This window comes from Arvicanthis niloticus, chromosome 6 (assembly GCF_011762505.2).
Source record: "Arvicanthis niloticus isolate mArvNil1 chromosome 6, mArvNil1.pat.X, whole genome shotgun sequence".
Taxonomy (NCBI): Eukaryota; Metazoa; Chordata; class Mammalia; order Rodentia; family Muridae; genus Arvicanthis; species Arvicanthis niloticus.
This window is the reverse complement of record NC_047663.1, coordinates 51,747,799-51,871,207: the sequence shown is the minus strand read 5'-3', so window position 1 is coordinate 51,871,207 and position 123,409 is coordinate 51,747,799. Positions and strand designations below refer to the sequence as shown.

At 49.4% G+C, this 123,409-nt stretch overlaps 10 protein-coding genes, 1 long non-coding RNA gene and 1 pseudogene across 33 annotated transcripts; 8 read left to right on the top strand and 4 right to left on the bottom strand.

Moving 5' to 3' along the window:
* The first annotated feature begins 14,827 nt into the window (after positions 1-14,827).
* Ybx2 (Y-box binding protein 2) lies at positions 14,828-20,429 on the top strand. Of its 6 annotated transcripts, none has more exons than XM_076936475.1 (10): positions 14,848-15,160; positions 15,794-15,857; positions 17,161-17,194; positions 17,624-17,686; positions 18,064-18,153; positions 18,736-19,020; positions 19,179-19,282; positions 19,433-19,610; positions 19,876-19,960; positions 20,199-20,429. In XM_076936475.1, exons 1-9 carry the CDS (start codon positions 14,887-14,889, stop codon positions 19,924-19,926), a joined length of 1,143 nt encoding a protein of 380 aa, XP_076792590.1. In that variant the 5' UTR covers positions 14,848-14,886; the 3' UTR covers positions 19,927-19,960; positions 20,199-20,429. The 6 variants fall into 6 exon arrangements, with proteins under 6 accessions (XP_034362493.1, XP_076792590.1, XP_076792589.1 ...); XM_076936474.1 differs by having other exon boundaries at positions 14,849-15,160; positions 20,050-20,429; XM_034506602.2 differs by lacking the exon at positions 17,624-17,686 and having other exon boundaries at positions 14,828-15,160; positions 20,050-20,429.
* Positions 20,430-20,624: 195 nt separating this feature from the next.
* On the bottom strand, positions 20,625-26,761 carry Slc2a4 (solute carrier family 2 member 4). Its single transcript, XM_076936473.1, has 12 exons — positions 26,722-26,761; positions 26,462-26,524; positions 25,050-25,166; positions 24,780-24,952; positions 24,567-24,691; positions 24,340-24,455; positions 24,065-24,227; positions 23,771-23,958; positions 23,520-23,624; positions 23,312-23,413; positions 22,585-22,788; positions 20,625-22,162 (listed from the first exon to the last, which is right to left on the bottom strand). Exons 2-12 carry the CDS (start codon positions 26,492-26,494, stop codon positions 21,959-21,961), a joined length of 1,530 nt encoding a protein of 509 aa, XP_076792588.1. The 5' UTR covers positions 26,495-26,524; positions 26,722-26,761; the 3' UTR covers positions 20,625-21,958.
* Positions 26,762-29,002: 2,241 nt separating this feature from the next.
* LOC117711949 (cofilin-1 pseudogene) lies at positions 29,003-29,483 on the top strand (annotated as a pseudogene).
* Positions 29,484-41,992: 12,509 nt separating this feature from the next.
* Cldn7 (claudin 7) lies at positions 41,993-44,319 on the top strand. Its single transcript, XM_034507446.2, has 4 exons — positions 41,993-42,737; positions 43,526-43,690; positions 43,802-43,886; positions 43,979-44,319. Exons 1-4 carry the CDS (start codon positions 42,515-42,517, stop codon positions 44,139-44,141), a joined length of 636 nt encoding a protein of 211 aa, XP_034363337.1. The 5' UTR covers positions 41,993-42,514; the 3' UTR covers positions 44,142-44,319.
* A 378-nt stretch (positions 44,320-44,697) lies between these two features.
* Positions 44,698-56,278, bottom strand: Elp5 (elongator acetyltransferase complex subunit 5). 3 transcript variants are annotated; one of them, XM_034507442.2, is made up of 8 exons: positions 55,916-56,278; positions 55,704-55,764; positions 55,536-55,616; positions 51,193-51,413; positions 47,110-47,291; positions 45,965-46,060; positions 45,565-45,665; positions 44,698-45,009 (listed from the first exon to the last, which is right to left on the bottom strand). In XM_034507442.2, exons 1-8 carry the CDS (start codon positions 55,959-55,961, stop codon positions 44,895-44,897), a joined length of 903 nt encoding a protein of 300 aa, XP_034363333.1. In that variant the 5' UTR covers positions 55,962-56,278; the 3' UTR covers positions 44,698-44,894. The 3 variants fall into 3 exon arrangements, with proteins under 3 accessions (XP_034363333.1, XP_076792585.1, XP_076792586.1); XM_076936470.1 differs by lacking the exon at positions 45,965-46,060 and having other exon boundaries at positions 55,916-56,110; XM_076936471.1 differs by lacking the exon at positions 51,193-51,413 and having other exon boundaries at positions 55,916-56,003.
* A 490-nt stretch (positions 56,279-56,768) lies between these two features.
* Positions 56,769-66,104, top strand: Ctdnep1 (CTD nuclear envelope phosphatase 1). 2 transcript variants are annotated; one of them, XM_034507444.2, is made up of 8 exons: positions 56,769-57,297; positions 60,081-60,147; positions 60,238-60,356; positions 60,532-60,603; positions 64,079-64,195; positions 64,300-64,411; positions 64,989-65,073; positions 65,477-66,104. In XM_034507444.2, exons 1-8 carry the CDS (start codon positions 57,196-57,198, stop codon positions 65,535-65,537), a joined length of 735 nt encoding a protein of 244 aa, XP_034363335.1. In that variant the 5' UTR covers positions 56,769-57,195; the 3' UTR covers positions 65,538-66,104. The 2 variants fall into 2 exon arrangements, with proteins under 2 accessions (XP_034363335.1, XP_076792587.1); XM_076936472.1 differs by lacking the exon at positions 56,769-57,297 and adding an exon at positions 57,773-58,037.
* Positions 66,105-66,373: 269 nt separating this feature from the next.
* Positions 66,374-70,615, top strand: Gabarap (GABA type A receptor-associated protein). Its single transcript, XM_034507441.2, has 4 exons — positions 66,374-67,299; positions 68,036-68,114; positions 68,251-68,369; positions 70,130-70,615. The coding sequence occupies exons 1-4, from the start codon at positions 67,210-67,212 to the stop codon at positions 70,193-70,195; spliced, it is 354 nt and encodes a 117-aa protein (XP_034363332.1). The 5' UTR covers positions 66,374-67,209; the 3' UTR covers positions 70,196-70,615.
* A 368-nt stretch (positions 70,616-70,983) lies between these two features.
* Positions 70,984-72,020, bottom strand: LOC143442768 (uncharacterized). Its single transcript, XR_013111237.1, has 3 exons — positions 71,876-72,020; positions 71,280-71,400; positions 70,984-71,121 (listed from the first exon to the last, which is right to left on the bottom strand). It is a non-coding gene; the product is annotated as an uncharacterized LOC143442768 (long non-coding RNA).
* Phf23 (PHD finger protein 23) lies at positions 71,498-75,666 on the top strand. Of its 3 annotated transcripts, none has more exons than XM_034507614.2 (5): positions 71,498-71,727; positions 73,274-73,305; positions 73,420-73,512; positions 73,956-74,790; positions 74,893-75,666. In XM_034507614.2, exons 1-5 carry the CDS (start codon positions 71,694-71,696, stop codon positions 75,105-75,107), a joined length of 1,209 nt encoding a protein of 402 aa, XP_034363505.1. In that variant the 5' UTR covers positions 71,498-71,693; the 3' UTR covers positions 75,108-75,666. The 3 variants fall into 3 exon arrangements, with proteins under 3 accessions (XP_034363505.1, XP_076792584.1, XP_034363507.1); XM_076936469.1 differs by lacking the exon at positions 71,498-71,727 and adding an exon at positions 72,628-72,654; XM_034507616.1 differs by lacking the exon at positions 71,498-71,727 and adding an exon at positions 72,668-72,718.
* A 483-nt stretch (positions 75,667-76,149) lies between these two features.
* Dvl2 (dishevelled segment polarity protein 2) lies at positions 76,150-85,781 on the top strand. 2 transcript variants are annotated; one of them, XM_034507611.1, is made up of 15 exons: positions 76,150-76,678; positions 80,230-80,299; positions 80,583-80,728; positions 80,862-80,971; positions 81,089-81,224; positions 81,555-81,645; positions 81,763-81,832; positions 81,917-82,056; positions 82,139-82,215; positions 83,077-83,144; positions 83,490-83,618; positions 83,692-83,823; positions 83,945-84,124; positions 84,432-84,650; positions 84,794-85,781. In XM_034507611.1, the coding sequence occupies exons 1-15, from the start codon at positions 76,485-76,487 to the stop codon at positions 85,240-85,242; spliced, it is 2,211 nt and encodes a 736-aa protein (XP_034363502.1). In that variant the 5' UTR covers positions 76,150-76,484; the 3' UTR covers positions 85,243-85,781. The 2 variants fall into 2 exon arrangements, with proteins under 2 accessions (XP_034363502.1, XP_076792583.1); XM_076936468.1 differs by having other exon boundaries at positions 76,224-76,678; positions 80,862-80,959.
* A 75-nt stretch (positions 85,782-85,856) lies between these two features.
* Positions 85,857-91,043, bottom strand: Acadvl (acyl-CoA dehydrogenase very long chain). Its single transcript, XM_034507612.2, has 20 exons — positions 90,880-91,043; positions 90,737-90,812; positions 90,405-90,470; positions 90,244-90,316; positions 90,096-90,160; positions 89,870-90,004; positions 89,030-89,174; positions 88,773-88,902; positions 88,556-88,681; positions 88,106-88,304; positions 87,809-87,913; positions 87,323-87,409; positions 87,175-87,237; positions 86,987-87,088; positions 86,813-86,910; positions 86,658-86,730; positions 86,509-86,581; positions 86,358-86,430; positions 86,184-86,259; positions 85,857-86,110 (listed from the first exon to the last, which is right to left on the bottom strand). The coding sequence occupies exons 1-20, from the start codon at positions 91,020-91,022 to the stop codon at positions 85,970-85,972; spliced, it is 2,049 nt and encodes a 682-aa protein (XP_034363503.1). The 5' UTR covers positions 91,023-91,043; the 3' UTR covers positions 85,857-85,969.
* Positions 91,044-92,776: 1,733 nt separating this feature from the next.
* Dlg4 (discs large MAGUK scaffold protein 4) lies at positions 92,777-122,100 on the top strand. Of its 12 annotated transcripts, none has more exons than XM_034507604.2 (22): positions 92,777-92,810; positions 92,987-93,085; positions 93,356-93,396; positions 102,234-102,299; positions 105,625-105,678; positions 105,824-105,883; positions 106,108-106,232; positions 106,330-106,499; positions 106,601-106,737; positions 106,871-107,015; positions 113,797-114,092; positions 114,269-114,371; positions 114,533-114,647; positions 115,926-116,102; positions 116,342-116,378; positions 116,465-116,492; positions 116,630-116,677; positions 116,754-116,855; positions 117,164-117,336; positions 118,241-118,350; positions 118,828-118,919; positions 119,147-122,100. In XM_034507604.2, the coding sequence occupies exons 1-22, from the start codon at positions 92,792-92,794 to the stop codon at positions 119,251-119,253; spliced, it is 2,304 nt and encodes a 767-aa protein (XP_034363495.1). In that variant the 5' UTR covers positions 92,777-92,791; the 3' UTR covers positions 119,254-122,100. The 12 variants fall into 12 exon arrangements, 11 of the variants coding, with proteins under 11 accessions (XP_034363495.1, XP_034363494.1, XP_076792579.1 ...); XM_034507603.2 differs by having other exon boundaries at positions 102,234-102,398; XM_076936464.1 differs by having other exon boundaries at positions 92,777-92,822.
* Positions 122,101-123,409: the final 1,309 nt, after the last annotated feature.

Here is a 123,409-nt window from a genome sequence, read left to right as displayed (position 1 = left end):
TTCCACCTCAGACGTCGTCCCTACGCTGGGTGTTGAAAAGACCACGCCACTGTGCTACTTGCGGCGTCCAGAACGCATGCGTGTGAGCAGGCGCCACACCTCGGCCTTAGTTGGAATAGAACAACTCAAGGTTCGGAGAACCTGCCTAGTTAGGTGTGCTGCTCTCCGAATCCCTGTCCCAGCTCTGCACGTGCTCAAGAGACTACTTTCCATGGGAGACTCTCCTCCCACGCTAGTGTGGTCGGATTACTACCATCTCGGCTTCGCTACTTTACGCAATTTGTGCGCTATAGTTTCTTTCAATAGCCAGAGCTATCCGATATAAGCCACCATCTTGTCTGGTTAGTATTGGTCCCTATGGTTCTCATAGAAGCTTTTCCGTTCTAAATCCTAAATAAAGAGAATTACATAGCGTTCCTGATTGTTTTCCCAAGTGGGCTTGAGGTTTCTAAAAGGAAATGTCTAATGTTTCTTCAAAAATCAGACTCCATAAGAGTGGTTCTGTACCAGGAGGCACATCAATGCCAAATCAATCAATCAATACCAAATCAATGGTTAGGAGGCTGAGGCAGGAGACTTGTTATAAAGCCAGCATATAAAGTTGGTCTTGATGTTTATGATGCCTGTAATCGCTGAGTTTGGGAAACTGGAGCCAGAGAATTGAAAACAAAAATAGTGCAATGTTAAATTACTTTGACTAGCCGGGCGGTGGTGGCGCACGCCTTTAATCCCAGCACTTGGAAGGCAGAGGCAGGCGGATTTCTGAGTTCGAGGCCAGCCTGGTCTACAGAGTGAGTTCCAGGACAGCCAGGGCTACACAGAGAAACCCTGTCTCAAAAAAAAAAAAAAAAAAAAAAAAAAAAAAAACTTTGACTTTCTCTAAAGATAAGCTATCAGAATTTTTACTCCTTAGAAGAATGCAGACTTGGTGGAGCCCTCCCTTAATCCTAGGAGAGCCAGGTGGGTCTCAGTGAGTTCAAGGCCAGCCTGGTGAATTCATAACTCAAAAGCAAAACAAAAAATCCGGTTTAGGAATCTAAACCTTTTTGTTGGTGGTGGTGGGTTTTGTTGTTTTTCAAGACAGGGTTTCTCTGTGTAGCTCTGGCTGTCTTGGAACTCACTCTGTAGACCAGATTGACCTTGAGCTCACAAAGATCCACCTGCCTCTGCCTCCCAAGTGTTGGAATTTAAGGTATGCACAGCCACCTGTAGTTTTGAGAAATCACTTCAAATTATTGTATTTTAATTTCCTTACCATTGAATAAGTATATTAAATGATATCTTAATTTCCAACTAACTGGCATGCGTGCAAACACTAGTTCGAACTATTATGTTTGTGTAACGCAGTAGGACTATTCACCCTAGCTCCTTCAGTCAGTTTCCCTGAATTTCCTGTCTTTTTCAGTGGAATACCAGCACTGAGAATGCTGAGATAAGCAGATCATGGTTCAAGGCTACATACTTCAGTTCCTAGCCAGACACAGTGGATCAGTAGTTCAAGGCTACCTTGGCCTACATACTCCAGTTCCTAGCCAAGACAGTGCCTGCCAACCTCCCTGTAATCCCAGCACATAAGACGTGGAGGCAGAGGAAGGAGAGTCGGAAGCTTAAGGTCATCCTCTGGGTGTGGTAATATATGCCTGTAATTCTACTCCTGGCTAAACATGAAGATTGCCAGCCTGTGCTACATAGTGAAACCCTATTTTAAAATTTTGTCCCAGTACTGAAAAAGAAATGAACTACTGGACACATGTTACAGCTGTGAAAGCCAATGGTGCACAGCTTGGGGCCAGGGCTGTTTCTTCAAGCGGTAGTAACTAGAATTAATAGGGCTCTAAATATCACAAACACAATCCACAGAAACAAAATATATTAGTGGCTGCCTAATGCAAAGGATTTAGGGGATGGACTGTTAGTGACCATGAGGGAGGAGGAGAAGTGGGATGAATCTTTTGGCGGATTATAAAAAAAAAATTCTAAAATTAATAATAGCACACTTCTTCAGATACTAAAGCACAAAAGCTTTGAGCTGTGCTTGCGGATTGATTTGATGGTGCCAGGGGTTTGGATCTAGGGCCTGGGAATGTTCAGCGAGGATCCCCACCGTGCCTATGTCCCTTAACAGTTTGGTTTTTGTTTGGGGGGATTTTTTTTTTTTTTAGCATAATGAAAATAGATTTGGTAAGAAAAGGGAAGAACCCCTGAGGATGGAGGGACACAGATAATGCCCTCAGCCCCTTTAAGACATGGACTCAGTATGTAGCTCTGGCTGTCCTGGGATTTATTATATAGCTCAGGCTGGCTTCAAACTCACAGAAATTCTCCTGCCTCTGCCCCCTGCCTCTGGGAGTGGGATCTGTATCACTCACTGGTTTCCTGTGGGTGCTGGAGACTCAGCCCAGCCTGTATGGCAAATCCTTGAGTGCACTTTGTTTGTTTGTTTGTTTGGTTGTTTGGTTGGTTGGTTGGTTTTTTTGTTTTTTTGTTTTTTTGTTTTTTTGTTTTTTTGTTTTTCTCGAGACAGGGTTTCTCTGTGTAGCCCTGGCTGTCCTGGAACTCACTCTGTAGACCAGGCTGGCCTCAAACTTAGAAATCCGCCTGCCTCTGCCTCCCAAGTGCTGGGATTATAGGTGTGCACCACCACTGCACCACTGCACTTAGTTAACTGTGCACTTAGTTTTTTAAAACATGTTTTCATTTTATTTTATTTTTGATTTTTGAAACAGGGTTTCTCTGTATAGCCCTAGATGTCCTAGAAATCAGTCTGTAGACCAGGCTGGCCTTGAACTCACAGAGATCTGCCAGCCACTGCCTTTCAAGTGCTGGGACTAGTATACCTAGCTAAAAATAAATGATAAAAACAAAACCAACAACAACAAAAAGAAACATACCTCTAACCCCTATACTCTGGACAAAAGGAGGCAGAGTCTAGCAGATCTCTGTGAATTCAAGGTCACCCTGGTTTATACTGCTGGTTAGAGGCTAGTCCTGGATTGCTACATAGTGAAACTCAGGCTAAAAATAATTAGTAAAAGAGAATCTGTGAGACAGCTCAGTGGATAAAATGCTTGCCATATAGGCCCAACAACTCAAGTTTAATAGCCAGAACCCGCAGTAGAAGGAAAATCCTCTGATCTCCACATGTATGCCATGGAACACACATCCACATATACATGCTATCCACATTCTCACACACAAATAGTAAAATAAAAGAAGTTAACATAAAACTAGTGGGATATCTGAAAGTGTATTTTAAAACTTACTGCATCACCATCTGGGTCCATGAACATCAGCTGTAATTCTGTGAGTTCTCATGGCGCTCCTCAGCACACTTTTGGTTTAAATTCTTAGTATGCTTCATCCTTGAAAATAGTTACTTACAAATATAAGTTCTGCCAAAAGTAATGCTGTGGGTAAGGCATCACCGTGGAGCCAGGGACAGTTGCTTCTGGAAAGACAGGACCTAGAAAAAAGATGCTGGGGGGGAACAGGGGCTGTGGAGTGCATGGTTACATGGAAGAGTCTGGAGGGAGAGAAAAATCTTGTAATTACATCATAATCCCCCAAATAAAAGTTAGAAAGAAAAAAAGATGTTCAGATATTTTAATGGAGCTAGGCATGGTGGTGCCTATCTGTAATCTCTGCACTGGGAAGAAGAGGCAGGTGGCTCCCTGTGAATTCAAAGCCAGCTTGCTCTACACAAAGTTTTAGAACAACCAGAGTTACATAGTGAGAAACTGTCTCATGAAAGGAAGAGATAGCCGGGCGGTGGTGGCGCACGCCTTTAATCCCAGCACTTGGGAGGCAGAGGCAGGTGGATTTCTGAGTTTGAGGCCAGCCTGGTCTACAGAGTGAGTTCTAGGACAGCCCGTGCTACACAGAGAAACCCTGTCTTGAAAAACCAAAATAAAAAAAAAAAAAAAGGAACATGGTATTGGTGACTTGGCACAAAGTCTGGTTTTGATACCGTAAATGAAAATGAGTTGCAGATCATAAAATCTTTTCAACAGCTGGCACTGACTTATTCCAAAATGTCAGCAATTGTTGCCATGGTCAACATCAATACTTATGAAGACTTCTTTGAATTGGTGTTAAGTCTTTGTCCCTTAGGAGACTCACAGGCATGATGATGAGCTGTGAGACCATTCTCTTTTTTTTTAAGCTGGTTACATTTTTGATGATTCCTTTTAATTTTTTTATGTGCATTGGTGTTTTGCCTACATATATGTCTGTGTGAAGGTGTCAGATCCACTGGAACTGGAGTTACAGTTAGTCATGAACTGCCATGTGTGTGCTGGGAATTGAACCAGGGTCCTCTGGAAGAAGAGCAGCCAGTGCTCTTAACCACAGAGCCATCTCCAGCCCCCCATTATCCATTTCTTTAAAAGCATGACCCCAGGCAGTTCGGAGGCTAAGATGGATTTATTTTTTCCCAGTCTGCTTTTATACCATTTTAATTACATGCAAATAGTAAATAAACACAAATAGTCAAGGAACAAGCAAGGCAATAAACAAAGTCCTGCAATCATTGTTTCTAGGGGCTTATCAGGATGACCAAGATACCTGAGCCTACTTCCCTGTCCTATCCCAAAGTCAAATTCTTCCGTGGAGCCTACTTCTTTGTTCTAGCGCCAAAGTCAGATTCCTGGCCAAATGTCAAATTCCTGCCAAATTTCTAGAAGCGGCCCCAAAAGCTCTCCACACCCAAGGTCTATCCAGAAGAAGCCCTGGACACAGCCTTGCCTGCCAGGAATGTATATGTTGGTCCACAATCCTTTCTCAGTCCAGCTCAGACAGACGTCAGCTCTGCTACCACAGAGGGAGTGCGATGAGCTCCAGGGTCTTTCAGCTCCATCTTCTGTCATCAGCATCACTAGTGACGACCTCAGCACCACATTGGTAGCATTTCTTGCCTTTCCCGAATGCGTTATCAGAACCACAGCCCCAAACTGAAGAGTAGTCAAGGTTATTAAGATGTGGCAATCAAAGAAAAACTCCAGAATGGCTTCAGAGGGGAGGTAAGACGGCTTAGCAGGTTGAGTCCTTACAGCTAGAACTAGTGACCTAAGTTCCATCCCCGGGACACGAAAATGGCCCTCTGATCTCCAGGTGTGCACTCACACACACATAAACATATGCAAATAAACAAAATGTAGATAATAAAAATAATTGTTAAGTGGTTCCAGAATGAGGTAATCAAAAAGTAAATAAGATTGGAGAACTTCATTTGTCCTGAAAGCAGTACAGTCTGGCTGGCTGGCTGGCTGGCGAGAGTGAGTGGGGCCAGGGAGTGATGGCTTAAGGCTTCACTATGTTTGGAATTATTTTCAAATAAAAAGTGAAAATTTAAAATAAGGAAAAGTAGAGCTCTAAAAAGAGGACTAAGTTATCTGCAAAAGAGCTACTTAAACTCATGAATTTGCCAAGGTCACTGCATACAAGGTTGTTACATAAAAGTAATTGTATTTCTATGTTACAGTAAGAAGGAATTGAAATTTCATGTTTAAGGGTCTTACAATGGTGTCTGTGATATTATATCACCCGTGAAGGGGGAGGTTTTGATGCTAAGGTCCTGTTTCCCATTGGTTCTTGATCTGTCAGTAAAGAAAGCCAGGGGCCAATTGCTGGGCAAAAGGTACAGGTGGGACTTCTAGGTCCCAGGAGAAAAAGGCTGACTCAAGGAAGGAAGAGGAGTTTCTGACATGCTTTGGAGGAAGAAGCAGCCATTGAGGTCTTGGGAGGAGCTGGGGCCTGTGGCCACTGCTACAGGCGGGTGATCATGGGTATTTGGCAGGGGTAAGGTAGGACTAGCCACTGAAGTTTAGGACAGGTGGGAGGAGGGGAGATAAAAATATTACTAAGGGCATGCTTTTTCCCAGTGGGAGATAGTAATGTCCAGCAATTGTGTCCTAAAGCAAGTTGAAAAGGGACAAACTCTGTGTGTGTGTGTGTGTGTGTGTGTGTGTGTGTGTGTGTGTGTGTGTGTTTTATCCCAAGATTCAAGGGAAGTTAGGAGGGGATGGTAGCATGGTTACCTCCCGGAGCAAAAGCTGATAGCATAAAACTACATGCAACACACTCGTATGTGTGTGTGTGTGTGTTTCTTTTCTGTTCCCTACCATGTAAATGTTTTTTTTACTATAAATGGATTTAGTAAATCAATATAGCAGCTATATTTCTTTATCCTAGCTAGTTCCCAATAATGACACAGAGAGACCAAGATATATTTCCAAGCTTCCCCTCAATATCTAGGCAGTCAAATAATCTATCTAAACCCTCTAAGCTAATCTGGCTACCTACCAGCCAACATCCCAATAACACTTGCAATTAAGCCTTGCATTCTCCAGCTGATCTCCTTCCTCCTCCTTTTCTTCCTCCTCCCCATTCTCCATTTTTTTAAACATTTTTTACACATGAAGTTTTTCTTTTATTTTGTGTATGAGTACTCCATCTGCATGTAAAGGCCAGAAGAGGGCGTCAGATCCCAGTACTGTTGTATGGTTGCTGGGAATTGAACTCAGGACCTCTGAAAGAGCAGACAGTGCTCTTACCTGCTTAGCCATCTCTCCAGCCCTACACATGACTTTTTTTTTTTTTTTTTGATGTTCTACGTAATAATACTTTATTAAACTAAGTTTGAGATTGCTTCATCTTTTTTGTTGTTTGTTTTGATGTTTGTTTGTTTGTTTGTTTGTTTTTCAAGACAGGGTTTCTCTGAGTAGCCCTGGCTGTCCTGGAACTCACTCTGTAGACTCGGCTGACCTCAAACTCAGAGATCCACTGTTTCTGCTTCCAGGGTGCAGGGATCAAAGGCATTCGCCATGACCACCCAGCTTCTTCTATTAATTTTATAAGTCTCTCTTTTATCTACCATCCCTGAGCCTGATAAGTAACTATATTAGATATGGCTGACAATGGACAAAGAAAATCCAAAGATTTTCTTTTATTTTAATCTTTTTACTGCTCTGTATAAATTTCCTGATTTAGTTGTGAGATGTGTGTATGGTATGTGGTGTGTGTGTGTGTGTTTGTGGTGAGTGAGTGGTGTGTGTGTGATGTATATGTGGTGTATTGTATTTATCTGTGGTGTGTGTATATGATGTGTGTGTGTGTGGTGTGCATGTGTAGTATGTAGATGCATTTTAGTATATGTGTTTGGTGAATTTGTGTATATGTGGCATGTTTGTGTATGAGAGGGAGACCGAGGGGTGGGGGAAGGGAGACAGAGTGAGAGTGCATGTGGGTACAGGTGTCTTCTGAGGTCAGAGGCATTGGAACTGAGGTCAGAGGCATAGGTGGTGGGATTGCAGGCTCCTCTGCAAGAGTGGTGTGTGCTCTTAAGTCCTGAGCTTTCTCTCTTGTTCCTTAGCCGTGTCTTCCAACAGCATTAAAGAAGCCATCAGTGGGCTGGAGAGATGGCTCAGTGGTTAAGAACACTGGCTGCTCTTCCAGAGGTCCTGAGTTCAATTCCCAGCAACCACATGGTGGCTCACAACCATCTTTGTAATGGGATCAGATGCCCTCTTCTGGTGTGTCTGAAGACAGCAACAGTGTACTCATACACATAAACTAAATAAATCTTTAAAACATTTTTTTAAAAAAAGTTAAAGTCATTTGTTCAGTGACATTCCATCCATCATCAGTACCATTAATAAGATGGCAACTTCAGCTGGATTTGCAGCAGCACTGCCGTGGCCTGTCATCACAGCATGAAAATTCAAATTAGTGGCTCAGTTCTCCAAACTTTTTTCTATAGATTTTTCCACTTTCTTCAATTTTCCTACCTATAGTCTGGTGACAATCTAATTTTTAGAAATATTCAATATTTTTCAGGGAATATATATCTGCTATGAGCTCCATATATTGCTTAATAAGCTTGCCATCAGTAAACAGTTTAGGTGTTGCTATTAAATATGTTGCTACTATGTTGCTACATAACTAGGTTGTGTAACAGAATCAGTCTGGGTAGTAACTTTGTTTGTTTGTTTGTTTAATACAAGGTTTCTCTTTGTAGCCCTGGCTGTTCTGGAGCTTGCTCTATAGATCAGGCTGGCCTCAAACTCAGCGATCCACCTGCCTCTGCCTCCCTAGTGCTGGAATTAAAGTATGGGTCACCACTGCTGCCCTGTAAGTCTACAATTTTGTGCTTGGATGCATTCACATCTATCCTGGATCATATGAGACCAACAGGCCCAAGGATTGGATGCTCTTGATATGAGGTCTCAGTGGTAGAAAGCTTGCTTAGCGAGCCTAAGGCCCTAGGCTCACTCACCCCTAGTGCCATAAGGAAACAAAATGTGAACTTGAAAATATCAACTGATAGTGAGACAGTTATGACATCAGAATGGAGTAGTGATAACTACTGCACTGAAAATAAACTGGGGTGATTCTTCAGGGGGCAAGAAAGCCAAGAAGGCATAGATGGTGCTGTCTCACAAAGGAGTGACTTCTGTGGTATGAACCAGGCAGGAGCAGGGAGGATGGGGGAAGTAGTAGATGGGTGTGAGATGGAGGGAGAAGCAGGATCTAGAGATAGTGAGACTCATGTGAGATCGAAGGTAATTCCAAGACAGAGACAGAAGTCTCTCATCAAATCAGTGGTGGCCTCGAGCAAGGCAGGGGGCCCTAGAGCTTTCCAGCTGTCAGCTTAGGAGGATGTCTGAGCTGAAAGAGATAAAATTCAGATCCTAATCAAGTTCCATGTGATGGTGTGGATGGAAGTAGAGGTGGTCTATGCACAAATACACAGAATAAAATCTTAAAAAAAAAAAACTCAGCTAGAGCTGGTTTGCATTACTATAATCTAAACTCTTGGGAGGAGTAAGGAGGCTGGCAGTGGTGGCGCATGCCTTTAATCCCAGCACTTGGGAGGCAGAGACAGGCAGATTTCTAAGTTTGAGGCCAGCCTGGTCTACAGAGTGAGTTCCAGGACACCCAGGGCTACACAGAGAAACCCTGTCTCAAAAAACAACAACAACAACAACAACAAAAGGAGTAAGGAGAATCAGGAGTCCAAAGCCACCAAGTCTGGGCTATACGAGACCCTGTGTCAAAAACAAAACCAGAGCTGCAGAGATGGTTCAGTGGTCAAAATAATTAGCTACTCTTCCAAAGGGCCCAGATTCAATTTCCAGCACCCACAAGGTGACTCACAAGAATTAGGTTACAAGGTATCCAACATCTTCTGGCTTCCCCTGACATTAAACACATGGTACACAAATATGCAGGCAAAGCACCTATACACACAAAAGCAAATAAAATAAATCTAAAAACAACAGCAACAAAACAAAAAGAGGGCCGAAGCGACAGCTCAGTGGTTATTTGCCACGAAGCCTGTATTCTAGCCCCAGAACTTACACAGTTTAAGCTGCTGCAAGCTTGTCCTCTTATGTTTCGATCACTGTGACACCCACATGGAGAGAGAGAGAGAGAGAGAGAGAGAGAGAGAGAGAGAGAAATAGAGACACAGAGAGAGACAGAGAGAGAGAGATAAAATATGTGTTAAAAAAAAAAAAAAAAAAACAAGAACAAAAAGGGACTGAAGAGATGCCTCAGAGGTTATGAGCACTGGCTGCTCTTCCAGAGGACCTGGGTTCTATTCCCAGTGGTGGCTCATAATCATCTGCAACTCCAGTTCTGACCTGATATTCTCTTCAGGACTCAGAAAGCAACAGATACAATGTGGTGCACAGACATATATGCAGGCAAAACAGTCATGTGCACAAAATTAGAAAAAAATGCAATTAATGAAACAAACAAAAACAACAAAAATTAGGAACCCAAAGCAATCAGCCAGACAAAAACTGCAGCTGTGCGTGTCTCTCAGCGGTAATGTCTTGTTGAACATATATGAAGCCCTGAGTTGATCTCTAACACTGAAAAAAAAAAAAAAAAAAAAAAAAGAGGAAGAGGAGATAATTTTCACAGTAGCCTCTTTCCATGATGCCTGCAGGCACCAGATAACCTAGAACATCCAAACCACCTAATTCACCAAGGGGCACAGTGAGTGCTCAAAACACTGTAATTCTCTGATATTATGAATGAGTTGATTTGTAAAAGCTGTGGAGAACAGGCTTAGAACCATCTGGGCCCTTCAATTCTCCCTGCTCTTGGGAGCAGAACCCAGTACCTCTAACAGACACTAAGCCTGCCTTGGTTTTGGCCTTCTAGGATGGTGTGGAATAAATTTCTATTATGTTACTAGTTAGAAAGAGAAATATGAGACAGAAGTTCTAAGAAAGACGTGGTTAAGTAAGGGTATCAGACTTACCAGATGGGAGGAAGTGGAGGTGGGTGGAGAAAGGGGAAGGCCTTGGCAGAGTGCTAGTGCTCCCAGTTCTAGGGGAAGGCAGCTAAAAAGTGAGAGGGAGGGAGGGAGGGTAAGAGGAAATGACAGAGGTGAAGGTATGTCCCACTCTAGCAGCCAAGACAGGAGAAGGCAGCCATTGGAAGGAAGGAAAGAGAGCCTGGCAGGGTGGGTGAAGCATGCCTTTAATTCCATGATTTGGGAGTCAGGGGCAGAAGGATCTCCACCAGATAAAGACTAGCCTGACTAGATACTGAGTCCCAGGCCAAGAAGAGCTACACAGCAAGATGCCATCTTAACCGGTCCCCTCCCACCAGGGAAGAGGACATGAGAGGGAAAACCGTTTAGGCTATAAAAAGCAAGTCAGAAAGGAAAGTTGCTGGAAGTTTGTGCTTGAGGGAATGGAGGTGACACCAACTTTTTAATCATTGAAATATTTAAAATAAATGCCACCCATCCTCACCTTTGTTTTACTAAGCCTTTGCATCCAGGGGAGATTATTCTAAAAGTAAGACTCCAAGGAATAGCCAGGAGTGGTGTTTGTGGTCACATACTAGGAATTCAGTGAAAGAGAGAAGAAGCGAACCCCAACTTAGCTGTGCTCAGAAGACTAAGAGAGGACTGTGCTCGGGGTCTGCTGGAGATGGGAAAGACTCTGGATGAAAGACACAGGTTTGGGAGCTATCAGAAAGTGGGCACCTAGAGCCTGGGCGCTGCTCATCAGGTCAGAGCACTTAGTGCAAAGCATTACCACCTGAGGCTTTCCCACAAGACCACATGGTGGAAGGAAAGAGCTGACTCCCGAAAGTTGTCCTCTGATCTCTACATGTACTCTGGCATGTGTTCCTCCAATAAGTGAGTGTAATTTAGGGGGAAAAAATTACAGTGAGGGCACGGTAGAGTGCATGCCTTAAATCTTAGCACTTGGGAGGCAGAGGCAGGTGGATCTCTGTGTGTTCAAAGCCAGCCTGGTTTATAAAATTAGTCCAGGGTAGCCAGGGCTCTGTTACACAGAGAAATCCTGACTTGAGAGACCAAGAATAAAATAAAATTGCATTTTGCCTACATGTATGCAAGTGAATTACATGCTTGCAGGGCCTGAGCACACCAACAGAGGGTGACAGATCCCCAGGAACCTGAGCTAGATAGTTATGGGCCAATATGTGGATGCTGCAAACCAAATCCATGTTTTGTTTTGTTTTTTCCCAAGAGCAGCAAGCACTCTCAAACACTACGCCATCTCTCCAGCCCCTAATAAATGTGATGGGGGGGGGGGCAGGGTCTTTCTATATAACCCTGGTTTTCCTAGAACTCATTATGTATACCAGCCTGGCCTCAAACTCACAGAGGTTCATTTGCTTGTACCTTCTGAATGCTGGGATTGAAGGTGTGTACTACTAAGCCTAGCTAATAAATAAAAAGTTTAATAAATGAAAAAGAAAGTGATCAGCAAATCAGAGACTAAATAAGACAACAGACAAGAGACAGGAGAATACAGCTAACACTGATTCTGAAAGATCTGAGATCGGCAGAGAGCAAGCTGACCAGGCAGGCAGAGAAGGTTGTGGAAGGGGTGAATGGTGAGGAAGCCTAGGCAGTTACTCAGTAGACTGAGGTAGGAAGGTCAAAAGGTCAAGTTCTACCTAAGTTTCAGAAAGGGTTTAAGGCCAACTTGAGCAGCTTAATGAGATCCTGTCTCCAGAAGGAAAAAAAAAATGTAAAAACTGTGCAAGAAAGTTGGGAGGTATAGCTCGGTGGGGCAGTCGGCCAGGATCCCCAAAAAGAAAAGACAGAAACAAAAATAGTCATCCTCAAAATATCTTATGTGGAAAAAAGAAAAAAAAAAAGCCTCTTCTTCATAGTAGTACGTAATCTTTACTCTCAACACTTAAGAAGCAGAGGCAGGTGATTCAAGGCTAGCCCAGTCTCCAGGATGAGATCTTATCTCGAAACAACCAAACTGAGAACCAATTAAACAGTTTGAGAGGCTGGGTTATATATAGCTCAATGGTAGAGTGTTTGTCTAACATGTACAAGCCCCCCAGCACCACAACTCATTTTTATTTTATTAAAAATAGTTTTAGAAGCTGGTCAGTGGTGGTGCATGCCTTAAATCCCAGCACTTGGGAGGCAGAGGCAGGCAGATCTCTGAGTTCAAGGTCAGCTTGGTCTACTTATCGAGTTCTAGGACAGCAAACGCTATATTGAGAAACCCTCTCTGACACGCACGAAAAAAATACAAAAATGTTTTAAGATTTATTTTTTTAATGGGTGTTTCCCCTGCATGTATCTTTGTGTGGTTCCCAAGGAGGTGGTAAAAAGCCTGCATGAGCTCTCTTGGAACAGGAGTTATATAGATGGTTGAGAGCCACTGTATGTGCTGGGAAATGAACCCAGATCCTCTGCGAGAGCAGCTGGTGCCAACTCTTTAGCTGCCAAAACTCGGGACTCTCTGGATGATAGGTAGCTTAACGTTCTACCAACTGAGCTATATCCCTGGTCTTTGCCAGTTTCTTAATCTTAATACAAAAAGGGCTCACCTCTGCTTGTGGACTTCCTCTCATTCTCGAACTCATTTTTCGGCCCACACCTGAACTCCTCCGTACCTTTGACACCTTTCCATTCTTCTGTTGCAGCAGTGAGATATCTTGATTGCCTTCCTCAACTGGGATCTCTCTCTTTTCGAGGTTAGGGTTAGTTAGAGGCTTTAGCGGTGTAAGGAAGTGGTTGTTTCTATGTACCTACTGCCTCCCTGGCGATTTGGTTCTTTTATTGTCTCTTCTCTTTTTTCCGTTCACTATGCCTGATGCCCTAAATAAAAATCGCAATCCTCAGCTCTGAAAAGACCAGAGGGGTGCGTGGTCAAGTTTGCTGTTGGAATTATGACCAGGTAGACTCCAGGAGCGGCCAGCAGAGGGCGCGCTGGGACAGGGAGCGAAATCATACCCGGGCCGTCAGCGTCCGCCAGAGCGCACTTGGGGAGCGCGGAGCAGTGCTACTCCCAGGGGGTGCTATACCAGATAAAAATGAACTCTGTATAGTGTCGCCCATGTCCTCTCATGTGGAGGCGGCGGCCCTCGGAAAGAGTGGCTTAGAGCCGTCTGCATATTGGCAACCAACACTTACTCTGATCGGTAGTGCTTTGTTCCAGATGCCAAGATTACTACAAAAGTCTTACTGCTGTGGTGTTTACTGCCTAATGGGTGTTCAGAACATTAAAGGAAATAAAAGGTCAAAATAATTTTTTTTTAAGTCACAATAAGATAGGATAGTTGATACTTAAAGAGACACAACCTCCCCACCCCGGAGACGCAAAGATAGCAAGTTTTAAGCTAACTGCATGTACAAGGCCGGTGAGCCAGGGGTCCTGCGATCCTGAACCTAAGAAAATCTGAAAGTACTCGGTGGGAGACACCAGAACTGTGGCAAGAAGATCAGGAGGCCAGGTTACCCAGAGGAGGCTTAAAAGAGACTTTCCTGGAGCAAAAATAACGTCTTTTGGTTTGCTTGTTTTTAACACATGAGCTCTGCATGGCCTCAAACTAGTGAATCTTCCTGCCTTGGCTTTCAGAGTGCTGGAAATATAGGTGCTATCTACCATACACAACCTAAAGAAGGCATCTTAGGGTGTTGGCTACATGTATGGATATTTTATTAAAACTAAAAAAAGAGCTGCGCTTTGTTCTAGATCTGTAAACTTTGCTTTGTTTCTTCTCATCTCTTGAGACATTGTCTCTCACTGTAGCCCAAACTGTCCTGGAACTCACTGTATGACCCAAGCTGACTTCGAACCCAGCAAGTCTGCACTGGGGAGGCGAAAGCATGAGGACCAGGAGCTCGAGGCTAGGCTGTGCTACAGAGACCTTTTTTAAAAACCCTAAAAACATAAAAACGAGGGGCTTCTGCTTGTGATAGCCACTGTGCCTGCCCTGGAGTCTGCGTGGACGTTCTGTGCGGGGAAAGCACCCAGGACGGTAGGGGGTGGAGGGTAGAGTCCGGGCACCGACCGTCTGAAGAGTGGAGGCCAGCGGGCCCCCCTCGCTGCAGAACCGCGGCTGCTGGCCGCTACCCCCACCCGGGTCGCCAGGGGCAACCTCGGAGGCTCGCCCCGGCCCCGCCTTGCGCGCAGAAGCCAGGTGGCCGTTGAGGCGCCACCAGCCGGTTTGATTTCCCGCGGCCGGTGGAAAGGGGCGGAGGGGGGAGGGGAAATGAGTCGCTAGCCAATGGGCTGGGCCGGGCGCATCACGTGACGGCGGGAGGCGGGGCCCAGGTGTACTTACGGAGTTGCGGGAGGGGGCCGCAGCTTTAGAACGGAGTCCAGGAGGCGGGGCTGGCGTGCGGGCCTGGGGGGCTGCGCGGCTACGATTGGCCGACGGCCGGGAGGGGGGACCTGAGCGCGCCGCTTCAGGCGACTGCGATTGGCCTCGGCTCAGGGCCCGCGGCAGGCGTGCGGGCGAGGCTCGGGGCACGAGGACCGAGCGGGGTGGCCGGTCCGCGAGCCAGGGGGAGGGGCCGGGGTGGTGGTGGTGGCAGCGGCGGAGGAGGCGGTGGCGGCGGGGGCCGGTACTGGACCCGGCGGGATGAGCGAGGCGGAGGCGGCAGTGGTGGCGACAGCGGCCCCCGCGGCGACGGTGCCCGCGACGGCGGCAGGGGTGGTAGCGGTGGTGGTACCGGTGCCCGCGGGAGAGCCGCAGAAAGCAGGCGGCGGGGCGGGCGGCGGGGGCGGAGCCGCCTCTGGCCCCGCTGCTGGGACCCCCTCAGCGCCCGGCCCTCGCACCCCTGGCAACCAGGCGACGGCGGCCTCGGGGACTCCCGCGCCCCCGGCCCGGAGTCAGGCGGACAAGCCGGTGCTGGGTGAGGGGGGGCCACGCGCTAGGGCGGCTCTGAGGGTCGGCGGGCTGGGGGAGGGGCAGCAGGGTTTGGAAAGCCGAAGGTAGGCCTGGCCCAAAGGACTAACTGGTCCGGGAGCTGCCGAACAAACTATTAGTGGATTCCGCTGGAGGGAAACCTTGCCGCACCTTCAGGAGCCGGAGGGCGGGGCAGGCAGGTTCAGCTAAGGCTTTGGGTAGGAAAATAAAACCCCAGGGTCTGGCCACACTTCTGATTGCGGGCTACTTGGTGTAGTTGACTCCTGTTCTTGTTAGGTAAACCTTGGGAAGCAGGTGAATGGGAACCCTTACATTTAGGAGGGCTAGAACGGCTGTTGAGTTTTGACCTTGAGGGTGGACCAGGTGAGTACCGGGTTCTAGGTGAAAGACCTGAGCTTCCTAGGATGTGAGGCACGTGGGTTTGAGAGCCTGAAACCCCTGTGTGAGTTTTTCCACTTAGAACTAGGGTAAGAGTACTTTGACATTTCCAGTGATATCTGGTTGACTCACAGCTTACTAGGGAGGCAGGTTAGATTTTTAGCTTAGTTTTCTCTCAAAACTCAGCCCAACTCCGTCTCTTCCCCCATCTTACTATCCCCACTGCATCTCTGCCTGGCAGCAATCCAAGTCCTGGGCACTGTCAAATGGTTCAACGTCCGGAATGGTTACGGATTCATCAACAGGTATCCGAGGAACCCAGGGAGGGGGAGGAACGGGTGTCTTTTCCGAACTGACCTGTGGGATTGGACACCTTATTTCATCTCTACCCCTGCTGAGGCACATGGTTGTGATATCCAGCTGAGGCTGGTTGAAAGGGTTTAGCCACAGCACAAATGTATGCTTACTGGCAAGAAGAAGCTTGCACCCACATCTTCAAGGGCAGCAGAGGATTAATGATCCAGGAACTTGGCAAACCTGACCCTGACCTTCCCAGCTCCTCTGTCTCACCTTCTGGAGTTGCTGCATTATTTTTAGCATGCTGTGTGCCTTTAGGGTAGAATGTTCAGGGCTCCTGGTTGGAGTCCTCACTGACTTCCTGGTTAAGGGCAACACTCCTGGCACCTTCACAACTTCTGTCCCTTAAAGAGCTGTGGCTCATTTGAACCACCCACCACCCATCCCCAAACGGTAGGACTGAACTGGTGCTTTTCTTCAGTTGCAGCCCCACCTCTTCCAAGCTCTGGGAGAGACTGTGGCAGATTCTGACCTAGTAGAGCCGGGTCCCCCCTATTCTGGCCTTCCCCAACTCAGGCACCCTGCCCAGCCAAGCCCTCCTGGGAACCTCAGTTCCCTCTTCACAGGCTGACCTTTGTGCAGACCCAAATACTTTAAAACTAGGACATGTGATTTGGGGAAGGCAGCTTCCTGCAAGGAATCCTGTCTCCTGGCCTGGAGTCATAGGCAAAGGTGGTAAAGGACTGAGAGAATATCCTTTCACCCTTGTTCAGTCCACAAGCTGCAAAGCTTGTGGTTCTCCAGGCTGAGGGAGGCTAGGGCTTTGTGGCTGTTTGGAGACTGCTCCTAATGTCGTGTTCTCTTCTCGCAGTTGTATACCCCTGGCTCTGGCCCTGCTCTCTCCCTCCTTGAGCGTAGAAGGAAGGAGCCTGTGGAATTTTCCAACCCCAACAGGGGCGAAGGGAGAAGGGAATATTGGCCAGGGACAACAGGTTGCCTGGCTGCAACAGGTTCTGAGGTGCCTCTGAGGTAGAAGGTGAAGCTGTCCTGGCTCCTTCAAGGTGCCTTTGCCGCCACCTACCTTTCTCTTAGGAAGTTCCAAGTCTCTCACTGTGGATTTGCAGTGTGCTTCTCTTTGTACCAGCATCTGGGGCCCTGGCGGCTTGCTCTTGCTCCCAGGGTCCCATCATACCCCCAGGAACTGGAACAGTGGAGAGGCTGGGCCTGTCTTGGGAATGGGCACCTAGGGAGGCCTCAGTGGAACTGAGTGCCTTACCCATCACTCCCTTAACAACCCATCCTGTTCTGCAGGAATGACACCAAGGAGGATGTCTTTGTTCACCAGGTAAGAGCTAGGTTGGCTTTCTGAGGGGAGGCACCTGTCCTGTCTTTGGAAGCCTTTGCCATAACCCCTAGCTGCACACAATATATTTCTCTGGCTCTTCACAACAGCCTGCCCATAGTTGGCCTCCCATGCCTCAGGTGCCTGTATGAACCACCATTAGCCCAACTTTCATTGAGTTGCTAAAAAGCTGTCTGAGGTCTGTTGCCCTCAGGGCATGGCATGCTCACCACCTCCTGGGACCTGTTAACACCACTGGAAGGAATCAGGCAGTTTTCTGAGGGAAAGGCCAGAGACACTTGGGTGCAGTGAGTCTCAGAGTGTGTTCTGTGGACCAGCAGCAGCATCACCTGAATTCTCAGGCCCCGCCCCAAGCCGCTGAATTAATGAGCCAGGGCTGGGGCCGGGCACTCTGTTTTAACCTGCTCCCAGGTGATTCTGATGCTGGCTATTCTGAGAACCACTGCTGTGGTGGAAGTGCTCAGTGGGACCGAGGTAAGAAGCACAGTGCGTTTGCCCACCTCACGACTCCAGACGGTTCCGCCTTTGCTTTGCTCTTGCGTTCCTACTGCCTCCATGTTTTGAAGTCCTTGAAGGGTACAGGGGAAGGGGAGGACATCTTGGGAATAGTGGCTCCTTCAGACCTCTAGCTCATGACTTCCCCACTAATCTATTCCTCTCTTGTGGCACTGTGGAGCTGTGCTCCAGGCCCTCCCCCTCCCCCACTACTTTGACCACTTTCTTGCTCTGCCCTCCATCCCTAGACTCCAATAAAATGTCACCAAGAATGGAGTTGGGTGGAGGCTGAAGCTGGTTCAAGGGATCCTGGCTTTGCTGCCCTCACCTTTCTCATGACTTTTCCCCCCAACCAGACAGCTATTAAAAGAAACAACCCCAGGAAGTTTCTGCGAAGTGTTGGAGATGGGGAGACTGTGGAGTTTGATGTCGTGGAAGGAGAGAAGGTTTGGGAGCTGCTGTGGGGTGGAGTTGGCCAGGACTGTGGGAGGGTGGCCTGGAGGTCAGCCAAAGCTTTGGCCCTCCTGGGACCAGCTCTGCCACTGGCTGTGGTAGAAATGGGGCTTGTACTCTCTCACCTGGATGTTGTCGAACGCTAGAGCTGCCCTAGGACATGTCCTAAGGAACCCATCCCTGTCACCAGCCAGTAACATGTGGGTTTCTTCTCTTTAGTTCACCAAGCACTTCCATGTCTGTTTTCTACACGGGACCCCAGCCCTAACAGGACCCTCAGTCAGTCCTCTGGAATGAAGGAGGGACAGTGGCTCTCTCTATCTCATCCTGTCCTGTCTTTACACTCTGGGGGGAATGTGGCAGTTATTTCTAAGGACAAGTTGTTTCTTCTCAGATGGGTACAAACTCCTTCTGCTGCCCCTCGGGGGAGGGGAGAAAGGAGGAGTGGTTTTGAGGAGTAATAGGGTAGAGGACTTGGGCCTGAAGAAGGGGAAAACCAGTGATCTGGCAGGTTTGTAAGTGCTGTGTGTTTGTTGTCAGGGAAAATTCTGATTGCTCCCTCTCTGCCTCCCCAGGGTGCAGAAGCTGCTAATGTAACTGGGCCTGGGGGGGTGCCAGTGAAGGGCAGCCGCTATGCCCCCAATCGACGTAGGTTCCGTAGATTCATTCCTCGGCCTCGCCCGGCTGCCCCACCACCCATGGTGGCAGAGGCTCCCTCAGGTGGGACAGAACCTGGCAGTGAAGGGGAGCGGGCAGAGGACTCAGGGCAGCGACCTAGACGCCGCCGCCCACCACCCTTCTTCTATCGAAGGCGGTTTGTGCGAGGCCCTCGGCCCCCTAACCAGCAACAGCCCATAGAGGTAAGACAAGAGTTGCAGCCAGGGAGCTAGTTCTCCACATTATGGAAAGAAGTTGGGAAGTTGTGAGTTCGTTCCTCACAGGAAGTAGAACTAAGATCCAGGAAGCACCAAGCACACTGGGAGCTCCCCAGCCCACCTAGGCCTTTGTATATTCCCAGGGCTCCGATGGGGTAGAACCCAAGGAGACAGCTCCATTGGAGGGGGACCAGCAGCAGGGAGATGAACGGGTACCCCCACCCAGATTCCGGCCCAGGTACCGAAGGTGAGACTGCTTCATCTTCCCCTTCAGGGTCCAGTGTTGGGCCTGTGTGAAATGACAAAAGTTCTAGAGATTGCAACAGATGGGGACAAAACGGAATCCTGGGAAGGGAGTCTGCTGCCCAGTTCCTTGATCCTGTTTTTCTTTGCTTAGGCCTTTCCGCCCCAGGCCACCCCAACAGCCTACCACAGAAGGTGGGGATGGAGAGACCAAGCCCAGCCAAGGCCCCACTGATGGCTCCCGGCCTGAGCCCCAGCGTCCACGAAACCGTCCCTACTTCCAGCGGCGTCGGCAGCAGCCCCCTGGCCCCCGGCAGCCTATAGCCGCAGAGGTGAGGGTCTTGGCGTGAGAAAGATGAGTTGTACTTTTTGTCCTTTTGACACCTCTGCTTTCCTTGTCCCCATCCTGCTGGCCACCCCTGGCAGGCATCCTTCCCAGGAACCCCCTGCACAGGCAAGCAAGCCCAGGCTGCCTTTGCATGCCCCATCCCCAGCTTTGGGGTGGGAATTGGGGAAGGGACAGGAAGTGAAAAGTTAGGAAAAGGTTGACATAGGAGGTTGTAAACAAGTAAGTGTTAATTCACTAATGCTCTTCAGACCTCAGCACCTATCAACAGTGGGGACCCCCCCACCACCATACTGGAGTGATTCCAACTCAGAGGACACCCAGAGCTACCATCTGGTGAGTGCTGCTTCTCAGGGAAGGTGACCAAAAAGACCAGGGATTGGATTCTGCTAAGTGACCCTTTATGATTGGTCTCTCTCTCGTAGGTATCTGCCAGTTTCCAACTGACTCTACCCAGCATCCCCTCCCCCCTTTCCCATAATTCATGACATCAAAACATCGGCTTTTCCCTTGAGACTCAGGAGGGCCAAAGCAACAGCCTTTGGCTTTTTTCTCTTTTTTCCCTCTCCCCTAGCACGGGCTGAAGGAAGGGATCCATCCTAGTTGTTCAGAGGCATCACCTCCCTCCCCTACGTCAGGCTGAGAAGGAACCAGCCAGCTCACACCTCCTCCTGATTGTTTTTCTTCCCCACCCATTTATTTTTTGTTTCCCTTCGACCTTCCCCCCAACACCTCTGAAGCCATTTTATGAACTGTCATGTGCCACCTGAGCCTCCAGTAAAAACAAAAGCAGGCTTTCTTGTTGTCCTGGTCTCTGGCTCCTCTGTTTGAAGATGAAGACTCACCCACCGGTGGGGCTGAGACCCAACAGTGGGCAGGAAGTGCTAGTGCTTCTCTGCTCCAGGATCCCTAGGTAGCTAGTTGTGAGAACCCTTGTCACCAAAAGTAACTGGATCCATAACTGAGAGTGAGGTCTCGGCAGTGCCTGGGCATTTGTGAATATAGTTTACAAACCATTTACTGTATATTTAAGCAGTAGGTAAAAATCAAAGTAGAAGGCCAGATGTGCCAGCACTCAGGAAGCTGAGACAGGAGGATTTCTAATTCTAAGTCATTCTGGGCCACATACTGTCTCAAGAAAACAGATTGTTTTAAAAAGTGGGACATTTGGGTTCAGGCCTGTAAGGCAATGCCTCTCTGGAAGGCTGAGGCAAGAGGTTTGCTACAAGTTCAAGGCCAGCCTGGGTTGTGTAGTGAGACAGGAGTTTTTGAAGGAGGGAAAGGGAAGTGGATGTGAATAAGTGACAGAATCTAGAGGAGTCTGAGCCCTGAGCCCAGGTAGCACACCCTCCAGTTCCTCCACAACAGGACACTCATCCTCATACAGTGACATTATGGATGGGACCCTGAGCCCAGGTAGCACACCCTCCAGTTACTCCACAACAGGACACTCATCCTCATACAGTGACATTATGGATGGGACCCTGAGCCCAGGTAGCACACCCTCCAGTTCCTCCACAACAGGACACTCATCCTCAGTGACGTTATGGATGGGTCTCTATGTACACATTTAATACAGCAGCCCCTGGGATTCTGCTCCTTTCCCGTTCTTCAAAACATACAAAAATACCAAAGGCTCCCTCCCAACCAGTGTTTATGGGCAGCCTTTCAAATCCCCTCCTGCCCTCAGTTGGTCAGAAGCTTTCAGGTTTAGCGCATTTCCTGGAGGGGAACAAGAAAGTGTTGGTGCCCACACTTGGCAGCCCTGGGAACAGGCTAGGGCCCCACATGGAGACTGATGCACTCTACCGTCCTTGCCCTGTCAGGTATGTGCTGTTGTGTTCCTTTCCCCTGGAGGGTGGAGCCTGCAGGGAGGCAAGACTAAATTTTGGGAGGTTGTATCCTTTGCCCTGGAGGGGTCAAGACAACCCCCTTCACCCAGAGTCTATGTGGCAAGAGTTCAGTGAGTGCCAGCCTGTGGGAGAAGAGCACTCACTCACACACCCCTGCTGTTCATCCCACTGAATTCCAGGTGGCCCCGCCCTCCTGCAGACACCCCACCCCCCCCTCCTTAAAGGGAAGGGAAGTATTCTAGAGTTGAGTCTGGATGGGGGCAGGAGGAAGGCAGGACGGGAGAAAAGCCCATCTAGGTGGCCACAGCCACAACACAAATAATCCAAAAGAATCACACGAGGGGAGTGAGGGGCACGCAACCCCTCCCTTCAGCTTCCCAGTTCCTTCATCCTGGAGGTAACTGGGAAGAGAAGGCTAAAGTGCTGCAGAGGAAAGGAGGGAGTCTGGGTGGAGAGGGCGGCTCTCCCACCACTTTGCCCCTCAGTCATTCTCATCTGGCCCTAAGTATTCAAGTTCTGTACTGGGTTTCACCTCCTGCTCTAAGAGGGAAGGTGTCCGTCGGAAGGCTGCTGAGATCTGGTCAAACGTCCGGCCTCTGGTTTCAGGCACTTTTAGGAAGGTGAAGATGAAGAAGCCAAGCAGGAGGGCAGCAAATAGAAGGAAGACGTAGGGACCCATAGCATCCTGGGACAGTTGGAGAAAGAAATGTTGACGGGGTGGGAAGCCAGAGCCAAAGACTAAGGGAACTAGGGTATGTGAAGAACAGGTGTTGTTCCCTTAAGAGGCAGTGGTGACGGCCAGAGGTGAAAGCTGACATTGAAACTCCCGAGAAGTGTACACCTGGGGCAGATTCCTAAACCATTTATAGCACTAATAGAAAGTTTACGTTATACTACTGGTTTATTTTTTCAAAGACATCTAAGCTGCTGAACCACCTACTTCCACCCATCTATTTCTGCCTGACTTTCCTTTGATTCTGGTGAAGTGGCTCTGCCAGACTTATCTTGCAGGGTTGGGAGTCTGACCAGATATCGAGAGAACTAGGGGTGCTTTGCCTCCCCTCTGGCTACTAGTGTGGGAAACTGGGCAAAGGGCAAGGAACCTACCGCAACATACTGGAAACCCATGCCAACGATGAAGTTACAGGTCCAGTTGGAGAAACCAGCTACAGCCATGGCTGCTGGGCGGGGTCCCTGGCTGAAGAGCTCAGCCACAATGAACCAGGGGATGGGGCCGGGGCCAATCTCAAAGAAGGCCACAAAGCCAAATATGGCCACGATGGAGACATAGCTCATGGCTGGAACCCGTTCCTAGAGACCAGGAAGGAAGTGCAGAAAATGTGGTTCTGGCCTCTCTAAACCTCCCCTTGCCTTTGGCCCAGAATCTTTTCCAGGGCTTATTGGGTAGAGGCTGCCATTCTAGGCTAAAGCAGGCCTGAAACCTCCTCTGTTCACTGTCCTTTTAGACAGGGTGTCACATGTTGCTCAGGCTGGCCTTGAACTTTCAAGTCTTCACCTCAGCCTCCCAAGTGTTGAGCTGCCCTGGAGCATTTCTGAGTGCTGCCATTTTGTTGGCTACCTCAGGAGGTTTCAGGGTAGAATATTCTAGTTTCTTAATCCGCTGGCTCTCGAAAGCTGTGCTTTTGGGAATTATTCGTTGCTCCTGAGGTTTCATAGGAACTATTCTATTATGCTAGGCCCCAGTGTGGCCAGGGTACCTCAGAAACATAGACCATAGACTACAGCACCATGGTCCTGGCCCAGTCAGCCACAGAGCCTCTTGGGGTTATCCCCATGGGTAAGACTGCTGTGTTCTCAAAACATGAGTTCTCACCAGCAGCAGCAGAGCCACAGTCATCAAGATGGCACAGCCACACATGCCTGCCAGGCCCAGCAGATGGAGTGTCCGTCGCCCAGCTCGTTCTACTAAGAGCACCTGTGGGGAGAGGGAGGGACAGTGGTCAGTTGGCAACAAACAAGAGTAGGGCCCCAGGGCACCCAGGGCTACGACACCAGTGGTGTGTCCACAGGCAAGCAGTTACCGAGACCAACGTGAAGACCGTGTTGACCACACCAGCTCCTATGGTGGCGTAGGCTGGCTGTCCCACCCCAGCTGACTCAAAGATGCTTGTTGAATAGTAGAAAACCTAGAAGTGAGGGAGCAGGAGAGGCTAATGATGTCTGCTCCTCTATTCCAACTGCACCAAACTGGACTGTGCCTGAATGCTAATGGAGAAGGTGGTTTGTTCCCTTCTCTGCTTCCCCAAACTGGGGCCTGGGTCTCCATACATACAGCATTGATGCCCGAGAGCTGCTGGCTCAGCTGCAGCACCACTGCAATGATCAGAGGTTGCCGGTGGGTGCGGCTGCCCAGGAGCTGGAGCAAGGACATCGGACGCTCTCTCTCCAACTTCCGTTTCTCATCCTTCAGCTCTGCCAGTGCGTCAGACACATCAGCCCAGCCTGTCAGGCGCTTTAGACCTGGGGGCGGGGAATGTCAGGCTTTATGGAACCTGAGAGGAGGCCCCGTTACTAGCAAGATGGGGTGAAGGTATGGGCCTGGGCTAGATACAAGGTGAGGGCTCACTCTTTCGGGCAGGCCCCTCCAGGTTCCGGATGATGTAGAGGTATCTAGGACTCTCAGGACAGAAGGGTAACAGAACCAGCTGCAGGACAGCAGGGAGCACTGTGAGAGCCAGAAGCAGTGGCCACAGGGTAGCTGTGCCCAGCATAGACTCCAAGCCCAACACCTGTAGGAAACGACAGGAAAGAGGAAAAGTGACTTTGATCTCCTTCCTGCCCAAATATGGATGTCCACTCCAACTCCTACTTCTAGCTCCCCACAAGGCGAGGTCTGTTTACCTGGGCAACCAGGATGCCGGTGACGATGGCCAATTGGTTGAGTGTTCCCAAGGCACCCCGAAGATGAGTGGGGGCAATTTCTCCCACATACATGGGCACCAACCCCGATGTTAGCCCTGGGCAGAAAGAAGAAGAGAGCTGAGGATAGTTGCATATTCCCATATAGAAGCCCATCCATGATTAAGGAGAGCAGAGGCACAGAGTAGAGCCATAGCACCTGTGGGTACCTGAGTAGGCGCCAATGAGGAACCGTCCGAGAATGAGTATCTCGTAGGAGGCTGCGGCGTTGGCTAGGCCCATGAGGGCGCCCCCCAGCACGGCCAGGACATTGTTGGCCAACATAGCCCTTTTCCTGGTAGGCACACAGAGAGGAGGGCTGGTCACCACACCCATGCGGCCCTCCCTCCTACTCCTCCCCATTCTGCCCTCCAGTTCCGTACCTTCCCAACCACTGAGAAATTATGCCAACGAGAAAGGACGAAACCATGCCGCCCACAGAGAAGATGGCCACGGAGAGAGCCCAGAGTGTAGTGAGGGTGCCTTGTGGGATGGAGTCCGGTCCCCCAGGACCCTGCCTACCCAGCCACGTGGAATTGTAGCTTTGTTCAATCACCTGGGGGATGGGGAGGAGCAACATGGCAGTGACTCTAGAGACCTTTCTCTTTCCCCAGCCTGACATATTCCCACCCTGACAGCTGCAGGTCACTCACTTTCTGTGGGGCGTTGATGACCCCAATGTTATAGCCAAATTGAAGGGAGCCAAGCACAGCTGAGAACACAGCCAGGACCAGCGTCCCAGTCACCCGCTGCCGAGGGGGTTCCCCATCCTGGACAGGACAGACAGAAACAAAGGAAGACACGTAGAATCATGTTTGACTTCCTTCAGGGGCCCAGGCCCAGCTGGAGCATGAAGATGCTGGGCTCCATCCAACATACTGGGTGAAAGAAAGTGGGCCATATTAGGAATTGTACAAAGATCTCACTGTAAACATAACTCCACAGGAACCTGGGTATGTAGGAAAAAAACCCTGATGTCTGCGTCTATACTACAGGCAAAAGTCTGGGGATCTGGACCTCAAAATTCCATTGTGACCTTGAGATAGACTCAGTCTTGTGTGACCTTGAGTAAGTCACTTCCCCACTCTAAACTGAACCTGGATTTCCTCTCCTGCCAGGTGATATTACCTCCCTCGGCTACCTGTCAGTCTGTGAAAACTTGCAAAAAGCCAAATCAACTATAACAGTCTCCCAGAGAGTGCCTGCTTTTATAAACTAATAAGTGTAGTGTAACATCGTCGGCTCTAGCCCTCATCTCTTCCTTCTGGAAGTTCTCTCAGCTTGCTCCAGCAGGCCCTCAACAGGCCCAAGAGATGCTACTTCAGAAAGGGCATCTGGGTCATTGCTTTGGGGTAGCTTTTTAAGTCTAGGCCTAACCTCCCCTCAGCTCCTAAACTGGGACCAAGTACTCGGGGATGTGACCGGGGATTTTAGCAGGGAGAGAGAGCCATGCTCAAGGGAAGAGGAGGGATTGTGAGTGGTGTTAGGGGCAGTGGCAGTGGTGGCTGCTGCTGGCGGCACAGTCTGTCTCCAAGCAGAAACCTGAGCTGGGGGGTGGGGTGGGGGCTGACACTCCCCTCTGCCCCTCCACCCACAGCAAGGCCAAGAGAAAGTTCAGCCTCCTGGAGGACTGCCAGGAGTGGGGGTGGGGCCCCTCCAAGTGTTCGGGTCCTAGAAGCACTGTAAATCTGAACAGCTCCGGGAAGGTGAGACTTGGGATCTGCCTTCCCAAATAGAGTCGTGACTCCGGATCTGCCTTCTCAAATAGAGTCGTGGGCAGTGTCACCCGATGCAGCGCACAGTAGGATAGGAGACAAGTTCTAGATTCCTGAGAATCCAGCCTCTCAGCCTGGGTACGTAAAGAGTCTCTCGGACCCACTCTGTCTCTTGGCGGGATTGGAATTTGACAGTCACGGGTTGTCTAGGCTGAATATAAATAGCCAGCCCCCCATCTCCAACCCCTGCGCCTGCGCAAGAACCGCCTCCTAGCTGACCCCAACCACAAACCCAGCCCAAGAAAAACTGGACCAGATTCCCCAATTCGTCCCCGAATGCTGAACCTTACTTCAGAGCCGATCTGCTGGAAACCCGACGGCATCTTGTTTTAAAAGAAGAGAAGACTCAGGCGCTGCAATAAGAAAAAAAAATGAATAGGGTATAGGGTCCCGGCCTGGAGAGCAGGAGATCCCGGCCTCCGGAGCGGTGTGCAAAGGGCGGGCCTGGTGGGACTCACTGCCACAACCCAAGGAACCGGAGAGCACCAAGGCTCTCCGGGATCTAAAGAGACCGGCTTGTAGGGGGAAAGATGCGGAAAGCTGAAGGCACCTCCTCACTCCCGCCCCGCCGTGGGCCACGCCCTTCACAACACCCATTGGTCAGGAGCCCGCACACCCCAAAAGGCCACGCCCCCACCCTAGCCCTAGTGCTGGCTGGGGAGACACGCCCCTAAGGTTCCCGCCTGCTTCTAAGTTTTCAAAGTAGGGTCCTTGGAACAAAAGGCTCTTCCCGCCATCCAAAATCCTGGACTTCGAAACTTCTTAAAGAGTTGAGTGGAGTTAGTCCCCCTGAGAGGTCGAAAAGGAGGGTATGAGCTAGGTGTACTTGCCAGGGTACGGAGTAACTCCAGCAGGGTGACACAGAGCCCGCGGGTGTGTGTGTGACAGAAACAATGCCCCGAAGTAACCCGGAGTAGCTATTTTTAGCTCTCACGTTAGGCTCCGCCAAATGTCAGGTCCCGGGTGTCCCAGTCTGTCCCAGGCGGGGGAGGGCAAGGGAGATGGAGCCTTAAAGGGTCCGCGACATGCTCCTAACAAGATGACCCAAGGGACCAGTAACTTCCGTTCCCAGTGTGTCTGGGGACCATGCCTAGTCGTCTTTTCTTTCCACGCGTCTCTCTCTGGGCGGTACGCTGCCTACTGGCCCATCCCCTCCACACATTCTCTACATTGGTTCCTGGAGGGGACCCAAGGGACAGGTGCTCACGCCGGCCACGCCGCCCTCCCTGAAGTCCCTGAGCTTCCAGGCATGTGCTGGCCGCATGGGCCACAAGCTTTCCAGAGTCAGCTCTTGTTTTGGGTCTCCAGCTGAGAGGGCACGACCTAAGCACGTCCAGGGAAAGAGCTGGCAGAGAATGTGGAGAGCGCTCAATTCAGAAAAAGCGCAAAAGAAGTGCAAGGCTTCTTGCGCCACCTAGAGGGAGAGCGAGGAACCTTCTTGTATTGAACCAGAGTAGCTACCTTCTGGGGTGGCTCTCTTCAATTAACACTTCCCGAGAGCTCATTAACCTGCAACCCAAGCCTCTCTGGAGTGCCAGACCCCATGAGTCTAGCTGCCCCCAGAATGGCACATATGACGAATATATACAATCATGGACCTCCTTCTAAGTTCCTTTTCCCAGCAAGCTAACCAGTCACCTTCATGGTGTCTTCTCAACGTTGGTGCTTTGACCTCTCTTGCACAATGGTTTTCTTCATTTGTACCACCACCACTTTAGTCCAGACTATCCTGACATGACTGCTTTTCCTGCTTCTCCTCTTCCCTGGAGAGGAGGGTGGAGGGGCAACAAAGGTGGCTCAGCAGTTAAAAGCACTGACTGCTCTTCCAGACTCAGATTTAATTCCCAGCACACACATGGAAGCTACAACCATCTTTAACTTCAGTTCCAGGAGATCCAACACCCTGTTCTGGTTTCCACTGGCCCCAGATACACATGTGGTACACAGACATATATACAGGCAAAATGCTTATTCACATAAAAATAATAAAATTAAATTAAAAATAAAAAGAGAGAAGAATGCCCAAGGGTGGGGAGTGACATCTTTAACCCCAGCACCAACTTGTCTACACAGTGAGCTCCAGGACAACCAGGGCTTCAACAAAACACCCAAGCCAAAACACAACAAAAACAGGAGGGTAGATTACAATTTTAAAACACATCATTTTTGTTTTGTTTTTGAGACAGTCTTGCTGTACCTGAAGCTGACTCAGAAGTCACTATATAGTACAGATTGGCCTCGAACTTGCTGTCCTATCCAGACTTCTGAGTGTTGGGACTTTAGATCTAAAGTTAATTCCTGCCTAAAGTCAATGTCTTTTTGTTGTCCTGTGGTCAGGTTCTCTTAGCCAAATACTCCCCTTAACTGTCTCCTTTCTTGCCTCTACCTCCTTCTCCTCTTCCTCTCCATCCTCTTCTTTCTTTCTCTCTTCCCTTTTTTATCCTTCCTGCCCCTCTTTCCCTCTTCCTCCTCCTCCTGGCCTAGAACTTACTATGTCAGCTAGTCTGGCCATGAACTTGTGATATTTTGGCTTCAGCCTTATGAGGCCTGGGATTTCACTTGGTGCCTTTGCCTGTCCCTGCAGTCTGGAACACCAGAGAAATCCTATTTATCCTCCAAAGCAAGGCTCTCAGGGCTGGAGAGATAGCTCACTGGTTAAAGACATTTGTTGCAGAGGACCCAGGTTATATTCCCAGCATCTACATGGTGGCTCACAACCAAGTGTAACTCCAGTTTCAGGTGATCTGACACCCTCTTCTGACCCCGGATCCTGGCAGCAGCTGCAGTGGCTCAGTTCTGTAGTGCTCTGTTTCCCTTTTGTTTCTGGAAACATGGCCTCTGGTGTGGTGGTCTTTGATGGTGTCATCAAGGTGTTCAATGACATGAAAATTTGCAAATCCTCAAGGCCAGCAGAAGTAAAGAAACATAAGAAGGCGGTGCTCTTCTGTCTGAATGAAAACAAGAACATCATCCCAGAGGAGGGCCAGGAGATCTTGGTAGCAGATGTGGGGCAGACTGAGGATAAGTCCTACTCCACTTTTGTCAGGATGCTACCAGACAAGGACTGCCTGCTGCTACACTCTCTTGGATGTAACCAAGGAGAGCAGGAGGAGGACCAACCTGCTGTTCATCTTCTAGGCACCTGAGAGTGCACTCCTTAAGAGCAAAATATTCTATGCCAGCTCCAAGGATGCCATCAAGAAAAAACATGAATTACAAGCTAACTACCACAAGGAGGTCAAGGGCCCCTGAACCCTGGCAGAAAAGTTAGGTGGCAGCACTGTCATCTTCCTGGAGGGAAAGCCTTTGTGAGCTGCCTCCAGCCCCCTGCCTGGAGCATCTAACAGCCTTGGACCTGCTTTTGGGTGTTGTAGGCCGCCCTTTTCCTGCCAGACCAGAGAGGTGGTGGGAGTGGGGTTGAGGGAGGGATCCCAGTGGTGGGGGTATGACAATCCCTTCACCCCAGTTGCCAAGTGCCCTCCCTCCCACCCCCTGCACGTTCTCTTCCCTCCATCCTTGAGGGTTCTGACCTTCCCAAGTTGCTTTTGATTTTCTGATTCCTCTTGGGTTGAAGCAGACCAAGTCCCGTCCCAAGCATCCAGTTTGGGGGCAACCTGTATGTTTTTAAATAACACCCCTACTCCTCATCCCTCCCCATCCCATGCTGCCACTTCTAACCACAATAGTGACTGCATGTTTGTCTGTTAAATTCTGTGTGGAAATGAAATGTGGAAATGACCGTCCCTGCGTCAGCTAGGTGACCTCCCCTTCCCTTGATCTTGGCCACTCACAGAAGGAGGACCAGTAAGGGACCTTCAATTATAAAGAAGGGGAAAAAATGACAGAAATAAAAGAAAGAAAACAATAAAAAGGCTGATTAACAAAATACAATTTAAGAAAAGCAAGACTTCTCCTTGGAGAAGACTTCTTGGCCTTTCTTGCAGACAGCAAATGTTCTCTGTTTCAGTCCATTCCTTGTCATTTCTTCTCTCTCTAATTCTATCTCAGGGGCAGATGGGCATCTTATTCACGCATCCGACTTAGAGCAGGGTATACTCACTATTTGTTGAGTGAATGAATGAGCATCTGCCGGCTGCTTATGGTGGACATTGTATATGGGGCAATAATCATTTATAACTAGAAAGTAAGTGAAGAGATTGATGAGAGGGAGGGGGACTGAGAGGGAAGGCAAAGAGACATGGGGATGCTGGGATACCATCAAAAGACAATGGCACGGAGGGAAGAACAAGGAAGGGCACTGAGAGGCAAAAGAGAACTGAAGGAGGGTGCAGGCTTGGCGGAGGTGAAAGTATTGTAGTAGATGGGTACGGGGCTGGATGCCAGCGCCCTAGGTCCCTCGTTTCTGTCCTGCCATGGTTTATTCTGCTCTCATCTGGAGGTTTGTCAGGTATCCTAGGTGGTTTTTATTTTATTTTAGTGTGTGTAGGTGGAGAGTGGAGATGAGAGGCAGGGAAGCTAGTGCCAGCAGAGACCAGAAGGGGGCGCCACATCCCCTAGAGCTGGAGTTACAAGCAGTTGTGGGTTGCTTGATGTGTGGGGACTGGGAAGTGAACTTGGGTCCTCTGGAAGAGCAGTAAGCGCTCTTAAGTGCTAAGCCACCTCTAGCTCTCCAAGCCTAGGTGTTTAAATGCATAGAAAGTGGAATCAGAAAGATAGTTTAAAGAATGCAGAGGCTGAGTATGATGGTACTCATTTTTAGTTCCAACACTGGGGATACAGAGGCATGTGGATTTCTAGGAGGCCAGCCTGGTCTACACATCCAGTTTCAAGCCAACAAAGGCTACACAGTGAGACTCTGTCGAAAAATAAAATAAAATAAAATAAAAGTCAGGTGGTCCATGTCACACACCTTAAATCCTAGCACTTCGAAAGCAGAGACAGGTGATCTCTGAGTTTGAGGCCAGCCTGGTCTATACAGAGAGTTCAAGCACAACCAGGGCTGCACAGAGAAACCCTGTCCTGGAAACTCAAAAGAGAAAAAAACGAGGGCTAGCAAAATGGCTTCTAAGGGATGTTCTTGCCACCAATCATAATCACCTGACTTTGGTCCCAAGGACCTATGCCGTGGAAGGAGAGAACCGACTGTCACAAAGTTGTCTCCTGACATGCACACACAAAGTAAACGAATACATTATAATAAATAAATTACAATAAATAAATAAATACATAAATAAATAAATAAATAAAATGGTGAGCTAGCTCAGAGGGCAGAATGGTGCTTATGAGCCGGCCTGACAACAGGGGTTAAACTCCTTTGTCCCACAAGATGTCAGAAAAGATCTTTGGCCATGTTACTGCCCTTGCACTCCAACATACACACACACACACACACGCACACGCACACGCACACGCACACGCACACGCACACGCACACGCACACACACAAATAGAGCAGTGTGCCGGCCTAGCACACATGAAGTTCTGGGCTGGATCTCCAGCGCTGTAAACTATGGGTGTGGTAGTACAGGTCTATAATCCCAGAGCAAGAAATTGAAGGTCATTCTAGGCTATATAGCCAGTACAAGGCCAGCCTGGGCTACATGAAACTCTGACTTGTGTGTGTGTGTGTGTGTGTGTGTGTGTGTGTGTGTGTGTGTGCTGGAGACAGAGGGTCCAGAAGGTGAAAAGAGGAAAGAGGGTATTTGGAGAAGGGGGATGACTAATAAAGAATGGAAAACAAAGGAAAGGGAGACACACGAAACAGGGAGCTTGCACTGGAGCTCTGGTGTGTGTGTGTGTGTGTTGATCTTTTACTGAGATCCTTGGCTGGCTTATCTTGGAGCCTATTGTAACTTTTCCCAATCTGCTCCTTATCTCGGGAAGCTAATCTTTGCAGACATTCCTCCACTAGACCTGGGTAACTAGGTAAGGGGGCAAGAGACTGGACTGCAGGAGAAACCCAGGATGTGCTGCAGACCTGCCTCCACCTCCCACCCATTACATAGCTTCACTTCATTTCCAGCTCCTGGGTGGGAGGTGGAGGCATCCACTCTAGAAATGATCCCTCCTCCCCTCAGTCCTCTCTTGTGTTTGATTTGTGTGTTGGAGTCACGTGCAGAGTATTGAACTAATAGTGTACATTTTAAGAGAGTATCACTCTGTTGCCCAGGCTAGCTTGGGCAATTTAAAGCAGTCCTCCTGTCTCAGCCTCCAGAGTACTGGGATTACAAATGTGAGCACCACACACATCATAACACAATTTATTTATTTATTTTTATTGAGACAGGCTTTCTCTTTGTAGCCCTGGCTGTCCTGGAACTCACTCTACAGACCAGGCTGGCCTCAAACTCAGAGATCTGCCTGCCTCTGTTTCCTAAGTGTTGGGATTAAAGATGTGCGCCACCATCCCTGGCCATAGCACAATTCTTGATTTGTGTCTTCATTGATCTATGGTTTGTTTTTATTATTTTATTTTTAATACATTATTGGTGGTGGTGGTGGTTGTGGTGGTGTGTGCGTGCATACGTGTAAAAGTCAGCAGACAACTGTTGCTGTTGGTTCTCTCCTACAGTGGGATCCATGTTGTCATGTTTACATAGCCATTGCTCTATCTACTGAGTCCGTCGACCAGCCCTGCTTCTTCTTTTTTTTTTTTAAAGTGTATGTCCAGGTTGAGCATGTGGTCATGGCAGGTCACTGGGTAGCATGGAGGAATCCCTAATCCATCCCCAGCATCAACCACATAAACCAGGCATGGGCCATACACCCATAATCCTAACGTTCAGGATGTGGGGATAGGATCAGGAGTTCATGAGCTATGCAGACAACTCGAGGCCAGCCTAGCTCTATATACTAACATAGTGAGAGCAAGACCTTGCCTCAGAACACAGTGGAGCACGCGGGAGGCAGAGGCAGGCAGGACCATCTTACTGTACCTGCTTATGATCCATTAGTGTCCCCTGTGTCCCTCCTGTGTCCCTCCTGTGTCCCTCCTAACTTCCAACCCCAGCAAATGATAAGGTGACAATGACTATTTTGTGCTCAGTTTCTTTGGGACACTTGCCGGTGTCATGACTGTGACTCCGTCTATATTTATATCTACCTGGAGAAGCAGAATGGCTGAGTCACAGGGTGCTCTGCCTCGTGTCACTCCACACTGTACTGCCAGCTTTCTCCAGAAAGGCCACCCCGGGCGGTCTGTCAGCAGTGCGGGATGGCTCTGTCACCACTGTCCTGTCCCTTCAGCATCACCCACTGGTGGCTCAGTGGGTGGACAACTGCTCCAGCAGGCCCAGCTGCTCTTCTTACTAACTTGGTGCCCTTTGGAACGTGACCTCAGCTCTTTGCGCTTTATTTACCTTGTTGGTAAAATGAGAAGAGAGATACTGAGAGAGCTGCATCCTGGGCCCTAAGGAAGGTGAGTGATGACTGTTCAGAGCGGATGGATCCAATGGCAAGGGCCATTTGTTTTGCAGAGTAGACTTACTAGGATGCAATTGGCACCGAATCCATCACATACATGAACAGTTTGATGTTTTGACATAATTATACGCCACATAATCAAGGCAACGGACATGTCTATCACCCTCAAAGTTTCCTTCTATCCTTATCTATATAAAACTATATTTTATGTTTATAAGCATTTTGTGTGCATGTATGTAAGTGCAGCCCATGTGAACCTAGTTCCAGAAGAGACCAGAAGAAGGCATCAGGTCCTCTGAAACTGGGGTTACAGACAGATGTGAGCCCATTTAATGCTGTTGCTGGGGACATGGCAAGAACAGCCCTCCTTCTTTCTTCCTTCCTTTCTTTTTCTAAAAAAACATATTATTTATTTATATGAGTACACTGTAGCTGTCTTTAGACCCACCAGAAGAGGGTGTCAGATTCCATTACAGATGGTTGTGAGCCACCATGTGGTTGCTGGGAATTGAACTCAGGACCTCTGGCAGAGCAGTCAGTGCTCTTAACAGCTGAGCCATCTCTCCAGTCCTCTTTCTTTTTCTTTGAGACAATATTTATCTGTGTAGTCTTGGCTGTCCTGGAACTCACTCTGTAGTCCAGGCTGGCCTTGAACTCAGAGATTTACCTGCCTCTGCCTCCAGGGTGCTGAGATTTAAAGATATGTGTCACCATTCTACCGCCTGACTCTCTCTCTCTCTCTCTCTCTCTCTCTCTCTCTCTCTCTCTCTCTCCCCCTTTGTGTGTGTGTATGTATGTACACACACACACACACACACACACACACACACACAAATTTTTTTCTGTTTGCAGGCTGGCCTGGCCTTAAGTTTGCTATGTAGCTGAGTCTAATCTTGAATTTCTGATATCCTGTCCTACTTCCCAAATGCAAGGTTACAGACATCTGTTACCATGCCTGGTTGACTTAATTCCTTCTTAACACTGTGTGGTATATTCTTCTACATTTATTTATTATTTCCATGTTTCTTCATATACACATGAACCTACCATAGAGTGGAGGTCAGAGGACAACTTGTGTGGGTTAGTTTTATCAACTGGGGCTCAAACTCAGGTTATTAGGCTTAATGGCTGCACCTGTACCCACTAAAGCATTTTGCTGGCCCACAAATAGTATTCTAATACAGGAATATAACACAGTTTGTTCTTCCAAGTTACTTGTTTGACTTATTATAGGTAAAGTTGCAGCCGGGCAGTGGTGGTGCACACCTTTAATCCCAGCACTTGGGAGGCAGAGGCAGGCAGATTTCTGAGTTCAAGGCCAGCCTGGTCTACAGAGTGAGTTCTAGGACAGCCAGGGCTACACAGAGAAACCCTGTCTTGAAAAACAAAACAAAACATACAGGTAAAGTTGCTAAGAACATTTCTTTCTTTCTTTCTTTCTTTCTTTCTTTTTCTTTCTTTCTTTCTGATTTATTTGAGTACACTGTAGATGTCTTCAGACACACCAGAAGAGGGCATCAGATGGTTATGAGCCACCATGTGGTTGCTGGGACTTGAACTCGGGACCTCTGAAAGAGCAGTCAGTGCTCTTAACCACTGAGCCATCTCTCCAGCTCTCAGCTTGCTTTCTTATAGCACCCAGGACCTGATGCTTAGGTGTGGTCCTGTTCACAGTAGGCTGGGCCCTCCTACACCAATTACCAATAGAGAAAATGCCCCTCACAGATTTGCCTATGGGCAATCTGATGGAGACAACCCCTTAGTTAAGATTCACTCTTCCCAGATAACTCTAGTTATGTCAAGCTAGGGAAAAACACCCAATCACTCTTCACTCAGTCAAATGAACAAACCCTACAAATTAACCAGCACACACACACACAGGGGCTGGTGTATAGTACAGTTGGTAGAGTTATCATACATCATTCCTGACACTCTGGGTTTGATCTCCCAGTACCACATAAAGCTGAATGTGGTGCCCTACTCTGAAATGTCAGCACTGAGCAGGTAGATGCAGGAGGATAAGAAATTCAAGGCCATTTTTGGCTACAAAGTGAGTTAGAGGCCAGTTTTAATGGGTGTGTTGGTATGTGCCTATAATTCCAGCATTTGGGAGGCTGTGAGTTCCAGGCTTGTCTGGACCAACTAGTAAGACTCCATCTTTCAGGGGTCTTAACCCTACATTCAAGTGGTAGAATAGGCAGATATCTGTGAGTTCTAGCCCAGCCTGGTCTACAGAGCAAGTTTCAGGACAACCAAGGCTACACAGAGAAACCCTGTCTCAAAAAACCAAAAAACCCAAAATGGTCTTGCCTCAAAAACCATAGTGCTCCAGCAGTTAAGAGCACCTGCTGTTCTTGCAGAGAACCTGGGTTTGGTTCCTAACACCCACATGGTGGCTCACAAATATGGGTAATTCTGGCTCCAGAGGATCTGATGCCCTCTTCTGACCTCTTTGGGCATGAGACAAGCATGGCATGTGTCACTGCCTTGTGAGTTTTTTATTCTCCTCTTTTTAATTTATTCTTCTTTCATACAATACCTCCTGTCAGCAGCCTCCTCTCCCTCCACTCCTCTTAGTTCCCCTCCTCCAAACCCCTTCTGCTCCTTTTCCTTCAGAAAAGAGCAGGCCTTCCAGGAACATCAACCAAACTTGTCATAACAAGGTGCAGTAAGACTGGGCACAAACATTATATTAAGACTGGTGAGGAGGGGTTGGGGATTTAGCTCAGTGGTAGAGCACTTGCCTAGCAAGTGCAAGGCCCTGGGTTCGGTCCTCAGCTCTGAAAAAAAAAAAAAAAAAAAGACAAAAAGACTGGCTGGTGAGGCAACCTAATAGGAGGAAAAGGGTCCTAAGAGCAGGCAAAAGGGCCAGAGACACCCCCAGTCCCATGATTGGGAGTCCCAGAAAACCTCCAAGCTACACAACTACAATGTATAAGCAGAGGACATAGTACAGGCTTATGCAGGTTTTGTGTTTGCCCAGTCTCTGTGAGCCCCTATGTGCTCTGAACCACTGAGCCACCTCTCCAGCTCTGAGTTCTTGTGTTCTTGCATTGAGTGATTTGCTTCAAATCTACTAGAGAGAGAGAAAAAAAAAAACCCACAATGATGCTTACTGGTGACCCTAAGCCTCTGAAGTCTGTTAGTTGGAGACAGGAAAGTAAGTGGGAAAAATGGATTAGAAAATCCAAGAGAACACAGAGAGGCACTTGAATGGGACGAAGCATGCTGCATCATATGTTTTAGGGACAGAGAGAAGGTAAAAAACAAAGAAACAAACAAACACAAACAAAAAACAAAGCAAAAAACCCCACAAACAAACAAACAAACAAACAAACCCAACAAACTAAAAACTTTAGAAAAACCAATAGAGAAGCTGGGAATACAGCCAAGGAAGATCTCTGTGAGTTCAAGGCCAGCCTGGTCTACACTGCAGATTCCAGAGCAGCTAGGGCTACATAGTCTAAACAAACAAACAAACAAATAAATAGAGTTGCTTGTGGCACACACCTTTAACCCCAGCACTTAGAGGCAGAGGCAGGCAAAGTCTGAGGCCTGGTTTAGAGGGTGGATTACAGGACAGCCAGGGATACATAGAAAAACCCTGTCTCCCAAAAAAAAAAAAAAAAAAAAAAAAAAAAAAAAAAAAAAAAAAACCCTGAAAAAAATAAAAAAGAAAGTCTCCAGACATTGCCAAATGTCCTGGGGAAGACATTCAAAATTGATCCCAATTAAAAACTACTGCTTTAGTGTTACCAGTTAACACCACTGTGAATGTCTGTCTGTATCTAGTAAACAGGGGAATGCAAGGACCCAAGAATTCAAATGGACACGTAGCTGGAATGTTCCCTCATTGGAAGTTTTTTGAAAAGCAGGAGGAGGGGTCTGGAGAAATGACTGGGACAGGGGCTTTAAGAGCATCTGTGCGCTTCTGGAGAATCTGGATTTGTGGGGTTTTTTGTTTGTTTGTTTGTTTTATTTTGGTTTGGTTTTGGTTTTTTGAAACAGGGTTTCTCTGTGTAGCCCTGGCTGTCCTGGAACTCAGAAATCTGCCTGCCTCTGCCTCCCAAGTGCTGGGATTAAAGGCGTGCGCCACCACCTCGAGGATCTGGATTTGAATCCCAGAACTAACATGTGACTCACAACTGTAATTCCAGTCCCAGGGATCTGACATCCTCTTCTGGCCTCTAAGGATACTGCCTGCATGTTGTGCACACACATACATTCAAGGCCAAATCAAATGCCCACACTCATAAAATGAAAACATTAACAACAACAACAAAAAAAACAAGACTCAAATGAATAGATAGTTGGAATGTACCACAGCTAGTGCCTCCGCCTCCCAAGATTAAAGGCTAATGGCCTGAGCCACCACTCCCAGCATTGTGTCATACTGAGGTGTGGCAAAGGGGCTACCGGCATCTAATCTACTAACATCAGTAGATCTCAAGATAGTGTTAAATATACTTTACCACCCACAACAGCAAAGACTTTCTAGCTCCAAGTGTCAGTATTGCCAACACTGTTTCTTTTGCCTGGTGCATGAGCCTGCAATTCCAGCACCAGAAAGACAAGAGGCAAGAGTGTTATTGCAAGTTTGGGACCATCTTACTCTCCACAGTGAATTCCTGGCCATCCAGGGCTACATAAGCAGATCCTGTCTCAAAACAAAACAAAACAAAACCAAAAAAACAAAAAACAAAACAAAAACCCAGCATGGTGGTTCATTCTTGTAATTCCAGTGCTTGGGAAAAGAGATAAGGAGGTCATGAAGTTCATGCCACCCTGGCCCATGAAACAAGATCTTGTCTCAAAAAAACAAAAAACAAAACAAGACAAAATCAAAACAAATGTAATCCTGCTTCAAATCAATGACTAAGTTCCAAAGGGGCAGTCAGCAAAGGCCTTTGCTCTCGCTCTTCTTTTGCTTATAGCATGGTTCTCTCCTGACTGACTCATTATTTAACAGCCACATGCTCAGAAAGTCGCCCTGATCTCACTTGAGATTGGACCCAGCCTTTTACATTACCCTGCTTCATTACCTTCTAAACAACTAGTGCTTTATGTCTTTATTGCCCTGCTTCCTCCTTCCAGAAATTAACTGAGATGAGCGCAGTGTCCCTATCTGTCTTGTCGCCAGCGTATCCCTGGGTTAATCGCAGGACACCCACAGGTATTCAGGAAACTCTTGTGGGCCAGTGGATGAACTTTTTTTTTTTTTTTTTAAATTCAAAATCTACACACCTCTATACTTAACAGGGCAGCAGGGAAATTGATACTCAGTCCATAAGTACACAAATAAAGCTTCAGCCTATGAGAAGAACCTTGAAAGGAAAGTACAGGGAACCATGAGCTCCGGAGATGGCCTGACTCAGCGTGGGTGGGGCAGTCAGGTCAGGCTTCCTAGAAGAGCCACAAAGGATGAATTTCTTAGCTGGGTAGAGGAAGGTGGGTGGGGTGAATGGGTTAGAGCACTCAAGCGTTGAGAACAGAAAGAAAGGTGCTTTAGTGGGGGTAGAACATGCACGTGTATTCTGGGGACAGTTGAGGGATGAGGCAGGTACGTCAGTAGTCGAGAGAGACACTTAGGTGTAGCTCAACGGCACCAGCACCTGTGTGAGGCTCTTGAGTTCAATCCACAGCAACAGAGGAAAAGAAAAAAGTGCCATTGAATGATTTTTATTTTACTCTTAATATTTATTTATTTACGTGTGTGTGTGTGTGTGTGTGTGTGTGCACGCAAGAGCCAGATTAGGTCAGAAGAGGTATTGGAACTGGGCATGGTGACATGCTCTTGCTCCAGCCTTCCACCTGTCCCCAAGGGTTTCTCTGTATAGCCCTGGCCATCCCGGAACTCACTCTGAGAACCAGTCTAGCCTCTAAGTCAGAGATCCAACTGCTTCTGCTTCCCTAGTGCTGGGGTAAAAGGCCTGCGTCACCACTACCTGGCACACTCCAGCTCCTTTAATCTCAGTAGTCACTTGGCAGAGGCAGGAGGATCCCTGTGAGTTCAAGGTAGTCTGGTCTACATAGCAAGTTTCAGAACAGCTAGGGCTACAAAGAGAGACTTTGTCTTAAAAAATGAAATAAATAAAAGATTAATAATAATAATAATAATAATAATAATAATAATGACACAAGAGGCAGCAGATCACCTAGAACTGGAGTTTCAGAAGGTTAAGTCACCATGTGGATGTTGACAACAGAACACTGGTCCACTGCAAGAACAGAAAGTTCTCTTAATTGCTGAGCTGTCTCCCAACCCCTCCATTGAGTGAATTTTTAGAAAGAATGACAAGATTTACATATATCTAAAGAGAGTACTCTGGGGAGTGAATTTAGGAAAGGGTAGGAGCAGGGAGATTGGTTTGGAGGCAGTTGTAGTCTCCAGGTAATAACTAGATAGTAGCTAGGCATGTGGCGGTGATGGCGATTGCCAAATATACAAACAAAGGGATAATGAGAAAGATGGACTTTCAGAGCTGTAAGCCACTCCCTTCTGGAAGGCTGGCTTTGAACTTTCTATTCCTCTGCCTCCATCTTCCAAAAGCATGCGCCAACCACATCCAACCAGGAAATGACCTTAAACAAACAAACAACCTCCAGCTGTGTATAGTAACTCCCATCTATTATCCAGCATTTGGGGGTCTACATAGTGAGCTTTAATTAGATGGAGCTACAGATCCTGTCTCAAAACCACCAACCCACAACTAACCAACCAGTGAACCCCAAACCAAAACAAACCATTCCACAGAACAAAAATCCAAAAGGTCAAAAAATAGACACAGATAACGGAGTTCACAAAGCTCTGCATTTCATATGAAAGCAGGTTAATCCCTGAACAAGAAGGGCATTTACACACTTACTGGATAAATGTGAACTTTACAGAGAAATGTGTAAGAGGAAGGAGAAGCGTTGACTTAAAAAAAAAAAAAAAAACTAACAAGAGAGGGGTCTGGAGAGATGTCTCCGTGATTAAGAGCACTACTCTTCCAGAGGACCTGGGTTCAAATCCTAGGATCCACGCAGCAGCTCACATCTGTCACAAGATCTGACAGCCTCACGAAAACATAAAACATGCAGACAAAACACCAATGCACATAAAAGTAAATCTAAGAAAACCTAGCAGGAGGAAGAAAGACTTGTGAAGGTCTGGGAGGTAAGAGGAGGAAGGAGGAGAGGTAGACTGAAAGAAAGAACTAGAAATGGGTTAGGGGAAACAATGATGGACACATTGTGCTACTAGGCGCCAAGGGTTCGGAGGGAGGGAGTAACCTTAGTCTGAACGACAGGAGGAAATAAATCCAGACGGCAGGAAACGATCACTGGGAGGAATGAGTGAAGCCAAGCGGGAGTAAGGATGGGGTCAAAGTAGGAAGGAATGAAAGTTTAGCTAGGGTTTTGTGTTTTTGTTTTTTTAAAAAAGATTTATTTTATGTATATGAGTACAATAGCTATCTTCAGACACACCCAAAGAGGGTGTCAGATCCCATTACAGATGGTTGTGAGCCACCATGTGGTTGCTGGGAACTGAACCCAGGACCTCTGGAAGAGTGGCTAGTGCTTTTAACCACTGAGCCATCTCTCCAGCCCCCCCCCCCCAAGCTAGGGTTTTTTTCAGGGATGAATTAAAGGCCACCTTGGGGAGTCAGACGCTAGAGTGGGTCGGAGGGGGCGTGAAAGGGCACACAAATAGGTCCCTGGAGGCTCAGAATGAAGGAAAGTGTGCGGCTGGAGAAGGAAGTGAGGAAAATGGAGGGTAAGCTCGAAATGACAACCAGGGGAGGGGAATGATGGGCGTGGCATGGCAGACTCTCGGACCTACCTCTTACCCTTCTCCTCACCCTCGGAAAGCTCCTTCGGGTAGAGGAGGAGACGCTGACAGGCTTAGGTGCTAAGTCCTGACCAGTGGGTCAGTGGGTCCCAGCACCAGGCATGTGGGGCTGTTGAAGGGCCGTGCCACCGGTGGAGGGTTGGAGCAGTGGAGCGGTAGGTTGCCAGACTGTGTCTAGGAGCAGAAATTCCTAGAAGGATGCAGCACGGGTGATTTTACCGTATAATGGATTAGGGCCCCTTAAGATGAGACAGGACATGGTAGGAGACTAAAGAAAAAGGAGCTGAGAGTGGAGGCGACAGTCGGGCTGGACAAACAGCACGCGCCGAAACCTGCAGGGGAAGGGTGTTGAGGAGCCTTTCCAGGGGCGTCTGGGCGTACAGGCTCCGCAGCGACCCAGGCGCACCTGTACGGAAAGGAGGGGACGGGGACACCTGGAGTCCGCAGGGACTTCTGAGAAGCCGTCGTCTATTTCCCATCAACGGTTAGAGCCAGGCAAATGAAGGGGCGTGACCCTGGAGCTCAGGTTTCTTCCTCTTCACCTGGACAAGGAGGGGGTAGGGGCCAAGACTTCCGGTTCAGGTGAGTGTCCCTTCAGTGACGTCAGGTCACTTTCGACTGCCCCTTTGGTCCCGCCCAAGCTCCTGCGCTCCCGATGCCTGCGGGGGCGCGTCCCCGACGTCCTACATATATATACTCAGGTGCGCCGCACCTGTTCGCCCACCTGCCGACGCACCGCCCGCTCCCTGTGCCGCGCACCGCAGCCTGGGGCCGAAGGGCCCGCATACTTTCTGGGGGCCACGCCCTAACGGCCCCTCCACTTCTTTGGGTAGTCCCTGAGAACGCCGGAGGGAACCGCCTGGCCTTCGGGGACCGCTTTTGTCTGGAACCAGTCCTTCGGGCGAAGCCGGTTCCCTCTGCTGGGAGAGTGTCGCTTCACCGGAGGGGACGATTTGTGTTTACCTCGGTTAACAAGACTTGTCGTTACCCGGGCAAAAAAAATTTTTCTTCCTCCTCTGGGTGACTTGAATCTCTATCCAATTTTTCTTGTGTTGCTGCTCCCCAGATTTTTGTTTTACTGTAGGGTCGCTCTCCCGGCGCGTCCCATCCTTTCTGAGACAAGGAAATGGCCAACTCGGGCCTGCAACTGCTGGGCTTTTCAATGGCCATGCTTGGATGGGTGGGCCTGATAGCGAGCACTGCCATCCCTCAGTGGCAGATGAGCTCCTATGCGGGCGACAACATCATCACAGCCCAGGCCATGTACAAGGGGCTCTGGATGGAGTGCGTCACGCAGAGCACCGGCATGATGAGCTGCAAAATGTACGACTCGGTGCTCGCCCTGCCAGGTAAGGCCGTGGGACCGACGGGGCGGACATGCCCGGGGTCAAGGTGGTAGGGTTGGGTGTGGGACAGGGCCGAGGCCGCACGGCCGGGCGCCGAGGGTTGCCGGGGAGGAGGAAGTGGACGCCTTGGGTGCAGTTGGTGGGACACAGAGGGAGTCGGCCTGGGATCTGGCTCTCCCACGTGGGCCCCACGCCCCTCTGCCCAGATTGAAGGGGGGAGTCCTGGGCGAAGCACCCCCCAACTTCCGGCAGTCAGGGGTCTCTCTCGTCTCCTGTTTCTTTCTCTGGACAAAAGGAGAAGAGGGACGGAGGTGTTCAGGGCCGCAGAATCCTGCCCTCGTTAGACGTGGGACCGTACTTGTGGCCTCTAATCTTATCGGCCGATTAGCTGAAGCCACAAACCCGGTGGCCTCGATAGCAGGGCCAAAGCTAGGACACGCGCCGGCTGGTGTGGCCCAAGCGAGAGCCTTAGCCGCCACCTGCACTTCTCTTTCGCCCCTCTTCTCCCTTCCCCCCTACCTGGAGCGGTTTCATCGAAACCTTGGCGCCTCAGGCGGGTTCTAGAGCACAGGGAGGGGCGGGGAGCGGAAAGGACTTGGTGGCGGGATGGGGGCGGGAACAGTCTGCACAAGGCCTGCCTTGGACTAGGGGGCCCCAGGCTGCAGACGGAACCCGGCCGGCGGACCACGGTCCAGGGGTTAGTGGGCGCGGTCTGCTGCGCTTAGGCTGGCGCCTTCCTAAGGCTACCTGCCATTTCCAGCAATGACCGCCTTCCTCCTCCTCCTCTGCAGCGGCCCTGCAGGCCACTCGAGCCTTAATGGTGGTGTCTCTGGTTTTGGGCTTCCTGGCCATGTTTGTTGCCACGATGGGCATGAAGTGCACAAGCTGTGGGGGAGATGACAAAGCGAAGAAGGCCCGCATAGCTATGACTGGAGGCATTGTTTTCATCGTGGCAGGTGAGCCTCTAGGGTCCAAGGTGGTACCAAGGGCTCACTTTTCCATCCAGAAATGCATAGCCAAGATCTTGGTCTGGACACCCAATACCAGAACCCTTTTTCTCTTTCTAGGTCTTGCTGCCTTGGTAGCATGCTCCTGGATTGGTCATCAGATTGTCACAGACTTTTATAACCCCTTGACACCCATGAATGTTAAGTAAGTCTCCAGTCTAAAGAAACAGATTATGTGGACTTGGGACACGGAGGACATCAGGCCCACGTTTTGACTCCAATCCTTTCTCTCCACAGGTACGAGTTTGGTCCTGCCATCTTTATCGGCTGGGCAGGGTCTGCTCTTGTCCTTCTGGGAGGTGCCCTGCTCTCTTGCTCCTGTCCCGGCAGTGAAAGCAAAGCTGCATACCGTGCACCCCGCTCCTACCCCAAGTCCAATTCCTCCAAGGAATACGTGTGAGGGGAGGAGCCCAGCCTGTGGGCGCAGTGCGAGGCAAAGGCCTCCTGGTCACTCCACCCCCAAACATCATGTATAGTTAGTTCCCTTGTGGGGAGGGCAGTTAGGGGGGGACTGGGAGAGGAAGACAAAACGTAGGGAGGGTATGCTTTTGTACAGTAATAAAATTAAGTTTTGGAAATTAGGTCTTCCCAGGTCTCTTTTCTACAGACCCAAATCTTTGCCTAGGATTTGGAAGTGAAGTGTACCTACAGCAGCATATAGTACCAGTGGTGCCTCCAGGGCCTTTAGTCCCTACTTCCTTAGGCCTAAGGTTACTGCCTCAGCTCTAGTCTTAGGTTCTTACCCACTCTCCCCCAAGCTTTTCCCCCATTGATTATTATTCTGTGTGCCCTAGTGGTATATGGGAGTGTATGTGTAGGGCAGAGGATGGCTTTGTGCAGTGGGTTCAGGAACTGAACTCAGGTCACTGGAAATGTGGCCTAGAAAGGTACCTTTTCCTTTTGCTATCTTATCATTCTCAACATCTACTCGTTTAAGCAGTTACCAGAGGTTCTGATTAATACACACACACACATGTATTTTATTAGAAATGAGTATGGGAAGGGATTTCTTATTCTCTGGGCATACACTACGCCCTCACCACACTTTTTGCCCCAGCTTGATGCTGCTCCTTGGCTCACATGACACAGCCGCTACCGACAACAAAACAGCAGGATGGTTCTGAGCCCACAGCCTTCCTCTCCCATTTGTCGGTCAAACATCTAGGTCATCATCTGGGTCTTCTTGGTCCACATCATCAAAAGCATCTAGCTCATAGAAGATGCGGCCAGTGGTCTGCCCTGGCACTGGATGCAGCAGAGCTTGCTGTCTGAGGAAGGAAGAAATGATGAGGGTGGGTGTTAAGTCAAATCTGGATAGTTCTTTCTGGGCGACAAGAATTTAATATTAGCATAGGTAACCCACCCTAGTCTTTGTTCCTTTTCCTAAAGTTCTGAAAGTGATCAGTACTGAAGTATCACTAGGTCCTGGAACAGGGCCTAACCTGTACTGCTCTAACACACCCAGGTCCTTAGCTAGAAGGCAGATTCTTCAGTCTTGTTTCACACCCACTCACACACCAGGTACACAGAGAGAAACAGCATCTCCCCAGCTCCTGTGAACAAGCCCTTGAGACACTTATACATACAGGGTCACTTCCCCATCTGGTCTGGCTCTACTGGCCCATGGCTACTCATGGTTCTACTAGAAATACAGAAAGGACCTCTATCATTGAGGGAATTCGGTATAGGTGGGTATAGAACCACTCCCTAGACTTGTCTCTGGAGGTGGACTTCAGCCCCTATAAAATCTTCAGGTTAATCAATAACCTGTCATCACCCCACCTTTCTGTGACACAGATGCTGAGATCCAAGCCCAACCTTACTTTTCAGAGCTGAACTGGAAAGGCAGAGTGAGGCTGTCTCTGGCTTCTTTTTCCTTCTTGGATAGGTGAAGGTTAAAGGTCAAATGAGTGGTAGGATCCACCTGTAGGTACAAGTGCTGTGACCACTCAGTTCACTTTTCAAGTCCCAGATCCCCAACACCTCTACTTTTTTTTCCCTCTTTTTTTTGAGGCAGGGTTTCTGTGTAGGCCTGGCTGTCTTGGAACTCACTTTGTAGACCAGGCTGTCCTTGAACTCACAGAGATCCACCTGCCTCTGCCTCCTGAGTGCTGGGATTAAAGGCGTGTACTACCACTGCCCAGCTAATATCTCTAGTTTTTATTTTTCCTTTTGCCAGACTCTAAGCTCACACCTTTGTTCTGGCCTTGCCATTTTTGATACCTGGGTTGTGTGAGGAACTGGGTGTAGCTCAGAATGGCGAGGAAGCCCTTCATGGAGATCTAGACTGAAATCAGGAAGAATGGAGAACCACCAAGTCTAGGGAAGAAAAAAAAAAATAGAGAGACCCTCCATTCATTTGCTGTAAGGCACCACCCTTAATTGGTTACATTAATGAACTTTTTCTCTTGCAACAGGGTTTCTCTATGTAGCCCTGGCTGTCCTCTCAAGTGAGGGTCTCAAAGGCGTGCATTAGTGGGTTTGGCCGGTTTATGGGCTCTTGAGTTGAGCAACCCTGAGTTCAAATCCACCCCTTTAACCCCAGCACTTGGGTGGCAGAGACAGAGAGAACTCTGCAGTAACAAAGCTAGCTTTAATGTAAAATAAAATCAAATTCCAGGCTGAAAATTCTACACAGTGAGATCCTGCCTCAAACAAAACCAAACCAACAGAGCTAACTAGATCAACTTTCCATACTGTTTCCTGAGGTACGACCTCATGCATCACACAGCCCAGGCTGTCCTTCAGCTTACTAGGTGCCTTTTTTTTTTTTTTTTTGGAGACAGGATTTCTGTGTGTAGACCAGGCTGGCCTTGAACTCAGAAATCCACCTGCCTCTGCCTCCCAAGTGCTGAGATTAAAGGTGTGCACCACCACTGGCAGGGCATGCTAGGTACCTTTAACTCCCTATTTTCCTGCCTCTACTTCCCAAGAGAACATCAACTTTTTATTGCTTATCCCATCATGCTGCCTGTCCTGGCCAGTTTGATGTCAATTTGACACAAGTCATCAGAAAGCAGGAATCTAAATTGAGGAAACACCTCCATAAGAGTCAGCTGTAGAGTATTTTCTTAATTAGTGATTGATAGAGGGGGCAGTGGGGGTGGACTCATGGGCTGAGTAAGCCAGTCAACAGCTCTAGCTCTTCCATGGCCTCTGCATCAGCCCTGCCTCTGGGTTCCTTTCCCTGTTTGAGTTCCTGTCTCGGCATCCTTCACTGATGGACTATAATGTGGAAGTGTAAGGCAAATAATCCCTTTCCTCCTTAAGCTGCTTTGGTCATGGTGTTTCATCGCAGCAGTAGAAACCCTGACTAAGACACTGGCCTTTCTGATCCTAATCTCCAGTCTTCTTTGTTCTCTTCTGACCTGGTAAGTTGCACGTTGTTGGGGCCTTCGACAGAAAATGGAGGCTGAAGTCTGGTCCATTTTACCACTCAGAGTCACCTCTGTGTGAGCAAGGGTGCTCAATGCTCCCATGGGGCCAGGACCATGAAGCTCTTCATGTAGGAGGCCCAGGACACGTACCTGCGCTATTGGGGAGTTATCACCTGGACAGGGACAAGAAATGCAGAATACGAAAGACATCAGGTAGCATTTTCATGAAGGAAACAGTGAAGGAAGACAGTACTTACCTTGGCCAACCTTACCACCTTACAACTGTTTCTGCTGGTCCACACCTTAACTGTCCAATGTTGGTATCATCAGGGAACCACTGACTTTGACTAGAACAATTTATCACATGCCTACGAACTTTGCAGCCTCATTAATTACCGAGCTGCTGTGCGCGGTGAGTGCCACCCTCTCCCTCACCTAAGATACTCTGCGCTGAGCGCCTTGGCACACTTTACTTTTTACCTTCACTTGATGCATTCTTCTTCCCAAGTGATGGGATCAAAGGCGTGCGACACCACTGCCCGGCCACTTTCTGCATGTTTATGTGTATGTCCCATGGTGTTCATGCTTGTGGACATCGGAAGCTAACTTTTGTCAACTGTTTGCTCTTCTACCGTGTGGGATCCAGGAGCTGGATAAAGGTCTTGAGACTCGGGGGTAAGCATCTCCACCCACCAAGCAAGCTTGTTGGATGGCCCAATTTGGCACATTTTAATTCTTTTGTAATTAAGATAAAGTCTCACTAGATGGTCTGGATCCCCAGTAGGCCGGCCTTGAATCATGAGAGATCAGTCTGCCTCTACTAGGATTAAGGGTGTGTGCCACCACAGCCAGGTATAAACAAACAGGTTTATTTCTACTGATGTGTATGAGTATCCAGAGGCCAGAAGAGGGTGTTGGTATTTGACCCCATGAAGCTGGAAAAGCAGGTGGTTGTAGGCCTCAACATTTGAATTTTTATTTAAACCAAACTACAAACCAACTTCAACTGGCTTATCCTAAAGCTATCATACTCCAACTTTTTTTTTTTTTTTTTTTTCGAGACAGGGTTTCTCTTTATAGCCTTGGCTGTCCTGGAACTCACTCGGTACACCAGGCTGGCCTCGAACTCAGAAATCCACCTGCCTCTGCCTCCCAAGTGCTGGGATTAAAGGTGTGCGCCACCACCGCCCAGCTCATCTTTAGCTTTATTGTGAGTTCAAAACCATCCTGAACAACATAAGACTCTGTCTCCAAAAAAAGAAAAGAAAAAAAAAAGGCCGGGTGGTGGTGGCAGGTGGATTTCTGAGTTCGAGGCCAGCCTGGTGTACCGAGTGAGTTCCAGGACAGCCAAGGCTATACAGAGAAACCCTGTCTCGAAAAACAAAAAAACAAAAACAAACAAACAAACAAAAACCAAACCAAACCAAAAACCACATACACACACAAAAAAGCTAAAGATGAGCTAGAACTGATCTGCTTCCCTAGTACAAGGACTACAAGCCTTCACAACCATATCCCACTACCCTGCCCCTACCCCAATATAAGATCTTCCTGCATCTACAGAGCCCTTCCAGGTGCTTATGTCTGGGCCACATTTTGTCTGGCTGATCCCAGCTCAAGGTCAGCTCCTTTATTCAGGCATCAGTACATGTGCCAAAACAATTCCTCTACCTTAAACCCCGTGTCAGACCATCTTATGACTGTTACCTTTCAGTTTTATTTATTTTCTTTGAGACCTGGTCTCAAGTAGCCCAGGTTACTCTTTAAGCTGTTATTTAGTTGAGGATGATGGCTGGATTGCAGGTGTGCATCACCACCTCATCTGGTTTGGGACACTGAAAATGAACCTAGACCTTTGTGAAGGTGGAAATTCATTTCCAGCCACTTCTTTATATCTTTTATGACCTTTTATAAGGTCAGTCTTTCCTTTCTATTATTTAAAACTGTATCTGATATTGCATTGTATTTATATTTGTTAAAGGAGTGAATGAGGGGTTGGAGACGTTGCTCAGTTTTTGAGCACACCTGTCTGGCACCCAGGAATCCCTGGCCTCCAGCCGTAGCATCTTGTACACTGTGCATGGCAGTACAGGCCTGCACTCAGTGTCAGGGGACAAAAGCAGGGGATTGGAAGCTCAGGGTGGACCCGCCCTCTGCCCATCCAGACCCTGTACATCCTTCACCATGATCTGGCTGGACTGAGACCATTACAGAAACCACAACTGAGCACAATACAGAGAACAAGTGACTGTGGTGGCAACCCCAGCTGACGCAGCGAAAGCACAACTTCTGCAGCCACAGCTGCAGGGTCAGAATGACTGTAAGAACCAGAGAAAAAGGAAGGTCACTCTGATTCATCTCTTAGAAACATCAGAGCAGCTACACCCATTAAGTCGAACCAACATGGCTTCGCAAACAAGACCTGAGCAAGGGAGACCCCAAAAGACAAGCTAACATGGAAGGGGAAATTGTCATAGGGCCTGAACCCTAGACAAAGAACTACAAGCAACCAAGGAATATTTAGAGTAAGAGAAATAATCTCACCAAGGAAAAAGCCCCCCAATTTGTTATATAAAACAAAGGGGCCAGCCTTGAAATCATGCACATGTAAGCGACATTACACAAACTGAGCAGGTTGTACTGGCATTTAGGAAGGAATTTGAGGGAGGGTTACATGGGAGGGGCTGGGGGGAGAGAAGGGAAGGGGAAAATGACCTAATTACCATTTTAATTAAAAAAATACTAAAATGATAAAAAAAAAACCTGTCTAGTATAGTGGAGACAATGTATAAATGGGGCACATAATGTATAAAGGTGTAATTTGTGGCAACAAAGTTTTTTTTTTTTTTTTTTTTTTTTTTTTTTTTAAAGTTGTTTAAGGTCATATATCCTTGGCTATATACACAGTTAAGGCCTGTTTTGATTTTATGATCATAAGGGCTATATGAGACCCTGTATTAAAAAAAGTGGAGAACTAAAAACAGAACAATACACAGAACAATTGGCACATAAAAAGAAGTTAACAACAAAAGAGCGACTAGAGAGACAGCTCAGTGGTTAACAGCACTTGACTAGTGGTTGACAGTTACTTGTCTAGAGGATCCAGGTTCCATGCCCAACACCTACATGGTGGCTCACAACCGTCTGCAATTTAAGTTACACGGGATCCAATGTCCCTTTTTTGATCTCTCCAGGCACCAGGCAAGCGCATGGTACACAAACATACATCCAGGCAAAAATCACACGAAAATTGTAAACCACACAAAATCCTCACACTTCTCTTAATCTGGGTGTGGTGCTGGAGTTCTAACAGTGAGGAAGACGCTCTAGATTCCAGGCAACCCTGGAAAACAGACCCTGTGTAAAAAACCAAGAATAAAACAAACAAAACATCCCCACCAGGGCTGGAAAGATGGCCGGGAAATGAAGGGTTCTTGTTTCTCAGCATGCATATAGTAGACCCGGTATCCAGGGATGTACTACATACAGTACCTCAGCTCCAAGGGGGATAGCTGAGAGGCTGGGGCTGGCTGGCTTCCAGCCTAGCTGAGAACATTCAAGTCCCAGGTTCAGGAATAGACTCTGCATCAAAGGCATAGACAAGAATGACAGAGAAGGCACCCAATTCTCTCTTCTGGCCTCCCTTCACAGGTATGTGAACCTGTACACACACATTTGCATGCATCATATATGGGCACACATACTCACAAACACATGGGTTTGGTTTTTTTTGTTTGTTTTGTTTTTGATAGGGGTTCTTTGGGTAGCCCCTGGCTGTCTTGGAACTAGTTCTGTAAACTAGATTGGCCTTCAACTCATAGAGATCCATCCAACTGTCTCTGCCTCCCGAGTGCTGGGGTTAAAAGTGTGTCCATCCATGCCTGGCTAGATACACACATAAGTCTTAAAACAACAAATCTCCAACTCCAAGACTCCACCCCCAATTCTCCCCAAAAGGAGATGGCAGATTGTCAGACTAGAGATCCCTGCTTCTTGTTGGAGTGGAAAGGAAAGGAGTGACATTCTTTGGCAGGAGGAGCTGTACCAGGGTTAAGAACAAAGGGAAAACCGCACCTGGGTCTACACTCCGCTGGCTCAGAGCATGTAGGGCTTGACAGAGTGTAACACAGGGAATGTGCCACAGCAGCCAGCTGAGAGAGTCAAGGGCAATGGTGACTGAGACACCATCTGTCCTTTTACACATGGATCTCAAGGCTTTTAGAGGTCCTTCAGGGACAGCTTCCCCAGGTTTTGACCAGTTAAGAGGGTCTCTGAAGAGGTCATGGTAAACCAGGCTACAAAGAGAAAACAGAAAACACATTACAACCTTGAATTTCTTCCTAATTTTTGGACTCTTTCTCAATTTTCACCAACCCCTTAAACATTAATGAAAGCTAACTACTGGAAGGATATAGTAGCTGACAGCAGACTTTGGTGTCTCATAACCTAAGTCCCAAGTTTGGTCTTAGACCTTATATAGGATTACCTCAATGGGAATTCTACCCTTCAAAGTTCTTTTGACATCTGCTCTAAACGTCCTTTCTGGCTGATAGAGTGGACACTGTTCTTGGGGAGGACGGGAACTCATTTCCTAGTAGGCTCAGAACTATCTATTATTCTACTTTTAGGGGATCTGATGCCAGTTTCTTAATTCCACAGGTACCTACACTCATGTGCACGTATCCACATACATACACATTATTAAAAAATAAGTCTTGCTAGGTTGTGGTGGAACTTGGGAGGCAGAGGCAGGAGGACCTCTAAGTTCAAGGCTAGCCTGATCTACAGACCAAGCTCCATCTAGGTTTACATACACAAAGAAACCCTGTCTTGAATTACAACAAAAAAGAAATCCCCAAACCAATCCAAACATAATTTTGCTCAAACTAGGCATGGTGATGGAAGCATGTAACCCAAGTAGTCAGGAGGCAGAGACAGACATATCTCTGAGAGCTCAAGATCTGTCTGCTATACATAGTAAATCCCAGGCCAGCCAGGGATATGTACTAGAACCCTGTCTCAAAACCAAAACCCAAGCAAGAGCAACAATAAAAGCCCTTTCCTGTAGAGATTCTCACATGCACAAGGCCTGTCATTTCTTACCATTGTTTTCTAAGATTCACTAGGGCAGGAAACAAGTTTGCCTCATTCACTGTTCTATCCCCAGGGTCCTAGCATACTTGCTGGTTTTTGACCCTCAGTATAGATACACCTAGTGAGTGAACATGGGTATTGCAGTAACCTTCCTAACTAGTCTCCACATCCAGGCTGCCTTGTTCTGTTACATTCTCCACAAGGTAATCAATGGACTAGTGTTTCTAAAAGGTATGGTGTGATGCCTCTCCCAACTGCCCTTGGCCTAACATCTAAACTTCTATTGTGTTCTTTAAGTCCTATCTACAGTCAGGCACCTCTTTATCTCTCTGACCTCTCATGCTCCATCATTCCTTACTTTGTTACTTCCTTTGCCTTTAGGACAAGTCCATCAGTATCCGGCAGTGAGTGCTGATGCAAGCCTGGACTCTAGGACTAAATTAAGCACCATTCAGAATAACTCAAAGGGCAGTCTGTTTATTCTACCAGCTCATAGGTCAGCAGATACACTGACTATCTTTTTACTTCTAGGGTCTTTTGTTTTGGATTGCCCAAGTTATCATCACTCCTTAGTGCCTCAGTTCCCAGCTGCCTAAAACTCTAGCTTCAGAAATCTGATTATTATTATTAGTTTTTTTTTGTTTTTTTTTTTCCCGAGACAGGGTTTCTCTGTATAGCCCTGGCTGTCCTGTAACTCACTCTGTAGACCAGGCTGGCCTCGAACTTGGAAATCCGCCTGCCTCTGCCTCCCAAGTGCTGGGATTAAAGGCCTGTGCCACCACCGCCCGGCTTATTATTAGTTTTAGGGGATATGGTAAAAATTGTTGTGTGGTCAAAGATGGCCTTGAATTAGTGACCTGCCTGTCTAAACTTCCTAAGTGCTAGAATCACAGCACCCAGGTTTATGGAGTGCTGGAGATCAGACTCAGGACTCTGAGCAGGCTAAGGAGGCACTCTATTACCAACTGAGCCGTGCCTCTAGTCCCTAAAAGAAGTTTATGATTTTTAACAAGGATTTTATCTCACTTTTAATTATGTGTATATATGTGAGTGTATAATTATGTGCAAATGAATACAGGTGGCCAAGAAAGCCAGAAGAGGTCATTAAATAGTCCTGAGCTGGAAATCCAGGTGCTCTATGTAGGTACTGGCAACCAGACTGAGGTCCTCTGCAAGGACAGTAGGCATTCTTAACTGCTGAGCTAGCTCTCTAGCCCCTGTGATTCATTTGGGGCAATATTTTTCTTTTCTTTAAAAAAAAAAAAAAAAAGTTTTTTTTTTTTTTTTTTTTAAATTTAATGTGCATTGGTGATTCTGAACGCATTCACATGTGTGTGAGGGTATCAGACCTCCTGGAGCTACAGTAACAGATAGTCGGCTGCCCAGTGAGTGCTCCAAGTTGAGCCCAGGTCAGGAAGGGCTGACAGTGCTCATAGTCTCTGAGCCATCTCTCCACCCCCTATTATTTTATTTTCTGAGACAGGATCTCACTACGCTGCCTTAGCTGGCTTTGAACTATGTAGACCAGGATGGCCTTGAATTCATAAGAGACCTGTCTGCCTCTGCCTCTCAAGTGCTGCTATAAAGGCACATGCTGCCATGACCATCTGGATAGTGGGGATCTACCCTAGGGTCTGCTACACGTGGTGGCACATGTCTTTAATCCCAGCATTCAGGAAACAAGCAGACAGATCTCTGTGAGTTTGAGTCCTGCCTGGTCTACAAAAGGAGTTCCAATACACTGAGGACTATACAGAAAACCAAAACAAAAACCAAACAAAACAAAACCAAAAGCAAAACAAGCCACCACTGCTCAGTTAGAGATTTAAAGATCATTTCTGCTAAACACACTAACTCTTCACTTGGTTCTATACATAATAAAACTAAGATGAAGGCTTGGCATACTGTCTTCACACTGTACCATTCTCTTTACTTCAATTCTTGAATCAGACTCCACTCACTTCAGCACTTTAGATATGTTAGTCATTTTAAAAAAATATTTTGGGACTGGAGAGATGGCTCAGTTGTTAAGAGCACTGGCTGCTCTTCTAGAGGTCCTGAGTTCAATTCCCAGCAACCACATGGTGGCTCACAACCATCTGTAATGGGATCTAATGCCCTCTTCTGGCACACAGGTGTAATGCAGATAAAGCACCCATATACATTAAATAAATCTTAAAATATGTATATATATGTATATGTGTGTATACACACACACACACACACACACACACACAGCATGAGTACACTGTAGCTGTCTTCAGACACACCAGAAGAGGGCATCGGATCCCATTACAGATGATTGTGAGCCATCATGTGGTTGCTGGAAATTGAACTCAGGACCTCTGGAAGAGCACTCTCCTGATTTCTGTAAGCACCAAGGCATGCCCATGGCCCACAAATATAGGCAAAACACTCATACACGTAAGATAAAAAAAAACAAAATAAACAAACAAAATACCTTTTAATTTTTTCTTTTTAGCATACAATTGTGGAAACACCTCAAGGAAACAATTGTTTAAATAACCGTGATTATTTGTGCCTTTTAAAGAATAAGATTTACATGTTTTATATTTATTATTTATTTAGAGACAGGGTCTCACTATGTAGTTCTGACAGGTGTGGAACTTTTCTATGTAGACCAGGCCGGCTTCAGATAGAAGGTATCTACCTGTATCTGCCTTGAGTGCAGGGATTAAAAGTGTGTACTACTACAGTGACCTTATGCCATCTTTTTTTTTTTTAAATGGAGAAATCTTATAAACTGGACATAGTGGCATGTAACATAATCACAGCACAGGGGAGGACGAGGCAGGATGGCTGAGAGTTAGAGGTTGTTGTGGGCTGCACAGCGAGTTGAGATGCAGCCTATGCCACATGAGATTAATTTCTTTTTATTCTAGCATCTACAGTCCTGAGCCTTATAATAAGGCCTAGAACAAACCAACTCCAAGGACACTTATAAAAGATGAGGGCATCGATTTTAAAAGAAACTCAAAAATTCCTGGTTGACTATTCATTAACCTGCAAACATTAAAGCCAGATGCTTATGAACATACAGCAACGCATCTATGAGTCTACTGCTCTCTTTCGTCGAGTGAGCAACAGCCTTATGTCCCTTTCCACCACTGGTATGTTCTTTCTCCAGTCAAGTCGGTGAGCTGGGATTAAAATCTCTAAAAGACACCTGGCTAGTCTTTAAATTTTTACTGTCCCAAACGTACGATCCCAGTTTCTCTACACTACTATATTCTGTGCTGTCTGTTGAAGAGAAGCCCTTAGCAACTGGAGTCCAAATGAAACCCGTTTTAATGTATATTTACCGGCTGTTGACATCAGAGGCAAAACCTTCGCGAAATTCTTCTTCACTCACTTCACAGCCCAGAACGTGGATTTGCTCTCCACTAAGGCAGAGATGAAGGAAATATGTTAAAGAGTGGGGTACCGGCTCCTTTCCCGGGAAGGACAGGAGAAGCAGTGGGCTAACTCACCGAAGTGCAGATTTCTTGATAAGAGCCTTCAGGAGACTACGCCCCTCCCACTCCACGGAATCTGTGAGAGAGCCAAGTATGGGTGAGACCTACTGAGCCCTTAGGTCTCTGACCACGACTTCCACCCCTAGCTGGGCATCCCCTCAGGGTCCTTCAGGCTCCCGCTCCTTCAGCCAAGCCCAAGGCTACCGCCGCATGCCTTTATTCCTCACCTCGAAGAAGCACCAAACCACCGATGGCCAACAAGGAGTCCAGCATCTCTGACGCCTCAGGACGCCTTCTGATGTCGTCACCACCAAGGAGGCGGAGCACTTACGATTGCTTCTAACCTTAAAGGACCGCAAAGTCCGGAACGAGGAGCCTGTTTTTATTATTATTATTTTTTTTATGTTTAGTATTCTCAGGGGGCTTACTCGGAGGGGCCGCTCTAGAACCTCTGTACATAGTCCTAGAGACGGCATCCTTAATCTGTTCTTGCAGCATGACTGGGACGAGAAGGGCCGTTGGAACAGTTATCAGTGGGATGGGGACAAGGATAGAGGTCGCACGAGCTCCAATCCCCAAGAAGGTCCGAACCTGGGAATAAATGACGTAACTCAGCCACGCCCACACCGTTCCAGACTTCTCTCCAGGTCCCGCCCCGCAGTAGCCTTGTGCGCGTGCGTAACGCTGCACCCCTAGCCAGAGCACTGCTTTCCTTAACTCTACCCTCCCTCTTCAGAATGAGTTGAGGGAAACATCAATCCCGGGGAAGTGAAAACACGTCACTACCGGAAGTAATGTCAGAGGGGAAGAGGAGGAGGGAAGAGAGGCGGAGGGAGCCCTTTGGGCGGTAAAATGGCGCCTGTCAGAGTGGGAAGCCCAGCTGCAGAGGCTGCAGCCCCACTCCTCAGCGGCTAAGAGATCCTGACCTCGGGGAGGGGGAGGCCACTCCGGCCCAGCGCTCCGCGCCCTTCGGCTCCCCCTCCCCCTCCTTCCCAGCTCCTGGGCCCAGGGGCCCCAAGAGTCGCCGCGGCCCATCGCGCGCCGCCACCCCCTCCCGCCCCCTTCCCGGGGCAGACCCCTAGCGCGCCTGCGCAGAGGGCCACCCTTCGCTTCCCCCTTCCCCTCCCATCTCCCTCCCTCCCTTCTCCCTAGCCCCCTCCCCCACTGCCCCCTCCCCCAATTCTCCATCCCCTTCCCTCCTGGTCTCAGAGGACCCTGTCCTAGCCCGATCTGTCTCGGCCTGCAGCCCAGGCGAAGTCGTCGGTGCCACTTCCCGCTCATGTGGGCCCCCGCGGGCTGCCCACGCCAGTCCCCCAGTTCCCGGTTCCGCTGGGCTCTCCCTTCGCTGGGGGTGGCTTTCTGAGCCACCCACTCCGTGCTCATCTCTGCAGCCTCTCCTGCCGCTCGGGGCCCCCGTTCCCCCTCCCTGCGGCGGGGGGCTGCCCCCGGGGGGCTGGCGGAGCTGGGCCGCGGGGGCCCCGGGGCCGGCGGTGCCGGGGTCATCGGGATGATGCGGACGCAGTGTCTGCTGGGGCTGCGCACGTTCGTGGCCTTCGCCGCCAAGCTCTGGAGCTTCTTTATTTACCTTTTGCGGAGGCAGATCCGCACGGTGAGTTTGTGTGGGTGCTGGCAGTGGTGGGTTCCTCTGTCGTCGGTGTTCACGGAATTTTGGATCGTGTTGGGCCTCTGTTTTGGGCCTAGGAAAGGAGCCTTGGCCAGAGCTTTACCCGCTGGAGAAATAGGACACCTTTAAGCAAGGTTTAGACCTTAATAAAAGAACTACGACTTTTAGTGGCTTTAGTTTCCTTTTTAATCTGTCTAAATGGGATAGGACTTGGCAGTTCTTGGGGACTAGAATGCTGCTCTCTTTAAGAAGGCTAGAGTTATTGCTAAAGAAAGAAGAGACGGGGAACACCTGTTTGATGGTAGCCAGAACTGTTGATATGGCTTTGGAAAGACCCTCCTGTTGGAAGTCAGACTCCTTTTGTCAGTGGTGCGGGTGGGCAGGAGGGCATATGTAGCAGGGATGGGAATTTGGGGAAAAGCCTTGGGTGTGAAGGAACGCCTCCAAAAAGGCTCTGGAAGTCTCTAGCGTGTGTATATGGGCTTGTTAAGGCTCTGGGACAGAAAAAGATGCTTTTCCAATAGGCATCTTTATTTGTAAGAGGCAGCACATTAGAGTTGGCTGTCTCATTAGAAGACCTGGCTGTTAACTGGAGAGCTTGCATCTGAAGGTGCGCATGTTTCTCCAGGAGACTCTAGCAATATATGAAGGGATACCCGGAGTGTGGAGACTGTTTGGATGAACCCAAGCATCTCTGGGTGCTCTCCCTTAAGCTTTTCTTCAAGGTAAAAATTATTTTAGCTACCATCACTTCTTAGTGAATATGCCCTCATAACTTCATCACCTCTGGAGTAAATCTCCTGAAGTCAGATTCTGGGGGAAATGAGTGAGCTGCGTGTAAGCTTTGGCAGCCTAGGTCAAGAGCATTCCCAGAAGGACTTTGATGGTCCTGGTAGAAGACTTGACTAAATGGCTTGAACTTGATTGAGTTCATTCTCTGGCAGTCTGTTTATTTCTTCCACTTCCTGCTTCAAGGTGAGGATTATTCTGGGTGGTGGTTATAAGCACACCTAGTCTCCTAAGATAAGGTAGGATCCATCCAGGGTGTGTGAGGCTGACCCTTTGTGCTCCTAAGTCCTGTGGTTTTCTTTATGCATTCACTTCTCATCCTTTCTTTCTGACCTTGCCCTAAGAATCCTCCCTCTTCTTGCAGCGCTCCCTCCCTCTCCCCCCTTCCCCCCCAGTGTAGGGAGTAGTGCTCCTCTGCAGCCCAACTATTGGAAGACTAGTTCCTTTCTAAACTGCTCTCTCCTGTAAATCACCGACCCCACAGCCTTTTGTCCTCCCTTCCCTTCCAGTCTGGTTTTTTCCCCACGCCCTCTCTGGCAGAAACTTGGAGCATTCCCTACATGCCCAGCATGTGCAACCCGAGATAGCAGGGCAGGACACCCGAGCTGTTTCAACCCTCATCACAGGCTCAGGGAGAAAAGAAGGGCAGATGCCTTGGGATTAAAGAAGAGTGGGCCTTTGGTTTTCAAGCAGGGAGTGTGTGGCTTAGGGCCTAGGAGTGTACTGAAGAGCATTTGTATATTAGAAGAAAAGAGCAGAGGGGGGAGTTGCCAGGCTTTGCATAGAAGCTCTAGGGATTAGGAAATAGCTTCTGGAGAAGCCTTGGAGAAGCAGAGCTTGATGTGGTGCTGTCCCTGTCCCTTTCCCACCTTTCTGCAGCAGTCCTCACTTCACCCTGGCCTTCTCTCTATCCTGTCAGCTTGGCAAGTAGAACTTTTTATGTTTTCTATATTTCCCTGGGTACCAGGGTTAAGAGGCTCCTCAGAGATGCACCACAACTTGTGACTTGGCTAGTAGAAACAGAAGCGGACAGGTGGCTGGTTAAAATAGTCCTAATGGCCCCTAGCCAGAGGAACTTAGCTGACCTGACACCCCCTGGATTCCCTCAGCTACTGTTCCTCTCAATGATCCAAGAACTTCCTTTCCTGATTCCCACTCTCTGCCCACTAAGAGTCTGAGGTTCTTGGTTCCCAATGAGAGATGACAAGGGTCACCAATGAAGAACCCTTGAGGTGAAGATGGGGTGGTGCTGTGTGTCTCTTTTCTCTGTTCAGTGTAGCAGAATAATATCACATTAAAAAGTGCTATGTTCTTAAGTCATTATCCTTGCTACAGCCTTTGAGGCACTGGAAAATTAGACATAACTGAGAGGAATTCATGTTTTCATGGAGGTTTCATTTTAACTAAGGGGTTAAGTTGAGCTGTGCAGTTAGTCCTAGGCATAGAGGTAGTTAATCCTTGTTGCCTGTTTCATTGTTCTTTAAACAAGGATAATGACAGTATTAGTAGGCTTTTGTTTTGTTTTCATGGTGCTGGGAATTGAACCTAGATTGAACCTAACTATTAGATAAGTGTCCTACTACTGAACTTTACCTGTATCCCTATTGGGATTACATATGAGGTTCTAATCTTATATACAGTGCCTGGCATATGGCAGATGTTCAGTATTTGCTGTTATTGTAATTAGGAGGATTTTCTTTGTCTCTCTTTCTCTCTCTCTTTCTTTCTTTCTTTCTTCCTTCCTTCCTTCCTTTCTTTCTTTCCTTTTTCTTTCTTTCTTTCTTTTTTCTTTTTCGAGACAGGGTTTCTCTGTGTAGCCCTGGCTGTCCTGGAACTCACTCTGTAGACCAGGCTGGCCTCAAACTCAGAAATCCACCTGCCTCTGCCTCCCAAGTGCTGGGATTAAAGGCGTGTGTCACCACTGCCCAGCAAGGATTTTCTTTTAAGAGATTATAATTCTCATCTCTCATTATTCTTAGGTAATTCAGTATCAAACTGTTCGATATGATATTCTTCCCTTGTCTCCTTTGTCCCGGAACCGACTAGGTGAGTATGTCAGCTGGGAAGACTACTAGAAGGTGAAGCAGGGCTTTGGGCTGGAGGTCAGTTGGTGTTATTCCTCCCATTGTGGTTCAGCCCAGGTGAAGAGGAAGATCCTGGTGCTGGATCTGGATGAAACCCTTATTCACTCTCACCACGATGGGGTCCTGAGGCCTACAGTGAGACCTGGAACACCTCCCGATTTCATCCTCAAGGTGTGTGGACATTGTGGAATGTCTGTGTCTCTCATTGTATCCAGGCTTAGGGTTAGGGCTTGGCAAGACTTGGCACCAGGGTCAGCCAGAAGGAGAAAAGCTGGTGGTGGGCATGGGGCAGGGCCAGTGCGGTGGTGCTTAGGAGTTCCCTCACCTCTTCCCGGTTCCTCTGCAGGTGGTAATAGACAAACATCCCGTCCGGTTTTTTGTACATAAGAGACCCCATGTGGATTTCTTCTTAGAAGTGGTGAGTGTGTATGAGCAAATGGGGGCTCCCTGATGAAAGGATGGTTGTAGAGTTGTGGGGTGCTTAGGGGATCCAAAGGAGAGGGTGAGAAGTTGGTGTAGTAATTGGGGTTCTCTAGAGGAGCAGAGCCAGTAGGATATAACTATATCAATATATATGTCTTAGCTTATATTAAAACAGTAACAAGTTGTCTTATACCTGAGAAACTGAGAATCTGGTAGGCGTGCAGTCCTCTAGCTGGGTGGCCCATCAGAGGGAGCAGCCCCACAGTGTTTGCCTTGTGCTGGAGACACTGACAGTGTGGTAGTTACCCAGTCCAGGAAGCTGGTGCTGAAAACCTGGAAGGTTCCTGAAGCGCTGCTGGTCCTTAGTTAATGATAGGTACCTGGAAATGCTGGGTGTGACATCAGTGAAGGAAGCAGCTGCAGCAGCAGGTGCATCAACACAGGCAGAAGGGAAGGTCAGATGAGGAAGAGGCAAACAGTTCTTCTATCATGCCTTCCTACCACCAGAGAGTCTGCCCATGCTGGAGGTTGGTTTGCCCACCTCAGTTAAAGCAGTGAGGACAATTGTGTTGAGTGGAGCTCCCTGTTTGGTGGTTCTAACTTGTGACAAATTGACATTAAAACTAAACATCACAGTTCATCCTTTGCCACTTGAGAAATTAACACATCACTTTAAAAACCCTAATCTTGGGTGGAAGGGATGGCTCAGTGCTGGGTAGCACTTGTTGCTCATTCAGAGAGCCTAATGCTGCATAGAAGCACCCACAGCAGGCAGCCCACGACTACTTGTAACTCCAAGGCTCTCATGCCCGTGGCCTCCGTGGGTACGTGCACTCACGTGTGCATACCCACATCCACAAAAATAAAAAATAAAAAGTCATAACTTTGTGCGGGGACATATATACCTATATACAAATAAATAAGTCTTAAAAACTATAACTTATTCCCTAAGTCTCATATTCACTTAATAATATAAAGTAAAGCTTTCTAAGTCCCACAGTCTTAAAAAAATTGAAGCTGGGAGGTGGTTGGTGCTGCATGCCTTAATTCTGGGAGGCAGAACTTGGGAAGCAGATCTCTGAATCTCTTAGTTCAAGGCCAGCCTAGTTTACAGAGTAAGTTCCAGGACAGCCAGGGCTACACAGAGAAACTCTGTCTTGGAAACAAAACTTTAAGCCTCTAAAATATTCAGAGTCTTCCTGCAAAATCAAGTTACTTTCTTATTCCAAAAGGGAAGAACCAGGGTAGTTACAATCAGATCATAGCAAAACCAGCATCTGGTGCTGCAAACCAAATCCCACAGCTCAGTGTCTGACAGTTAGGACTCACCTGTGGTCTCCTGGGCTCCAAAGTGCTTGGCCAGCATCACTTCTCCAGTTCTGCCATTGGTAGCACAAACAGCTTATCTCACAGGCACAGGCCAGCTGTGCTCCACATCTGCCAGCGTCTTTCTCGGTCATCCTGTGATCCTGGCTTATACAACATGCTAAGGTCTCTGCTGCAGCTGAGGTGGTGCGTTTTCCAGTTTCCTCCTAGCTTCTTTTTTTAGGAGCTCTGACCTTGTCCTGGTAACAAGCTGTAGCTTTTCTTCATGATCTTTTAGTCCTGGGGTTTCCACTGTAACTGAGGCTGTGCCTTCACTGGCCTCGACTAGCCTTTCATGGTGCCAGGCTTCAACTTTTCTCCATGATCCCTTTAATTCTGGAGCCTTCATACCTCCAAAACAAGTAGTACCATGTGGGACTTTGGAACACATACCAAGTTTGGCTGCCACCTTTAGATTTAGCCTCAACCCCCTCTAGACCATAACTTCTGTGTGCCAACCCTGAGGAAATAGTTTCTAGAAGATTTCACCTCAGTGGTATTGCTCCCTCCCTCCCTCCCTCCCTCCCTCCCTCCCTCCCTCCCTCCCTCCCTCCCTCTCTCCCTCTCTTCCTTTCTTCCTTTCTTTTTTTTTTTGTTTGTTTTTTTGTTTTTGTTTTTTTGTTTTGAGACAGGGTTTCTCTGTGTTGTCCTGGCTGTCCTGGAACTCACTCTGTAGACTAGGCTGGCCTTGAACTCAAATCCGCCTGCCTCTGCCTCCCACATGCTGGGATTAAAGGCGTGCACCAACACTGCCCAGCGCTGGTCTCTTTCTTAATCAGGTGATTCTTCAGCCCTAGCTAACCAGCATCCATTGTCCCACACAGGTTTCTCTTCCACAGACTTGTGTTGTTGTTTGAGACAGGATCTCCCTATGTAGTCCCAATTGTCCTAGAACTCACTGTGTAGACTAGGCTTGCCTCCAACTCCAGAGACCCACCTGCCTCTGCCTCTCTAATGTTGAGATCATGCTTGGCTTTGCTCTGTAGATTTCTTTTTATTAAAGAGTTGTTTTGTTTTTTTAAATTTTACGTATATATGTGCATGCCTGGATGTATGTCTGTACCATGTGCATACCTGATGTCCATAGAGGCCTGTCGATGGGTCACATAGACCTGGAGGTGCAGGCAGTTAGTTGCTGCCTGATGTGGGTGCTGTGTCCATAAAGTCTTAATCCAAAATATTACAGTAACTGTTGTGGTGGTCTTGGTTTCCCTCTGAGACTTTACAAGCCAAGCCTCCATTATCTGCATAGTTCTCAGCATTATCTTCTAAGCTCTCCCAGAACAGCCCACTAAGCAATAAGCATTTAATGGTTTCTTCAGCTTAAAAGTTCCAAGTGCTTCTACAATTCTCCCCCAAATCAACCTGGTCTGGTCTGTCACAGCAATATCCCCATTTTCTGCTGCCAGTTTGTAGTAGGGTTTTCTGTAGGAGCAGAATTGATAAGATGAATATGCATTAAAAATGTATTCAGTTTATGTTAAAATATTAATGAGCTGTCCACCCGAGAGGCTGAACCTATATTCTGTGTCCTCGTTGGAGAGTGGTTGCCTGATAGCTGCTTAGCCCACTGAGGGCAGTGCTACCCCTGGGTGGGTTGTCCTGAATTGTGTAAGGAAGCAAGCCAGTAAGCAGCTTTCCTCTATGGTCTCTACTAGTTCCTACCTCCAAGGTTCTACCTTGACTTCCTGACTTCCCTCAGGGATGGACTGTGACCTGGGAGTTATTAGATAAAATAAACCCTTTCCTCCTCAAGTTGGTTTTGGTCAGTGTTTACTTACAACAGAAAGGCAACCTAGGACAGTGAGTAAGGACAGTTGAGTAAAGGAGAGGCTGTGGGGAGGACAGGAGTAGCTGGGGTTACAGTGATACAGTTCTATTCTTTCACAGACATCCTGCACTCCTGCGTTTGTATCTCTGAATCTTATGGGTCTTGGTTACCTCAGACACTGAACATGGAAGTTTGGTTCTAATGTTTTGTGTTTTCACAGACATTTGTTGTTACTTGAAGGCTAAAAGGGCTAGGCTGAAAAGGAACTGTTATGTCCGTTTCATAATCATTGGTTGGTTTGTTTGACACTGTATTCCTCTCCAACCTACTTTAGGTAAGCCAGTGGTATGAGCTTGTGGTGTTTACAGCAAGCATGGAAATTTATGGCTCTGCTGTGGCAGATAAACTGGACAATAGCAGAAGCATTCTTAAGAGAAGATACTACAGACAGGTAAGGAGCCAGAATCAGGTTTGAGTGGCAGGTTACCAGGCTGGGAGGTGGGAGTGGGGATGAGATGAGGGGTGGGTGTGTTACATCGTCCTCTGCGTTTTCAGCACTGCACTTTGGAGTTGGGCAGCTACATCAAAGACCTCTCTGTGGTCCACAGTGACCTTTCCAGCATCGTGATCCTGGATAACTCCCCCGGGGCTTACAGGAGCCACCCAGGTACGGGAAAAGGTCTGTCAGGACCAGGACATGTTTCTAAGGACATTTAAGTTTGGGTTTTATTTCTGAGACAGGGTCTTCGTATATAACCCAGGCTAGCCTGACCTGACTTTGTCCTAGTGGTTCTAGGGTGAAACCCAGGACCTTACACTAACCCTAGGCAAGCATTATACTATTTAGCTATATCTCTAACACCTTGAGAGGTTGAATGCAAGGAGCTAGGAGAGTTGGGTCCTAGTCCAGAGTTTGGGTTCCCTACTGTACTACAGATCTGAATGTAAGTTGTTTCTCTATTTTAAATGAGATATCCACTCTTATGTGTCCATTTTATAAATGGGACTTCTCTATAAAATTCATTTCAAGTGAGGCATGGGGATAGTTTGACCAGAACTCTAGCCTCAAGCTGTTTTGAAATCTATTCATTTGTTTTGACATTTGAGGAAAAAGAAGAGTTTTAGGTGGTTGATGACTTTTGGTGGGTGAAAGCTATGGAGTTTTAAGTGATAATATTCAGGAAACTCTCACAGGCTCTCCTGACTTCTTTGCCTTTTCTCAATTGTAATTTTACCTACCCTAGACAATGCCATCCCCATCAAATCCTGGTTCAGTGACCCCAGTGACACAGCCCTTCTCAACCTTCTCCCAATGCTGGATGCCCTCAGGTAAGAGAAGAGGCCTGTAGGGTATAAGGTGGTTTTGTTTTGTTTTGAGACACATTCTTTTTGTGTAGCCCATGCTGGCTTGGAACTTGCTTCAACTTGGTTTAGCTTCTCAGGTGATTCCAGGAGTACACTACCAAAGCTGGCAACACTTGGGTTGCCAAGGAAAAGAGGTGGGGGAGATTTAAAGAATTGAAGAAAAAAAAAGTCATTCAGAACTTAAAGTGTTTGGGTCAAGTCTTCTTGCTCTAGCGTTCATTGTTGTAGCCTTTTGGCTTTTATCAAATTGAACCTGTGAATGTGGTATCAAGTTCTGTCCTGTCCAGTGAGACTCTGTTGTGCTAGCATTGGTTGTGAGGGTGTCAACTGTAAGGCATTCCGCCAATGCAAGTTTCTGTCATTTCAGGTTCACTGCTGATGTCCGATCGGTGCTGAGCCGAAACCTTCACCAACATAGGCTCTGGTGACAGCTGCTCCCCCTCCACCTGAGTTGGGGTGGAGGGGAAAGGGAGGGAGAGCTCCTGGGACAGCCATCTGCTGCCCTGTCCAATGTGAGGACTGCCTGGGCAGGGTCTGCCCCTCCCACCCCTCTGCCCTGGAGCCCTGCACTCCGTTTACGGAGTCTGGATGGACACATGGGCCGGACTGTGAAGCAGCCTCACTCTTTGTGTTCACACTCCGTGGAAATGCCAGACTGGGACAGGCGAAGGCCTAGAGGAGCCGAAACCGTCTGGTGAAGAGGCAGGACTGGCCAGAGTAACAGACATATCCCAGAGGCTCAAAAGAAGCCAATTCAACTTTGTTGTGATTTGATTTTTTAAAAACTCTTATACAAAACTGATCTGATTCTTCACTCCTGCTCCAAGGGCTGGGCTGTGGGTGGGGACTGGGATTTTGGGCCACTGGATCCTTCCTCAGACTTGTCCCTCCCTTACTTTTCCTCATTTTTTTTTTCTCTCCCCAATCCTCCATACCTGTAATCAGCTCCTTTCTTCTTCCTCTTTTAAACCATGCATTATAACTTTGAAACCAAAGCTTCCCTAGATCCTTCTCTGATGTTTTTGGAAGTGGAGGGAGCTTTGTAGCCCTCCGCTCTGCCCCTGAAGCAGAGGGCAGATGCTGTTTGGAGTTGTGGGGAAGTGGGATTCAACACAGGGATAAAGCAGTTTATGTCAGTGTTTGGCAGGAAAGGCCCCACTGGCTGGCTGGAGTCCCTGATGGACAGTGGGCGAGCAACTTTAAAGAGGATATAGAAGGTTGAAGAAGGAAAAATCTAGAACCCTCGGAGGGCTACAGCTGGGGAAAGGCTGGCTTGTTTGGGAAGTTGACGTGGACAGGCTAAGAGGGCGCTGCCTACGAGCTGTTGGCACTCCAGTAGTAACTCGGGGCGGAACCCTCTTTCCTGGCACCTCCTCTCCAGAGCCGGGCCTACTTTCCGGCACCCGCCACGTGATTCTCCGCCCTTTTCTGAGGTCACATGATTTTTCTTCACTCCGTAATGTGTTCCTCCGCTCTGGAGTAGTCCCTATCTTTGGGACTTTTGCAATTTCTATTGGCCCACATAAGCCTGAGCCTGAGCATTCCCTGCGTGTCTGCAAATCTCCTTTCTGTTCTATGGTGTCCGTATCCACATCTTGGGTACTACTTTGTTTTGGTGTCAACGGCCACCTTCAGCGTAGCAACACGTTTCATGAATAGACTTGTCTTTTTCTAACGTAATTTTCGAGAACTGCAAAGCTAAATCTCGTGACTGCCACGGTGTTAGTTTCAACTTTGTACTGTGGGGCTACCTGGGAAAGGGTTTTTAGTTGACTTGAATCGACAGCAACCTTATTTGCGATGTCATATGCGTAATCCACAAATTGATTCCAAAGCAGTTACGCTGAAGGCGTAAGAGGACCAGGCTGCGGGTTGCACTACGCCAGCGGCGCTAGTAGGCTGAGCCAGCGGCGTATGTCAGCAGGCGGGGCCGGTCCGGATGGTCGGGGGCGGGGTTGGTGAATAGGGAAGTGGCGCAAATTCGTGGATCGCTCCGCTGGCTGAGTCTGTTCGTCGAAGCCGCCTCCGCCGCCGCCCCCTGTCCCGGCCCCCCCCCTGGGTTCCCTCAGCCCAGCTCGGTCCAGCCCGGTTCTCGGGAGAATGAAGTTCGTGTACAAAGAGGAGCATCCGTTCGAGAAGCGCCGCTCTGAGGGCGAGAAAATCCGAAAGAAATACCCAGACCGGGTCCCGGTAAGGACAGTAGCCAGGGCCGAGGCTAGCGTCGCTGACGCTGACGCTGTCGCCACAAGCAATGCTTGAGTCTGGGAAAGCATTGAGTCAGGCTTCAGTCTGTCGAGGGGTTAGAACTCTGTTGTCTCTAGTACCAAAGGTCTCTCACCTGAAGTAGAGCTGGCACTAAGATGTGGACGGGAGAGAGAGACTTGGGCATTTCTCAGAATGGAGGAGGCCTTAGTGAGCTTGACAACTCAGAGTTTTCATGGCCATCCTCCCAACTAGCTAGATTTAAGGTAGATTTTTGACCCAAACAAGTCATCCTGTATTCTCTGATGAAAATAGTTATGGTGACGCGCCTTTCTGGGATCAATTCTCAATATTTAGGTAAGCTAGTGATGCCAGGATTTCTGGACCTAATGCTGTATGCACCACATATATAAGGATAAATATTGAGAAATGAGATTGCAGTAGGTTTCAGTACAAGGGAATATTGTACTTTGAGTTCTTCATTGATATCGCTGTATTTGTTTTTTTGGTTTTTTTGTTTGTTTGTTTGTTTGTTTTTCGAGACAGGGCTTCTCTGTGTAGTCCTGGCTGTCCTGGAACTCACTCTGTAGACCAGGCTGGCCTCGAACTCAGAAATCCGCCTGCCTCTGCCTCCCAAGTGCTGGGATTAAAGGCGTGTGCCACCACCACCCGGTGCTGTATTTGTTTTTAAAATATCTTGTCATTCTTACCTTCCTTTCATCAGGTGATAGTGGAGAAAGCTCCCAAAGCTCGGATAGGAGACCTGGACAAAAAGAAATACCTGGTGCCTTCTGACCTTACAGGTGGGCACTTGACACTTGTGCACATTCCTCTCTGTGGGTGGGCCTGCCAGTTCTGCGGGAGGAGGTTTACCTAGCAGCTGTTTTCTGGAGGCACCTATGACCTCTGTGACTTTCTTGCATCTCCTGTTTTTGCCAGTTGGTCAATTCTACTTCTTGATCCGGAAGCGAATTCATCTCCGTGCTGAAGATGCCTTGTTTTTCTTTGTCAACAATGTCATTCCACCCACCAGTGCCACGATGGGTCAGCTGTACCAGGTATAATACCTTGGAAGTAATGGGAAGGATTGGAGAAAAAAAATAAAGGTCAGCAGTTCCTGCTGGCTTACTAGCTGTAAAATGTCAATATAGTCCTGGGGTGGGATCTTAATAGCGGTGGGGGTAAAGAAGACCATGAGCTAGTGGAGTTGTTTTGACTGGGACTCTTCCCAGCTAAGGAAGTCTCTCTCTCTCATCCAAGAGTCCCAGATGTCAAAGAATAGATTGAGTTTGAGGAGTTTTTTTTTTTTTTTGTTATCGTGTTTTTTTTTCTTTCAGAAACAGGGTTTCTCTGTGTAGTCCTGACTGCCCTGGAAATCCTTCTGTAGACCAGGCTGGCCCAGAGATTCACTTGCTTCTGCCTTCCTAGGGTTGGGCTTAACAAAAGGTGTGCACCATCACTGCCCTAAATTTGACAGGTAGACCAGACTGGCCTCAGACTCAGAGATCTTCCTGCTTCTGCCTCTTGGGTGCTGGGATTAACGGTGTTGTAAGCCCCCATCCTGAATAACAGCTGCATGGTGATGCACACCTTTGATCCTTTAAGTCCAAAGCACACCTGCTTCTGCACAGTTTTAATCCTATTACTCAGGAGTCAGAGGCTGGTGGATCTTTTGGAGTTTGAGACTATCCTGATGAGTCAGAGATACTAGTGAGACCTTTTCTCAAAATCAATCAATCAATCAATCAAATATAAAACAAACAAACAAATAAAACAACCCAAATTTTAAACCCACGAAACCACTGAACATGGGGTATGATCATACAGAGCTTCAGTCCCAGCACTCTGGGAGCAGAGGAAGGTAGATCTCTGAATTCCAGGCCAGTGTGTTCTACACAGCCAGTTCCAGGGCAGCCAGAGCTACATAATGAGCCCCATCTCAAAAAACAAAACCTCTGAAAGACATCCTACCACCACTACCACCACATACCTAGAGCAAATGCTTGAGAGGCTGAGGCAGTAGTATCAAGTTGGAAGTCACTTGCTACATAGCATAGTGAGTTTGAGGTCAGCCTTTTTCTTTTTTGTTTTTTGTGGGGTTTTTTTTGTTTGTTTTTGTTTTTGTTTTGTTTTTCAAGACAGGGTTTCTCTGTGTAATAGCCCTGGTTGTCCTGGAGCTCACCCTGTAAACCAGGCTGGTCTTCAACTCACAGAGTTCCATCTGCCTCTGCTTCCAGAGTACTGGGATTGAAGGTGTGTGCCACTACTGCCCAGCCAGGGTCAGCCTTTTCTTTTTTTTCTTTTTTTTTTTTTTTTCTTTTCTTTTTTTTTGAGACGGTTTCTCTGTGTAGCCCTGGCTGTCCTGGAACTCACTCTGTAGACCAGGCTGTCCTTGAACTCAGAAATCCGCCTGCCTCTGCCTCCCAAGTGCTGGGATTAAAGGCGTGTGCCACCACCGCCCGGCAGGGTCAGCCTTTCTTAAAGAGAGAGAGAGAGAGAGAGAGAAAGAAAGAAAGAAAGAAAGAAAGAAAGAAAGAAAGAAAGAAAGGGAAAGGAAGGGAGGGAAAGAATGATTGGCTTTTCTTTTATTCCTTTTGTACCAAGGGCCATATTTAGTGCCTACAGTTGCTTACAGATGATCTGTACCTTCAAGTGTATTTTCAGTCAGGTTCTTAAGTTGCCTTGGCCTTGAACTTCTGGTCCTTTCCTGCATCTGGAATTACCAGGGAATGCTTAAAATAATTCTTGAGGAATGTATTGGTGGTAAATGGTTTGAGTAACGTTGCCTTAAACCCCCAACCCTTTGCTTTTACTTCAGGAACACCACGAAGAAGACTTCTTTCTATACATTGCCTACAGTGATGAAAGCGTCTACGGTCTGTGAAGCTGCTGTACCTGAGGTGGGGGGTTCCATTCTACAAAGAGAGGTGGCACTCCTTCCTTGACATCCAGTTCCTCCTTCAGGCTCAAACACCATCTCCTTTCTTCAGGACCTGCACTTAATGTTTGAGGCTGTCTCTCCAGTCCCTCTCAGCAGGAGGGGTAATGGTAGATACAGCCTCTGTACATCTCTTTCCCTTTGTTTACCCTCCATTCTCACTCTGCTTTAGACTTCTTGATTGTCAATCTCTGTCACATCTGATGATTGTTTTGGTTTCTATTCCCTTTCTAACTGCCCATCAGGCTCAGAACCCCAATAATCCCTTCCTCTCACTGCCTTCTTTTTGGGGGGTAGATGGAAGGGATTGACATTGGGTGGGGGAGGTAGGAGGCACATCAATAAAGAGGAAACCACCGAGCTGAATTGAATTTGCCCTGTGTCATTCCACCTCCTGGTGTTTTGTTTCAAGTGTCATGAACTTCAATGGTGGGGAAGAAGGACTCAGGTATAGATCAGAGAAATAGACATGCGTTATTATTGATGTTGGTATTTCCTTCTTTTTTGATGAGTGGAATAATGTGAGCATTATCTCATGAAACTTTTCATTTTATTTATATGTGTACTGGGTTGTGGTGTAAACAAAGAGGTGGTGGTTTGATATTGTGGAGTGGTGTGGAGAAAGTTTGAAAGATCCATTTTTAGGTAAGCATATCCAAATGTTACTTTATATTAAAGAAGATATGTTCATGTTTGGGAGGTGGTAAAAGAACTGTCTTTAACTGGCTGTCACTGGCAGAGGATGTGCCAGTGTATGGGATTCTCTAAAGTAGAATTTGAGAGAGGGCAAGTACTAGAAGGTGCCATTATCACTAGGAGAACTTCATCTCCCAGCATCCATTTCTCCTTTTGGCCGGAAGTGGGGCGGTTCCCTGAGGGGGTAAAAAGAAGGTACAAAGTGAGGCAGTATGGTGGCCGAGAGTTATAATCCCTTCTTCGTCTACTTTCTTGGCCCCGCCCAGCCTACACTTCCCGGGAGTCAGTGCGCACTCTTCCGCTCTCTTCTCCACCCCGCCCCGCGGCTTCGTACCTCCCCGCCACTCCCCTGGTGGTGGGAGGAAGTTGTTATTGCGCCTGCGCCAATCCGTGGTTTACTGGGAACTGGAGTTCCGGAGGATCTTGCATGCCTCTTTCCGCTGCCCCTGCAGAGACTACAAATCCCTTGGTGCACTGCGCGACAGAGCCGGCGGGGAGGGGGAGAAGGGAGGGAGGAGAGAGGAGGAGGAGGAGGGAGCAGGCGGCCGGCGGTGCGGGGGGAGGGGGCCCGGTCCGGAGTGCGGGAGGCAGTGGTAGAGGGAGGTGGCGGTAGCGGACTGGAGTCTCAACCGCGCCAAGGCGGACACTTCGGTGGAGCGAGGCAGTAGAAACACGGAGCACCCAAAGCAGCACCGGGAATCCCGGCTTAGAGGAGGGGGTCGCCGGACCGGGTGGAGGGGAGGGGGCGATGCTGGAAGCCATGGCGGAGCCCAGTCCCGAAGGTAAGCGCTCCATAGGCACAGAGGACAGGGAGCGGGTGAGGATTCAATGGGCGAAGTTGGAGGTCGAGCCCCGGCACCCAGCAGAGGAGTGCGGGAAAAGGTGTCGGGGCCCTGGCTCTTGAGGTGGAAGGGCGATGAGTTGAGATACCTTGGAGAAAGAGGAGTGGGAGACTGGGTCAGGATAGTTAGACATCAGGCACGGTGTGGATAGTGGCGGTGAGGTGTCTGGGGGATAGGCGCTGGAGACCTAGCTTCGAGGACTAAGGGCTGAAAAGGCCTCGGACTGGTTGGCGCTCCGAGACAGAGAGGCTGAGGGAATCTGGTTGCCGGAGAGTAGTTGAGGGAGCATGAAGAGGATTGAGTGAGGGGCCCGGTAGTTGGCTGAGGTGGGGGAGTTTGTGACGGTGGCGCTTGAGCACCTAGTAGTTGCCGCCAGAGATAGCTTGGTGATTGTTAGAGGGGTGGGCAGGTAGTTGTGGAGTGAAGAGAGGGTCTGGGTATTGTCTCCGGTAGAGAGCCCGAGACTGAGGGGTAGTTGTGGGCCAGATAACTGAGAAGCGAGGCTAGCCCGGTACTTGTAGGGGCGGCGGGGCGAGGTGGGGGGTTAAGACCGGCAACTTGCGCGGGTGGGGGGGGTTGGTCGGCTAGGGCAAGAGCTTGCGAGTTGTGGAGTGTAACTGGGGGGCAGCGGCGGCGTCGGGGGGCCTTCTGTGGAGTGGCTGGATGATGACCGGGGGCTAGAGTTTAGGGGTCCGTAGCCTCAGGGACTCGCTGAGTACGGGGGCGGGAGGGGGGGCGGCCGGAGAAGCTCGGAACTGGGCCCGGGGGCCCGGCAGGGAGCCCGAAGAGCTCGAGACGGGGAGGGAGGGGCTAAAGCCCCGGATGGGGGCGGAGGGACAGCGAAATTGTGGGGAGCGCGGCCACGGGGTAGGATGGGGGGGCAGGAGGGGCTGTGTCCGGGCTGCTGCTCTTTGCCTGTCCCGGACGCGAAGTAGTGTTGGGAGTGTGAGCCTGTGTGTGTTTTGGGTGGGGGTGAGGGGCGCGCCCGGCCTCGTGTTCGAGTAGAAGGGGCCGGAGGGCGGGGAGCAGTTCAGCGTGGTCATCCTGGACCCTGGGGGCGGGCAGGCGGCGTGTGCGGTCTTGGAGGGCCCAGGGCAGTGGAGCGCGGCCGGCTAGGAACTCTGGGCTCCGGGCGCGTGTGAAGGACGGGGGCGGGCGGTGGCCTGGTCTCGCCCCGGGAGCGGTATGGCGGGGTGGGGCGCCAAGAGAGCCGAGTTGACTGGAGAGGCTGGGAGGGGGCGGGGCGCCGGGCCTCTGGTTGGGGGAAGGGGAGCGCTATAGCGAGGCCGGCGAGGGCGCCGCGCCCAGGCTCCGCCCCTTGGGGCGGAAGGGGGAGCAGGGGCGGGTCCGGCACAGCTGGGGGCTGGCTGGCTTGGCCAGGCGACCTAACTGTGGATGGGGATTAGGTCGGGAACTCCGAGGTTTAGGGGTAGGATTTTACACAGACTCTTCCTGTGCCTTGACTCAGCTTTTATTGATTTCACAGATCCGCCTCCGACTCTTAAGCCAGAGACTCAGGTGAGCTGTCCCATACCAGAACACTGCCAGACAATTTAGGGGCTCTGTTTTGGGGAGGGCTCCTTTAACAGTTATGCCTGGCTTCCGTGTGATCATGTTTGTCTTTTCTTTTAGCCACCGGAGAAACGGCGGAGAACAATTGAAGATTTTAACAAATTCTGCAGTTTTGTCTTGGCCTATGCTGGTTACATCCCTCCTAGCAAAGAGGTAAGGAACAGAAAAGCAGCTGACGAGTCAGAGTGAATTACTTCATAGGAAGATCCTACTGTAATATGTAAAACTGAGAAAACTGGAAGCCCTTAGGACTTTGGTGGGAAAGCTGGTTTGGAGGGATGGAAGTAGCTGCTTTGAACGGCAGTAAACAAAACTTTGGAGTGTTACTCAAGATTTTGTGATGGTTTCGAATGGCTGTTACCAGAAAATGTTTCCACGTGCGCCGTAGGGAGATGAGTGTCCTGAACAGTTAGGGAAGTACAGCTGTGGCCTCTGCGATCTAAAGGCCCTGGTGAGGACTGCGGGGACGGTAGGGTTAGAGTCCATGTCAGATTTGGGGTAGGGATACATCTAGTTCCTGGTTTTTATGCTGGATATGTGGCAGGACCGAGCTGTCACTAGACGCCGGCTGACCCTGGTCTCTTCCTCCTTTTAAGGAAAGCGATTGGCCAGCTTCTGGCTCCAGCTCTCCATTGCGAGGTGAGAGTGCAGCAGACAGTGATGGCTGGGACTCGGCTCCATCGGACCTTCGAACTATCCAGACTTTTGTTAAGAAAGCAAAGTCATCAAAGAGAAGGGCAGCTCAAGCAGGTCCTACCCAGCCAGGACCTCCAAGGTCCACTTTTTCTCGTCTGCAGGCCCCTGACAGTGCTACTCTGCTTGAGAAGATGAAGCTCAAGGACTCTTTGTTTGATCTGGATGGGCCCAAAGTGGCATCTCCACTGTCTCCCACATCGCTGACGCATACCTCCCGGCCCCCTGCCGCTCTCACCCCAGTGCCACTGTCCCAGGGGGACCTTTCCCAGCCTCGAAAGAAGGACCGAAAGAATAGAAAGTTGGGACCAGGAGGTGGGGCTGGCTTTGGGGTGCTTCGGAGACCTCGACCAGCTCCTGGGGATGGGGAAAAACGGTCTCGAATCAAGAAGAGCAAGAAGCGGAAGTTGAAAAAGGCAGATCGAGGGGATAGACTCCCACCTCCTGGCCCTCCTAGGGCTCCTCCCAGTGATACAGACTCTGAAGAGGAGGAGGAAGAGGAAGAGGAGGAAGATGATGAGGAAGAGATGACAGTGGTAGGGGGTGGAGTCCCAGCCCCTGTGCTCCCAACACCCCCCGAAGCCCCTAGGCCCCCTCTTACAGTGCACCCCGAAGGTGCTCCCCCTACTGACAGTGAAGGCAAAGATGTGGGCAGCACAGAAACAAGCCAAGATGGAGATGCCAGCTCCAGTGAAGGAGAGATGCGGGTCATGGATGAGGACATCATGGTGGAATCAGGTGAGAAGTCGGGCTGCCCGAGTGGGGAGCCAGGGTGATGGGTTTGGGGGCTCTTAGGAGTTAAGCTGTGAAGCGAAACACTAAACAAATGTTTTTTTCCAGGCGATGACTCATGGGATCTGATCACGTGTTACTGCAGGAAGCCCTTTGCTGGGCGGCCCATGATTGAGTGCAGCCTCTGTGGGACTTGGATCCACCTCTCCTGTGCTAAGATTAAGAAGACCAACGTTCCCGACTTCTTTTATTGCCAGAAATGCAAGGAACTTCGGCCAGAGGCCCGGCGGTTAGGGGGTCTCCCCAAATCTGGAGAACCCTGACGTCACTGTTTAAGGCTGGAACTTCTGACATTACTAGGGAACTGAGCCTCAGAGTCTCCAGCCTTCCCTTGGATTGAGGAGGCTGTCCCTACTTGAGGGCCAGAATTTCCAAGGGAGATGTGTTTGGAAATGTCTTCTACTCTGTCCTTCCTGCTCCATGGACTTGAAATTGACCCATTACAGTTGGGTCAGGGGAGGCTGGATCTGTAGACAAAATCTCTGTCCAGTGAACCCTCCACCCTTTTCACTTTCAGGGCCAGGGGTCAAACTGGGTTGTGATGGGATAGTTGTCTATCAAACTGTAGTGTAAATACAGCACTCCCCTCATGTTTCTTCTTTCTCCCATTTACTTTCTTCTACACCGGATGTATTTTTAATTTTGGGCTCCCCCATCTGAGCAAGGTTGCTCAAAGGTGGAGAACCAAAGCCTGGTGGAGTAAGGAAGGAAAGCAAAAAGGTGTCAATTATCACTCGCCTTGTTTTTAATAATATTGGCTGGCTGCTTGTACAGACAGCCTACATGTTGTAAATAAAGCAGAGTGGGCTCTTGTGTTTTACAGCTCTTGTTGTCCTATTTGGGGAGGGGATCTTTGGAAAACCTGGCGGAAGTCTTGGGTGGAGTTGGGGCTTAAGTCCAGGGCTGTAATTCCACAATTTGGGAGCTGGAGATGGAAAATTTAGGGGCAAGATCTGGCTTGGACTATAGAAGATACTGATAGCCCTCATCCCCTCCCTCCACGTAAAGTCAGCGCTAAAGCACTAGCTTTCAGTTTTCTTATCCCAAGTAGGGTCTAGGAGCCACCCTCAGGGCCCAAGTTACAATTCTCACCAGCCCATACCCCGCCCCTCTAATAGTTGCTATTGAGGTGTCTTGAGCCTCAGATGGGTAAAGCAAAGTGGGGGCCAGTTGCTAGTATTCCAAGAGTAGAATCCTGCTAAGGTACTGGGGGGGGGGGTGTAGTTTGGGGGCGGAGTCGTTTAGGGCTGAAGACCGTTGCTCTAGGCACTGGTCACGTGAGTGTCTTGTCTAGGTGGAGCTTGTAGTAACGTGACATAAGGAAGTCACGTGAAGGACAATCCGCTGCGCAAAGTGGGCGGGCTTGGGTCACGTGGCATGGGGAGAGGTGGGCGGGGACCTCGGTGCTGCTCTCGACGTCCGTGGTAGTGGCCCTCGACTGTAGGGTCTAGGTTTTGAGTCTCGCCACACGGCCCTTCCCGATCAGCCCGCTGTTCCACGCCATCCTCCTTGGGCACGTCTTCCGCACTGGCCCTGCACTGTTGGCGCTAGCGCGTCAGTTTGAGGGTGTGCGCAGGCGCGGCGGGGGCGCTTAGTCCTGTAGGGTGGGCGGCTGAGCCCGGGAGCGCGCGAGCGAGACCATGGCGGGCAGCAGCGCGGGGGGCGGTGGTGTAGGGGAGACGAAGGTGATTTACCATCTGGATGAAGAAGAGACTCCTTACCTGGTGAAGATTCCTGTCCCGGCCGAGCGCATCACTCTCGGCGATTTCAAGAGCGTTTTGCAGCGGCCCGCGGGCGCTAAGTACTTTTTCAAGTCTATGGATCAGGATTTTGGGTAAGCGCGAGGCCTAGACTGGGAAGGACGGAGGGTGTACTAGAGTGGATTGGGCGATATTGAGGGAGACCGGTCTGCCTTGGAATATTTTTGGCCTGTAGTGGAGCATAGCGTATTGTACTGTGCTAAGGTAGAAAGCCCATCCCAAGACGGACAAGGTTGTGTTTGGACACATACAAGAACGGGCTGAATTTTTAGCAAACTAGAGAGAAAATTAGGTTGGAAAAATGGAAAACACTGGTTTGTTTTGCCATTTTCTTCCCATGATTTTAGCCAAAAGGCAGAGAAGTGATGCTTAAGGCTATCCTAGGCTGGGCTGAGATTAGAGTTATTTATCTATATTTTGGTAAACTGGTATGCTTTCAGACGTCTGCACAAGAGATATATAGAGATTCAGTAAATTTTTTTGATTGTTTGCTTGTTATTTGTTCTTTTGTTTTGAGGCAGGGCTTTATTCTTTGTATCCTAGGTTGGCTTTGAACTCACGAAGTTCCTCCCTCAGCCTCCAGAGCTGGAATTAACAGGTGTGAGCCAATACGCTGGGCATGTCTTTATGTAGACTGGGCTATAGTGAGCCAACTTAGCCTATTCTGGCTTATTAATTAGGTTCCATAGTATTATTTCGAGAAGGTGCAATCTGTAATAATGCAGAGAAAGCTCTATTGGGATATATTAGGCTGCTGTGAAGTAGATTTTTCTGGCATGTACCATTCTGGACTCTTCTGGGTTCTTATTTTGTCTTAGGGCCAGAACCTTTCCCACCCCCATCATCCCCCTCCCGGGGCTGAGGAGAGTCGGAGGATTTTTTGTTTGCATGTTTGTTTATTTTTTTAAAGATATGTGGAAGGCAGTGGTACCCATCTTTAACCTGAGCACTTGGGAGACAGAGCCAGGCAGATTTCTAAGTTCAAGACCAGCCTGTTCTACAGAGTGAATTCCAGGACAGCCAGGGCTACACAAAGAAACCCTGTCTCAAAACAAAACAAACCAAAGATACTTTATGTGTTCCTGTGTTCTGCATGCAGGCACAGTTGTGTACCACAAGCATGCAGTGCCTAATAAATCCAGTAGATGGCATGGGATCTCTTAGAACTGGAGTTAACATATGCTAGCCACTACGGTGTGTGCTGGGAATTGAACTCCAGTCCTCTGCCAAGCCAGAACTTGGTTCTGTTACTGAAGCTACCTAGAACACAATGTAGAAAACAGGCTTGCTTTGAACTTGTAGCAGTCCTGCCTCCATATCTGTATCTAGAGTGCTGGGACTAGTTATGTGTGGCAATCAGCATACCTGGCCCAGACCCTGGGTTTCTTATGTTACAAAACAGGGACAAATAAGAACAAATGGGCTGGTGGTGCTACTACATCACAGTGGAATAGGGTATTGTAATCAGTATGGTGCAGAGGGCTGCTTGGGCAGAGATGCTGGGGGCTAGGCCAGAATAAATTGAGTTCTGGAATGATTTGTGACAACCTGGGTGATCCTGGGCTGGACTGGGACTGTGAGGAAGGCAGAGGAAGGCGGTGTTTTGGTGTTGTTGTTGTTGTAGCTATTGGGACAGAGCCTTCTATGCCCCAGGCTCAGACTGCATTAGGCTCTGATGTCCTGAGTTTATCAACAGGGATAGCAGGGTACTGGGGAGAAAAGGGTGACCTACCACCTGGGTTGGGGAGAGACTTCTTAACCTGTGAAAGTCCCTGTGGTTGAAGCACATCCCCCCCCCAACCCCCCAGCTACCTGAATAAACTGGACCCTCGTTAAAGGTTAGGTTATGTTGGGAAGAGTTGTATTATGTTGAGTAGATCGTGGTGATGGGGCTGTGCTGTCTTGACAGCAAATGCATTCATGAGGCATATACCCAAGCCCCCAGAGTACATTAGGCTAGTGTTAATCAGACAGACATATTTGTATGCACTATGTACATGCCCGGTGCCTGTGAAGGTTAGCCGAGACAAGTCAGATCCCTTGGGACTGGAATTATGGATAGTTGTGAACCACTAGGTGGGTTCTGGGAACTAAACCTGGGTCTTGTGCAAGAACACTAAGTACTCTTAACCACTGAGCCAATTCTCTAACCCTCATCCCTACCTCCAAGTTCTAATTTGAGGGCGAGGGTGTTATGTATGTGAAAGAATGGCTCATGGCTCATATTTCGTCAGTATGTGTTTGCTAATGCTCACAGAGGTGAGGGCTTGTGCCATACACCCAGGGCACATGTTGAATAGAATAGGTTCTCATGATTTCTTGTGGCTGTGAGAAGGAACAGATCTAGTCCACTGCAGGAACCTGTGGGAGGCTGGGCTTTGGGATTTTTCAGGCTGAGCAGATTGCTTAGTGAGGTGAGGTAGCCCGGAAATTGGAAGGCCAGCTTCCTCTGTCTGTGGGAGCTTTCCACACATGGAGTATTATTGTTGCATTTAAGGGTGTTTTTAATCCAGCAAAAGTCACACATTTGGGCGGTCTCTGGATGTTAATTAGAGAAGAATAAAAGGCAGAGAAGAGCAGCAGATTACATGAGGACCAGAGGCTTTTATGGCACAGAAGTGTAGGACAGAGATGTTCAGGCTGCCAACCGGGCTCCTAAGTTAGATATTTGGAGCCGTTGTTGGGAACTGTCCCACAGGGAGTCTGGAGTGGTACTTTGAGGTTTAGATCAAATGGGAAGAAGTCTTTGGAGCAGCATTGTGCCTCTAAGGATGAGTTTGGATGGCGGTGGGATAAAATAAGATGAGAGTCTGGAATATTTATTTATTTACTTATTTATTTATTGATACACGAAAGCAAATTATTTCACTGTAAAAGCAGAGGAGCCGGGCATGGTGATGCATGCTGGCCGTGTGGCATAGCCAGGTTTGGTGACATAACGCCTTTAAAACCAGGATGGAGAGGCAGAGGCAGGCAGATCTCTGTGAGTTTGAGGCCAACCTGGCCTACATAAGTGAATCCAGGCCAAGTAGGGGTACAAAATCACACACACACACCACAGAGGCCTAGACAGTTGGTTTAGAGGATGCCAGTGCATTCTATTCGTAGCACCCACTTGTAGCTCCTGACTACCTGTAACTAGCTCCAGAGGATATAATACCCTCTTCTGTCCTCTGCAAATACCCTCATGTGACAGCCATGCACACAGACGTGTATATGTATACATTAGGGGGAAAAAAAAAACCAGACTACTAGTCAGGGCAGCAGAGAGTCGCCATGCTTGGGCTAGATGGAGACTGGGTGAGTTGGAATGGGGGTGACTAGTTTAGCCTTACTAATCCCCAGGCCCCCCTCCCCCCCCCCCCACTTTTTTTTTTTTTTTTTTGAGACAGGGTTTCTCTGTAGAACCCTGGCTGTCCTGGTATTCTCTGCTCTCTTCTGTAAACTAGGCTGGCCTCAAACTCAGAAATCACCTGGGAAGGTGTGTGCCACCATCGCCCAGCTCCTTTGTGTGTGTGTGTAACCCTGGCTCACTGACTACCTCCTGCTCGGCCTCCCAAGTGTTAGACTAGAAGATGTGCTCCATCACACCTGGCACCTACTAATCGCTCTGCTCTCTCTGCAGGGTGGTGAAGGAAGAGATCTCCGATGACAATGCCCGCCTACCTTGCTTCAATGGAAGGGTTGTCTCCTGGGTAAGGGGACTCATTACCAAGCTGCTTCCAACCTTAGTCTTTCAGCAGCCTCCCCTTCTGCTCAGTCACTGGTGACCCTGGCAGGAAGCTTGCGTCCATTGTGGATGCAGTGATCATTCCTCAGTCTTCTCTTCCTGCAGCCTTCCATACTGGATTGTATTTTTCTGGAATCTTCGCCTAGGTCTCTGAGACCCTGTTCCCTTCCTTTCTGGTCTTTTTCCTTTGTTTCTTCTCGTAAACCACTCCCCAATGGAGCCATGTTTTCTCACTTGCTCTCTTCTAGCTAGTGTCATCAGATAACCCCCAACCTGAGCCGGCTCCCCCAGCCCATGAGTCTCGGACAGAACTAGTTCCTCCACCACCACCATTACCCCCTTTGCCATCGGAAAGGACCAGTGGCATTGGAGACTCAAGGCCCCCGTCCTTCCAGTGAGTCCTTTACGTTCTTGAGTCCAGGGGAGGGAAGCAAAGAGGGAATTGAGTCTAGCCCCCTTGAGAGGGAGACCGAGGACCGGTGCTCTGTCCTACTGACTTTGGTTGGAAACCCTCTCTACCTGTGTAGCCCTAATGTATCCAGCAGCCATGAAAATCTAGAGCCTGAGACAGAAACTGAATCTGTTGTATCACTGAGACGAGACCGACCTAGGAGGAGAGACAGCAGTGAGCATGGCGGTGAGGGGACAGGCCCTGGAGGCAGGGTAGACTGTGAGCTGGGCAGGGAGGCAAGCCTCAGCATGCCAAGCATGAAGAATGGGAGGCCTGGCTCCTGAGACTCTTGTTTGTACACAGCTGGTGGCCACAGGCCTGGCGGCCCCTCAAGACTGGAGCGCCACCTGGCTGGGTACGAGAGCTCTTCCACCCTCATGACCAGTGAGCTGGAGAGTACCAGCCTAGGAGATTCAGACGAGGACGACACCATGAGTAGGTATGGCTCCACACATATCTCCTCCGGTTGCTTCTTTCCCCCCTTTTCCTCCCTTCTCCCCATCCTCTTCTTGTTTCTTTTTTATTTATTTATTTTATATGAGTACACTGTAGCTAGCTGTCTTCAGACACACCAGAAAGAGGGTATTGGATCCCATTACAGATGGTTGTGAGCCACCATGTGGTTGCTGGGAATTGAACTCAGGACCTCTGGAAGAGCAGCTAGTGCTCTTAACCGCTGAGCCATCTCTCCAGCCCCCAGTCTTCTTGTTTCAATGTGGCTCTCTGACCTCCTCCACCTCCAAATGCTCTGGTTCTCAATTGCTATCAGGTTCAGCAGCTCCACTGAGCAGAGCAGTGCCTCCCGCCTCCTCAAGCGCCACCGAAGGCGAAGGAAGCAGCGGCCGCCACGCATGGAGAGGGTAAGGGTTCTTTTGGGAGAAGTGGACTTTAGTTGAGCTGGCCTTGTGACACAGGCTTGTGGCTCGTCTCTCTGTTAATGGGGAGCAGTTCACATCTTTCCTGTCTTCCTGCTGCAGACCTCATCCTTTAGCAGTGTCACCGATTCCACAATGTCTCTCAACATCATCACAGTCACACTCAACATGGGTATGGAGGGTCCTGAGTGGGAGAAGGGAGGGAGAGGGTCTCGGGGTTTCTGGAGCTCAGTCCTCTCATATGGCCTCTCCACAGAGAAATACAACTTCCTGGGCATCTCCATTGTGGGCCAAAGTAACGAGCGTGGTGATGGGGGCATCTACATCGGCTCCATCATGAAAGGGGGAGCCGTGGCTGCAGATGGGCGGATCGAGCCTGGAGACATGCTTTTGCAGGTGCACTGATAGCCGGCCGCTGGCTTGGGCGGAGGCGCTGCCGCTCCCACACAGCCTGTGACCCGCTGCCCCTTCCTTTCAGGTAAACGACATGAACTTTGAAAACATGAGCAACGATGATGCTGTGAGGGTGCTGAGAGACATTGTACACAAGCCAGGGTGAGTCTGCGCTGCAGCTGGGCCTAGCCTCTGGCCGTGAAGTCCATTCACCTTTGCTTTGTAATTTTAAAAAGAAGCGAGGCCAGGCATGGTGGTGCATAACTTTAATCATGTTACTTGAGCCAGAGTTGGACTCTCTGAACGTGAGGCAACCTGGTCTACATAGTGAGTTCCAGATCAGCCAGGTTTACATAGTAAGAAAACGAGAAATAAAAGAAACAAGGGTTGGAGAGATGGCCCAGCGGTTAATAGCACTGCCTGCTCTTCCAGAGGTCCTGAGTTCCAGCAACCACATGGTGGCTCCCAACCATCTGTAATAGGATCTGATGCCCTCTTCTGGAGTGTCTGAAGACAGCTACAGTGTACTCACATACATAAAACAAACAAACAAACAAACAAAAAACCCCAAAACTGCAAATCTCACTGGCATGTCACTCCAAACTAAAGCATGAAACTGATGTGGGTGAGGACGTAAGAAAAGCCCACCCACTGTGTATTCCTCTCCACTCCCACCCTCCTCACAGACGGTAATTTACCATCTTGACTTCTTTGGTCAAGAAAACCTTTACTGGTTTTTCTACCCATGCCTGAGTCCTAGAACAAGATGGTTTGGTGCTGCTGCCTGTGTGAAGCTTCCCGTGAGTGAGCTGTACGGTGGGTGTGTGCTCCGTTGTCTCGCACAGCAGTGTTTTAACTCTTGTGAGTCATCCACACTGGGGAGGAGGAGGCCTTCACCCTCGCTCTTTAGCCCAGTGATGGAAGCGCCTTCCTTTCCTGCCTCTCTGCCCTCAGTCCTCCTCCCATCAGGCCTTGGGCTTCCCGAAGCCTCTTCCCTCTACTGAGCTGGTCTTCTCCCCACAGCCCCATCGTGCTGACCGTGGCCAAGTGTTGGGATCCCTCTCCCCAGGCCTATTTCACCCTCCCTCGAAGTAAGTGCTGCTTGGGCCCCGTCTGAGGTTGAAAGACTGGGAAGCGTGGGCACATAGCTCCACTGGCACTTGGGAGGCTAAGACAGAGGAGGATCTCTAGAAGTTTGAGGCCAGCCTGGGACTATATAGTGAGTTTCAAGCCAGCCTGGGCTACAGAGTGAAAACCTGCCTCAACCAATCAAGCACAAAAAGAGATTAGAAGAGCCAGAAGTTGTAGGGAATGGGTTCAGGAGGGCCAAGGGAGGGGGGATGGACAGGAGTCTTAATTCTGGAACACACAGGGCTAGTTTTCTATGATTGAGCAGTGACCATCTTGGTCAGTATTTTCCTTTAATTATGAACCAGATGAGCCCATCCAGCCCATTGATCCTGCCGCCTGGGTGTCCCACTCAGCTGCGCTGACGGGCGCCTTCCCTGCTTACCCCGGCTCTTCGTCCATGAGTACTATCACATCCGGCTCCTCTCTGCCTGACGGTGAGTCTCTCCCCTTCCCCACCTCCCTGTGTGAGTGGACCTTTCGTAAGTTCTCTGTTGTCTCTTCTGTCAGGCTGTGAAGGCCGGGGTCTCTCTATCCACATGGACATGGCCTCTGTGACCAAGGCCATGGCAGCCCCAGAGTCTGGGCTAGAAGTCCGGGACCGCATGTGGCTCAAGATCACTATCCCAAACGCCTTTCTAGGTATTCCCAGGCCCTGAGCAAGGTGTCATGGGAAGGGGAGGAGGAGGCCAGAGCTGGGAACACAAGGATAAGGGGAGGAGTTGGGAGGAGAATCTGACCTCTGCATGGTGCTCCATCCCAGGCTCCGATGTGGTAGACTGGCTGTATCATCATGTGGAAGGCTTTCCTGAGCGCCGGGAGGCCCGCAAGTATGCCAGTGGGCTGTTGAAGGCAGGACTCATCAGGCACACTGTCAACAAGATTACTTTCTCTGAGCAGTGCTATTATGTCTTCGGGGACCTCAGTGGCGGCTGTGAGAGTTGTAAGTCAGCAGGTCTGGCTGTGGGATAGCAGGCTGCCATCGACCCTACACTGATCTGTACCCATGTACTGCTGAATAAGCGAGGTACCAGAGCTGCATTCCCAAGGGAAAGAATGCCTCAAACGTCTCACAAAAGCATTTTTGGGCTAGTGGTGATGGCCCTGGTTGTGTTTCTGCAGGAGCAGCAGTTTCCTGTTCTAAGCCATCATAGTCTCTGGCTTTTGTCTCAGGGAAGTGGTTCCTGGTTTCTCTGTTCTCAGGAATCCTGGTCTCCTAAAGCAGGGACCTCTCTTCGGTTTCGTTTCAGACCTAGTTAACTTGTCTCTGAATGACAATGATGGTTCCAGTGGGGCTTCAGACCAGGATACCCTGGCTCCTCTGCCTGGAGCTACTCCCTGGCCCCTGCTGCCTACCTTCTCCTACCAGTATCCAGCCCCACACCCCTACAGCCCACAGCCTCCACCCTACCATGAACTTTCATCTTACACCTATGGTGGAGGCAGTGCCAGCAGCCAGCACAGTGAGGGTAAGTTACCTACCCCCATATCCCAATACAGCCAGAGAAAGGGCACAGTAGAGGGGATTCAGGGAGGAGAGGCAAGAGCAGGGCTAGGGTCCAGAGGACTCTGGCTTGAGCTTCATTTTCCTCATTCCCTCCCCCTCCAACAGGGAGCCGGAGCAGTGGGTCAACAAGAAGTGATGGGGGAGCCGGGCGCACAGGGAGACCTGAGGAACGGGCCCCTGAGTCAAAGTCCGGCAGTGGCAGTGAGTCTGAACTCTCCAGCCGGGGAGGCAGCCTTCGGCGGGGTGGGGAACCTGGTGGGACTGGTGATGGCGGCCCCCCTCCATCCAGGGGCTCAACAGGCGGTACTCCTAATCTCCGAGCTCTCCCAGGGCTCCATCCCTACGGACCTCCCCCTGGCATGGCTCTCCCCTATAACCCCATGATGGTAGTTATGATGCCTCCACCCCCACCCCCTGTCTCAGCAGCAGTGCAGCCCCCTGGTGCCCCTCCAGTCAGAGACCTGGGCTCTGTGCCCCCAGAACTGACAGCTAGCCGTCAGAGCTTCCACATGGCCATGGGAAACCCCAGTGAGTTTTTTGTAGATGTTATGTAGGACCCGTCTTGAGGCCACACTGCCTCTGTGCCCTTGGCCTGGCAAGTGTCAGCTTGGTGCTCTTCATAGTGCCTGGGCTCAGCCTGGTGGCTGGTGCCTACCAAAAAGTTTTTGCCACTGTGACTCTCACCAGCAGTGCCTGGTCCTTCCCCTTCCTCAGGGGTAGATGGGGACCCTCGGTTATTTTTAGCTTTATTTTTTTATAAGCTTTTTGGGGGGTTAAAATAGACTTTCTTATATTTGGGGAAGTATTTTTTTAAATAGACAATTCCTTTTTTATATGGAGAATCCCTTCATATAAAATTTCCTGGGTCCCTTCTAGCCCCAGAATATGACCACCACTCCAGTTGCCTAGTCAGCTCTCACATCGAGGATGGATGGTGGTCAGTGGTACCCTGGGAAGAAGAAGGGGTGGGCTGGGTACCCCAGACAGCAGTCCAAGGAGGCTGGTGATGTGTTGGGGATTGTGTAGCTGCCTTTGTTACTCTATTTATTTTAGTCACTTGTATAAAACACCAAATAAAGCAAATAGAGGCCAACTCCCCACGCCTCTGGCTCCTTTCTTTGGGAGGCAGGCAGTGGAGAGAAGGGGCCAGTGAAATTCAGCAGGAGAGTGACTTGGTAGAAAATTTATTGTTTTTAAGGCAGTAAGTACTCCAGTGCCGCCATAAAGGGGGCCTGTGTTTTGGCATAAGAGCAGGCACATAACTACGATGCTAGGGAGACTTCAGACTCTGAGGGGGTTACTGGTGACCAGTCCTCCGTTCTCCACCATGGCCTTGGAGATGCTTTTGAAGTTGCGGAAGAGCTCCTGCTGCTGAGGGCTGGACTGCAGGCTGGCCATGTTTTCTTGGATCCGTGTGGCAGCCTGGAGAGAGGGAAGGAGAGGGTCAGGCCTGTATCTTGAATGCCCACCTGTACTGGGTGGCTCCAAGGCTCACCTCAATGCACCAACTATCACAGAGCATTTTCTCATGCTGTGCTGTCGGGTAGCCCTCACTCAGGGATCTTGAGGCTCTGTAAGGAAACAGGAGGTTAAAATAATCCTGAGTTACGGTGCTGGCCCAGCTACTCTGTGGCTCAAACTCGCCAAGCTTCCCACTCTGTCTTCTTACCTGGAGAGAACCACCACCATGGCATAGAGGTCAATGGCTCCATCTGCCAGTCGCTGCAGCAGGAACTGTTCATCTGTCAGGTAGATGAGGGTGGGGGTTATCAGTCTGAGGGAGGGAATGAGGGAGGTAAGGGGTTGCAGAGCTCACTCACTGACAATCCCTTTCTTGTGCTTCATCAGCTTGGCTTCCACTACGGTGGCAAACTGATCCAGAGCCTGCACTGCCTGAAGAGACAAGGTCACAGAGCTCAGCAGAAGAAGGCCACACACTACCACAGGCTCTGTTCTAAGGCTCACTTACCAGTTCACCGCTGCGACTTAACTCTGGGTGGACAATTCCTGAGAGACTCAAACCACTGCCAATTCCTGCTCGCCTGGGAGGAGATGGAAGTGACTGGTCAGTTGTGGCATACCATCTTGTCTCCCTTTGGCCCTGGCCCTGGCCCCTGAGCTTACCGCCTCAGCTGTTTGCCTGCTTCTCCCATCAGGAGGCCAACGTTTCCAAGAGGATTCTTTAGGGCATTGCCAAGCCCAGTGAGTTCCTTTCCTTTGTCCTGTGGGGGAGGAGGGTCTGACTGTGAGTACTCAATGTCCTTCACACTTGCTCTCCCTGATTCTCCCTCATCTTACCATACAGCCTTGTAGAGCCACAAACAGTCGAAGAATGTCATTTGCCCCTTCAAAGATCCGGAAGATGCGAATATCTCGGAGCACACGCTCTACCCCTGGTTCCTGGCCCATGACAAGACACACAAACCTCTGTTGAGATGTGCCTGTCCACGCTGAACAGATGCCCCCTGCTGACGAGTACTACCTACCTTCATGAAGCCCATGCCCCCCATTATTTGGATGCACTCATCTGTCACTTTCCAGGCCGCCTCCTGAGGACAGAGAACCACTTGAGTTTGGTTTTGGAGCTGAGGTCCTAAACTGGACTCTACCCTTCCATCATGCCTGGGTCCTCACCGAGCCAAAGATTTTGCTGATGGCGGCTTCTATCTGGAAGTCTTTGAATCCCTGGTCCATGTTGGCACTCAGCATGTAAGCCATGGACTGAGGAGGCATGGTTGGGATATGGGAAAGAAAGCAGGAAAGGCTGCATCAGACAGCTTAAGACCAGCTCCGCTCTCCTCCCTCAACCCTTGCATTCACTTTAATCCCACAGTCAGGTCAAACACATCCAATATTTGACCCTCTGATTTGGTAAATCAGGGGCTTCGAGGCTTCAGACTTCTTAAAGGGGTGGGTTAACATTAGTGTTTAGTACATCTGGGAAGCACTTAGCAGAACAGCACCACTCTCCAGAGCGAACTGACTATGCCTCCTCGCATCCCCTAGGGCATTGGTGTAAAGCTGGAGACCCACTGCCCCAGGTGCTGCTGGGGGTTGTAGTCTGACCCAACTGTGAAGAAAGCCACAGGGCTCCAGGGAAGGGACAAAGGAGGCCCTTACCTCAGTCACATACTGGAGAATAGCCATCCTAGCCAGCTTTTCCTGGATCATCCCAAAGTTGTGAATTTTGTCCCCAAACTGGGTACGATTAGTAGCATGATCAACCTGAAAGAAGGTGCGTGTGACCCCACTGTAGTTCTGCAGTCTCCACCTGGACGGGCTGGAGACCTAACTCTGCCGATGTGCGAGTAAGCATGCATGTGTCGGGGCTCTGATGCAGGAGTTCCTGCAAGGTAGTCAGGGACATGTGCAAAGGGCAATTCCTTCAGGCTAGTTAGGGACTGAGCTGGGACTCACCGCCTTGGCAATGATGGCTTTCATGGTGCCTGCTAGGGTTGCAGCCATCCCAAATCTTCCATTGTTGAGGATGTTGACAGCAACCTTGAAGCCATCTCCCACCTCTCCTAGCACATTCTCTGATGGCACCTTCACTCCATCAAAGTACACCTCTGATGTGTTAGATGCTTTGATGCCCATCTTCTTTTCAGGGAGCCCACTGAAAAGGCAGGGCAGGAAAGTTGAGGTGTGAACAAGGTGCTGTAAGGGAAAATGGCCTTTTCAGTTCTCATGATCAGGGAAGAACTTCCCAGACTAAAAAGGATACAGGTATCTAGCTATGGCCTGTTTCCCCAGAGAAACTGCTAACCTGTGGCTCTCATACAGAGAGAGCCCCAGTGTGGCCTATAATGACTGCTTTTGAGAGCCCAGTGCTATCCCCTTGATACTGCTGGTTTGCCCCACACTCACTGGGTAACCCCTCCAAAGCTCCTTTCCACCACAAAAGCTGTGATCTTCTCTTTCACGGCCCCCGTGGCTGCATCTTTGATTGGCGTCTTGGCAAAGACAGTGAAAATGTCTGCCAGGCCCCCATTACTGTGGAAGAATGAGGTGATTAGTATAGGGTTCAGAGCAGCAGGGTCAGGACACTGGGCTGAAGGGAAGAAGAGGAGAAATGGAAGATTGCCTGATCCAAATCTTGGTTCCGTTTAGAGTATAATACTTTCCACAGGGGCTAGGTACAGCTGAGCTTCGAATGGAGGCTGCATCAGACCCACTTGAGGGCTCCGTTAGGCAGAAAGCCGCCAAAGCCTCCCCTGTTGGGAGAGAACTGGTTTACTTTGACCATCAAAGTCGTGCCCCCTCACACCCCCAGGCGGTTCCTTGTAACACCATAAGCAGTGTTGTACTCCTTACCCCCTGGGTCTCTTAAGGTTGCCTTACCAGATGCCACTCTGGGGAGGTATTTTTCTTTCTGGGCCTTTGTGCCATAGAGCAAGATGCCTTTGAAACCGATGCTCTGATGAGCTCCCAGGGTAACACTAACACCAAGGTCATGCATGCCCACAATCTCTGCCAAGCGAGCATACTGGAGGGAAAGGAGGCATCTGGGTTTGTAGCTGCCTGCACTGAACTTGTCCTCAACAAAGAATGGGCAACAGGGCGGAGCCTGGCTGGGCCATCTCTACTCTGAGCATGAATGGAGTCACAACGGGCACAGAGAGACTGGTAATATAGCTCATAGGTAGGCTGCTTTTCTAGCATGCGTGAGGCCCTGGACTCTCCTAAGAAGACAGGAGCAGGGACATCAAAGGTCTTAGATAACTTTTTGTTTTGTTTTTGAGACCGTCTCATTATGTAGCTTCAGCTAGCCTGAAACTTTTTAGTTGTTTTTTCCCCCTAGACAGGCTTTCTCTGTGTGGAGCCCTGACTGTCCCGAAACTCCCTCTGTAGACTAGGCTGGCCTTGAGCTCAGGGATCTGCCTGCTTTTGCCTCCATTCTGGGATTAAAGGTATGCACCTCTGTGCCCAGCTGCCCTTGAACTTGATGGGATGGTTGCCTGCTGTGTTGCCTCACAGTCCCTAAAGACTTGGGAACCATAACCATGGTTAGCTCCATGGTCCTAGTGGGCTGCACACAGATCACGTTTCAGGGGAAGATGTGTACACAGCTGAGAAATAGGGCAGGCAGACAGAACCTCTGGCTTCTGGCTTGGCCCTGGTGGTGAGTCTGCCAAAGCTGGAGCAATGAGGGATAATAGTTAACAAGGGGGATCCTCTCACCTGGGTATTAGTGAGTCCCAAACCACCTAGCTCGCTGGGTACTTGCAGACCAAATGCCCCCAATTCCTTGAGTCCCTGCAAAGTGTCGTCCTCCACCTTCTCCAAGGAGTCATTCTTGGCAGGGTCATTCACTTCCTGGGCAAGGAATAGGATCTCATAATCAGAGGCTCCTTTAAGCTCCTTAACATCTTACTCCAGGAGGGACTGTGCCCTGGTCATTCCTTACCTCAAAGAACCGGGCCATTGGTCCTACCAGCTCTTTGAGAAATTGTGTTTGTTCTTCATTGAGCACTGCGTAATGGGAAAGGAGAACAGGCTAGTCAGGCAGGAAGGGCTGCTCTGTCCACACTGCCATTGACTAAGCCTTTACTTACCAGATGGGTATGGGAAGACCTGATCAGTGTTAAGCTGGCCTTTGAACATCCCCACTGCAAAGGACTTAGATTCCTGGGCAAGGAAGGAAAGATTCTCAGGGGGTGCTTGGGGTGATTCTATTCCTGGTTAATAATTGTCAATCCAGTTTCCGGTCACTTACAGCCCTGGCTGGTTTTTCTCTGGTGGAAGCATCAGAGGAGAGGGTTTCTGGCTTGTCCAGAACTGCCTGGAGGAAAGAAAGGGCAGAATAGTTAGGCTGGAGATGGGTCTTTAAAAGTGTGCAGGGGGAAGCGCTAGCTCTAAGAAGTGCAGTTCAGTGTCTTTTCCCTTTCTTTCTTACTAGGGCACCCTGCCTTGCCCTTTCCCCTACTTTCTGTGACAGATCTGTCACCAGGTGACTGGGACGAATAGAGAGACCCCTGTCGGTCGCAGGCTAGTGGGAGCTGGCAACTCCCATTTCTATGTCCTTCTCCCTCACCCGTTGTCACGTACCTGAGTGGCCTCAGTGGCATAAAGTCGCTGGGCAGAGGTAGGCCGGGGTTGTGTCTGAAGCACAGTAGATCGCGAGCTGTAAGGAGTCGGGGTTCAGTCCTGCCCTGGTTTCCAGACCCACTGTCCCCTTACTATATACGGACCTTCGAGCCCCCAGCCGCAACAGCTGTCGCCCCACACGCGGGGTCATCCGAGCCAACTGCATCTCCAAAGCTGCTGCTGAAGCCTTGACCACTGACCTCGCGTCTCGCCTGCCTAAAGGTTGTGAGTCTGGGCCCTGACTCATGCTCCACAATGCACTGCGTGATGGGGGCGTGGTCTTGGGCCTCGATGCATGTTGGGAACTGAAGTTCCGGCTTGTATCGGGTCCCTGTATTCTACTTGACCTAGGGTGATCCATCTTCAAGCGATCTGTTTTCTTTCCCAAACTCTTTAGAGCCGCTGGTCTAAACTAAAGTCTCATCCACTAAAAAAGGGAAGAGATTAGATGAGAAAAAGGAGGAAGAGTTAAATGACTACAGCCAGAGGGTTGTTGGTAGACTGGAGGGAGGATTCACTAGCTAAAGTTAAAAGAAAGGTAAGGCAGATGTCAGATGCAGAGACCTGGATTATTCGGAAAATTTCTCCTTCAAATAAAGAGGGGCGTGAGATGGCAGACTCAGGCTGGGGCGTACTCTAAGCAGATTCTGAGATCTAGGAGGTTTTGCCAACTCAATATACTTCTAAAAGCACTTAGTAGGAACCTCTGGTCTCATAGACTTTGGGAGATATTAAATTATGATCACCATGAATTTGAAGCTACATAGAACCTGCTAAAGTAAAGATTCCAAATACATTAGTCTTCAGAAATGAATATTTTTATATAAAAAATAGCTTTAATTATGTGTATCTCTGTGTGTCTGTATATAAGCATGCACACATGGGTGCAGTGCTTATAGAGACCAGAAGCCATGGAGCTGGAGTAAAGTTGTGAGTCTCCCAACGTGGTTGCTGAGAGCAGAGCTCAGGTCCTCTGGAAGAGCAATATGCTTTTGTGTGTGTGTGTGTTTTTAAAATTTATGTATGTGAGTACACTGTAGCTGTCTTCAGATACATCAGAAGGCATTGGATCCCATTACAGATGGTTGTGAGCCACTATGTGGTTGCTGGGAATTGAACCCAGGACCTCTGGAAGAGCAGTCAAGTGCTCTTAACCACTGAGCCAACTCTCCAGCCCTTTATTTATTTATTTATTTATTTATTTATTTATTTATTTTTAAAGAATTATTTATTTTATTTATGTGAGTACACTGTAGCTGTCTTTAGACACACCAGAAGAGGGCATCAGATCTCATTACAGATGGTTGTGAGCCACCATGTGGTTGCTGGGAATTGAACTCAGGACCTCTGGAAGAGCAGTCAATGCTCTTAACCACTGAGCCATCTCTCCAGCCCCCCAGCCCTTTTTTAAAAAGTTTATTTTTAAATTTTTATGTATATGAGTGTTTTGACTACCACCACAGTCAGAAGAAGGCATTGGGTCACCTGCAACTGGAGTTAGTTGTGCACTGCCATGCATGTGGGCACTGGGAACTGAACACAGGTCCTCTGAGAGCAGCACATGCTCTGAATCGCCGAGCGATCTTTTGAGCCTTGTCTAAAGGTTTGTTTATGCGTGTGTGCACTCACACAAGCCCTTGTCAGAAGACAGCTTCCAACAGTTCTCTCCACCGTTATGTGGGTCCCTGATGTCAGGCTTGGCAACAAGTTCCTTTACCCAAGGAGCCATGTCACTGCCCCGGCCCCCTTCAAAATGTGGTCAGGCCTGGGAAGAAAAAGAGCTTAATTCTGAATTGCTGGGACTACTTTAGATAAAACCCTCTTTCCCACTCTTAGAAAAGTAGCTAGATTATGTCTGGCTTTTGGGGAGGCACACTATGTGGAACAAAGTGTCACCTGGTGTTCCGGGGAAGAATGGAACCCTGATCTGCTTGTCTACTAGCTACAACTGCGTAGGGTGAAGACAGCTCAACTTCAATCTTGGCGGATTAGGGAGATTAAATCGAGAGAAGAGAGATGTCCCAGAGACCAAGAGGTGAAAAAGAGGGTCTGTGAAGGGGAGATCTGGATCTGTGATGGGGGGTCCGGGGGTTCCTTCTCTTCCTGAATCTTTCCATGGGGTCCAGGAAGAAAAGACAAAGGACGGGAAACTTTAGGTGACTAAGTGTGTAAGTGGCTCGATCCTTTGTCACTTGCTTTTTTTTTTACCAGCTCCCAGGTCAGCCCTCTGGCTCCTGGCCCCCCCACTGTTGCGGTGGGCACCTCCCCTCCTCACAGTGCTGCACAGTGACCTTTTCCAGGCCTTGCTGGGTGAGTAATGCCAGTGTTCTGAGGGGCCACAATGGAAAGGGCTGGCCTGGGGTATGAGGTCAAATGTTACAGGTTCTAAGCTGGTTGGAAATCTGCAGAGCATCTAGCCCAGGCTATAGCTTGTGTAGAGTCATCCCGCTGTGCCTCCCTCCCGGCAGCATCTATCCTAACTAGAGGAGCTTCCTCTTGACACACAGAGGCCATGGGTTGCAGGGGTGGCCAGATGGGCCTGGGATTTGAGAGGGTGACTTGATTCTGTTCCTGTGACAGACATCCTGGACTATTATGAGGCTTGCATCTCAGAGAGTCAGGTAAGGTGATGATGGTGGGTGCCTGGCTTCCTGACTGCTCCAGCTGACAGGACTGGAGGGACGAGTACATTCTTGCTAATTTTAAACTGAGACTTAGGGGCCTTGGCAACAAGATCCCTAATACTGACTGAAGAGTTGGGGTCATTGACAGTGCTTTCTGTGGGCAGCCAGCCCTGTACCCTTTCTCCTTTCTTCTCCCCTTTCTTGGATTGCCCCAATTTCAGCACCAGAAAGTCCAGGTCATAATTAATTACTTTTCAGACTTCCTGTGACTCCTAGGGGAGAACTAGGTCCCCAAGATTCTCTACTGCCAGCCCCTCCTTCTTTCCCCTTACCCCATGCTGTGGCCTCCCTCCAGCACTCAACCAACCAGGGATACTCCCATCCCAGCTGTGGGCTTTTTCCCTCTAAGGAATGAAATCCATCCTCCTTGTCTTTGCTGTCATCACCGAGGTTAGCCAGGTCTCCATGTTTGCTGTAGGGCCTCTCTGCTTGTGCTTCTATCGCCTTTCTCATTATCCGGGTTCCTGCCAGCAGTGAAGGAGTTAACACTGCCAAGGCACCCCCCCATTCTGGCTCCTAGCTCCCTCCCTCCCTCCCCCTGCTTCCTCTCTCCTCCTCTCTCCCCTTCCCTCCTCGGCTCCGCGGCTACATCGGCCGCTGCCATCTCCAACCCCCCCCACCCCACTCCCCCGCCACGGCCCCTAGCCCCTGGCCGTTTGGCAAGACCCCCGCATATCCTGGGGCTTCCCGATATCCAGTTCCCCTCCCCCACCCCAGCTCATGCCCCAGCCCCAGAACTCCGGGGCTGCCAGCCCCCTGTGCCCCTGCCCCTCCTGAGAATCGGGGTGTGCTCCTCAAGCCCCCTCCCCTCTACTGGGGAGCCCCTTTTAGGGTCCCCCCTCCCTTCCACGCTCCCCTACCCTTCTCTTCTCCAACCTTCTCCTTCCCCTCTCACCCCTCCCCCCATCCTGGCCCCCCCTGCAAAAGTGGGGTGCGGAGGGGGGAGGGGTGAGAACCCACCGAGGGGAGGAACAAAACTCCAATGAAGTCAGAGCCCCCTACTCGCCGCCGCGGCCAGGCCCCCCAACATGGACTGTCTCTGTATAGTGACAACCAAGGTAAGCATGACAGGGGGAGCAGTGGGGAGGGGGAGTAGGGAATGAATTTGTGGAGAAGGGTTAGGTAGGCCTTATGTAGGGCTGTAGGCACTGAAGTGAGAGCATCTGAAGTAAGATGTATTAGAGGGGGGTCACAATTTAGTTTTGGGGTTCACATCTGAGAAAACGGTGGATTTGGCCACAGGTGCCTCCTGGAGTGATCATTTTGTACCTATAAAGAAATGGAGAATTTGGTGTTTGGGGTGGCTTGGTGGGCTTTGGTGTTCAATGTTTTGAGGGAAATTTATTTAAGGAGAAGCCTGCCTGCCTCACATGGGAGTTCTGCTCATATATGTGGGAAGGTGGGCTATGTGAGTGTGTTGCGGGGAGGGCTGTCTTCCTTCCTGGGCAAAAAAGCTCATTTCGAGGTGCTGACCAATTGGAGGGGGGGTCTCTTGGCATGAGGGTAAAGGTCACTGGTTGTAAGTGTCTGGCTTGTCTGGCCGTGTCAACTAGCAGGTAAGGGTGGGCCTTCAGATAATAGAACATCTTGTGCTAGACATCTTTGTGATGCTCCTGATTTAATTGTACATTTAGGGTTGAGTTATGTGGAATAGAGTGACCTGGGAGTTGTCAGAGGGCTGAGGCCTGATACAGCCTTACCTGAGAGAATGGACCAGGTGGGGTTAGGGGTGCTCCCATGGGAGCTAGAAGGCTGCAATAGCTGAGGCTGCCATCTCCTAAGAATGATGAGAGGTTTGGGGTAGGAGGCTAGAAGGTAGTTGAGGAGGGGGACCAGTGGGTGGTACAGAATTTGGGGGTAGCCCAGTCAGGAGCCCAGGATTCCCATCTCCCACATTTTATCTAGCTCTGGTCAAGAGAACAGAAGAGCAGATGCGGGGTGGGGGGTGGGGGTTGGGGAGATGTTACCCTGACTCTTGGGAGGACACCTGGATCTCAGGGTCTCTGAAGACTTGTGAGCTCAAGAGGCCACTGGGGTAAAAAGGTGTAGGAAGAGGGCAGGGCTGGTGGAGCTGGGATCCATACAAGGGTTCAAGGGTGTCCCTGTGGTCAGAGCCTGGAAAGAGTGGGAGATCTGGGATGGACGCCCAAGAAGCTTAGGTCGTTTGCTCCCAGACTCTGGGACTGGCAAGCTGGATGCCTGGTGTGTGGAGGGAGGCTTGGGCGGGTGGCAGGCAGCTGGGGGCTGGGGGGTGGGACAGGAAGTGGGGGCCGGGGGAGGCGGGGTCCGGGTGAGTCACAGGCTGGGGAGGGGGTTATATTTAGTGGGAACTGCAGCTTCTTATGGAAGGAAGCTGAGGACACACATGTTCCTTGCCACAAACTCACACATGTGTATACACATGCATTGTGCACGTGTGGACACAGTTAGAGACTGGGGACCGAAGACTTTAGGTCTGTATCCCTCACCCCATCTACAGGGCTGCTTGTTTTTCTCCTGGTCTGTGGGTTTTAGGCTTTCTTCCAGGTTGCTGCTTCTCTCATCCCCTGTAGTTTTCAGTAGATTTTCGTGCCTCAGTTCTTCTGGCCCTCTTTCAGTCAGTGTCTGCCTCTTTGTGTCTCCTGTCCTTAGGCCTAATCCCTGGCCTTGGCAACCTAGCTGTCATCACCTTTGTACAGATGTATATAGGAAGCCCATTGGAATGTGTGGATTCTCCTTCTAACGCATGAACACATGAAATCCAGTAAGGGTGAGGGGCTGGGCGGCACTGGTATCTATTCTGGGTGGATGCATTTATTCATTTCTCTGCTCCAAATCTCTGTGTTCGATGGAGCACATGATTGAGCAACCCTGAAGGTAGGAGGCTTGCAGAGAGAATCATGCATTCGGGTCTTAGTGAGGTTTGTAGACACAGGTTTGCCATATTCATTGGCCAGAAAACTTGCCAGCCTCAGGATAGAGGGACTCCAACTCCCATAAAGCCTTGAGGTACAAGAGCCTTCAATGGTAGAGTGTGGTTGTCCATAGGACTGTTGGGAGTTGTGGTTCCTCTCTATCCAGGCCAATGGAGGGTGGCCCTGGAGAATCCAGCAGGGGGCACATGGCTTCTGCCCTCTGAAAATGCTGGGGAGTGGGATTAGGAGTGCTCAGCCTTTGTAGTCACTGAGCTCTCCTGGTCTGTTTGATAGCCCTCCCATCTTTCGTTGCCTATATTTATAAATTGCTGCAGTCATTTAAGGAACATTTTTGAATACTTAATATGTGCTCAGCTCCGTGCTCCGTGGAAACTCTGCTTTACAGCTATCACGGAGTCTTATTCGGTACCTAGATCTCTGCCAGTATCTCTATCTCTGAGCAGCTTTCTCCCACTCCGCCCCCGTCCCTCCCCCTTCTCCCCGCGCTGCTGCCGCAGTTGCCATGGTAACCAGCGACGACTGAAGTTGCGTGGCGGACTTGAGGGCAGGGCGAGGGTGGCGGAGGGTGGAGCAGAACAAATGGAGGCTGGGGGGAAAAGTAGGGAAAAAATAGGGGGCATTTGGCCAAGGCCCTGGAGGCGAAGTGGTTAAGCCCTCTGGGTGGTCCTTATTGGGCAAAACTAAGGTGCTGGGGGCGGGGCAATATGTCCAATAGCTTCATTCATTGGTCGGCAGGGGCGTGGCGGAAGGATAGTGTGGGCGAGGCTGGGGGAGCGAATGGGCGGGAAGCGGAGAGAGGCGTGGTTTCATGGAGCAAGTCGGCGGAGTCGGCTTACTCTATCAGAGGCGGGCAACAACCCTCAGAAAGGGGAGGGACTAGGTTGCCAGACCAAAACGAGGGCGGGGCTGACCCGGGAGGGGCGGGGTGTGGTTCCTGTATGGAAAGGAGACCCGGTTCGTGTGGTCCTTGTCCCAGTAACTGCGGGATGCGGGGGTCTTTGGGAAGGAGAATCCGTGGGTTGGAGATATGACGTCTCAATTTTCCTAAGATGGAGGCCAGTTCAGATTTCATCAGAGTTACCCTCCTACCTCAGCTCTATGTTCCAGGGAGACAGTTGCTAGGCGACGGCAAAGTCCTTGATTGCTGCGTTGCCAGGCAACGGGGAAACGGAAAATGGAGGGAAAAAGGAAATGGGGGATGAAAGAGGGTCTTGATAGTCCATAGTGCCTACTGGTGGAGAAGCAGGGTCTACGTATTTTTTAGACTAAAAAGAAAATTTGAGTTCAAGCCTGTTCCGCATTGGTTCTTTCTGAGGATCCATGCATTTTATTTAGGTAGGAAACTAGGACATTGAGGGGGGGGGTTATCTTGGGGGGTTACCTAACAGAGGCTGATAAGTACAGGGAGGCCAATAAGTGCAGGGTTGAGATTCTACAGAGGCCATTAATGCCTTTTGCCCTGGGTGTGAATTTTATATTCTGTAGACAGCTGATTTGGGGAGAAGCCCCATGAGAGTGGTGAACATTTGCTGGGAGGGTCTCTGGGAGAGAGCTTTGCAAGTTCAGGAGTTTGGGAAGGGATAGAAGACTGAAGTGATATGGAGCAATTTAGGGTATTCTGAAAGATTTGTGGGTCACTATAAATTGCAGTCCAGATCATTGGTGAAATTATTATTTTGAGACAGGGTCTCACTCTGTAGGCCAGGCTTGCCTGGAACTCACAGAGACTAGCCTGCCTCTGTCTCCCTAGTGCTAAAGTAATTTACTAATTTGAGCAGTAAAGAAAAGAATAGTAAATTCATGCTGGTAATCTCAGAACTTGGGAGGTTGAGGTTGGAGGCAGGACATACTGGAGCTGTCAGGATGTGGGTAAAGGCATGTATTGTCAAGCCTGACAACCTTAGTTGAATCCTTGTAACTCACGTGATAGAAGGAGAGAACCAACCCCCTAAAATTGTTTCCTGACCTCCCCATACCATACTATAACACACACAATTGTGTGCTCATATATGCACAAAGGTAATAAAAATTTAAGTAAAAGATAAAATAATTCTTTTTTTTTTTTAGATAAAATAATTCTTAATGTAGGGCAAGAGTTGGGAATAATTTGAAGAAACTGCAATGGAATTTGGAAGGTTTGCTTTAAGGCAGATTAAATAATACTCACAATTGGTTCTGGTGAGGTTTTGGGGTCCAGGAAGTCCAGCATATCATTCAGTTTAGTGATTTGGATGAGGAAACGCCAAACAAATTTGAAGAGGCTTTAGTTGGATGTTTGTGTTAGCCAAGGGTAATAATACATTAATGTTAAGGTCATTACTGGTAGATTGGGGGGGGGGGGAACAGATAAAATGATTTAAAGGGCATATCAGTTTGAGGACACAGCGAAGATCTGTGGTCTTTAAACTTGAAGAAGCATTGTCTAGTTATGGGATGGGGCTGGATGGACTGCAGGGCCTCTGCCAGGGATGCTTTGGAACCTTATGGGATGTTTACAGTAAAAAGGCTTAGGGTGGGGGCTTATGAAGTGATACAGAAAAATGCTGCTGCCTCCCCTGTAGTCTAGGAGTACAGTACCGATGAGATACCCAGTGGGGTTTTGTAATAGAAGCCCAGTGTTTTGGGGATGGTGCAGAATTAAGTGAAATAAGGGGTCCCTGAGAACCAGAGATAAGGTGCTAATTTTACAAGTGTCAGTTATCTGTAGAGGGGTCGAAACAGGAGTATACCGTGGGAAGTTAAAATCAGTAGGAAATAGCTGGAATCGAAAGAAGTTGGTAGCCAAGAGGGTCTCCCCTCACCCTCCTCTCCCATCATGACGCTCTCCCGTACTGCGCAGGCGCCGCCCCCCCTTTCCCTGGCCGCAGCCTCCTGTCGCCGCGGCCGCCGCAGCCCCCGCCCCCTCGGCCCCTCCCCCTCCCCAACCCAGCACCCTTGCTATCCCACCCATACCCTCCCCTTAGTCCCCCTCCCCTTCTCCATGTCGACTCGGAACAGATTCGCCTCCATGTGTCTCTGCGTGGTACGTGCCGCGGTACGGGATCCGGGATCCGGCCCGCTTCCCTCATCCCAGACCGCCCCCCCAACCCCCCCAATCTCAAGAGCTTCAAGTGCTGTTGCTCTTCCCTTTGCTTGGCGTGGGGTCTCTGGGTTGTAACTTCTTGATAACAGGCGCAGTGGGTTGTACCTCTTGTTATCCACTTTAACCCACACCCCTTTATTTTTGGGGTATAAGCCCCGGTTCCAGGTCATTCTGTGTAGCTGGGGCTTTGAAGATAGGGGGAAGGAAAAACAGGGCCATCATCTGTGTCCCGTCCTTAGGTCTTGTCCTTGTTTCAAGTCCTAATATATTGGGGATGCGGACTTGCCCCAGTAGCATAGAACCAGTCGGGCCCTGCATCCCAGTGGGTTATAGATGTGTCCTCCTTCCGCTTGGTTTAAGCTGCTTTGCAATCCAGGGCTGAGAGGGGTCGACCTCCCCAGCCCCATGTTTGCAATGTCAGAATTCTCCTACCCTGCAGAGTCCTGAGGGCCCTACAATTCCCGAGGACTGACCCAAGGCTTTAACTCTTCCAGTTACATTTTGAGAACTCTGGTTCTTCATTCTGTGGTCCTTAGTTCTCACAGTGTCAGACGTAAGTCCCTGCCCATCATAAGGATGGAACAGGGAGATATGGGGATCACCATGATAAAAGATCTCCTTTGGTTCTTGTCTAGAATAAATGCTTGTCTCCCTCCGCGTCTCCATTTTCTTTGGTGCGCCTGGCCGTTCCTCAGATTTAGAAGTTTCCTGTTAAGTGGGGTGACCATGAAGGAACATTGGACTCAGGTTCTCTTCAGTTTCCAAAACTTGGGACGTGCAAGTTTTGCTCCTGCTTGATTTATCTTGCAGGGAAATTCAGGGCAACTCCTATTGGCATTTAATGTCTGGGGCATTATCCCTCAGCTCGTTTGGTGGTCAGAATGGACCTGCTCATCAGAACTGCTAACCCGCCACAGCTCAGCCTTTGAGAAGGGCTATTATGTCTGTACTCTCCTTACTTTCTTTCCTCTCTTTCTTTTGGGGGGCAGGAGAGGGTTAAAATAGGGTTCAGGCTGGTCCTGAACTCACTATGTAGGCATGGGTGACCTTGAACGCCTCAGCCCTCTGCCTCTGCTTCTAGAGTACAGAGAACTTTATACATATACCACCATGCTGGAGTTTCTTCTCTATGTTCTCCTTTCCCATGCTGCTGACACTGAGAATTTAGCGTTTTTTAAATCTGTGACCCACACTTGGTGAGCCCCATTTTCCCTCTTTAAGGCTCTTCAAACATGTAGAGTGGTTTTGTTTATTTTGTTTATTTATTTATTGAGACAGCGTCTCTATATGTAACCCTACCTGGTCTGGAAGTTTCTATAAGACCAGGCTGACCTCAAATTCCCAGAGATATGCTTGCCTCTGCCTCCCAAAGACTGGGATTAAAGGGGTACACTATCACGCTCAGGGTGCTGCTTAACTCCAGGCACCTCAGGGACTGAGAGTCTTGTAGACAGGACCACATGCCTCCCCTAATTCTCTTACTATATCCTTAATCTACAGTCAGCCGATTCCTCATCCTCAGAATTGTCAGAATCATACTCAGCATCAGACATGATGGTCCCTGATACCTTCCTTCTTAGTCTTGCTGCTGTTGCCCTCCAGATGCTGGTATTCTCACTTGCTCAGAGACCTTGGGAGGGAAATTCTGCCCACGTGTACTAGCAGCTGTATTTTGTTTTCTCCACTCCCCTAGGGAGAGCTGCATCTGATTCTCTCCCCTTTCTCTTGAGTCTGGAGTTTTGACAGTTCAGCTTCTGTGGGGGTCAGCTCTGGAGGGGAGGGGCCTAGAAAGGCATAGTAGAGGCAGATGTGGAAGGAGCCAAGCTGACTTATCACCCTTCGCTGCTGCCTCTCTCTTACCCCCAGTTAATCTTATTTACTGATTTTGCTATTAAGGTGGTGTAGGAGGCTCTTGTTCTGGCGGCTGCCTAATTGGGAGTCATGTTGAGCCCTTTACCTCCAAAAGTCAGGGGGAGATCAGAAATTCAGTTTGAGCGTTGTATTGTTTTTTCCTCCTTCTGGGGGCCTGATACTCATTTCTGCACCCTGCTTCCCATCTAAGCCTTCCTGCCTCCGTTCCCTCACTTCCTCCCCCATCTCATTCCCGTCTAGTATATCCGGATTAGCTGGCTAGCTTCTGGGGCCCCTTTGCTGAGTAATTGGGAGTGAGAGAGGCCAAAGAAGGAAGAGTGGGACAGGTTTAGCCTTGTCCTGCTCAAGGGCTGCTGGTGGCAAGTATTTTCTAGCTGAAGTACCTGACTTCGGTTCCTGTTTCAGGCATGCAAGGTGCTGGAGAGCCAATTGCTTATGGGGGAGAGGCTGCCATGGGGAGGCTGGGGTGCTAAGGGTAGGGTGGAGTATGGGAGTGTGGGATGATGATGGAAAAAAAGAACTTGGGAATACATAAGGGTACAAGGGTCAGCTGCTAGAACTCTTAACAGGATGGAGTGGATCAAGGCTTGCTTGGGAAAAGTATGGAGACAACGGTGGGGGTGTGAGGTAGACTGTCAAAGCCATAGGATATGAGTCGGAAGTTGGAGGATGGAGCCTAGACTTGGGTAGAGATGAGAGGTGCTGAGGCCTTGGCTGGAGAGGGGCTGTCGGGAGGGTGGAGAGAGGGGAGCCAATGGGCTGGAGGAGAGGGAGGGGGAGGAGTTGGTCAGGCCCCAGGGCCTTCCGCACTGCACTGCTCTGGGAAAAGGAGGCGGTCCAGGCGAGCGCCTGGAGCTAGAGGCTCTGGGCTGGCCCAGTGACGCTGCCTCGGTCCCCATCCCCAGAAATACCGCTACCAAGATGAAGACACGCCCCCTCTGGAACACAGCCCGGCCCACCTCCCCAACCAGGTAAACGCCCCCGAGCTGGTGCACGTGGCGGAGAGGAACTTGTCCCACCTCGAGGCCGTCCACGGGGTCGTGGGCCACGCCCACCTCTCCCCCCTCAAGGTAGGAGACCCTGGCGGCCCCCTCCCTAGTGCTGCCCTCGGAGCTTCGGAGCTGCAGCAATCCCCCAAGGGCCGGTAGGGCAAGAGTTATGGGGGGGAAAAGATTGGGGTGGCCTGGCATCTTGTTCTTGGACTCCTGGGACTGGGGTGGGGGGCTGTGCTTTTGGATTGGGGGTGGGGATAGACGCTGGAAACACTTTGGTCTCACAGAGGAGAAATAGGCTAGGCAAGTGGGAGTGGGCTCGGAACCTAAAGCCAGAATGTATGCCTTTGCGTGTGATTGGTGTGTTAAGAGGATGGATGGATCCCCAAAAGTGTCCCCAATGCCAGGGCGCTCTTCATTCCTCCACACCCCCAGCCTCCGCTTCAGTTTTCTATGTCCAGAGCTCTGTTCCAAGCTCCTGGTGCCCTCATTTGCTCTTGTCCCTTTCCCCACCTCCTCCCCCAACCTCTGCCTCTGGGCCTGGCTCTGCCTGTTCCCGAGTCTCCAGCTCTTTCCATCTGGCTGGACTGAGACTTCAAGTCTTGGTCCTTTCTGCTCTTCCTGTGCCCCAGTCTTTGCTCCCCTCCTGTGCACCCCCCCCCCTTGCTGGCTGGCTGGCTGGTTCTTGATGCTGTCTCTCTCTTCCTCCCACGCATGCATCTCCTTCCCCCTCACGCTGATCCCCAGCTCAGGCCTCTGTGGCCTGATCAATCCTCTCCTGGTTTGAGCAGTCCTCTCTGTCCTCCAGCTTCCTATTTCTTTCCCAGTTTCCTGATTTCTGATCGTCTCTGTCTTTTTGCTTCCTGCGGGTCTCACCTCCATCCACACCTTCTTCTGGCATCCTGTCATCATTATTATACATGCCCACCTGTTTGTTCCCCTTCTCCTCGTTGTGCTTACAGTATGCTTTTCCCCCCTCTAGTTCGGAGAGGCCTTTTATTTCCCAGCCTACTTTCTCTCAGTCTCTTCTTTCAGGGATACAAGCTGGGAGGCTGAGGAGGATACTGGGAGCCCAGAAGCGAGGGATGTTCTAGGAAGGGGGACCCCAGTTGCTGACATTTCACTAAGAAGAAGGAGGGGTGCTTGTGAGCCAAGGGATGAGGCAGGACAGTGGCTAAGGGAGGAGTTGGAGGAAGGTGGGAAGGGCAAGGGTCTCGCAGCACTAGCACGGAGGGCTGGAATTGGGGCTGTTTACTAAGCTGCTCATTGAGACCAAGGAAAATGAAGTGCAGGGAGTGGGAGCCATGGAGAATATTTGTGTGCAACTCCCCGGCCTCAGGAAGTTAAGATTCCAGATGTCTTTTGCAAGATGGGGCCATTATGTCTTGAGTGGGGAGGGGAATGAGGTTCTTGAGGGGTGGTGGTACTACAGTGTTGGGGAGTGTAGTACCAGAGCTCAGGGAAGAGTGGCTGGAAGAGTGCCAGAGGAAGCCTCAGGTCAGGGCTTCAGCCAAGGGATGGGAGATGCCCCAGTATCCACAGAAAATGGGGAGTGGGTTGAAAGCGGAGGACTGTGATTTGGGGGATGGACCGTTAAGGAGTCAAGGATGAGGTAAAGGAGAAGAACGAGGCTCTCTCTTTAGAGAGGTGGAGGTGAGGATAGGAGATGCTAGGGGACAGAGCTGAAGGCTGGTATGGAGCCAGGGAGCAGGGTGGAGAATGGCGACGGGGGTGGGGGTTGGGAGATTTTGGAAAACTGAAGGCTGGGGACAAGGCTCTAGGGAGGGTGTGGGGTGAGAGTAGAGACAAAGAATAGAGAGGGATTGCTTGGGTGTGGAGAGAGGTAGTACAAGGAGGGTCTGTAGCTGTGTGCCACGGAGGATGAAATTGTGGATGACTTCAGCTGCCAGTGACTATTGGCTAGACAACAGCGTTTGCTTGGAGGAGAAAATGACAGTTGATTCATGGGTATGGAATCTATTATGGGCCTGCAATGGCTGGGAGTTTCTGGGCTTGAGAAATAGCAGTAAGAGAGAAGAGAGACCTTTATAGGAGAAGGAGAACTTAGGAAGGGGATTGGGAATCCTCATGCTTGGTCGGTTTCAAATATTTGTCTAAGGAGGAAATAGATTGGGGACCCCCGGAAGGAGTCTCTTGGCAGCCTCACCTCATTGCCATAGAGACGTGGCTTCGGTTGCCCTGGCAATTGGGGAAGCCCCTAGGACAATTCTAAAGCTGGCCCCGCCCTGCAGTTTAGCTAGAGACCCGGCTGCGTTGAGGCCACTGACGTCAGGGACCCGGGCACGCCTCGATTTAACCCTTTCCTTAATGAAGTGGGGGCAGGGAGGAGGGGAGGCAGTAGAAGAGCAGGCTAGGTTCTGGATGCTTTTTACAGTTCCTTCTTCCTGATGTTCTTTGAACTGCATAGGGTGAGGGGCTCTAAGCAGAGAGGAAGGCAGATTATTCAGGATGCTCTGCGCCCACGCCCACGAATAGAATCCTCCTGGCCTCTTGGGCTGGCTAGCGGTAGGCGGGTCTAGAGCCAGAGAGATGGGACTCATCGAGTCCTTTGCTCTAGGGAGTCTGTCGTACCATAGGCCACGCCCCCACCCGTCGTCCTGACTACCAGGCCTCCTGGAGGTGGGTCTCCCCAGGTCTTGGCTGGTCTTAGATACTGTTGCTAGGCAACCTGGTCCCTGGAGGAAGGGGTGGATTGGATGGCGGGTGGGTGAGAGAGAGGGAGGGACCAGAAGCTGGGGAAACCCCGGATTCTCATGGCGCAAGATTTAGAGCAAATGTATGCCAAGGTGAGGGACAAATTGGGGGAAGGGTTATCAAGATATCCGGATGATTGTGAAGGTATAGAGACAGGAAAAGGGCCGCAGAGGGGAGAGCAGGACTAGTGGACCTGAACCCTGGGGTGTTATGCGTAGCACGTAATGCATGTAACACCCAGTAGTGTTATATCCGGTGAGAAGCATCCCCCCCCAGCATGCCCCCCCTTCCCACTCTTTACCATCTGCTGTTCCCCTCTCCGTCTGGCTGTCTCTCTCTTTCCTCTTCTCATACACCTCTTTAAACATACAGGGGCCTGGGGTGGGCAAAGTTGTTTGTGTGTGTACTCGAGTGTGCATGTTTGCATAATGTAGACTGAGGTTGGGTCCTTGAGTTGCTCTGCAGGTGGCAGAGTGGGTTTGAGTACATAGCTAAAAGGGGATCCATATTGGTAGGACCCACCTTTGGTTATGGACTGCCTCTGGAGTCCAGGCTAAGGCAGCTTTTTGTCTTCTGTCTCCTCTCACAGGCCAATTCTCCTCCTGTGATTGTCAACACGGACACCCTAGAAGCCCCAGGATATGTGAGTTGTTTAGATTTTGGGACCGGGGCCATAGCAGTAGGGTCTGAGAGGTGGAGGGAGTGAATCAGTATATGGGGAGGGAAGGAGGGGTGTGTTCTCTGGCCAGAATGTTTGTCTTACTGTTTCTGTGATTCTGCCCGTGCAGGAGTTGCAGGTGAACGGAACAGAGGGGGAGATGGAGTATGAGGAGATCACATTGGAAAGGGTGAGTGACAGCCTCCCCTCCCCCGCCAACCCCAGGTCCTTTGGCCCCGGCTGGTGTTTCTCTTTTTGTGCCTGTGTTTCCTAGATGTCCAGACTCTTAGCTATGTCCCTGTGTGTTCTAGCCGCACCTTTTCCATCTTGTCCCATTCCCAGTTCCCAGTTCCCTCGATGGAATTAGGCAGTAAGGGGAGCCGACCCTCTCACCCTCTTTTGTTTTCCCCACAGGGTAACTCAGGTCTGGGCTTCAGCATCGCAGGTGGCACCGACAACCCCCACATCGGTGACGACCCATCCATTTTTATCACCAAGATCATTCCTGGTGGGGCTGCAGCCCAGGATGGCCGCCTCAGGTGGGGAGAGAAGACAGGGTTGAGAAAGCTGATACCCTGGAAAGGGAGGGCTGGGCAGTAGGAAGCTCCTGGCTCAGACCCATGTTGCTGTTCCCAGGGTCAACGACAGCATCCTGTTTGTGAATGAAGTGGATGTCCGGGAGGTGACCCACTCAGCTGCGGTGGAGGCCCTCAAGGAGGCCGGTTCCATAGTCCGCCTCTACGTCATGCGCCGGAAACCCCCAGCCGAGAAGGTGATGGAGATCAAGCTCATCAAAGGGCCTAAAGGTAGCACTAGTGACCCGTCTAGTTCTCACTCCTCCTGCTTCTCCCTGCCTCCAGGGCTCCCCAGGCCCAGGACAGACACTTCTCCTCTCCCTGTCTTCCAGGACTTGGCTTCAGCATCGCAGGGGGTGTTGGGAACCAGCACATCCCTGGAGATAATAGCATCTATGTAACGAAGATTATCGAAGGAGGGGCTGCCCACAAGGACGGCAGGTTGCAGATTGGAGACAAGATCCTGGCGGTGAGGACCTCAGTCGTGTTTGTGGCCCAGATTCAGGTCTCCTTTGCAGGCCTGGGATCCTCACTGCATGGCCATGTTTGTTTGCCATGGTCCATTTCTGGCTCTGTCTGAGCTTTGCTTCCCTTGACCCCAGGTCAACAGTGTGGGGCTAGAGGACGTCATGCACGAGGATGCCGTGGCAGCCCTGAAGAACACATATGATGTTGTGTACCTAAAGGTGGCCAAGCCCAGCAATGCCTACCTGAGTGACAGCTATGCTCCCCCAGACATCACAACCTGTGAGAGCCCTCCAAACCTCAAAGCTCCTCCTGACCCACCTTAGTGATTCCTAAGACATGCAATCCCGTGACAGCCCCTGTGGCCTCTTCCTGTGGGATGACCACAGCCTCTGACCCTTGTGCTGGTTGGGGAGAAGGTAGAAGATCAATCATGGAGAAGCACTAGAAATGATCATTGATGTTCTCCTGTTCGCAGGACACAGGCCCACTTAGTTTTATGGTTCTGATCAAATCCTCAAGTAACAGATAATTCTCACATTCTTTAAAAGTGTAGTAATAGAGCTGGGCATAGTGGTGCACACCATGAACCCCAGCACTTGGGAGACAAATGCAGGCAGATCTTTGCATTTAGGGCTAGCCTGATCTATAAAACAAGTTCCAGGACAGCCAGGGCTACCTGGGCAAACCTGTCTCTAAACCTTTCCTCCCCAACCCCGACAATTGTAGGAAAAGAACCGGATGTGATGAGACATACCTGCTTTTCCAACACTTGGAAGGTAGAGGCAGGAAGATCAGGAGTTCAGGGCTATCCTGGGCTACATAGCAAGTTTGAGGCAAGCCTGGGCTACTTGAGATTATGAGAAAATGGGGAAAAAAGAGGAGAGGACTAAGGGTTCACATTTATAGAAACAGTTTACATGCTTACAAAGACATTGTGAAAGAAGGAACATGGAGGCCAGCTGTCCTCTGGAATAGAGAGGCTTAAGTTTAGAACACCCCAGTAGGTACCCACATACCGCAGCACACAAAGAGGTAAACACCGTTGCAGAAGGTAGGTTTGAGAAAAACTGAAGGTGGCTTAATATTTGAAAACCTCTTAACGTGATTCAGCATATTAAGAAGTGTGAAGGGCGGTTGTGGTGGCCCACATCCATAATCCCAGCATTTTGGAGCCACAGACAGGAGGATTGGAAAGTCTAGGCTAGCCTGGGCTACACAGTGAGAGGAGATCTTGTCAAAAAAAGAAAGAAGATCAAGTGTGGATGTGAAAGGCAGTTGATACTCAGCATCTGTTTTCAAACAAAAACCTACAAGCCCAGGAGCAGAGGTTTTGTGACACTAGGAAGCAGCAACAGACTTCCCATGAATAAATCCCAGCAGTGAGTCCCTTATTCCAGGAGTTAGGCAAGGAGACCTCTTTCCGAGGTTACCCCTCTTTCTGCGGTTACCACTCGCTGCCTTGCAGCACTTTCTCCATGCTGATGCTGCTGTCTCTTACCAGCCGAAACTTATTCCTGGAATTTCCAATAATCAGAAAAAATTACTTAGCCAGGTGGTGGTGGTGCACACCTTGAATCCCAGCACTTGGGAGGCAGAGGCTGGCAGATCCCTGTGAGTTTGAGGCTAGCCTGGTCTATAGAGTGAGTTCCAGAATAGCCAGGAACATAAAGAGAAACCCTGTCTCAAAAAACCAAAACAGACAAACAAAATTACTTATTTTTTTTTTCCCTCCCACAGTGGTGATAGGGACGGAACCCAGGGCCTTGTGCATGCTGGACAAGTGCTTGCCACTGAATGACACCCACAGGTCTTACAGCCCTGAGTAATTTCTCCTCCAACCTTCCTCCTCTTAGTAGAGTGAACATAGACTTATTAAGGAAAGTGAGAAAGAAATCCTCAGAGAGCTCCATTTCCTCCTGGCCCTCTTCCTTCCTTCCTTCCTTTCTTTCTTTTTCTTTCTTTCTTTTTTTTATTTTTTATTTTTGGACAGGGCTTTTCTGTGTAGCCCCAGCTATTCTCTATTTAGGCCAGGATAGCTTTGAACTTGTGCCAGTTCACTTATGTCAGCATCCTGAGTGCTGGGATTACAGGTGTGTGTCACCACACTTGGTTTTGGAATTTTTTTATTTATAGGTATTTTGTTGTTGTTGTTTCAACCCAGGGTTTCTCTGTGTAGACCTAGCTCTCCTGAATTTACTATGTAGACCAGGCTGGCTTTGAACTCAGCTTCCCAAGTGCTAGGATTAAAGATGTATACCATCATGCCTGGCCCCATTATACCAATTCTTTTTTTAAAATTAGAAAAAAAAAGGAGCATATTATTTTGTTTGTGTGTACTTGTGTGGATATGGACTGCCACAGTGTGTGCAGGTCAGACAGCTGGTGAAGGTCTGTTCTTGAATTCTCTACAATGAGGGTTCTGCGGTTCAAACCAAGGTCATCAAACTTGCTAGCAAGCTCCTTAATCTATTCAGCTGTCTCACCCACTCTGGGACTTGTCTTGGTTTGTGTTGGTCTATTTTGGTTTTTTTTTTTGTTGTTGTTTTTGTTTGTTTGTTTGTTTTTCAAGACAAGGTCTCACAAGACAGCTCTGGCTGTCCTGGAACTATGTAGATCAGGCTGGGCCTCAAACTCACAGAGATTCGTGTGCCTCAGCCCCCACCCCCTCCCAGTGCTGGATTTCAGGCTGTGCTGCCATGCCCAGCCAAACTTCTTCCTTTGTTCCTCTGCTGTAAGGCTTTTAAAAAAGACTTCTTTACCTTGTTTTACATGTGTGTTCTTGTTTTGCTGGCATGTCTTTCATATACCACTTGTGTGGTCTGAGTCTATAGAAGTCAGAAGTATGTTGAGGGCTCAGGTCCCCTGGGACTGGAGTTAGAGGTGGTTTTGATCCACCATGTGGGTGCTAGGAACTGAACCATGGTCTTCTGAGATAGCAGTAAGTGCTCTTAACTGCGGAGCCGTTTTCCATCCCTGGTTTCTCTGTTTTCAAATGTAACATTTACTTATTCTTTCTGTTTCATTTGACTCAAAAGCAATGTGATTCTCAACCAGGATAATTTCGCTAGGGTAAATTTGTCATGACATTTTGATTGTTATGGTTAGAATGGGGAACAGGAAAGGGATACCTTTGTCATTTGACAGAGATATAAATTTGACAAGAAATATAACAAGTTGATTAAGAAAGGGGTTAAAAAATTTTTTTGAGACAGAGCCTCATTATGTAGCTGTGGCTGGTCTGGAACTTGTTGTATAGACCAGGCATTACAGCGATTAGGCTAGCCTAGAACTCACAGAGATCCACTTGCCTCTGCCACCACACGTTCACAGTAATTTTAATATTTTTTTAATTCTTTTTTTTTTTTTAATTTATTTTATTTATATGAGTACACTGTAGCTGTCTTCAGGCACACCAGAAGAGGGCATCAGATCTCATTACAGATGGTTGTGAGCCACCATGTGGTTGCTGGGAATTGAACTCGGGACCTCTGGAAGAGCGGTCAGTGCTCTTAACTGCTGAGCCATCTCTCCAGCCTCTGGCTCTGCCTCCTTAATGCTGGGTCTACAGGTGGGGCACCACCATGTCCATTGAAAATGATAGTCCCCTCCCCCAAGTCAGGGTCTCTCTGCATATCCCTGGATGTCCTGGAACTCACTCTGTAGAACAGGCTAGCCTTACATTTAAGAGATCCATCTGCTTTTGCCTCCTAAGTATTGGAATTAAAGGTGTGTACCCAGCAAAAGTGATAAGGTTTTACTGAAGGGTATAAAACGATGTTTCTAGGTGGAAAAATTTAAAGCTACTTTTTAACATTTATTTAATTTGTGTGTGTGTGATTGTTCACATGTGTGTGTGTTCATAGGCTCACATGTCATAGTGAGTGTATAGAGATTGGAGGACCATTTGCAGGAGTCAGCCTTCTCCTTCCACCAAGTGGGTGCTGGGGATCAAACTCAAGTTGTCAGGCTTGGTTGGCAGGAATCTTTATCCTCTGAGCCTGTATGGAAAAATCTTAATATGTAAAAGATTTCAACCTTCCTCACATTATACATCTTATGAAATACTAATCAGAGTTTCAGAATTTATGTTACATCTTAAAGTTCAATTGGAAAAATGTGTGGGAGAGTAGCTAAGACATTCTTTTGGGAAAGAATGAGATATTTCCTTTATCAAATATGAAACACACTTACACCATATTCAAATTTAATGGTACTATTGTTTTTACTTTTTCTTTTTGAGACAAAGACTTACTATGTAGCCAAGACTGCCCTTGAGCTGGCAGTCCTCCTGCCTCAGCCTCTTGGAGCTGGGATTATAGGTGTGTTTGACCACATCCAGCTTTCTGGTACTATTTTGTTGTTGTTGTTTTAGGGTTTTTTTTGTTTGTTTGTTCTGAGACAAGGTTTCTCTGTACAGCCCTGGCTGTCCTGGCACTTGCTCTGTAGACCAGACTGGCCTTGAACTCAGAGATCTTCCTGCCTCTGCCTCCAGAGTGCTGAGACTAAGTGTGTGCATCTTCACCATCCAGCCTCTGGTACTGTTTCTGAACTTACCAAAATTAACTTGGGTTCCTTGGGAAAAGGGATGGTTTCCAGTCTTGGGCAAGAAGCATAAGACAAGAACCAGGAGGGTAGAGTATACTTGTAATCATAGGCTTTGGGAGGTTGATGTAGGGAGATTGCGATTTTAAGGGAAGCCTGGGCTACATAGAACCTGCCTCAAAAAATGGCTGGGGATGTGTTTAGCAGGTAGAGTGCCTTCCCAGTGTACATGAAGTGTTGGGTTCTATCCCCAGCGCTGGGTAAAACTGGGTGTTATGGTACATGCTCCTAGTGATCAGGAGAAGGAGATGAAGGATCAGAAACTCAAGACTACACAGTGAGTTTGAGGCTAGCCTAAGCTATATGAGGCCCTGTTCTTCTTTTTAAAAAATATTTATTTACTTATTTATTTTATGTATGTGAGAGTACATTGTCGCTGTCTTCAGACACACTAGAAGAGGGAATTGGATCCCATTACAGATGGTTGTGAGCCACCATATGGTTGCTGGGAATTGAGCTCAGGACCTTGGGAAAAGCAGTTAGTGATTTTAACCTCTGAGCCACCTCTCCAGCCTCAAGGCCCTGTTTTGTTTTGTTTTTTTTTTGTTGTTGTTGGTTTTTTTTTGTTGTTGTTGTTGTTGTTTTTTGTTTTTAATAGGGCTATGAAGTAAAGAGCTTGCTACACAAGCATGAAGACCAGAGTCTGGGTCCCTGACACTCACATAAAAAGCTGGGTGCTGTGGTGCCCATCTGTCATCCTGACTCAGAGGGGTGTACAGAGACAGATGGGTTCCTGGAACTCACTGGCCAGTTAGCCTAGTCCAGTCTGTGAGTTCTAAATTCAGCTAGAGACCGAGTCTCAGCAGATGCCAGTGGATCTCTGTGAGCTCAAGGATAGCCTGGTCTACAGAGTGAGTTCCAGGACAGTCAGAGCTAGGTAGTGAAATTCTGTGTATAAACAAACAAACAAATTAATAAGGAAGGGACCCAGGATTATTAGAATCACGGGAACCACAGGAGTCATGTTGAAGAGGATTTTTCTGGCCTTACATAATTTATTTTATATGCAAACACATGAGGTCATAATAATACCTTTTAAAAAAAGTTGGGGATCAGGCATGGCGGTGGATGCTTGTAGACCTAGGTACTCAAAAGTGTGAAGTAGGAGGCTCGACTGAGCTGAGCCAACGCATAAGAAACACAATGAGATCCTTGAAAGTGAGAAACTTGAAAGTAAAACCCAAACCAAACCTGATCAAATGGACTCGGGCTAGGGAGCCGTCATGCAGTGAATGTACAGGTCGAGCAAACTCTGGGGTCCCATCTTCATGACAAAGTAATTTTCCCTTGTTAGCTTTGGAGGATGCTAGGTTACCTAGAGGCATATCATTTCTTCCTGGAAATGTAGATAGTGGAGAGAATCAGTCATCCACCTCCTCTCTCCTGTGTAAGCTTATCACAGAGTAAAGCTCAAGGATGCCAGGCAGCAGTTCTTGTGCATGTGTGGGTCTTTATGTTTTCTTACCATTTTTGTTTTGAGATAGGGTCTCATTATATAGCCCAGGCTAGCTTCAAAGTCACCATGTAACCTGCGCTGGCCTTCAGTTTGCAGCAGTCCTCCTCAGTGGGATAGTAGGCTCCAACACAACACTCAGCAGGTAGGAGAGTCCTTTGTAAAAATCTTATTAATGAGTGTAGAGCATTAACACCTTGCAGTCCCTGTGAGCTTCAGCCTTAGACACCGCCCTGAATGCCTGCAAGGGCTTTCTTTGGTAGAAGGCTGATGGAGCCCATTGTAATGGGCAGAGCAGACAGATGACGCCAGAACTTGACAGTTCTAGAAAAACAGGCAGTCAGTCCCTACTTCTCCATTTCTTTTGAGACAGGGTCTTTCTACATAGCCCAGGCTGGCCTGGAACTCACTGTGCTTCCACTGCCCCAGTGGCTCTAAAGCATGGGTACCACACCCAGCAGACTTCACTGTATCAGTGGGAGGCATAGGACTCCACCCTGGGTGAACATTTTCACATTGAATTTGAGCCTGCTAAGCCTCTAAGACAAACCTGGGCTAACAAAAAAGGAGCTGAGAGAGGGGCACAGGTTAAGCAAGACCACAGGGGAACAAGCCCACTACTATACTATCTCTCACAGAATCTGGGAAAATACTTTAGACAAATGACCCAATTTTTAAAAAAACAACCACCCAACCAACAAACAAAAACCTTGAGGGACTGGGCAGAGGAGAAGAATGCTGTGGACCAAAAGGTTTTTCTACCAAAAGGGTAGAAAAACACGATGCTAATATTCCCCGTCTTCCCCGTTTCTGGCACACTACAGAAATATGATCCTTACCCTTTGATGTCATCTGTAAACTTCTGACCCCTGCTGCTGCGGGTCACCCCTTTTTGGCAGAATAACTCCTCTTCAGCTGAGCCTGGCTCTGGGCTTCCTCTGGAGAGGATGGGTGGGTGGGTACCACTGTCAAAGCATTTTCATCTCATTCTCTGTCTCCCCTCAGCATATTCTCAGCACCTGGACAACGAGATCAGTCATAGCAGCTATTTGGGCACTGACTACCCCACAGCCATGACCCCCACTTCCCCTCGGCGCTACTCCCCTGTGGCCAAGGACCTGCTTGGGGAGGAAGACATTCCTCGGGAGCCAAGACGGATCGTGATCCATCGGGGCTCCACTGGCCTGGGCTTCAACATCGTGGGCGGCGAGGATGGGGAAGGCATCTTCATCTCCTTCATCCTTGCCGGGGGTCCAGCCGACCTCAGTGGGGAGCTACGGAAGGGGGACCAGATCCTGTCGGTGAGAGAGGCCTGTGCAAGGGTCTGCACTGCCCCCCTCCCTGAAGAGAGTTCTGTGCTCTTGGGGAGGGGTTGGATGGACTCAAGCCTGGTCCAGCTGGACCACTCCCTGACCCACTTAGTCCCAAGAATTATTGTCTTCCCATCCCAGGTGATAGCGTCTTCTCCCCTTTCTAGGTCAATGGTGTTGACCTCCGCAATGCCAGTCATGAGCAGGCTGCCATTGCCCTGAAGAACGCGGGTCAGACGGTCACGATCATCGCTCAGTATAAACCAGAAGGTACCACGCCCAAGCTTTTCTGTCTTGCTGGCTAAAGCGGTTCTCAGCATCAGCATGGTCTCTTTTGCTGATGGGTGGTCTCAGTAGGGGCAGGGCGAGGGTTGGTGGGGTGTGGCATTAGGGATAGGACAGTGTTCCAGAACCTTCTGGTCCTTCCTCAGAGTATAGTCGATTCGAGGCCAAGATCCATGATCTTCGGGAACAGCTTATGAACAGTAGCCTGGGCTCCGGAACTGCGTCCCTACGAAGCAACCCCAAGAGGGGCTTCTATATCAGGTAAGAAGCTTCCCAGGCATGACCCTGGAGGCCTCCATGAACATGTGTCCATTCCCCACTTAGCTCCTCCCCTGAATCCTACCCTTCTACTCTCCCACCCAGACATGACACTTAGCCAAGGGTTCATAGACTTGTCTGCACACACTGGTCTTCTGGAGTATATCATCTGGTTGAAACAGTGCCTGCCCCAAGTGTCTGCATTGCCTTCTGGGCCCTGGTCACCCAAGCACGTTCCCAGTGTCTCTCATGGTAGGAACTAAGGGCAATGCGTGATGCAGCAGGCGTCTCTAGCTCCCTCCCTCCCTCCCTCCCTCCCTCCCTTCCTTCCTCGTTGCCTAGGCTGAGTTTGAACCCTTGTGCTTTAATAATCTTCCTGCCGACGACTACAAGCACTTGTCACCATGCCCAGCTTTGGGATATTTTGAGTCTTCCTCCAGCTTGGCATCCTTGTGGGAAGCCTCAGTGGAAGGACGGCAGCTCCTCTGTGCCCGCCTCCTGTCTTTCTTCTTGTCCTCACCCCCACCCTACCCCCACCCCCAGTGCTAGGGATTGAATCCAGGACTCCAGGCATGTTAGGCAGGCACTGAAACCACCGTTGAAAATCCACCTCAGCTCACCTCCTGACTATTCAGAAGCGTTTGCTCCCTTCCCGGGGCCTCCTTTCTCATGAGTCCCCTTCCTGTCTCCTCACAAGGCATTGAGGTCTCATCTCTCTCCTTCCCTACCCCTGTCCTTCATCTGCTTACTTTGTCCGGGTGCTGGTCTTGTCTGCTCTCTGCTATACAGGTGTCCCTTAGAGCTATGTGGCCTGGGTGTGATGCCTTCTTGGAGGTTCCAACTAATTCTAGCTGTTGCTTTTAGGCCACCTCCATTGGGTTGTTCACGGGCATGTCATGTGATGGGTGTGTCACAGCCAACACGTCCTAGACACAACTTGCTGTGTTTCTCCTGGATGCTTCTGTTACTTCTTAGGGGCCCACACCTAAGCTCTCCCTCCCTGTTGGAGGCTAGTAGGTGCCTGAGGTCATTCAGTTCTCACTGCTGGATGATACTACATGACCCTGGGGGCCTTTCTCCTCCACCCCACTGCTTTTCTCCGTTAGGAAACTTCCCAGAGCTTTTTGTCCTTAGGCGGGCTGGGCATTGCTTTGTGTGCCACCGGGCATTCCCGCCTTGCTGCAGATCTCTTGTCCAGAGTGTGGCTGGCTCTGGAGGTGCCTGGTGCATCCTTCCTGGGGTCCTCAGCCAGACCCTAACCCACAGTCACTTGTGCTACAGGGCCCTGTTTGACTACGACAAGACCAAGGACTGCGGTTTCTTGAGCCAGGCCCTGAGCTTCCGCTTTGGGGATGTGCTTCACGTAATTGATGCTAGCGACGAAGAGTGGTGGCAAGCGCGGCGGGTCCACTCTGACAGTGAGACCGATGACATTGGCTTCATTCCCAGCAAACGGCGGTGAGGCTCCTGGGGACCTTCAAGTCCACATGGTCCCCCAGGGTGGGCGTTCAGTAGAAGACTCTTGGGAATCTGGTAGGCCCTGCTGGGGACCATGGTTCCCGTCAACCTCTGGGAGAGAACTTCTCCATGAGGGACACAGGGCTCAGGTGCTGCTGGAGGATGGGATTCCTACGTGGTCCAGAGGGTGGGGACCTCACCAAGCTCTATTTCCTGCTCTTCCTCCATGTATCCCATAGGGTCGAGCGACGAGAGTGGTCAAGGTTAAAGGCCAAGGTAGGTGATGAACTTGGTGGAGAAGTGGTAGGGGCGGCCTCTGAGCTAAATCCCGAGCCTACCACAAGGATTGCTTTTTCTTCTAGGACTGGGGCTCCAGCTCTGGATCACAGGGTAGGTGGGGTTAATTGGAAAGCTGTGGGATGAGCTGAACATGGAGTTCCCCATGACATTCTTGGGGAAAGCAGGCAAGATGGTCTCCAGGTCACCTGCCTTGGAGAGCCCCATGCAGATGCCCTGTCTCCTCCCAGGTCGAGAAGACTCGGTTCTGAGCTATGAGACGGTGACGCAGATGGAAGGTGAGCTCTGGCCCTAGCCTCAGCCCTTCTGCCTGCCTGCTGTGCTTGCTGCCTGAGCCGCACCCTTTCTCCCCAGTGCACTATGCTCGCCCCATCATAATCCTTGGGCCCACCAAAGACCGTGCCAACGATGATCTTCTCTCCGAGTTCCCCGACAAGTTTGGATCCTGTGTCCCTCGTGAGTATGGGGACCTTGGATCTCTGTGAAGTTGGAGTTGGGGGACCCAAGGAGTCTCACTTTGTCAGGGCCATGACACTGGAGTAAAGTGGGACACGGATCACTTTAGACAAGGGGTTCTGCCCACCCACTTTTGGGTCTGTAGCAGACGAGCCTGGGCCAGAGCCTGGTAGGCCCCAGGGTGGCAGTTCTGTCCCACCTTCGAGTCTCAGTCTCTTTGGGTACTCTGGGGGGCGGGGCTGGCTGATATAGGCTGGTATTAATGGGTGGTGGTTAGATCTTTGTGGGGCGGGATGACTTCTTGGCAGATACGACACGTCCTAAGCGGGAATATGAGATAGACGGCCGGGATTACCACTTTGTCTCCTCCCGGGAGAAAATGGAGAAGGACATTCAGGCGCACAAGTTCATTGAGGCTGGCCAGTACAACAGCCACCTCTACGGGACCAGCGTCCAGTCTGTGCGAGAGGTAGCAGAGCAGGTAAGAGCTGGTGGGCACGTCATCCTCTTCCTCCTGCCCGCTCCCTACCCCATGGCCTCCTCCAGCTCTCTCTAACTCTCTTTCTCTCTGTCTCTTTCCCGCTGGGTCTGCACTCCGCTCCTCCACCTTCTTCTCCTCTCGGGCACCTCTGACCGCCTGCTCTTCTGTGGCCTGCTCGCCTTGCTTCCTGACCCCGTGTCCTCCGCCATCTGTCCCTGTCTCTCCTGCTTCCCCCTCCTTGCCCCGTTTCTCCTTTCCTCCTGGGCCGTTGCCTTTGGTGGCTTCGTCTTCTCCAACTTGTTCCTTTCTTCTTTCCTGACTCCTCTCTCCCTTTTTAATGGGGGGGGGCGGGGTCCCCACTACTCTCCCTCCCATCCCTCCTTTATCCCCTTTCCCCTAATGCTCCCCACACTGCCTGTCCTCCCTCTGTGGCTCTTTTCTCCATCTGCCTCCCCTCCCTCCCATCTGTCTCTCCCATTCCTTCCATCTGTCTGTCCTCTGTCCGTCCTCCCCCCCACCCCCATCCTCATTCTGTTATCCCTTTCCTTCACTGTCTTTCCCTGCCTGCCTGGCTCTGCCCTATGCACCCCACCTCCACGGCCCCTCCTCACCTTTGCTCTGCTTTCACCTTTTGGGTCCTCTCTCCTGTCTCCTATACTCTGTTTCACCCCTTCCCTGCCCTCCCGTGCTTGGCCTTCCATCTTCCTGTTGCCCCTCCTCTCTATTGGTCACTCTCTCCGTTCCTTTTTCTCTTCTCTTGCCTACATGTCCTTTGGCATCTGTCACTTCCCCTTTGGCCAACCTCCTGCCCCCACCTTTCTATATTCTCCGTCTCTTCCTGGTACCTCTGTCTGTCCTTTCCTGCTACCTGCTGGCCCCCTCCGCCTACCCTGCCTGCCCCCAGGGGAAGCACTGCATCCTCGATGTCTCGGCCAATGCCGTGCGGCGGCTGCAGGCGGCCCACCTGCACCCTATCGCCATCTTCATCCGTCCCCGCTCCCTGGAGAATGTGCTGTGAGTACGGTCCTGGGGGTTCCCCTCTGCTCCCTCCACCTGTGACCCTGGGCTCTCAAGGTCCCCAACCTTGATCTGTCCTCTTAGAACCCTGGACAGCAACTCCCATGGTAGTCAAAGAGCTGCATTCAGAGTTGAGTCAGGGCTAGAAACAATGGCTGGCCTTTCCCTCTTCTCCTGTTGGGTTAGGCAGGCCTACTTGGTTCTCAGTAGACCCCTGGGGCATACACAGTCTGGGGTCAACCAGAACCTCAGAGGCAGTTGAGAGTTCCAGCTAAAAGCCGGAAGGATGAGTTCCAGAGGTCCTGGATGGGGTGGGTTGCCGTGAGCTCATCTGTAGCCCCAGAGGCTATCAGAAATTATTGTTTGCTGTGTGCTCCAGCTGTGAGAGAAGTTGCAACTTAGCCTGCCAGAAAGGAAGTAAAAATGCAGAGAGATACCTGCCCCTCACGTCTATGTCTCCCTTCCTTTTGACAGAGAGATCAATAAACGGATCACAGAGGAGCAAGCCCGCAAAGCCTTCGATAGAGCCACGAAACTGGAGCAGGAGTTCACAGAGTGCTTCTCAGGTGAGAGGCCAGCCGCTCCCATGAGCCATGAGGACAGGGTATACGGACATTTGATGGAGCTGCTGCAGTGGGTGTGGATGGTGTGGGAAGAGGTGTCCTGTCTGTCGGTGGGCTCAGGGACCCATGGCTCCTGGCTGAAGGAATGGGAGGTACTCCTTGCTTTGGGCTCCTTGGTCACACATGTCTTTGAGACCTTGGCCTCACTCGCTGCCCCACCCAACTTGCAGCCATCGTAGAGGGCGACAGCTTTGAAGAGATCTATCACAAAGTGAAACGTGTCATCGAAGACCTCTCAGGCCCCTACATCTGGGTCCCAGCCCGAGAGAGACTCTGATTCCTGCCCTGCCCTGGCCTGGACTCACCCTGCCTCCACCACCTGGGCCCTTGGTCTGGACTGAATAGCCCAAGCCCTTCGTACCCCAGCCTCCCTTCCCACCCTTCTTATTTATTTCCTTTCTGACTGGATCGAGCCCATTGGAGGGGGGACACTCCTCTGCATGTATCCCTGCACCCCAGATCAGGGCCCCTAGACCCCAGAAACCTGGGGTCTGGGGGGGAGGAGCTGGGCTCCTGGTTCCGAGCCCTTGCTCCTTAGGACCCCTATCCCCCCCCCCCGACCGCCCCCATGCACACACAGACCCACCGGGGGCCTCTGCCCTCCCCATTTTCTCCCACATACATTCCAGAAGTCAGGGCCCCTCTCAAGGAGAACCCGCTGTAGGGATGCAGGGCCACAGGCTTCCGCGCTCTCCCGAGGCAGGGGCTGGGGTCTCCCCTGCCCCATCATAGCTCCCCACGCCTTTTGAGTTCTCATTTATTTTCTCCATTTTTTTCTTCTCAAAGGTGGTTTTTGGGGGGAGAAGTAGGGGGCCCTCCTGAGGGTCCCCCGTCTTTCACACACCTCCCACCTTTTTTTCTTTGCCGGTTTGCATGAGTGGAAGGTCTAACTGTGGCTTTTTTTTTTTCTCTGGGATTTTCTTTTCTTTCTTTCTTTCTTTCTTTCTTTTCTTTTTCTTTTTCTTTTTTTTTTTGGGAAAAGGGGAGGGATGGGTCTAGGGAGTAGGGAATATGGGAGGGGGGTGGGGGGGCAAGGGGTCAAGGGTTGGGTGTCCGGGAGCCAGGGGAGGACAGGAAATGCTGCCGCCTTCTGCAATTTATTTATTTATTTTTCTTTTGAGAGAGTGAAAGGAAGAGACAGACACTTGAAACCCCGTGTGTGGCCTGGTTCTTTGGGGTGAGGGAGGGAAGTGGAGAGAGACCCAGGTCGGGGCCTGGGATGGCTGGCTCTGAGAACGTCAGATCCTTTTTTACCTCACAGAGAATAGGGTGCCTAAAATGGTCCTCCGGAGGAATTACCAGACCGAGGCAGACAGAGAAGGTGATGACGGGCCTGGGGAGAGCTGGAGATGTGCTTGTAGTCCTGGCAGACTTGCCGTAGATCCCTGCAAGCTCAGTCTAGCCCTGACCACTCTCCTAGCTGGCTTCATCCCTGTTGACAGCACATTCATTCCTAAAGAAAAATACAGAAACTCCTCAGCTTACAGTAGGTTGAAAAGGACCTATGTATAAAACTGTACAGAGTGTACTAATTTAATATACATAACTGGCTAAACATTATGGCTCAGCTCCATCTATCTTAAAGGGCTCAGAGCATAGGCCCATGGCTGGGCAAAGCCTGGTGTTACTAAGTACTGAGCAGCTCATGTGACAGCCTGGGAGCCAAAGCCACTGCTGCTCAGTAGCAAGAGCCACCCAGTACATTTCTGGCCCATAAAAAGATTAAAAAAAAAAATCCAGTTATGGAGGCATATGCCTGTAATTCCAGCATTTGGGAAGCTGAAGCAAGAGAATTGGGAGTTCAGGGTTAGCCCAGGCTATCTAGCCTGAGCTTCTGAATGAAGTTACTTTAAAATGTCAAACAAAATGCAACAAAAACAACAAAGTAGTTTCTACCGAATGTATATTTCTTGGTATTGTTTTAAAGCAGAAAAACTCTAGGTTAACCCATTAAAGACGGGTTTGCATAGAGAAACATTCTTTGTTATATTTATGGGTTGTGGACAGAATCTTTTTTTTTTTTTTTTTTTTTTTTTTTGTTTGTTTGTTTTATTTTTTTCCAGACGTTGTTTCTCTATGAAACCTTGGCTGTCCTGGAACTCGCACTGTAGAACAGGTTGGCCTTGAGCTCAAAGATCTGCCTGCCTCTGCCTCCCAAGTGCTGGGACTAAAGGCGTCACCACCACTGTTCGGTGTGGACAGATCTTTTCAAGAGTTTGCTGGCTGAGGGATGCCATATGAATACTTACTGTTGGGTTTCTTTGTGTGCCACTTTGCAGGATTTGAGTACTCTTGCAAATACTGTGGCTAAGATAACAGAAATGTGACCCCAGATAGAAAAGCCGGAGAGATGAAGATGAACATTTAGTTTCAGAACTTGTCAGATAAGCTACTTGCTGGCACCAGCTGTGATACCATCCCCGAGTCTGTCTGACTGTCAGGAACCCCCCCCCCCCATGCATGCTAGAAGGCTGAGGTTGGGGGGGGTATCCTATCAGTTCTTAAATCCTCAACAACTGCAAAAGGGCGGTTTCTGTAGCCGTCCCTGAGCAAAGATGAGAGATGGCTGCAAAGACCAACCTAGGAGAAGTGATTCTGGGGAGGACATACCGTCCAGCAGTCAAACCATAGGTCACTGAACTGCTGGCTGTCACATAAACCCATGACTCTCTGGATTGCCCAATGCAGTTATCCATGCAGCATCCTGACCCACAAGGCTCATCCTTGCAAGTCTGTGGGTGTGGGACCCAGGGGTCTGAGTGCCGGGAAAGCTCCCCATGGTTCTAACATCTTGCTGCTTTAGAAGGGGGCTTTCAGATGATTCTCTTAGCTTGGTTCTGTGTAGGATGAGGCTGTGCTGATGTTCTCTGTTAGGACCAAAAGGAGAAATCAAGGAGCTAAGGCAGCTGTCCTAATGAGTCTGGGTCCAAGGAGTTGAGGAGCTTTTGCCTGGAAGGGGTGCATCTTCCAGCTTTGTTTCTTTGTTCCGAAGTTTCCCAGGCTGGCCTTGAACTTGTCATCTTGCTACAGCGTCCTGAGTGCCGGGATTACAAATGTTCACCACCACACCAGGCTCGAAGTCTGCATTATTAATACTGCTTTTAATTAAAAAAAATTAAATTCACTCGTGTGTGTGTCTATGCGAGTGTATGCCACATGCTTGTGTATGTCCTGGGAGAGCAGAAGAGTGTGTTGGGTTCCCTGGAGCAGGATAACAGATGCTTGTGAACTACCCACAGTGGGTGCTGGGACCCGAACTTGGGTCCTCTAGCTGGGTGCTCTTAACCACCGATCTACCTCTTCAGCCTCTGTTGTTTTGTTGTTGTTTTCTCCTTTTTCAATTGCTTCTTAGATTGTGTGTGTGTGTGTTCATGGGCACTCATGCACAAGTGTGTGCAGATTAGCATCCATGTGTGCATACACCAAGGTACATGTGTGGGGGTCAGAGGCCAACTTGGAGGAGAAGATTTTCTGTTTTTAACCATATATGTTCCAAGGATCAAACTCAGGTTTCCAGCCTGGGTGGCTCGTATTAATGAGGTGGCAAACCCCATTGACAATTGTTTTATTTTATTATTTTTTTTCAGGGGGTAGTCTCAGGTTCCCAGCCTGGTCTCGAACTTGTTATGTAGGCAAGGATGGCCTTTAACTCCTGATCCCTCTGCCTTCACCTCCCAAGTGTTGGGATTGCAGGAATCCACCATCAACCCTGCCTTCGGTTATTTTTAAGTGATGTGAACGATCTGTGTACCTGGCAAGTTTGCACATCTAGAAATTCATGTGGTTAAAAAAGTTGCCTCCTCATCTGAGGGAGCGTGGTTAGCAGTGTGAAGTATGTTATTTCAAGTCTATGGAAAATGTTTCCCTGTGTTCCCTCACCAAACCTAGGGCCACGGGCTGGGCAGAGGCTTTACTACTAAACTGTGTCCTCAATTCCTTTGGACCCTTGAGGCAAATTGAAAAAAAAATTTTTTTTTTTTTTATTTGAGACAGGGTCTTTGTGTAGCTCCAGCTTCTCTGGAACCTATTATATAGATCAAACTGGCCTCGGACTCCGAGATCCACCTCCCATTTCTGGGATTAAAGGCATGCATCTCTGTTCTTGGCACCAGATTGAGAATGTTTTAATCTAAAAATTCTAAAAAGATTTATGTATGTGAGTACACTGTAGCTGTGAGCCACCATGTGGTTGCTGGGAATTGAACTCAGGACCTCTGGAAGAGCAGCCTGTGCTCTTAACCTTTGAGCCATCTCTCCAGCCACTAATTTAAGATTTTTATGTGTGGGGCTGGAGTGATGGCTTAGAGGTTAAGAACATGTATTGGTCTTGCAGAGGACCCAAGTTCAATTCCCAATCCTCATATGGTGGTGCATCACAACTGTCTATAATCCTATGTCCAGGAGATCCAACAGGCATGCACACAGTAAACATA

Excerpts from the sequence above, each read along its gene's own strand:
- Acadvl (XM_034507612.2), bottom strand. The coding sequence starts at position 91,022 with ATGAGTCAGGGCCCAGACTCACAACCTTTAGGCAGGCGAGACGCGAGG. Across the intron at positions 87,914-88,105 it reads AAGCCATCATTGCCAAGGCG|GTTGATCATGCTACTAATCG; the intron begins GTGAGTCCCAGC and ends ACCTTCTTTCAG. Across the intron at positions 87,238-87,322 it reads TCAGCAAAATCTTTGGCTCG|GAGGCGGCCTGGAAAGTGAC; the intron begins GTGAGGACCCAG and ends CTCTGTCCTCAG.
- Gabarap (XM_034507441.2), top strand. The coding sequence starts at position 67,210 with ATGAAGTTCGTGTACAAAGAGGAGCATCCGTTCGAGAAGCGCCGCTCT. Across the intron at positions 68,115-68,250 it reads GGTGCCTTCTGACCTTACAG|TTGGTCAATTCTACTTCTTG; the intron begins GTGGGCACTTGA and ends TGTTTTTGCCAG. Across the intron at positions 68,370-70,129 it reads CGATGGGTCAGCTGTACCAG|GAACACCACGAAGAAGACTT; the intron begins GTATAATACCTT and ends CTTTTACTTCAG.
- Ctdnep1 (XM_034507444.2), top strand. The coding sequence starts at position 57,196 with ATGATGCGGACGCAGTGTCTGCTGGGGCTGCGCACGTTCGTGGCCTTC. Across the intron at positions 60,357-60,531 it reads CTCCCGATTTCATCCTCAAG|GTGGTAATAGACAAACATCC; the intron begins GTGTGTGGACAT and ends GTTCCTCTGCAG. Across the intron at positions 64,196-64,299 it reads AGAGAAGATACTACAGACAG|CACTGCACTTTGGAGTTGGG; the intron begins GTAAGGAGCCAG and ends CTGCGTTTTCAG.
- Dlg4 (XM_076936462.1), top strand. The coding sequence starts at position 92,792 with ATGTCCCAGAGACCAAGAGGTGAAAAAGAGG. Across the intron at positions 93,086-93,355 it reads CCTTTTCCAGGCCTTGCTGG|ACATCCTGGACTATTATGAG; the intron begins GTGAGTAATGCC and ends TTCCTGTGACAG. Across the intron at positions 118,351-118,827 it reads CGCTCCCTGGAGAATGTGCT|AGAGATCAATAAACGGATCA; the intron begins GTGAGTACGGTC and ends TCCTTTTGACAG.
- Cldn7 (XM_034507446.2), top strand. The coding sequence starts at position 42,515 with ATGGCCAACTCGGGCCTGCAACTGCTGGGCTTTTCAATGGCCATGCTT. Across the intron at positions 42,738-43,525 it reads CTCGGTGCTCGCCCTGCCAG|CGGCCCTGCAGGCCACTCGA; the intron begins GTAAGGCCGTGG and ends CCTCCTCTGCAG. Across the intron at positions 43,691-43,801 it reads CATTGTTTTCATCGTGGCAG|GTCTTGCTGCCTTGGTAGCA; the intron begins GTGAGCCTCTAG and ends TTCTCTTTCTAG.
- Ybx2 (XM_076936475.1), top strand. The coding sequence starts at position 14,887 with ATGAGCGAGGCGGAGGCGGCAGTGGTGGCGACAGCGGCCCCCGCGGCG. Across the intron at positions 18,154-18,735 it reads ATGTCGTGGAAGGAGAGAAG|GGTGCAGAAGCTGCTAATGT; the intron begins GTTTGGGAGCTG and ends CTGCCTCCCCAG. Across the intron at positions 19,283-19,432 it reads TTCCGGCCCAGGTACCGAAG|GCCTTTCCGCCCCAGGCCAC; the intron begins GTGAGACTGCTT and ends TTCTTTGCTTAG.
- Phf23 (XM_034507614.2), top strand. The coding sequence starts at position 71,694 with ATGCTGGAAGCCATGGCGGAGCCCAGTCCCGAAG. Across the intron at positions 71,728-73,273 it reads GGCGGAGCCCAGTCCCGAAG|ATCCGCCTCCGACTCTTAAG; the intron begins GTAAGCGCTCCA and ends TTGATTTCACAG. Across the intron at positions 73,306-73,419 it reads CTCTTAAGCCAGAGACTCAG|CCACCGGAGAAACGGCGGAG; the intron begins GTGAGCTGTCCC and ends CTTTTCTTTTAG.
- Slc2a4 (XM_076936473.1), bottom strand. The coding sequence starts at position 26,494 with ATGCCGTCGGGTTTCCAGCAGATCGGCTCTGAA. Across the intron at positions 23,414-23,519 it reads CGGTCTTCACGTTGGTCTCG|GTGCTCTTAGTAGAACGAGC; the intron begins GTAACTGCTTGC and ends CTCTCCCCACAG. Across the intron at positions 22,163-22,584 it reads TGGGTTTCCAGTATGTTGCG|GATGCTATGGGTCCCTACGT; the intron begins GTAGGTTCCTTG and ends CAACTGTCCCAG.
- Dvl2 (XM_034507611.1), top strand. The coding sequence starts at position 76,485 with ATGGCGGGCAGCAGCGCGGGGGGCGGTGGTGTAGGGGAGACGAAGGTG. Across the intron at positions 80,972-81,088 it reads AGACAGCAGTGAGCATGGCG|CTGGTGGCCACAGGCCTGGC; the intron begins GTGAGGGGACAG and ends GTTTGTACACAG. Across the intron at positions 81,225-81,554 it reads GAGGACGACACCATGAGTAG|GTTCAGCAGCTCCACTGAGC; the intron begins GTATGGCTCCAC and ends AATTGCTATCAG.
- Elp5 (XM_034507442.2), bottom strand. The coding sequence starts at position 55,961 with ATGCTGGACTCCTTGTTGGCCATCGGTGGTTTGGTGCTTCTTCGAG. Across the intron at positions 47,292-51,192 it reads CCAGCGGAGTGTAGACCCAG|GTGATAACTCCCCAATAGCG; the intron begins GTGCGGTTTTCC and ends GTCCCTGTCCAG. Across the intron at positions 46,061-47,109 it reads AACAACGTGCAACTTACCAG|ACTTGGTGGTTCTCCATTCT; the intron begins GTCAGAAGAGAA and ends TTTCTTCCCTAG.